Source organism: Gossypium hirsutum, chromosome A11 (genome assembly GCF_007990345.1).
Source record: "Gossypium hirsutum isolate 1008001.06 chromosome A11, Gossypium_hirsutum_v2.1, whole genome shotgun sequence".
Lineage (NCBI taxonomy): Eukaryota > Viridiplantae > Streptophyta > Magnoliopsida > Malvales > Malvaceae > Gossypium > Gossypium hirsutum.
This window is the reverse complement of record NC_053434.1, coordinates 66,214,609-66,341,011: the sequence shown is the minus strand read 5'-3', so window position 1 is coordinate 66,341,011 and position 126,403 is coordinate 66,214,609. Positions and strand designations below refer to the sequence as shown.

General features: G+C 35.5%; 1 protein-coding gene and 1 non-coding gene across 10 annotated transcripts; both read right to left on the bottom strand.

Moving 5' to 3' along the window:
• Positions 1-41,071: 41,071 nt before the first annotated feature.
• On the bottom strand, positions 41,072-87,570 carry LOC107890257 (exocyst complex component SEC3A). 9 transcript variants are annotated; one of them, XM_016814737.2, is made up of 26 exons: positions 87,429-87,570; positions 87,022-87,338; positions 86,597-86,667; positions 85,765-85,845; positions 85,038-85,105; positions 84,757-84,859; positions 84,296-84,441; positions 83,605-83,722; positions 45,876-45,980; positions 45,570-45,671; positions 45,344-45,481; positions 44,970-45,098; positions 44,809-44,889; positions 44,656-44,730; positions 44,378-44,551; positions 44,069-44,282; positions 43,909-43,973; positions 43,473-43,643; positions 43,309-43,388; positions 42,962-43,043; positions 42,455-42,552; positions 42,244-42,352; positions 42,043-42,111; positions 41,711-41,776; positions 41,545-41,634; positions 41,072-41,320 (listed from the first exon to the last, which is right to left on the bottom strand). In XM_016814737.2, the coding sequence occupies exons 2-26, from the start codon at positions 87,230-87,232 to the stop codon at positions 41,210-41,212; spliced, it is 2,757 nt and encodes a 918-aa protein (XP_016670226.1). In that variant the 5' UTR covers positions 87,233-87,338; positions 87,429-87,570; the 3' UTR covers positions 41,072-41,209. The 9 variants fall into 9 exon arrangements, with proteins under 9 accessions (XP_016670226.1, XP_040937741.1, XP_040937735.1 ...); XM_041081807.1 differs by lacking the exon at positions 87,429-87,570 and adding an exon at positions 86,184-86,278 and having other exon boundaries at positions 85,038-85,088; positions 87,022-87,091; XM_041081801.1 differs by having other exon boundaries at positions 87,022-87,430.
• Positions 87,571-95,888: 8,318 nt separating this feature from the next.
• On the bottom strand, positions 95,889-95,995 carry LOC121210292 (small nucleolar RNA R71). The gene has a single exon (XR_005905408.1). It is a non-coding gene; the product is annotated as a small nucleolar RNA R71 (small nucleolar RNA).
• Positions 95,996-126,403: the final 30,408 nt, after the last annotated feature.

The window sequence follows — 126,403 nt, the reverse complement described above, 5'->3', positions numbered from 1 at the left end:
GAAAATCATTATAAATTGTACAAAATGGTTATAAGATAAAATTTATATGCTTAGACTCCTTAATGAGTCTAGTTTCAAATGAAATCAAATACAACACATTTTGAATTCTGTAAAATGAGAAATTTGATTCGTAGTGAAGAGTGGTCAGATTAGTCAAACAGTGAAACAGGGGAAACTTTAAGAAAAATCTGGTATTGATTGGCCAAACCTAAAATTCTGAACATTTTATGGATGGAAGATATACGAGTCTATATTCAGGGAAAATTAACGCCAAGTGATTTGGAGTTTTTTAGCTCCAGTTATAAATAATTTAGTGACTACTGCTCACGAAAATAGCTCGTAGTAAATATGTGATTTTGTTGTAAACATGGATAAAACTTGTTTTAGTTACTCATAAGCTATTGATTAAACCCATACGTGAATTCTAAATCGTGATATTGTAAAACGATACATGAGTGTTAGATGGATCTTTGATATTAAAATTTGTGAAATTGTAAGTTTATGAGTATTCGAATATGAAATGATAGTATGGCGTGAAATTGAATTATTCATTGGGAAATGATTAATGTAGATTCGGCCAAAACAAAGTGTATACATGATAGTATATGTGATATGTGAAGTATATTTGGATAATTGTGATGTGAATGTATATATATGTGATAAGGCCTAATGGCCGATGTGATGAATGTGAAAGTGTATATATGTGATAAGGCCGAATGGCCGATGTGATGAATGTGAAAGTGTATATATATGTGATAAGGCCTAATGGCCGATGTGATGAATGTGAAAGTGTATATATATGTGATAAGGCCTAATGGCCGCTGTGATGAATGTGAAAGTGTATATATATGTGATAAGGCCTAATGGCCGATGTGATGAATGTGAAAGTGTATATATAAGTGATAAGGCCTAATGGCCGATGTGATGAATGTGAAAGTGTATATATATGTGATAAGGCCTAATGGCCGATGTGATGAATGTGAAAGTGTATATATGTGATAAGGCCTAATAGCCGATGTGATGAATGTGAAAGTGTATATATGTGATGAGGCCTAATGGCCGATGTGATGAATGTGAAAGTGTATATATGTGACAGGGCCGAGTGGCCAACGTGATGGATGTGAAAGTGTATAAATGTGATAAGTCCCGAAGGGCAATTGTGTGAGTACTATAACCGGGTTAAAACCGCGCAGGCTTTATGCGAGAGTATTATCCTGATTAATGTCCGTAGGCTTCGTGCTCGTACTATATCCAAGCTTTAAAGACCCGACGGCTAAATGCTAGGATTCAAGTAAGACTTTGATATTGAGTATCTGCATTAAGTTACCATCAAATAAGTATTATGTATTCAAGATGTTCAGGTACGTATTACTTACTCATCGGTGGAGTGATTTCGAGGTGAATTATCAGTATCAAAGAGGTAGGTAAATGTGATTAATATTATAACTCCAAATGTGAGAATGTGCTTTGGAAATATTTGACCATCTAGGTCATTATTATTCGAAAGTATATATGTGGTAGCCAAGTGTTGCATTTAATGATATTATAGATCGAGATGAAGCTCTAGATTAACTTCATCGAACAGTTGAAATGAATGACCAATAATAGTGATTGAGAACACTTTGTCTTGCTTAAAACTTACTAAGCATTAAATGCTTACTCCGTTTCTCTGTTTCTCTGTTTTATAGATTTTGGCTCGTCAGCTATCGGACTCGGGATTTTGAAGTCGAAGTCGCCCACACTATCAAAGCCCCCTATTGGTACAATTTTGGTTGAACTTCGAAATGGCATGTATAGGACTACCCTTTTGTTGTGGGTCATGGACCCTTTGGATTTGTATAATTTTGGATAGCCATGCGAAAATGGCTTATATATGTTTGAGCATAATGTTATACTCATTTGGTATGGATATGCTTAACAAGGATTGGCCATGGGAATGGTTAATCACTATCATAATTTGTGCTATTTATGCTAAAAGGGCTAGTTGAATCATGGAAACCATGAAATAGGTAAAGTCTACCTTAAAGGCAGATGCTGACAGCAGCAGTGATGTAGATTTGGAAAATCACTAAAAATAGTAGGAATGGAATTAAATAGTGAATAAATTATGCAAACGAACCTTGATGAATCTATCTTCATAGGAAAGTAACGAAACATTGATATGAACAGTATATTATGAGATGCTAAAGTTTTCGTGAGATAGGGCCAAAACGGTTTCTGGATTTCCTGTTCGGACTTTGGAAATTCATTATAAATTAACCAGAGATAATTAGGAGTCATTCCATATATGTATATATTCCACTCTGAGTCTAGTTTCTATAGAAACAAACGGCATCAGTATTGAAGCTCTGTGCAGGGAGATATCTAAATCGTAATGCATGAAGGTCAGTGTAGTCGCACCCTGTAACAGGGGAGAATTTAACTAATAAACTGTACTAATTGGCCCGACCAAAAATTCTAGAAAAAAATATGTAGATGGGCATATGAGTATAGTTTCAGGGAAAAATTACGAAACTTATTTTTGAGTTGTGAAACTCAAGATATGATTTTTAAGGTGACTGTGACGCAGTTAGCCAACTGCCTGGAAATTTTTAAAATGGACTGCGATAGTAAGCGAATTTAGTCTGTGAACCCCTCGTGTCCGACTCCGGCAACGGTCTCGGGTACGGGGTGTTACAATTATATCGCGTAAAGATTGGTTGTATAATTTCATTGTTTATAATGTGGTTTAACCACATCAAGCACAACTCACAATGTTTGGATATTGGCAGACGAGTTCTGAGGAACACATTGAGCATAGCAGATGGTTGGGTAAGAATCTTTTTGCATTGTATTAGATCCAGGACACACTCAAATGATAATGTTTTATACTACATTTTGTGTTATATTAAACTGGTGGTTGGTATCCATATGATTAATTGAATGCTTATATTGTTTTAAACTCACACTGAGCTAGTTAGCTCACCCCATACTTTCAAACATATCAGGTAATGTAGGAGACTAGGAACAAACTCGGCATGTGGACATACGACAAACTTCAGACTAAACACTTCTTTTGCTTAAAATTTTATTAAGGTTTATTTAATTTTTAGACTATAAAATTTTTTGGACAATGGTTTGGGTTTTTCTTTATTTTGGGTTTTATGCATGCATACTCATTTCATTGATTCATTTTAAAGATGTGCTTTGAAATTGGATAATGCATGATACTTGACTTAGCTAAAATTTGTCATAAACTAAGTTTTCTACTGTAAAAAAGTTGTTAGAATTTTATTTTATGAAATGGCATGCAACATGTTTTCTAAAACCTAGTTATCTCTGAGAAAATGACTTAATAATAGTTTACCTATAAAATGAACATTTTTCAAATTGACACAGGAGCAAACTGCGGTTTTTCTTAAAATAGAGTAACTAAGGTTTTCAATATATGGTAAGGTCATTTAGTCACAACAGTGGCCTATGTGGTCTTCACAATTTTGCCATAATGTCTAGGCTGGGTTAGGGCGGTTACAAGCATTATACTTTCCCTTCCAGAGGCATCAGAAAGAATGTTTTACCCATAATTTACTTACTCAGCTTTGTTCACGCATAGCTCATCTATTCGTATATTCCTATATTAGACTTTACTTGTAACATCTCGAGATAGATCCTGGAAGTTTTGGGTTCAACAGTGAGGGTTCTCCAATGGTTTGTTAAGCTAGGGGTTCACCAAAAAAAGATCAATGAGTTTTTCAGAAATACAATGAAATAGTAAAGATGCAATAGAAGGTGTGCCACCTTCATTGTGAGCTGGAGTTCGCCAGTTGGTTTGGTGAGCTAAGGTTCGCCAGTTGGTTTGGTGAGCTAAGGTTCGCCAGTTGGTTTTTGTGAACTGGGGTTCTCTAAACTTAAATTAGGAAATCAAGATATTTTGCATATATGATACTTTTCATGCAATTAACCCTTTTCTTAAGTCAAATAGGTATCTTAAGATTACCAAGTCACTTAGTGCCTATAAATACAACCTTTATTCCATCGAAATTCTCTCATCGAATACATTGTTTTCAAGTCTCTATTTAGAATCAAGTTTGTAGCAGCCAGGGTATGTCTCAGACCTATTACGGTTGGTTATCCAGAAAGCTAGGTTCGCTTGCATGTATGAATTCCATAAGTTTTGTTTGTTTAAGTAATTTGTGTGTGTTTATGTATGGTGTGAACCATTCGGACCATCTACCAGCAAAGCCAGCAAAGGTAAAGGCAAAATGGAACTTGTTTAAAATCTCAGCTTATCGGTGAGTGTTCTGGAATCACCACATGTATGTGTAAACCACTATGTTTTTCATAAAATTATGGTTTTAAAAGAGTGTTTTGGAGTTTTCATCCATATGGTCCATTCAAATATAGGTGCTAAGGATGAATAAATAGGGTTAGCTTTTTGGCTCTGGGTGTATACCAAAAAATGCCTTAGGTCATCCTGAGGTATCTCAATATTCACAAATTTAGTCAACCAAACAATAAAAAATTCAAAAATTTATCATACATACAAGCACGCTCGTTTCCCTGTATTTCCTATATCACATGGTACATTCAATTACTCAATACCTATTTACAATGTAATATATAGAACTTATAAAAATTTTAAAATCATCTACTATCCTGCCAAATTTATAGTGAACACAAACAACCTATATCCATGCTCCTAATCAGTCACTTGTATTTCTACAAGCTCAAGTACACAACTGATAATACAAATTTAAAAGAAAAACAAAAATTGAAACAAAATTTCTATGTTACCCTCACACTTTAGATAACACATTGTCCTCAAAGTATAGTTCGAAAAGATGAGGAAGGGAGTTACTTGATTGGTCATGATAGTTTCATACACTATTGGTGGGTGTCTCCTCCTTTGATCATTAGGAGTTTCAAATTGTTGTGCTTCTTCCATGTGGGGTTCCTTCATAGAAAACCTAAAACAAAAATAAAGCAAAAACCATCTACTCGTACAAATAAAAATTAAAACAAATTATCGCAATAGTTACAATCTTTAAAAACAAAAGTTCAATCATCATTCTCAAAGTACATCTCCTTATCTTCCTCTCCTTCTTCGCTTTCTTTTTCATTTCCATGTTCCTCCTTTTCCTGCTCAGGATATGTTGGCCTAAACATGTTCGGCGTATAATTAGGTACTCGAATGTTGTTTTGCCATACAAATTCTTGAAAAATTGGGCCTAATTCTTGCATCAAGTTTATCATCCAATCCAACTTTGGATGACTGCTCTCATCAATTTCCTATTGAGTTGTAATTTTTCTTTCCTTTAATATGAAGCTGGAGTAGCCGTCTTCTCTTGATGGCGTTGTTCCACTCCTTTATTTGTTTTGCCCTAAGCTCTATGTATTGCGCACACAGTGTGTCTCCAATTATGCTTTGGGATGGTTTCATGGACTACTCAATGGACATTATCAAAATGTTTGTTCTTTTGCATAAAGCAGTCACTAAGTAGGGAAAGAAGACTCCCAATTTTTGGCCGTTGACACATTATTTCTTATTTTGGAATATCCATGTTCCGATGTATATCTGTTTCTTCTGTAAAAAAGCGCAAAGCAAAACCGCTTGAAAAGTATTGACATTAGAAACATTCAATGCATCAATTATTTGAAATTGTGTTCTTAAACCCTCCTAATCAGCCTTCAATCACATGTTAATTAGAGAGAGACGTTCTTGATCAATTAGCCAATCTGATCCCACAAATCGTGAAGCGTAAGTGCAATTAAGGATAACTAGTTTGTTATTTCGACATAGCTATTGGGCAAAGGTTATTAATTAATTAAATGAATGTATTTAAACATTAATTAGCTACTAATTTTCTAGTATATTATTGAATTAAGTGTTGACCCAAACGCCGCAAATCGTTCGTAAAGGCGAAGAACGATTATATGTATGATTCACATCGATACAGTGTAAGGAATCTAACTAGTTTGGATTTGTAAAATAGTTATAGTTTCAATGATTGGTTTGAAATCATAAGTGGGTTTTTGGGGGCTGGTTTAATGGTAAATTTATTGAATTTATATTGAATTTTGGTTTAGGTTGGTTTAAGAAATTATTAAGGAAAAGTAGAAGATTCGCTAGTGTGCTGCGAGGAAGTGAAAAGTAAAGCGTGGGTCCTAAACTCATAAAATTGTTTGAAAATGTTATATTTAATGTTATATTTGATAAAATAGCTTTTTGATTGTTTTGGCTTAATGGCCAAATTATTGATTTTGTGAGTGGCTGAACCAGGTATGTTTCAAGCTTTAAAAGATTGACATGTTGGCAAAATTGCTAGTTTGATAGTATGAATGTTTGATTGGGTTTGTAATTGCATATTTGAGTTATGAGATATGAGAATGTTTGACTTAATGATATAATGTGTTGAGATATTAAACTCATGTATGATTTAAATGCATGAGATATTTTTTATATTGTGTAGAAAAGGGTGTTATCTATGCACAACGAAAATCCGTAAAGTATGTGAAATTGAACAATATTGATTCATACCAACGAAATGGTAATTTGAAAGATTGGAACACTGTTTCCATTTACTGAAAGTATGTGATTATTGAGGACATGCCAAGCATGTCAAATGAATGTGAAAGGTATTGAGATATGATTATGTATGAGATTGTGTAACATATTGCATATGCATTAGGTTGGAATTTTTTGGTTGACGGAGGAGTTCCGTGGAGTACCAGCGACATATTAAGTCTGTAATATTCGTAGTCAGTGCAGTGAACCTAGAGTATTGAGGGGAATGGTGACTTATCACATTTTTACTAGCAGCTTTTCTGCATTTTTACTGGAAGAATTTTTTGCATATTGTTATCGGTGGTTTTAACCACAACGGGCTTAAGCCCAAAATGTTTTGGAGTTTGGATGGCGACCTCTAGGGAACTCGTTGTGTGTAGCGGCTGGTATAGGTAGGAACCCTTTTGCATTGCATCATGCTCATGACATATTCGAACATTATTGATTTATGATGTGTTGTATTATGTTGTATTGAATTGTATCAAAATTAATGATTGTTACTCAAATGAATGATGCCCCATGCTCATACACCATTTGGCATCAATTTGATAATGGTTGTGTAATGATAAGAAATTCCTATGATGGTTATGTTTTCTTCTGTTAATGCTAATATGTTTCACTGTATTTAATGTTTTTCACTGTAATGATAAGAAATTCCTATGATGTATGTAATGATAATAATTGTTTCACTCACACTGAGCTTTTCATAAGCTCACCCCCCAATAGTGTTTAACTTTTTAGGTAAACCCTGAAAATATGACTGAACTCGGCATTCGAAGAATCTCCTTGGACCTCAGATTATTTTTAATAAGTATTAATTAGTCTCTGTTGGTTTTTATTTGTAATTTTAATTATTTCTAGTCTATAACTTGTAACTTTTCTTCTATGATTTTTTCTTGTATGGATTACTTAAGCATAATAACCGGATAATGCATGATATCGGGCTTAAGTAAAAGTTGATATTGTTCCCTAGTTTCTGCCTCATTGCAAAGGAACCATTTTTGAAAAACAAATCGATAAGGCAACTAAGTTTCCAAATGACTTGAAAAAAATGGTTTTTTCGTTGCATTAGTTTGACACTGAGTTTGTTTTAAAGAAGAGTGACAAGCAAGCGATTTTTCTAAAACAAAATTATTAATAAATAAAATGAATCCTAAGTAAACACGGCCAAATGAATGAATGCTTTTACGCTAACTTAAAGTAAAACTATGATTTTCTCTAAAATGATTTTATTTAAGGTTTTCAAAAGTAACGTAAGTTAGCATAGCCATTTTTGTGGCCAATGTAGCCTTTTCAATCTAGTCATAATGTCTAGGCTAGGATTGGGAGGTTACATAATTACTTTCACATTCTCCTTCCCTTCAAGGATTATCTTTAATGTTACTAAGGATGCTAGTGCCAATTTGTCTCTTACTGTCTCCCATCATACTTATCAATTGGCTCATTTGATCTTCTAGTTTAGTTAATGTTTTTGTGGAATTAGTGCACTCAGACTACACTTGTTTCTCATCTGTCCTCATATACTGCATCTCCCTTGATTCGATCCAAACGTTGACCACATACAATATGATTATTTGGGTTGGCCCTTTCTTAAGGCTTTTGTAAATAAGGAGGTTTATAAGTAGCATTTTTAACTTGGTTAAAATTATTACCTCCTCCCTTGTTTCTACCCCATCTCAAGTTCAGGTGATCTCCCTATCCAGGGTTTTAAGTATTTGAATAGGGATTCCCACCCCTACTTTCAATAAAATTCACATTATTGGTAGGAATTCACATTATTGGTAGGAATATTGATATAATGGAAAAGATTTTTATCTCCTCCATATATAAATGATGCACTGGATAAGGATTCTATATAGTTTAAAATATCCACTATTTGTTGGTATCTTTCATCCTTTTGAATTGCTTTGACTATGAATGGCTTCTGGACAAGTAACAGCCCAATTTCGATGAGGTCAGAACAGTGGGCTCAGGACCACAAATCCGAGTTAAAAATAAAAATTATTTTATTTTATTTTATGGTTGGCATCATGATAGGAAGGTCACATGAAGATTTTGATATGAAAATTTTATCAATTGTGTGGTTAATTAGGTAAATGACTAAATTGCATAAAATGTAAAAGTTGGATTCTAGTAGCTATAGGTATCAAATAGCTATAGAATTCAAAACTTAAGGTCCTTATATGGTGATTAGACCATTGAAGGGCAGTCAATAGATATTTTAATGACTCATCCATGGAAAAATTAGAAAAGGCAAGGGACTAAATTGGAAATCACTAAAATTAAAATATGGTAATTAAATAAAAAGAAATATTCATCTAATTTCATATCATCTTCCCCAAAATTTCCATGGAAACCCTAGGAGAGAGGAAGACAACTTACCAAGCTTGAAAAGGTATGAAATCAAGTCTCGTTTTTAATATATTTATATTTTTGAAATTGGGATAGTCTAATCTCTCTAATTAGGGGATTAATTTAAAAAGCTATCAGGGTATGAAATTTGAGTCATGGATGAATATGCTAAAAATTTAAAATTTATGGTAGAAAATAAAAGTTTGTTCATAGATAAACAATTTTTACAAAGCAATTTTTGATGAAAACTTGATTTAGGGACTAAAATGAAAAATGGTAAAAACTCATGGAAAATTGTGAAATTTGTGAAAAACGAGTGCTGTAAATGTTGTTTATAAATTTCTGCTAGGCTTGGAAAGAGGGTAAAATTTCATGAATTTCATTTTCCGAGCTTAGGGTTGAAATCAAAATTTTTTAAAAGGATAGGGGCAAAATGGTAATTTTGTCTAGGATGCAATAGAATGCAAATGTATATGAAATGTGATAGATTAATAGTCAAATTTATCCATATAGATTCGGAAAGACCAACTATGGAACTAGATCGAGGAAAGCAAAAGTTTTCGGATTAGTTGAAATTCAAAAACGAACCATTTTCAAGGTAAGTTCGTGTAACTTAACTATGTATGTTAAATGCTTGAATTTAATTGTATGATTGTGTTGATGTGAATGAGATAACATACATTATGAAATAATCATAAGTTGTGAAATGTGGACAAATTGCCATTTTTCGGTTGAATGTTGAAATTCGATGGATTAAGGTGATATAATTGAACGAGAATAATACTCCACATGTTGTAAAAAGACTTTAGCCCAAACGGGTAATCTTGATATAAGCTGCTCGAGCCTATGCTATAGATTGGATTTAGCCCAGACGGGCAATCCAAATTAAGGTTTTTAGAGCATGTCCTAAAAAGGATTTAGCCTTGACTGGTAATCCTATAACATAATATGTGGCTTGAGAGTGTGCTTGTTAAGTTTGTTCCCAAAGGGGTACATTTGAGTATACTAACCGGATGTCCCTCAGCATTTCAATAGTTCAACAGAAAAAGGAATCTTGAAACAAGGAAAGGTGAAAATTTTATGGAACTTGTAATGTGATGAGTTCATCTATGTTTACTTGATATTCATATGAGATTATGTGACTAACTTGTTTGAATAAGTGTATGCGTTTAGGTAACTTACCCAAAATTGATGGAATATATATTTATGTGTGCTTGTTTTAACAAATAAGACTGGTAAGTTTATTTTCCATTATACGAACTTACTGAGCATAAATGCTTACTCCATTTATTTTCCCTGTCTTAAAGTGCTCAAAGCTCGCGAAGGTTGGAAGTCGGTTAGAGCATTCATCACACTATCCACTATCTCATTTTGGTATAAATAGAAATATCATTTTGGTATAATAGCATGTATATGCTGAGTTGGCCAATTATGGCTTGATGATGATGTTTGTAATATAGCCATTGGAATGGCTAGTAATGGTTGTTTAATATACTTGTAGTGTTATGCTATGCTAGCTTTATATATATTAAGTGGTTGTTTTTAGTATGCCTAACATATAGATTAAACCAAGGTAAAGTTATGAACATGTATGCATGTAGTGGTATGCCTTGTAAATGATGAAATTTGCTTGAGATGGATGCTTGAAATGGTTGGATTGTTTTTGGTATGTTTAGTGCAGGAACATGGTAAATTTGGGTGACAAATGAGGCTAGGAAATGGCTTGTTTTTGTCTACAGGCACACGGGCGTGTGTCTTGGCCGTGTGTGACACACAACCTGTCCCTTAGGTAGGTGGTTCGGCCGTATGTCCCCTGCATCTTAAAAATGAGAAATAGAATGCTTAGAATTGGGTGCACGGGCGTGTGTCTCGACCATGTCGTTAACATGTCCTTGAACACAAGCGTGTTACACGGCCATGTGAAAACTGCACCTAAATTTTGAAAATAAAAATTCGCTACACGGCCTAGCACACGGACGTGTGACTTGGCCATGTGACTTCAATTTCTTCATGCTTTACAAGTCAGAGAGTGACACGGTTAGGGACACGGACGTGTGTAGTACACGGCCTGACCACACGGATGTGTCCCTAAACCACATGGGCATGTGAGCCCTACACCTAGGAAAAATTTTGGAATTTCAGGAAAAATTCCCTGAGTTCCTGATTTAGTCCCGATTTGATCCCAACACTCGTTTTGGGCCTCGAGGGTCCATATATGGGATATATGTATGATCTTAGAAAATAAATAGTAATTTACGTAAATTAATTGAAAAATGTTTTGAATGTTCTGGTAATACTCTAAAACCTTGTTCCAACGACGGATACGGGTTAGGGGTGTTACAGGACATATGTGTAGCGTTTGGTTGGCCACTGGAAGGAATTTATTACCATACTATCTATTAATTCATACGCATCATCGTATGCCCTATTCATTAGGGCTCCTCCTATAGCTCTATCTAGTCTTGATCATGCATTTGCATCCAATCCATTGCAGAACATTTGCAGTCTTAACCACTCGGGTAATCCATGGTGGGGGCATCTCTAAATTATCATTTTAAAATGATCCCAAGCTTTGTGAAAACTTTTCCCTTCTAATTGTTTAAACGTTGCAACTTCTCTCCTTAATTGTATCGTTTTAATGATAGGTAAGAACTTCACTTCTGTAAGAATTTTCCTGCAAGTTCATCCCATATCATGATAGATCTTGGTGCTTGCAAGTCTAACCAAGAGAAAGCGTTAACTATTAAGGAGAAGGGAAACAACCAAAGACAAATAGCATCATAGGTGACCCTGTTATATTTAAAAGTAGCATAAAGTTGAAGGAACCATTTTAAATGATGATTTGGGTCCTCTGTCGTCGTGCCTCTGAACTACAAATTGTTCTGGACCATCTGGATCATTACTGGTTTGACCTAAAAATTATTAGTTGTGATGGTTGACCTTGTTATACTTCGTTGAGCCAACTCCAGACTTGGTAGCGCATAACCCCTTGGAGTTCTTTTGTTGTGCACTATAACGCATAGGTTTGCGCAAGTATACACAGTCATTATAAATTAATAAGTAAGTAAAATAGTTATCGTCTCCATAGGGACTGTAACACCCCGAACCCGAGACCGACACCGGAGTCGAACACGAGGTGTTAACAGACTTTAAACCCCTTATAAAAATATTTCCCAGACACTGCCAATCTGCGTACTAGTCGCTTTAAAAATCATATCTTGAGTTTCACAACTCGAAAATCAGTTTCGTGATTTTTCCCCGAAACTAGACTCATATGTCCATCTACATATTTTTTTCTAGAATTTTTAGTCTGTCCAATTAGTACATTTTATTAGTCAAAGTCTCCCATGTTACGGGGATCGACTACCCTGACCTTTGCGCATTACGACTTGGATATCTCCTTGTACAGGGCTCCAATACTGATGCCGTTTGTTTCTATAGAAACTCGACTCAGAGAGGAATCTATCCATATATAGTATGACTCCTAATTATCTCTGGTTAATTTATAATGAATTTCCAAAGTCGGAACAGGAAATCCAGAAATCGTTCTGGCCCTGTCTCACGAGAACCTGAATATCTCTTAACATACTGTCCATATGATCGTTTCGTTACTTTCCTATGAAAGTAGATTCATCAAGGTTTGTTTACATAATTTATTCACTATTTAATTCCCTTCCTACTATTTTTAGTGATTTTCCAAATCTACATCACTGCTGCTGTCAGCATCTGCCTTTAAGGTAGACTTTACCTATTTCATGGCTTCCATGATTCAACTAGCCCTTTTTGCATAAATAGCACAATTTATGAAAGTGATTAACCATTCCCATGGCCAATCCTTGTCAAGCATATCCACACCAAATGATTATAACATTATACTCAAACACATATAAGCCATTTTCGCATGGCTATCCAAAATTTTACAAGTCCAAAGGGTCCACGACCCACAACAAACGGGTAGTCCTATACATGCCATTTCGAAGTTCAACCAAAATTGTACCAAAAGGGGGGGCTTTGATAGTGTGGGCGACTTTGACTTCAAGATCCCGAGTCCGATAGCTGGAGAACCAAATCTATAAAACAGAGGAGCAATGAAACGGAGTAAGCAATTTATGCTTAGTAAGTTTTGAGCAAGGAATTCCAACACAACAAAGTATAGCATTCATATAGCTAAACGGATAATTTCATATGCACAAATTTTCGATATCATACTTGCTTCACATTTCCAACCCTTATGTACATACACAAAAGATCAACTTAGCCAAAGGCCGGTAGCTCGTTTATCAACTGAGCGAATACTTATTTGTAAGGGCTCAACTAAATTCAAGCACATACGTAACATACCTCAATGTTGGGATGTTTCTAGAGCATTAACTGAAATTTTTACAGCAAGATCATTCACTCCCAAATCACGTACCTTCGGAATTTAACCGGATATAGCTCCTCGTTCAAATGCCTTCGGGACATAGCCCGGTTATAGTAACTCGCACAAATGCCTTCGGGACTTAACCCGGATTTAGTAACTCGCACAAATGCCTTCGGGCTTAGCCCGGAATTAGTATCTCGCACAAATGCCTTCGGATCTTAGTCCGGATTTAGTATCTCGCACAAATGCCTTCGGATCTTAGTCCGGATATGGTCACTTAGCACAAAGCCTTCGGGACTTAGCCCGGACATCGTTCAAATAACCATGCACATTTAACAATAAATCATGGCACATTCGTATTTCATTTTCGTTAGCAAAACTCAAACACAAGACACTTATCATTCTTGTGATTTCGGCTCAATAGCCACACACAAAGAACATGATTTTGTTTGCTTAAAACATGATCTAATCAAATCTTAATTTAAGCTCTCTTACTCAAGAACTTACCTCGGGTGTTGTCGAACGATTCCGATAGCTATTCGACCATTTTTTCCTTCCCTTTATCGGATTTATTTCCCCTTTGCTCTTGAGCTTAATTAAACAAATAAATTGATTTAATCATTTGAGCATCGAAAAGAGGAACACAAGGCACTTAGCCCATATTTATACATTAGACATTAAAGTCACATATGTACGGAATCATGAATCAAACTCAACATTTTAGCTAATTTTTCCCCCTTGGCCGAATATGCATGTCTATTTTGGGGCCGATTTCAACACTTAATACATTCTACAAGTATGGTCACTTGTATTGACTAAACAACCTTTTTGTTTCAAGTTCAAAACTTGGCTAATACACACATATATACACTAGTAAAGCATCCTCTCCCTTTCCATCAATTTAACACATGCATTACTCATTAATATACAAAATTATATTCGGCCTTAGCACACAACTTGCTAGCCGATTCTTCTCCATTTAGCAACCAATGCACATATGTGCTCACTCAAAAATGCTAAAAAGAAGATTCAAGAATCATCAATCCACCATCACATGCATCATTACAAAGCTTTACACTTAGCATGCAAATGACATCAACACAAATCCACCTTAGCCGAAACTTAACTCATCTTCATGCCTCATCACCACAACATCAAACATCAACCAAGAATGATGCATCCATGGCCGAGTGTCATTTCCATCACATAGCAAGATTTAGACCATGGGCTAGGTAGAACTCAAGCTAACAACTAAAACATGCATGCATCTCATGGAACATCACCAAACATACCTTAGCCTAGTCACATGCATGGCCGAACCTCTTCAACCTTTCTTCTTCCTTCCTCCTTAAAATTTTTGGCCAAAGATGAACCAAAGGATGAGCACTTTTTTTTCTTTCTAGTTTCGGCTAAATGAAGATGAAAAAGGATGAACAAAATTTTCTCCTTTCTTTTCTTTAACTCACGGCAATGGAGGGGGGAAGACAACCACACATTTTTTTTGTATTCATCATACTCCTTTTCATTATTTTATGCCCATGCTCCTTATTTTATTTCTCCTAACATACCTCACTAACATAACATGTTTGTGACATGTTTCCACTCATGATGCACTAACACAACATGTCTATGACATGTCTTGCCCATCACACTTGGTCTACCATGCTTGTCATGGCCGGCCACTACTAGTAGGGGGGAATTTGACATGCAAGTCCCCCTTTTTCCACATGCTCTAATAGGTCCTTACGCATTGACCTATCACATTTTAAAATTTTCTCACATAAGTCCTATTTGATGAAATTCACTTACAATTAACAAAATTCAAACACGAAATTTTCACACGTGCACATGTACATATAATGAGCATCAATTATGACGGTTAATTATTTTTACGACTCAGTTTAGCGGTCCCGAAACCACTTCCCGAGTAGGGTCAATTTTGGGCTGTCACAACTCTCCCCCACTTAAGAAATTTTCGTCCCCGAAAATCTTACCGGTAAATAGGTTTGGGTATCATTCTTTCATCGAGCTCTCGGTTTCCCAAGTAGCTTCCTCGATCCCGTGTTTGAGCCATAACACCTTCACTAACGGAACCCTTTTGTTTCGCAACTCCTTTACTTCACGAGCTAGGATACGCATCGGTTGTTCTTCATAACTCATATCGGCTTGAATTTCAACCTCTGATGGGCTAATTATGTGCGATGGATCAGATCGATAGCGTCGAAGCATCGAAACATGAAAGACATCGTGAATCTTTTCAAGGTCAGGGGCAAAATCAATCTATACGCAACCGGACCAACTCGTTCGGAGATTTCATACGGCCCAATGAATCTCGGGCTCAACTTGCCCTTACGGCCAAACCTGAGTACCTTTTTCCAAGGCGAAACTTTAAGGAACACTTTATCTCCCACCTGATATTCAATGTCCTTTCGTTTCAAATCCGCATACGATTTCTGACGATCTGTGGCTACCTTCAGACTTTCACGGATTACCTTTACTTTCTGTTCGGCATCTTTAATCAAATCAACTCCGAAAATTTTACTTTCACCGAGCTCGGTCCAAAACAATGGTGTACGACATTTACAACCGTACAAAGCCTCGTAAGGTGCCATCTTAATACTTGATTGAAAACTATTATTGTAAGCGAATTCAATCAAAGGTAAATACCGTTCTCATGAACTACTGAACTCGAGGATGCAACATCTCAACATATCCTCAAGTATCTGAATTATCCGCTTAGATTGACCATCGGTTTGGGGATGAAAAGCAGTGCTAAAATGCAGCTTGGTACCCAAAGCTTCTTGCAATTTCCTCCAGAATCGCGAGGTGAATCTCGGATCTCTATCCGACACGATAGAAATTGGTACCCCGTGAAATCTCACAATCTGAGAAACATACAATTCGGCTAGTTTATCCAATGAAAAATCCGTACGCACGGGGATAAAGTGAGCCGACTTAGTCATTCTATCAACAACAACCCAAATCGCATCCTTCTTACTTGTTGACAATGGCAGTCCGGACACAAAGTCCATTGTGACTCGATCCCATTTCCACTCGGGTATCATGATCGGCTGAAGTAATCCTGAAGGCACTTGATGTTCCGCTTTCACTTGTTGACATATTAAACATCTCGAAACAAAGTCGGAGATGTCTCGTTTCATACCATGCCACCAAAACCAACGTTTCAAATCGTTGTACATTTTTGTACTCCCCGGGTGAATTGACATTCGGCTACAATGGGCTTCGTTCAGAATCATCGAAATGAGTTCCGAATTCCTTGGAACACACAAATGACTTCTGAACCTCAAACAATCATCATCATCAATTTGAAACTCCGATTCCTTGTTCGGAGCACACTCAGCCCGTTTTGCAACCAATTTATCATCAACTTTCTGGGCTTCACGAATTTGATGAATCAATAATGGTTTGGCTTTTAATTCAGCTATTAACACATTGTCGGGTAGAACAGACAAGTGCACATTCATCGCTCGTAAAGCAAACAATGATTTCCGGCTTAAGGCGTCCGCAACCACATTAGCCTTTCTCGGGTGGTAATCAAAGACAAGCTCGTAATCTTTCAACAACTCAAGCCAACGTCTTTGTCGCAGATTTAAGTCTCTCACAGTCATCAAATATTTGAGACTTTTGTGATCCGAAAATACATGGCACTTCTCACCAAATAAGTAATGTCGCCATATTTTTAAAGCAAATACGATGGCAGCTAGTTCAAGATCATGGGTCGGATAATTTTTCTCATATGGCTTTAATTGTCTCGACGCATAGGCCACCACTCGACCTTCTTGCATCAATACGCAACCCAACCCAAGTAGGGATGCGTCACTATAAATGACAAACTCTTTGCCTGATTCGGGTTGCATTAAAATTGGAGCTTCAGTCAAATAAGTTTTTAGTTGATCAAAACTTTTCTGACATTTCTCCGTCTATTCGAACTTAACATCCTTTTGAAGTAGCTTCGTCATTGGTGTGGCTATCATCGAGAAACCTTTGACAAATCGTCGGTAATAACCGGCGAGCCCCAAAAAGCTCCGAACCTCAGTAATATTTCTTGGAGGCTTCCAATTAAGTATGGCTGAAATTTTGCTCGGGTCAACTTGAATACCCGATGCGGATACCACATGACCCAAGAAGCTAACCTCTCTTAACCAGAACTCACACTTACTGAACTTAGCATATAACTGCTTATCCCGCAAAATTTGCAACACCAGTCTCAGGTGCTCAGCATGTTCGGTCTCATCTCTTGAATAGACCAAGATGTCATCAACGAACACAACTATGAACCGATCCAAATATGGTCTGAAGATCCGATTCATCAAATCCATAAATATCGCAGGGGCATTAGTGAGCCCAAACGGCATCACTAAGAACTCGTAGTGATCATATCTCGTCCTGAAGGCAGTTTTGGGTATGTCCGATTCTCGAATTCGCAACTGATAATAGCCCGATCTCAGATCTATTTTTGAGAACATTGAGGCTCCCTTCAGTTGGTCGAACAAATCATCGATACGCGGTAACGGATATTTGTTATTTATCGTCACTTTATTCAGTTGACGATAGTCAATGCACAACCTCATGGTTCCGTCCTTCTTTTTCACGACAATACTGGTGCACCCCAAGGTGAGAAACTTGGTCGAGCAAAACCTCTATCCGTCAATTCTTGCAACTGAGCTTTCAACTCTTTTAACTCGGTTGGTGCCATACGATACGGAGCTATCGAAATCGGCGTAGTCCCAGGTACAAGCTCAATACCAAACTCTACCTCCCGAACAGGTGGTAAACCAGGTAATCCTTCAGGAAAAACATCCGGGTATTCACAAACCACCGGTATAGATTCGGGATTCTTGTCTAATTCTTTGTCATCCAGTACATACGCAAGGTATGCTTCGCACCCTTTTCTTACATATTTCTGGGCCAACATTGCTGATATTACAGCTGGCATCCCCTCCAAGTCCGTAGACTCAACTCGGATTACTTCGTTATTTGTGCACCTCAAATCAATAGTCTTGCTTTTGCAATTCACAACCGCATCATGCGCGGTCAACCAATCCAAACCAAGAATAACATCAAATTCATCAAACGGCAAAAGCATCAAGTCCGCCGGAAAACAGGAACCTCGAATTTCTAGGGGACATTTCTTACACACTTGTCGACAAGCACGTAACGACCCAAGGGATTTGACACCCGAATTACGAACTCAGTAGACTCAATAGGTAAAGTCTTACTGGATGCTAAGGTTTCACATATGTAAGAATGAGTAGAACCGGGGTCAATCAAAGCAATTACATTAGTATCAAAGAGAGTAAAAGTACCGGTAATAACATCAGGCGAAGAAGCATCCTCGCGGGCACGTATAGCATAAGCTCTAGCAGGCGCACGAGCCTCGGATCTGGTCGTAGCATCTCTAGATCCTCTCTGACCACCACTAGCATTGCCCGTATTTCCAGATGGTCTACCTCGAGCAGTGGTAGCACCCGGTTTCCCACTCTAATTTTCATTCTGTTCAAACAACCTCGGGCAATCTTTAATGAAGTGGTCACCTGATCCGCACTTGTAACAGGAGCGGTCAGGGAATCTACAACTCCCCGAATGCCATTTACCGCAATATCGACATTTCGTTCTGTCTCGACGTTCATTCCCAACACTGGCAACCGAAGTGCCTCGTGTACCCACAGGGGGTCGATCACGATCTCGTCTAAAAAGGCCCGAAGTGCCTCTAAACTGGCCCGCATCATCTCGAAATTTCTTCGATGCCTGTTGAAGAGACTTTCCCGAGGATCTTTTACGAAACTCTCTAGTTCCCTCATCAACTTTTTGTTTTTCTTTTCTAAGCTCTTCGGCTTTACAAGCTCGCTCGACAAGTACTACGAACTCTCGTATTTCAAGAACGCCAACGAACATTTTTATATCTTCATTCAGCCCATCCTCGAAGCGTTTACACATAATAGCCTCGGACGAAACACATTCCCGAGCGTATTTGCTAAGTCTAACAAATTTTCACTCGTAATCGGTAGCCGACATGGAACCTTGCTTAAGCTCAAGAAATTCCTTCCGTTTTTTATCAACAAATCTCTGACTGATATACTTTTTCCGAAACTCAGTTTGGAAAAACTCCCAAGTTACTTGCTCTCGGGGCACAACAGAAGTCAGAGTACTCCACCAATAGTAGGCAGAATCACGTAGCAAGGAGATAGTACAATTTAGGCATTCATCGGGTGTACAAGATAGCTCATCGAGTACCCGGATAGTGTTGTCCAACCAAAATTCAGCTTGTTCGGCATCGTCGCTATCCGTAGCTTTAAATTCAGTAGCCCCATGTTTTCGGATTCTGTCAACTGGGGGCTTATTTGACCTTATTTGGTCAGTTACCGGAGGTATTGTAGGTGCGGGGGTTGTATTAGTCGGGAATGGAGGTTGTGGAACAGCCGTATTAGTTCGAATGTATTGGTTGAACCAATCATTCATCACGCTATAGAAAGCTTGTCTAGCTTCATCATTCGGGTTACTAGCATTAGGTTGAGAGTCCACCGGCACTGTCCCTTGTGCGGGAGCAGGCGCTACACTCTCAAGATCATCAGCTACCTCTCGGTCAGGATCGGGATCCATTACTATAAATAAACACATTTACAATTGTCAGAAATCACCACACTATCAAGTAATCACATAAAATGGCATGTATAGCTAGACCCAACGCATTACGGTAGTCCTAGAATCGACTAAACCGTAGCTCTGATACCAATCAAATGTAACACCCCGAACCCGAGACCGACACCGGAGTCGAACACGAGGTGTTAACAGACTTTAAACCCCTTATAAAAATATTTCCCTGACACTGCCAATCTGCGTACTAGTTGCTTTAAAAATCATATCTTGAGTTTCACAACTCGAAAATCAGTTTCGTGATTTTTCCCCAAAACTATACTCATATTCCCATCTACATATTTTTTTCTATAATTTTTTGTGTGGCGAATTAGTACAGTTTATTAGTCAAAGTCTCCCATGTTACGGGGATCGACTACCCTGACCGTTGCGCATTACGACTTGGATATCTCCGTGTACAGGGCTCCAATACTGATGCCGTTTGTTTCTATAGAAACTAGACTCAGAGAGGAATCTATCCATATATGGTATGACTCCTAATTATCTCTGGTTAATTTATAATGAATTTCCAAAGTCGGAACAGGAAATCCAGAAATCGTTCTGGCCCTGTCTCACGAGAACCTGAATATCTCTTAACATACTGTCCATATGATCGTTTCGTTACTTTACTATGAAAGTAGATTCATCAAGGTTTGTTTACATAATTTATTCACTATTTAATTCCCTTCCTACTATTTTTAGTGATTTTCCAAATCTACATCACTGCTGCTGTCAGCATCTGCCTTGAAGGTAGACTTTACCTATTTCATGGCTTCCATGATTCAACTAGCCCTTTTTGCATAAATAGCACAATTTATGAAAGTGATTAACCATTCCCATGGCCAATCCTTGTCAAGCATATCCACACCAAATGATTATAACATTATACTCAAACACATATAAGCCATTTTCGCATGGCTATCCAAAATTTTACAAGTCCAAAGGGTCCACGACCCACAACAAACGGGTAGTCCTATACATGCCATTTCGAAGTTCAACCAAAATTGTACCAAAAGGGGGGGCTTTGATAGTGTGGGCGACTTTGACTTCAAGATCCCGAGTCCGATAGCTGGAGAACCAAATCTATAAAATAGAGGAGCAATGAAACGGAGTAAGCAATTTATGCTTAGTAAGTTTTGAGCAAGGAATTCCAACACAACAAAGTATAGCATTCATATAGCTAAACGGATAATTTCATATGCACAAATTTTCTATATCATACTTGCTTCACATTTCCAACCCTTATGTACATACACAAAAGATCAACTTAGCCAAAGGCCGGTAGCTCGTTTATCAACTGAGCGAATACTTATTTGTAAGGGCTCAACTAAATTCAAGCACATACGTAACATACCTCAATGTTGGGATGTTTCTAGAGCATTAACTGAAATTTTTACAGCAAGATCATTCACTCCCAAATCACGTACCTTCGGAATTTAACCGGATATAGCTCCTCGTTCAAATGCCTTCGGGACATAGCCCGGTTATAGTAACTCGCACAAATGCCTTCGGGACTTAACCCGGATTTAGTAACTCGCACAAATGCCTTCGGGCTTAGCCCGGAATTAGTATCTCGCACAAATGCCTTCGGATCTTAGTCCGGATTTAGTATCTCGCACAAATGCCTTCGGATCTTAGTCCGGATATGGTCACTTAGCACAAAGCCTTCGGGACTTAGCCCGGACATCGTTCAAATAACCATGCACATTTAACAATAAATCATGGCACATTCGTATTTCATTTTCGTTAGCAAAACTCAAACACAAGACACTTATCATTCTTGTGATTTCGGCTCAATAGCCACACACAAAGAGCATGATTTTGTTTGCTTAAAACATGATCTAATCAAATCTTAATTTAAGCTCTCTTACTCAAGAACTTACCTCGGGTGTTGTCGAACGATTCCGATAGCTATTCGACCATTTTTTCCTTCCCTTTATCGGATTTATTTCCCCTTTGCTCTTGAGCTTAATTAAACAAATAAATTGATTTAATCATTTGAGCATCGAAAAGAGGAACACAAGGCACTTAGCCCATATTTATACATTAGACATTAAAGTCACATATGTACGGAATCATGAATCAAACTCAACATTTTAGCTAATTTTTCCCCCTTGGCCGAATATGCATGTCTATTTTGGGGCCGATTTCAACACTTAATACATTCTACAAGTATGGTCACTTGTATTGACTAAACAACCTTTTTGTTTCAAGTTCAAAACTTGGCTAATACACACATATATACACTAGTAAAGCATCCTCTCCCTTTCCATCAATTTAACACATGCATTACTCATTAATATACAAAAATTATATTCGGCCTTAGCACACAACTTGCTAGCCGATTCTTCTCCATTTAGCAACCAATGCACATATGTGCTCACTCAAAAATGCTAAAAAGAAGATTCAAGAATCATCAATCCACCATCACATGCATCATTACAAAGCTTTACACTTAGCATGCAAATGACATCAACACAAATCCACCTTAGCCGAAACTTAACTCATCTTCATGCCTCATCACCACAACATCAAACATCAACCAAGAATGATGCATCCATGGCCGAGTGTCATTTCCATCACATAGCAAGATTTAGACCATGGGCTAGGTAGAACTCAAGCTAACAACTAAAACATGCATGCATCTCATGGAACATCACCAAACATACCTTAGCCTAGTCACATGCATGGCCGAACCTCTTCAACCTTTCTTCTTCCTTCCTCCTTAAAATTTTTGGCCAAAGATGAACCAAAGGATGAGCACTTTTTTTTTCTTTCTAGTTTCGGCTAAATGAAGATGAAAAAGGATGAACAAAATTTTCTCCTTTCTTTTCTTTAACTCACGGCAATGGTGGGGGGGAAGACAACCACACACATTTTTTTTTGTATTCATCATACTCCTTTTCATTATTTTATGCCCATGCTCCTTATTTTATTTCTCCTAACATACCTCACTAACATAACATGTTTGTGACATGTTTCCACTCATGATGCACTAACACAACATGTCTATGACATGTCTTGCCCATCACACTTGGTCTACCATGCTTGTCATGGCCGGCCACTACTAGTAGGGGGAATTTGACATGCAAGTCCCCTTTTTCCACATGCTCTAATAGGTCCTTACGCATTGACCTATCACATTTTAAAATTTTCTCACATAAGTCCTATTTGATGAAATTCACTTACAATTAACAAAATTCAAACACGAAATTTTCACACGTGCACATGTACATATAATGAGCATCAATTATGACGGTTAATTATTTTTACGACTCGGTTTAGCGGTCCCGAAACCACTTCCCGACTAGGCTCAATTTTGGGCTGTCACAGGGACTGTATATGTTAAACAAATAATTACAAAATTAAATATTACAAGTTGGTAAGAAAACACGATAATTGTGATGTGATGGATAAAATTAATAGTAACTAAATGAAAATTAATTAATCAAAATTCAATGAATGATTAAAATGTATGAAATGGGCTTATAAGAAAATTCTTAAGCTTCAACAATAATAACATGAATGAGTTAGAACAGTTACAACATTTGACTAAATTCATCTTCCATCGTGTTTGACATTGTTCCAGAAAATATTCCATGGCAACTCGATCTTTCATTAACTCAAAACCAATTATAAGTCCTCTCGAAATCTTATACCTAGAAAAACATGCATATTACCATGATCATATTTTACTAAGGGTTTCTTAGAATTTACATGAAGTAACAGGGACGGATTAGGTTTGAAACAATTTAATCACACAAATCTAAAAGTTGTGAAAGGTAATACAGCTCTCTCAAGTTATTACGAACCTTTAATTTAATTGGGGTAGGATCTAAATTAAGCTTGCACCTTTCAATTATTGTGTCCATTAACATCATCCAGCTAGAATTGATCAACTAATTCTAATGCATTCAACACATTTTAATGAATGAAATACATGCATAAGTTTAATTGAGAGCATGAACAATTGAGGCACAGATCATCATAAAGCTATCACTGTTACTAAGAAAAAGAAAAAACAAATTGCAAATATGTTGAATAACAAGAGCAAAAAAACTAAAGATTAAGGAAGAAGAACTCTTGATGATTTTTTAAGTTCTCTAAACCAATCGTGGTGGCTTCCTCCGATCCTTATGATTGTTTCTTTGCAAAATGCTTCTCAAGGTGGCCGGCCAAAAGAGAATTTTCTCAAGGAATTTCAAGCTAAAGGGAATATGGAGAATGAATGGTTTTATCGTGTAAAGGAGAGGAGAGGAGATGAGAGAATGTGAAAGATATGAATGAGGGATGTTGAAAGGTGAAGTGAAAGTTGGAATTTATAGTGGATGGATGGCTTGAGAGGTTGTTGAAGATGTAACACCCCGTATCCGAGACCGTTGTCGGAAGCGACCACGAGGTGCTAACAGACATAATTCATGTATGTTCACAGTCCATTTTAAAAATTTCCAGACAGCTGGCTAACTGCATCACTGTCACCTTAAAAATCATATCTTGAGTTCCAAAACTTGAAAATCAGTTTCGTAAATTTTCCCTGAAACTAGACTCATATATCCATCCAAAAAATTTTTTATAGAATTTTTGGTCAAGCAAATTAGTACAGTTTAGTAGTTAAAGTCTCCCCTGTTACAGGGTTCGACTACACTGACCTTCCTGCATTACGACTTAGATAACTTCTTATACAGGGCTTCAATACTTATGATGTTTGTTTCTAATGAAACTAGACTCAAAAAGGAATCTATACATAAATTTAATGACTTCTAATTATCTCTGGTTAATTTATAATGAATTTCCAAAGTCAGATCAGGGGACCCAGAAAACGCTCTGGCCCTGTCCCACGAAAACTTAGATATCTCTTGCAATATGACTCATATGACCGTTTCATTTCTTCCATATGGAAGTAGATTCATCAAGGTTCGATTACATAATTTATTCACTATTTAATTACATTCCTACTATTTTTAGTGATTTTTCAAATTCACACCACTGCTGCTGTCAGCATCTGCCTTTAAGGTAGACTTTACCTATTACATAGTTTCCATGATTCAACTAACCCTTTAGCATATATAGCACAAAGTATGATCGTGATTAACCATTCCAATGGCCAATCATTGCCAAGCATATCCACACCTCTCAATAACCATATACATACAAAATGATTATAACATTATGCTCAAAAATATATATAAGCCATTTTCGCATGGCTATCCAAATTTGTACAATACCGAAAGGTACATGACCAACATCAAAAAGGGTAGTCCTATACATGCCATTTCAAAGTTCAACCGAAAGTGTACCAAAAGGGGCTTTGATAGTGTGGACGACTTCGACTTCAACAATCCCGAGTCCGATAGCTGACGAACCAAAATCTATAAAACAGAAAATCAAAGAAACGGAGTAAGCATTTAATGCTTAGTAAGTTTTGAGCCATGAAATTAGACACAACTAAAGTATAACATTCGTATGGCTAAACGGATAATTTCATATGCACAAATTCTCAATATCATACTTACTTCACATTACCGACCCTTATATTCATACACAAAAGATCAATTTAGCCAAAGGCCGGTAGCTCATTTATCGACTGAGCGAATACTATTTGTAAGGAATCAACCAATTCAATGCAAATACGAAACATACCTCATCGCTGGGATTTTACGAGCGTATTAATTGAAATTATTTCAGCAAGATCGCTCATTCCCAAGCCAGGTACCTTCAATATTTAACCGGATATAGCTACTCGCTCGAATGCCTTCGGGACATAGCCCGGATGTAGTAACTCGCACAAATGCCTTCGGGACTTAGCCCGGATATAGTAACTCGCACAAATGCCTTCAGGACTTAACCCGGATATAGTAACTCACACAAATGCCTTCGGGACTTAGCCCGGAACTAGTCACTAGCGCAAATGCCTTCGGGACTTAGCCCGGTTATCATCCAAATATTCATGCACATATCAATAAATCATGACACATTTATATCTCATTTTCATAATTAGAGTTCAAACACAAGTCACGTATTAAGCACTCCCATTTTCGGCTCACTAGCCACATACAAACAGCATGGTTTAGTTTGCTTTATGACACGATCTCTATGCACATACGGCTACCCGTCATACGTATAGACTAATTAACTCATCATATAATTCAAGTAGAATCATCATATCACCGTATATTTGTTATTGATAGAGGATTGCGCGCGGACCAAGATCGAGTTGCCAAGTCACGAGAAACTCCTACGAAAACCCTAAACAATTAGATCTGAAACGAAACAAAAAATTAAAAGATTAGATTTTTGAATTTTCAGATCTGAAATAAAATTCCCAAATCAGCAAAGAATCAAATTGAGAATAGAAATAAGTGTTAGGGTTCTTGAAACCCTCAAGGAGATTGTGATTCTGCCCAATTGAACACCAAGATAGTTTTCCCCAAATTTCGACAATCTAATTTCACCCAAAAAGAGTATGGAAAAACCCTAGAAATTGGGGATTTTTGGGCTGATTCCTTAAGATAGAAAAAGGCTGAAAACACAATAAGAACAGAAAATAGATTAGATAATGATTCAGCACAAGTAGAAATAAAGAAAGAATTGACAGTAAGAAATTAAAAGATAAGTCCTAAGAAGCCTTGAAATCTCGAAAGATCTCACAACTCCCTTCAAACGGCTCTAATCTCCCCTCCAAAGAATATCAATGGCAAGAAGAAGGTTGAAGATGGCTCCCACAATCAAAAAGATTGTTAAAACAACTTCTAAAGAAAACTCAAGAGAAAATCCTTGAAGAACTCAAAGAGAATTTTCACTCAAATCAAATCTGAAATTTTCAATGTAATTGTAATGTTAAGTAGGGTGGCTGGCCAAGCCATATAAATAGGCCTTTCAAATGTTTTCCTAATTTAATTAGAACACTAAAACTAAAACTAAAAAAAACTCCTAATTATTTTAATATGGAAATTCGGCCAAGGGTCTTTTATTTGGGACTCTTGGACTGAATATAAAAATTTAAACTAAATAAAATAAATAAATAAAAATAAAACTTTACAACTTGGGCCACTTTGACAATTTGGCCTGATTTTCAACTAAGTATGGGTGGATTTCTTGATTGGGCTTGGAATCTTCTTATTGGGCCTTGCCCTCAAGAATTTGGGCTTGTGATCCATCTCCTACCGAAATTGAATCGTTGATGCTCGTAATGGAGATCCAATGCGCTTTGGCTGCAAGATTTGGTGTCTTGGACCAAGATTCCCAATATTTGAAATCTTGATTTTCCCTTTCTTTTGTGTACGCATCTAAGGCCTTACTAACAAACTCCTGGATGGTCCCATTTAGTTTGGAACGCATTTGTCGGGCCTTTGATCTCGTATCATTCCCCCCTTCCTCAAAAAGATTCGACCTCGAATCTGAAAAATCAAATGGGGACAAGTCAGCCACATTAAAAGTAGAACTTACATTGTACTCACCCGGTAGATCAATTTTATAGGCATTATCGTTGATCCTCTCGAGTACTTGGAAAGGCCCATCGCCCCTTGGGTCCAACTTGGTCTTTCTTCTTGCAGGAAATCGTTCTTTCCTCATATGGACCCAAACCCAATCTCCGAGTTCTAGGACAACCCGTTTGCGCCCCTTGTTTGCTTTGTTGGTATTGGCATCATATGTTTTGGCTATTCGTTGCCTAGCCTGCTCATGTAAGGATTTCACCAACTCAGCTTTCTGTTCACCATCTAAATTAACAATGTGTTCAAGTGGTAATGGCGCAAGATCAAGTACTGTTAGTGGGTTAAAACCATAAACAAGTTCAAATGGAGAATAACCAGTTGTAGAATGAATAGATCTATTATATGCGAATTCAACAAACGGTAGGCATTCTTCCCAATTTCTAATGTTCTTTCCCACAACAGATCGTAATAAAGTCCCTAAGATCCGATTAACTACTTCGGTTTGGCCATCAGTTTGGGGGTGACATGTAGTGGAATAAAGTAATTTAGTACCAAGCTTACCCCACAATACCTTCCAAAAGTGGCTAAGAAATTTGACATCTCTGTCAGAAACAATTGTTTTAGGGATGCCATGAAGTCTTACCACCTCTTTAAAGAATAAGTCTGCTACATGTGTAGCATCATCTGTTTTGTGACAAGAAATAAAATGTGCCATCTTTGAGAACCTGTCAACAACAACAAATATACTATCTCTTCCTTTCTTATTTCGAGGCAAACCTAGAATAAAGTCCATGGATAAATCTACCCAAGGTGAAGTAGGAATCGGTAAAGGAGTGTAAAGGCCATGAGGCATTACCTTAGATTTTGCTTGTTTGCATGTAATGCACTTGGAACATACCTTTTCGACATCCTTTTTCATATGTGGCCAATGGAAGTGTTCTTGCAAGATATCCAGTGTTTTGGCCACTCCAAAATGTCCCATTAAACCTCCACTATGGGCCTCATGAATCAATAAGTCTCTCATGGAACACTTTGGTATGCATAACCTGTTCATACGAAAAAGAAAGCCATCTACAAGATAAAATTTATCGAAAGCAGTATGTCCACAATTCTTATAGATATGGCCGAAATTAGCATCATCATCATATAGTTCCTTAATATGTTCGAACCCTAAGACTTTAGCATTCAATGTAGCTATTAAAGTATATCGTCTAGACAAAGCATCTGCAACTACATTATCTTTACCTGTTTTATATTGTATCACATAAGGGAATGTTTCAATGAATTCTACCCATCGAACATGTCTTTTACTCAACTTACCTTGTCCCTTTAACCATTTAAGAGATTCGTGATCTGTGTGTATGACAAACTCATTAGGCAGCAAATAATGTTGCCATACTTGAAGTGCACGAACTAATGCTAATAGTTCTTTATCATAAGTCGAGTAGTTTAACTGTGCACCATTCAATTTCTCACTAAAATAAGCAATGGGTTGCTTATCTTGCATTAAAACAGCGCCAATTCCAATTCCTGAAGCATCACACTCAAGTTCAAAAGTTTTAGCAAAATCAAGTAATTTAAGCAAAGGAGCAGAACATAACTTAGCTTTTAGAGTTTGAAAGGCCTTTTCTTGGGTTTCACCCCATTTGAAACCCACTGATTTCTTTATAACTTCAGTCAATGGGGCAGCAATAGTAGAGAAATCTTTCACAAATCGTCTATAAAAACTGGCTAAACCATGGAAAGATCTCACCTCAGTTACCGATTTAGGAGTCGGCCACTCCTTAATTGCCTTAACTTTGTCCTCGTCGACATGAATACCTTGAGCACTAACTATGAAACCTAAGAATATTAGTTTATCACAACAGAATGTGCATTTATCAAGGTTGGCAAATAATCTTTCAGTTCGTAGAATATCCAAAACGGTTCGAACATGGAAAACATGATCATCTAATGACTTTGAGTAAATTAAAATATCATCAAAGTAAACTACTACAAATTTACCCAAATGTAGCCTCAAAACATGATTCATTAATCTCATAAATGTACTAGGTGCATTAGTAAGGCCGAAAGGCATAACTAACCATTCATACAATCCAAATTTTGTTTTAAAGGCTGTTTTCCATTCATCCCCTTCCCTCATTCGAATTTGATGATAACCGCTTTTTAAATCAATTTTTGTAAATATTATTGAATCATGTAATTCATCAAGCATATCATCAAGTCTAGGGATTGGGTGTCGATACTTTACCGTTATCTTGTTGATTGGGCGACAATCAACACACATACGAAACGTACCATCTTTCTTTGGCACCAATAAGACAGGAACAGCACAAGGACTTAGGCTCTCACGAATGTACCCTTTGTCTAGTAATTCCTCCACTTGCCTTTGCAATTCCTTTGTCTCCTCGGGATTGCATCTATAGGCTGGTCGATTTGGGATTGAAGCTCCGGGTACTAAGTCAATTTGATGTTCTATCCCTCGTAAAGGTGGTAAACCTTTAGGGGCCTCACTAAAACATCCTCATAATCCTGCAAAAGAGATTGAAACACACTAGGCAAATTTTCGTTAATGTTAGATAAAGATAAATAACTTTGCCTAAACCTCACAAGGATACAAGGCTGTTTATTAAGTAGGGCTCTCTTCACATCTTTTTTTGTTGCCAAAAGATTTTTTTCGCTCATTTTACCACTAGAGGATTCACTCACCTTTGGGCTTTTTAAATTTTGACTTTTTCCACTACTATTAGCCTCTTTTCTCTCTGTCTTTTGTACTTGCTCTTTCTCCCTTACCCCCTCACAAAATTTTATCATCCTCAATTGATCTTTATATACATCAGTAGGATTTAAAGGAGCAAAAGTGAATTTCTTGCCTTTAAATACAAGGGAGTATCGATTAAGTTTACCTTGGTGTGTAACATCGCGATCAAATTGCCAAGGTCGTCCAAGGAGCAAGTGTGTCGCATGCATGGGGACTACATCACACCATATGTCATCCTCATAATTGCCGAGTTTAAAAGTGACCAAGGACTGTTTCGTAACTTTAACTTCGGAACATTCATTAAGCCACTGAAGGTGATATGGCTTAGGGTGTTTGGTACAAGGCAACTTTAAAGAATCCACCAAATAACTACTCACTACATTCGAGCAACTCCCACTATCAATAATGAGTGAACATAAGTTACCTTTAATAAAACACCGAGAATGGAAAATATTGGTCCTTTGGCTCTTATCATCTTTTATCTGAATGTTAAGGGTTCGACGAACTACAAGGCATTGAAAATTAGCAAAGCCCCCTTCCTTTGGTGGTTCGACCAACTCATCGCCATTATCACTGTCATCCACAAGTTCTGGCATATCTGGATCTGTATTATCAGAGTCGGAAGTGTACTCACCGTTATCTTTTAGAAGAAGTAATCTCGTGTTAGGGCATTCTCTACTATAATGACCACGCCCTTTGCACTTAAAGCATTCAATCTCACGAGTCCTCTTCGCACTCGAATCACCTAAATTGGGCTGCTTAGACGGTGTTTGCGTTTTTGCAGGAGCCCCTTTTTTCCAATCTGATTGTTTACTTCCATTACTCAAAGAAGACTTGTTAGTAACAAAAGGTGGTTTTGAACTCTTAAAATCAGAATTGGAATTGTTACCTCGATAATATTGTAAAGTAGAGAAGGACCCAAACCTTTGTTCCTTTAATTGTTGCTCGATCTCAATGGCTTTGTGAACTGCTTCTTCCAAATCAATGTAAGTTTGTAGCCTCAATGTATTAGCTATCGGCCTGTTCAAACCATCAATGAATCGAACCATAGTTGTTTCTTCATCTTTGCCTAAGTTGATCGTATGAAAGCGTCTTTCATTTGAGAGGTATTGAAGTTGAAAGTTATCTTTCGATCTTTCAAGAACCTGAAAAGTAGCAACACAAGAAAAATTCATATCTTGGTTAGTGGAAACATTCCTCACTAGCCTTTCCTCGTCTTTTTCTTTTGTTTCTTTTTCTAACTCATTTTCTCTTCTTTCTTCAACTTCTTTTTCAAATTTCTTTTCTGTTTCACATTCCTTTTCACTCTCAATCTCTTTTTGCTCTTTTTCATTCTTTTTTCTTTTTCCTCACTTGTTTTAACAGAATTTCTCAGTTTGATTTGGTCCTCATGGACTTGTTCCGGAGTGAGCGGCACTAAGGTAAGTTTCTTTCCTTGATGCTTGAAGGAATACCTATTGGTACGACCATCGTGAGTGACTTTTCGATCCAGTTGCCATGGTTCTCCTAGCAATAAATGGCAGGCTTGAATAGGTACTACGTCGCACACGACTTCGTCTTGATATTTACCGATAGAAAAGGCGATGCGCACTTGTTGAGTGACCTTAAATTGGCTTTCGTTGCTAAGCCCTTGTAGTTGATAAGGTCGTGGATGCTTGGTAGTGGTTAAGCAAAGCTTTTCCACCATCGTCGTGCTGGCTACGTTCGAGCAACTTTCACCATCAATAATAACTCTACAAAGCTTACCTTGTACATGGCAGCGAGTATGAAAGAGATGTTCTCGTTGCTGCTCGCTCTTTGGTTTTGCCAAAGAGGGTTGTCCACGATCATGAAGATCATAATCAGTTCTAGGGACACGCCGAGGAGCGCGCCTATGAGCAGGAGGCTGGTTATCCACATCGTCTTTAATTTGATCTCGATATTGAGGCTCTTGATTCAACCGCACCTCATTGATAGTAGCAGTCAACGCTCGAAATGCAACAGCCTGTTCGTCCAACTGTTGTTGGAATTTTTTAAATATGTCACTAGTATTATCACCTGTAGACATTTTTTTTAAAACCTGCAAAACACTCAACACTCAAAAATAAAAGTTATCAAACCTCACCGTTAATCACTCAAAAAGAAAAAATCAAATTCCCAATGAGGTCGAATTCAATCTTGTGAGTTCTTTATCAGAGTTTATATCAACCAATTAGAGAGTGTGAACCAAACTACCAAAGAATCCTAATTTGCACTAGGATGCCAAAAACTGACGAGACACCAATTGATTCGTGTTGCACCGAGGAAGAAGTTGTGCACACGTTTAAATCCTACTAACACAAGAAACAAGAAGGTGTTAGATAACGTAAAGGAAGAATAAAGGGAAACAAATGAAAACCTACAGCTAAGAATCAATAAAAATTGCTGAAAACAGAAAACCCGAAAAACTGCGGAGTAACTTGACAAATTCGTTCGAGGTGTTCCCGATCTCCAAAAATCACGAAATTAAATCTGGAGTGTCTTTATATATTGAATTTTTGATCTGGAAATTTTGGGCACCAAATTCAACTCGCTAAATCTTTTTTTAAATTTTAATGAATTTCGTATTTTTTTATTTTTTGACTTTTTTGACTGATTTTTTTGCGGGAATAATTTTTTTATATTCAATCACAGTGCCAAAAACATGTATGTAAAATTTCAGATCAATCGGACAACGTTTACCCACTCAAATGAATTTTTTTAAACAATTTTTCTGGGTAAAACTGCCGTTTATGCTTTAAAAAATAGAGATCAGTTTAGAAATCAACCAAGAACACCCAAAACGCCCAAAATATGATACCAAATGATAGAGGATTGCGCGCGGACCAAGATCGAGTTGCCAAGTCACGAGAAACTCCTACGAAAACCCTAAACAATTAGATCTGAAACGAAACAAAAAATTAAAAGATTAGATTTTTGAATTTTCAGATCTGAAATAAAATTCCCAAATCAGCAAAGAATCAAATTGAGAATAGAAATAAGTGTTAGGGTTCTTGAAACCCTCAAGGAGATTGTGATTCTGCCCAATTGAACACCAAGATAGTTTTCCCCAAATTTCGACAATCTAATTTCACCCAAAAAGAGTATGGAAAAACCCTAGAAATTGGGGATTTTTGGGCTGATTCCTTAAGATAGAAAAAGGCTGAAAACACAATAAGAACAGAAAATAGATTAGATAATGATTCAGCACAAGTAGAAATAAAGAAAGAATTGACAGTAAGAAATTAAAAGATAAGTCCTAAGAAGCCTTGAAATCTCGAAAGATCTCACAACTCCCTTCAAACGGCTCTAATCTCCCCTCCAAAGAATATCAATGGCAAGAAGAAGGTTGAAGATGGCTCCCACAATCAAAAAGATTGTTAAAACAACTTCTAAAGAAAACTCAAGAGAAAATCCTTGAAGAACTCAAAGAGAATTTTCACTCAAATCAAATCTGAAATTTTCAATGTAATTGTAATGTTAAGTAGGGTGGCTGGCCAAGCCATATAAATAGGCCTTTCAAATGTTTTCCTAATTTAATTAGAACACTAAAACTAAAACTAAAAAAAACTCCTAATTATTTTAATATGGAAATTCGGCCAAGGGTCTTTTATTTGGGACTCTTGGACTGAATATAAAAATTTAAACTAAATAAAATAAATAAATAAAAATAAAACTTTACAACTTGGGCCACTTTGACAATTTGGCCTGATTTTCAACTAAGTATGGGTGGATTTCTTGATTGGGCTTGGAATCTTCTTATTGGGCCTTGCCCTTAAGAATTTGGGCTTGTGATCCATCTCCTACCGAAATTGAATCGTTGATGCTCGTAATGGAGATCCAATGCGCTTTGGCTGCAAGATTTGGTGTCTTGGACCAAGATTCCCAATATTTGAAATCTTGATTTTCCCTTTCTTTTGTGTACGCATCTAAGGCCTTACTAACAAACTCCTGGATGGTCCCATTTAGTTTGGAACGCATTTGTCGGGCCTTTGATCTCGTATCAGTTATGCTCATACATCATGACTTAATCAAATCATAAACTAAGTCTCATTGCTCGAAAACTTACCTCGGATGTTGTCGAACGATTTCGATGGCTATTCGACCACTTTTTGCTTCCCTTCATCGGATTTAGTTCCCCTTTGCTCTTGAGCTAATTCAAACAAATTTAACTTATTAAAGTCTCATTATGCTAGCTTATGGCCGAATATGACAAGGAGTTTGATAGGTCATATGGCCACCTTTAGCTCAAATACAAAATGGTCATACGCATTTTTAATCACATTGAGCAATTTAACACAATTAATCTAACATTTCCTCATGTACACCTTTATGACCGGATACACATATCATTAACCTAATATCACTTAACTAAGCACTTTAACAAGTTTTCTTTAACTATACACACATTCGGCAATGACAAAGACAACTTAACAAACCTCAAATTCAACTTATAACAATATATACTCAATATTCAAAGCATTTAACATCACTTCATCATAATCTTACATCATGGCCGAATGCTCATTTTAAACCATTTACCCTCACAAAGCATAAATTTCATCATCAAGCTTACAAGCTTATAATCCCATGAATTATAACCTCCTAATATTCATCCAACTCTCACTCATTAGCTTCTAACATAAATCTCAAAATCTATAGTTCCTTTTTTCTACCCATGACCGAAATCTCCAACAACACCAAATGAAAATATACTTCATGGATCTAAGGTAGAACCAAGAAAGGAACTCATAAATATCAAGGTGTAAGCATCTACCATTGTTCATCTAGATTTAGCATGAAACATAACCATCACCCTTATTAATCTCCATAGCCGAAAACCTTACTCAATCCAAAATCAAAATTTCAACATGGGTTACCAAAAATAACTTGATAACTCACTCAATATCAACTAAAATTTCAAGAACTAGCATAAACTTTCTTACCTTAATATTCACCTAAGATGGCCGATTGCTTCATCCCCTTCTTCCTCTTTTCAATTCGGCCAAGAAGAACCAAAGAATGAACTCTTTTTTTTCTCCTCTTTCTCTAGTCACGGCAATGGAGGGGGGCATGGATGAGACAACTTTGTTTTCATCACCCAACTCTTTTCATTATTTTATTACTAACCTCTTATTTTATTCTTTCTAACATAACACACTAACACAACATGTTTACAACATGTTTTACCCCATAGCATGGCCGGCCACTAGCTCTAATTTTGGGTAATTTGACATGCAAACCCATCCTTTTTGATTACATGCACTAATAGATCCTTATAGATTAACCTATCACATTTCAAAAGTGTCACACATAAGTCCTATTGACTAAATTCACATGCAATTTACTAAATCGAAGCTTAAAACTTTCACACATTCATATTCACCTATTCTAGACAATAAATATCACATTCAAATACTTCGGTGACTCGGTTTAGCGGTCCAGAAACCGCTTTCCGACTAAGGTCACTTTAGGGCTGTCACAGAAGATTGCATGAAGATCCCTTGATTTTCTCATTCGCATGGCTGGCCATGAATTGTGGGATGCATGGTTGGGAAGTTTTTGATTTGTTGATCAATTCTCCCCTGATTCATGGAATGGGTTGGATGGTTTTTGTGGTGGAACTTTGGGGATAATTTGTGATCTTTTTGCAAGTATAATGAACTTAATTTAATTATCCCAAAACATGATTTTTGGACTACTCTTGATGCTTGCCAAATTTGGGCTTCTCTTCCCCTTAATAGATGATTTTGTGACCCAATTTAAGTCACAATTAGATTTTTTTCAGCAACCAACTTCAACTGGGTCAAGGTAAAATTTCTTAAAGTCAATCATGCTCTAGTTGTCCATATGACTTGTTCATGTGTGACATTTAATTTGCTTCCATGTTAGTCAATTCCATGGTCCTACGGTAATATATTAATGTAACACCCTTAACCCATATCCATCGCCAGAACAGGTTTATGGAGCATTACTAGAGTTTATAGTTTAATTACAATTAATTCATGTCATTTACTATTCATTTTTGAAAATCAATCATTATAAATCTTAATGTCCCTTATATGGGTCTTCGAGGCCCAAAATACATATTAGAATCGAGTCGGGACTAAACTAGAATCACAGAAAATTTTTTGAAATCTTAAAATTTTTCTTAATTATAGGGGACACATGCTCGTGTGGCTTACACGGCCAAGACACACCCATCTCTCAAGCCATGTGGGCATTCGATTTGAGGCACACAGCTGAGCACATAGGCATGTGTCCCTTGCACTTAAGAAAAATTTAGAGATTTCACGAAAAATTTTTTGTGATTCTAGTGTAGTCCTACCTCAATTCTAATATGTATTTTGGGCCTCGAAGACCCATATAAGGGACATTAAGATTGATTATGATTGATTTTCAAAAATGAATAGTAAATGACATAAATTAACTGTAATTGAACTGTAAACTCCGGTAATGCTCCATAACCCTGTTCTAGCGACGGATACGGGTTAGGGGTATTACATTTATTGGTATCAGAGCTACGGTTTAGCTGATTCTCAGACTAACGTAACAAGTATAGTGTGATATCTCCTGACCATTTTAAACATGTTTTCCATAGAGTAATGTCATCCAACCAAGCTAGACTTGAATTCAAGGAGCTGAGAGCATTGCTCAAGCTTTAGTTCAAAGAACTGCATCTAGTAGTAGTAGAAGGCTTCCGATAGATAAAATTCAAAAATATAAGGTAGAAGAATTTAGGGCTACTACCAAAACTGACCTGGAAAGAGCTGAATTTTGGTTGGAAAATACTATGAGGGTCTTAGAAGAATTATCATGTACACTAGCTGAGTGTTTGAAATGTATCGTATCATTGTTAAAGATTTAGCTTATCAATAGTGGAATACTATAACTTCTGTTGTACCAAGAGAAAATGTAACATAGGAATTCTTCTAGACAGAATTTAGAAAGAAGTACATTAGTCAGAGATTTCTAGATCAAAAAAAAGAAAAAAATTCTAAAGCTTAAACAGGGAAACATGACAGTATCTGAATACGAACGAGAATTTGTTAGATTGAGCAAGTACGCCAGAGAATGGGTTCCGACCGAGGCTGATAAGTGTAAACATTTTGAAAAATGCTTAAATGAAGATATCAAATTATTGATAGGAATTCTTGAATTAAGGAAATTTGTGGTATTGGCTGATCGAGCACACAAAGCTGAATAATTAAGTAAATAAAAAAATCAAGCAGAGAGAGAAGCTCAGGTATCTGGTAAAAGATTTATGGGCAAGTCACAATCATTTGCTTCAAAAAAAAATCAAAGAAGTACCATGATCACTTTACTGCATCTATGGGGTATTCCGGAAAAGAATGAGGCTCTCAACGTTCTAACCTGAGATCTTCATCTCCATGTGTAACAAGTGTGGGACGTGTCGGCAATCCCAAACTAAGGTGTAAACATTGTAATAAATTTCATTTTGGGGGATGTCATTTGAGAAGTGGAGCATGTTATAGATGTGGTTCTCTTGACCATTTTCTTAAATATTGTCCGGAAAGGAATGAAAAAGATATTGATCAGACTTTGAAGCCAAGCAACCCTGGTTCAAGAGGTAGACCACCACGATACCCTGGAAATGTCAGTGGTAGCCAAAGTGCTACAAAAGATTCAACAGTTAAATTTGAGGCACAAGCACCAGGAAGGACATATGCTATACGCGCAAGAGAGGATGCCTCTACACCATACATCATTACTGGTATATTTTCTCTACTTGATACTGATATTACTACTTTGATTGATTTCGGTTCAACACATTCATGCATATGCACGAAATTAGTGTCTATTAAAAATTTACTTGTTGAATTCACTGAATTTGTGGTTAAAGTTTCAAACCCCTTAGGCCAGTATGTTATGGCGGATAAAATTTGTAAAAACTGCCCATTGATCGTAAAGGGATATTGCCTTTTGGCTGATCTAATGTTGTTTCCCTTTGATAAATTTGATGTGATTTTGGAAATGGATTGGCTAACTCAGCATGATGCAATGGTGAATTGTAAACAGAAATACATTATTTGGAAATGTCAGAATAGTGAATTACTCCATGTTGAATCTGATAATTTGGATGAGTTATCTAATCAGCTATATCAGTACATAAATATGTCAACAAAGGGTATGATGCTTATCTTGCATATGTATTGGATGCTAAAGTATCAGAGTCGAAGATTCAACCAGTGCCGATTGTTTGGAAATTTCCTAATGTATTTCTGGAGGAATTACCTAGTTTACAACCAGTTAGAGAAGTGGAGTTCTCTATAGATCTTGTTCCAGGGACAACAATGATATCCATAGCACCCTACAGAATGGCTCTTACCGAATTGAAAGAGTTGAAAACATAGTTGCAAAAGTTGATTAATAGAGGCTTTGCTGGACCCAGTTTTTCACCTTGGGGTGCGCCAATTCTGTTTGTAAAGAAGAAAGATGGATCATTGAGATTGTGTATAGATTATAGACAATTGAACAAAGTCACAATAAAGAACAATTATCCATTACCGCGTATTGATGACATGTTTGATACTCTGAAAGGCGCCACTATATTTTTGAAGATTGATCTTCGTTCCAGTTATTATCAGCTATGGGTAAAAGATTTATATGTTCCAAAGACAACTTTTAGAACCAAGTATGGGCACTTTAAGTTTCTTGTGATGTCATTTGGCTTGAAAAATGCACCTGCAGTATTCATGGATTTGATGAACAGAATTTTTAGATAGTATCTAGACAGGTTTGTGGTGGTATTTATTGATGATATCTTGGTATATTCTCGAGATGAAAATGAACATACTGATCATCTGAGAATTGTGTTGCAAACTCTGCATGAGAAACAATTATATGCCAAATTTAGTAAATGTGAATTTTGGCTACGGGATGTTGGCTTTCTCAGATATATATTATCCATAGAAGGTATCCGGGTGGATCCGAATAAAATTTCAACAATTGTTACTTTGAAACCATCAAAGAATGTGTCTGAAGTCAGAAGTTTTCTAGGACTAGCAGGATATTATCGAAGGTTTGTTAAAAGGTTCTCAATGATAGCTTCTCCGATGACTCGATTGTTGCAGAAAGATGTAAAATTTCAGTGGTCTGATAAATGCCAGCAGAGTTTTGATAGATTAAAAGCCTTGTTGACTGAAACACCTGTGTAGTTCAACCTGAATTTGTTATACAGACATTTGTTATACCTTTTTGGTCACTTTCACCTTAATTTTGAGCTTGATTTCAAGTTAAATTACTATGCTTTATAGTCTAGGATAGGCGGTAATTTTAGCATATTTTGTTTATTATAGTGTTAATCATGTTTAGAGATAATTTAAACTTCATGCATATGCTAAAAGGAGAAGAATCAAGAGTTACAGTAATGAACGCTTTAATAGTAAAAAAAGAGTGTTGCAACTTTCATGTAACTATTGAAGCTTATGCCCAATGTAAAAGGGTTTAATAGTGCAAGTCAATGGAGGACGTCGTAATGGTCACACTTTGCATCGTGACAATCAAGGGTAGATAATTAGACTAGTAGTTACTCGAGCCTAGGTCAAAGGAAAATTATGGAACCAATAGCCAACGTCATGATCTAAAGGCTGAATTGACATTTTCATTAAGGATATTTTAGTGTTCGTTTTTTTAGATATAAATACTGAACTTTCAGCGAAATCTAGAACTTTTCTAGAGAGTTTTTGATAAGCTAGGAGAGTTAGCTACTTTAGTTAGTTTTAGAGAGCATTTTCTTTATTTTCTTGCAATTCTTAGACTAATAATTATAGAATTTTCATTGTAATTAGATTTAGGTTAGTTTCTTAGTAATTTACATTCTTTCAATCTCAATTGGAAACGAAGATTAAGTAAAAAGAATATTCTTCATTAGGCAAGTATTCTCAAATGAAGATAAATATATTTCAGCTTTTATATTACGCATTTCTTATCTTATTCTCTGAATTTTCTGTACTTTAATAAAGTTGATAAATAAGCTTGTTGTTCTGGGTGAATCAAGAAAGGTTCTAAATTCACATGTGGTTGATTAACTAGATTGACAATTATGTGATTAAGAGTTAGATTGGTTAATAATGGAATGTGAAATGTTAGTTTGATTTGGTGTGCTTAATTATACTTATGCTTTACAGTCATAGGTATAACTTAGTGCTAAGTGAAAATTGTCGCCTTAGTTGATTAAATCAACCAAACTCGCTAAGTAGTAAGAGTTGAGACTCAATGTGTGCTAGGCAAATAAGTAAGAGTTGTGATTTAATGGCGAATTCTGGAGTATGAAACGAGTTGAGGGACTAGGGATCTAAGGTAAACAATCGGTCATTCCTAATCAACTTGTCTAAAATCCTAGTTACTAATTATTAATCGAAGCAATCAACCATTACATTTACACTTAGAAGGAAAGTTTTTAATTTAGATTATTCAGGTTTAAATAAGTAATTTGTTTTGTGTAACTAGGGGGAGAGCATTTCTTCTGCTTTAACATCTACCATATATATATGTAAGGCTGAAGTCAGATTTCTCCATATTCTCTAGGGGGTTTTATATTATGTTCCCGACTCGGATTGATTCATTTTATTGGATTTGTTTGATGCTTTAAGGTTTAAGTTCATTCCGTAGGATGATGTTTTCATTTAACTTTAATGTATGCCTTGCATGGGAAGTGTTAGGAAGGTTTTATCAAAAATGTTAATAGGGGAAGATTATTGATTCAAGCGGTTTGTGGATTACTGCGTACCAACACGATGAACCACACAACTTGTACCATACCAAAATTAATGGTTGGAATATTTTCTTCGTAATTATCTTTTTTTATTTTAAAAATGAGCTTTAGAATTATCACATTCACAATGCTACAAACCGCACAGAACATGGAAGTTAAAGCAGACTGGCAAACAACATTTTACATTGACAATGGTACAACAGTAACTTCTATCCGGCAAAGAATGAAATGAATGGATAAATTCCAATAAATTGAAACATAGGAAGAAATTTGTCTGTAACAGTAACAACACGAAACAATTACAGCTCTTACTCCAAATAGAACCAAAAAGAAAAAAGAAGATTATACCGAGCAAATTTCTCTCCCTTTACATGGAAGCAAGAAGATCTCTCATTTCAGTCACTGACGGGATTGTTTCCGTGGGGTAAATTTTAGCACAAAGTTGGGCAAAGCTATCATATTTGTCCAGAAACTCGTTCTGTCAAATTTTATAAGATGTAAAACTAGTAAGAAACTGGTAATATATCACCAAATCAGCACCTAACAAGTTGAAGCAACCTAAAACTTCCTCCTTTCACCCTGACAACCCACCTGGGTTCTTGTAATGCTCTTTCTCAGCGCATTTCATTAACCGCTTCGACAAAAAATACTAAAGCCTTGAGCTGTTTTTGAAAATAGAAGTTAAAATATAAGTTAACATACCTTGCACTTGTCCCACAAAGAGGGTAACAGCTCCTCACATGTTAAGTTCTTCTGCAACTTCTTATACATTGCAGCAATAGACTTGTCAACCTGTAAGACAAGCCGATATAGATTCCATCATTTGAAACCAAGACCATTATGTTCATAAAATTGTTTATCAACTCACCCCAGTTAAACTGGATTTTAATGTCTTCCGGAGATCCATTTTAGACAATCCAAGCTGGAAAGGAATCTGAAATTTGTGGGGTACAGTTGGCAAAATCATTCATTTGCTAACAATTCACAAATGTCTGAAGATAAATGCTGGCACTCATTTAATTATTTAAAAAAAATGATTCAGGTTTTTTATCATGGGATTCGGGCTATGTCCAAATACTGGATGGGAATGCCATGCATGTCAAGCCTTGTTCTGTATATTTAGTCAAAAGTTGGATTCTATTTGATGAAACTCGGTTCTTTAATTAAGTATTAGAAAAATCCTATCATTAGCGTGCTAACCTCTTCAGGTGAAATAGTAAACATTAAATCCTCAATCTTTTTAGCAAACTGGAAAAGTCGCTCAAATTGCTGCAAAGGGAAAACATTTTTAAAGACGAGTCATAACATAAAAAGTTTAACAGTATCTCCTCAACTACTTAACATCACTCCTTAACAGTAATGAATAAAGCAAAGAAAAAGCCACCAAGATGGATTACTTACAAAGTATATTATCATGCTGAGATGACGTTGACATGCTTGTTCATATGCTTCACTTGCTTGGTGATAAAATTTGGCTAAAGTGGGCACAACATTGGCCAGGTCATATAAGCTGTAACATGAATGGAGAGGGAGAAGAATTGCCATCAAGGAAACTAAAAAAATATTATTTCCCGTTGGTCATAGGAATAAAATGAGAAAAGAAGATCCCGACCTATTCTGAAAAGCGGCATAGTTTTCTAAAAGAAATATTTCAGCATATTTTGGTTCAACTTGTGAAAGTCTTTCGAGAGTCACAAACATAATGCTAACCTGCAAAACAGTATTTCCACTGTAAATATTTTCAGTAATAAATATACACATTCTAAAGATACTAAATAATTAATTTACAAAATAAAAAAAATATGAGCTGATTTGGTACCATAATATGAAAAATTTATCTTATAAGGAAAAGGAAGGATAACAAACGATCCAAATAGACCATACAGGGAAGGTGATTGTACTTATTACCCATCCTCAAAAGTAGCTCAAAAGAATACATGAGTGACTTATCAGTCTACTTCATGCAAAAGTTTGTTGTATAGTAGCAAAACCAAACTTTAGTACATGTAAGTCTTATCATGATGCTAAGAGAACTGTATTATTCATCACAAGCTCACTTAACCACATTATTAACTTAGTCAGAAAATAAAAAGGATATCAGGCTCAAAACAGGACTTACAAATTTGGTGTATGCTAGATCAACCAAGTCCCTGGATTGTCCCTGGATGTACTGTTCCATGCGAGTGGCTAGAGTTGCAAAGCTGTGCATAAGAACATATGAGCTATTTACAACCAACCGAAGTACAACCTTAGGCTCAATACAAGTAAATGATAAAGCATCATGTAAGAATACTAAACCTAGCTGTTTTGAAAATAAAATTTATAGTATGCAGATAATTTATAGAAACATTTCAAACCATTAACTGAAATCTACTACATTTATTTTGTTTTTTTTCTCCTTTGCTGTTTTATCAGGGTCTCAAATTTGCAGCACGCTCTGAATTCTCACAAAGGCATTCACTTTACCGAGGGATGTATGGTAAGACCCCCGTCTGTCGTGCGTTACGCTCACTTCTTTCAATTTGATGACAAGCCTCATCAACAAACTACAAATTTAATTGCAGCTTAAACATGTTAGATTCATACTAAATGCAAAAGGTGAGAAATTTTTCAGTTTCCATATAATTTACCCGGCTGAACTGCATTGAAATTTTTGATTCCAGGTCACCAAGGAGGACACGCACGAATCTTGCTGCATCAGATTTCTGACCAGATAGATAGCGCTCTGTTACCCCATGCAAGGATATGCAACGCAAAGGGTCAATCTTGTAAGCCCAATCAACTAGAACATAAAAGTCTTCCTGTAATACAGAAAAACTGGAAATTGAGATTGTAAACAGAGTGCGACCAAGCAACACCATAAGGAATCAGAAACTAGAACAAGCACTATGAACTAAATAAGATCATGCAAGGAACTGAAAACAATGAGTATTAATAATTTAAGTACCAAAAGTTCGGAAGACATTCATAATTTAAAATATAATTCTGGTTCCAGAAAAGTAATAACAAACATAACAAGAAGCAACATCAAATCTATCTGCAAAAGGTTCCAACATAATTACATACTTGAATTCCATCAAGCAAATCCTGTAGTGCTTCATTTAATGCTTGCAAATCTGGAGAATTTTTGCCTAGCAAAATAAAATAGTTTCCATTGGTCAGAAATTGAACTACAGGGAAGGAGATTTATTACCACAAATTATGAAGGCACAAGAGAAATAGTTACCAGCTTTGCTATCATTGTCATGAACGGGCTTACTTCCCTGATGGACATTATTGGTATCATCATCATCATCATCCTCATCCTCATCCTCATCATCATCATCATCACAATCATCATCACCATCACAATCATCATCATCATCATATGATCCACTCTCATTTCTTGGGGGAGCAAGCCCAGGAACATCAAAGCACATGAAATGTGCAAAGAAAGAACTCTGCAGTTTGAGCCATGAAGGAATTAAATTTTAAAAATCTAAAACTTAAGAATGCATGTAATCTCGTGTATAATTAGTGTAGAATGGACTATAACCTCATCTACAAGTAGTGGAACAAAAATTGTCAGCATTTTGGCATAAGCATCAGAAACTGCAGAAGTGTCTGCATTATTCGCATTTTGATTGCCACTTGTGAAAGTTTCCATCCAAGTATTTGGAGTTTTTGATACTTTTGTACTAGCACGAAGCTCATTGGCAAATTCATGAGCCTAAACAGAATTTAACTAATTATCAAGCACTGTAACCAACATAAAGATCAAATAAGGAGGCACTTCTTTTCTAGATGATGGAATATTTCATTTTGAGTTCCAACCTCTCGGCGCAGAAGTGAGTTCAGGGAGCTACAATAAGCTTTCCTCAAAGGACCCAAGCAGTTACCATCAAGAATCTGAGAATGAGCAGTGACAAAATTATTAGAATGACTGAGACACAATAATGGAGATTTAGACTTGGTCTGCATTTTGACCTTTAAATGTTGCAGAAGGCGGGAATATGTCCTGCACTTATACCGCAAGTCAGCATGATCAGGCTTCTTCAACTGTCCCCGCTGTTAAAATCAAGCAGGTGAACAACATTTAGGAAATTGTTTATGGTTATGATCAAGATGAAATAACATGAAGTAAATACCTGAGAAAAATAGTTTTTGTCATTAATCATAAAATCCACCAAAGTGGCAAAGCAGATTCTCAAGAACTCAGAAGCTTTACGGACAAAAGTAGCTTTTAGTATTCCAAGTTCTGCCCGCTTCTCTCTAACCTAAAATGTAGGCACAACAAACAGAAAGCTACTTTTTTTCTTAAAGGACCATAAAAATCCAGATCCAGTGGCAATACTAGTCTCCTAGAAAGTTACTGAAAGTAAAAGTTCTAAAAAGCTCGAAGTTTAAGTGAACATCAAAGTAAGCAGCATGTGTTAAGCTAGTCATGTGCCACACAATCACTGTATAATTTGACTAACTACAGAACTGTAGAAACTGAGGGAAATGAGAGGGGAATCCATACAGCTCGTATGTTTGCAAAAGTAGAATCCAAATTAGGTACTTCAAGGCCATGTAAAGCATTAGTTAACCATTCACATGCTTCAACATATTGAGGCAGGCTAGCCTCATCAAACTGGCTTCCTGTCAGACATGATGCATACTACAAACCAACAATAAAATTGTTAGGAGAATACAGGCTACATACCTTTGCTAAAGTCTAAACAAAATTATAGCAATGGATGACATACCTCAGAAGGGAAACGAAATCGTTCAACAAGCTTATCAAGTTCTGCAATGAGTGCTTTATTATTTACAGATTGTACCTCTAACTTGTTGTTGCGGGTTTCTATCTGTTATATTGTGAAAATAAGTTCCTTGCTAAGAAGCCATGTCACATGTTGAAGTCATTAATATATAGTTCATATCTTCATTATTTAGTTTGAAGGATAAAATTAGCAGCAAACTTGGAGTAGATTATGGAATGACGACAGGCTAGACAGGAAGAAAACAAAGGATCCTACATATTAACAGACTGTCAAAAGAAGGTTCCCTACCGACTGAATATCTTCTCTCATATGTCGTAATTTAACATTGAAGATGCCTAACCATTCATCCATGTCATCAACACAATTTGTTGCTACCTCAAGCCCTTGCAGTACCTGAACAACAAGGAATATAACAATTAGCTTAGGGGATAAGAAGCGTATTGCTAAAAGGGGTGAACATCAGCATCACCAAGATTATGAATTTTCATATGAAAAACAAACAAAGAATCTCCTAAAGACATAAAGCAATCGTAATAGCTACAAGTAAAGAGAGAATATAAACAGAAGTTCCTCACACATAACTGAAAGATTTCAAGAGAGTTTTGAATAAAATTGTACTAATCTTATTAACTAAAGAATTGAACTTAAATAGAGAAAAGAGTCTTAATCCTAATTAGGAAAATAGTTCCCTTATTCTAATAAACTACTAAAACATAAAAAGAAAATAGTTCCCTTATTCTAGTAAACTACTAAAAGATAAAATAAAAATATTTCTAGAATATGAATAAAACTTATCTACCTAAATAAGATTTATCTACTTAAATAAATTTAAAATATATACATATTTCAACACCCTCCTTCAAGTTGGTGCATATATATCAATCATGCCCAACTTGCTTACAAAAAAATCAAAACTTGTCTTAGAGAGTCCTTTGGTGAGTATGTCAGCAATCTGTTGTTTTGAAGGAACAAACGGCTTGCACACTTGGCCTTCTTCAATCTTTTCCTTGATAAAGTGTCTATCAATCTCAACATGTTTAGTTCTGCCATGTTGGACTGGGTTGTGAGCAATACTAATGGCAGCTTTGTTATCACAGTACAACTTCATTGGTGAAGTTATTGGTTTCCCCAGCTCTTCCATAATTCTTTTTAACCACATCATTTCACAAATTCCTTGAGCCATTGATCTAAACTCAGCCTCTGCACTACTTCTTGCTACAACAATTTGTTTTTTGCTTCGCCAAGTCACAAGGTTTCCCCAAACAAATGTACAGTATCCTGATGTAGATCTTCTGCCTGTTATTGAGCCTACCCAATCTGCATCTGTATAAGCTTCAATTCCTCTTTGTTCGGATTTCTTGAAGAATAAGCCCTTTTCCGGTGAACTCTTTAAGTATCTTAGAATTCGAAATACTGCTTCTTCATGTTACTCCATTGGGGAGTGCATAAATTGACTCACTAAGCTCACTGCAAAAAGTATGTCTGGCCTTGTATGTGATAAGTACCTTAACTTACTAACTAATCTTTAGTACTACCCTTTATTGACTAATCGACCTTCTATATTTCCAAATTTTACATTTGGATCAATTGGTGTGTCAGCTGGGCGGCAACCACTCATCCCAGCCTCTTTTAAAAGATCAATCACATATTTTTTTCTGAAATACCACAAGACCTTTCTTTGATCGAGCAACTTTCATTCCAAGAAAGTATTTCAAAGGACCCAAGTCTTTGATCTCAAACTCCAATGCTAGATGCTCCTTGAGACGCCTTATTTCATCCACATCATCTCCTGTAAGAATGATATCATTGACAAAAACTATAATAACAGCTATTCTACCTTTTTGTGAATGTCGATAGAACATTGTGTGATCAGCTTGCCCTTGTGAGTAAACTTGTTTTTTAACAACTTGAGTGAATCGTTCAAACCAAGCTCGAGGAGACTGCTTCAGACCGTATAAAGATTTCTTGAGTTTACATACTCGAGTTCCAAATTTTTCTTCAAAACCTAGAGGAGGATCCATGTAAACTTCTTCTTCAAGTTTTCCATTTAGGAAAGCATTCTTCATATCTAATTGCTGTAAAGACCAATCAAGATTAACAGCAATTGATAAAAGCACTCTGACGGAATTTAATTTAGCCACTAGAGCAAAGGTTTCAAGATAATCTATCCCGTATGTTTGAGTGTACCCTTTAGCTACCAATCGGGCTTTGTATCTATCTAAAGATCCATCTGGTTTGAAATTGGTTGTGAACACCCATTTACAGCCCACTGTTTTTTTCCCTACAGGTAATTCCATTGTTTCCCATGTACCTGTTTTTTCAAGAGCGCGCATCTCCTCTAAAATAGCCTCCTTCCACTCAGGAACCTGTAAAGCATCTTTCACTTTTTTGGGTATTTGTATAGTATCGAGACACGAAACAAAGGTTGAGAATGTTGAAGATAAGGCTTTATAGGATACAAAGTTAGACATGGGATATTTTACAATATTTCTAACACCTTTTCTTTTGGCAATTGGAATATCTAAATCAGATAATTCATTGGCTGGATTATGAGCTTTACCTGGACTTTTGATAGGATCTTGCGGGTCGGATTCTTGGTGATGAATCTGGTGGATTCCACTTTCTTGATTTTGATTTCTTCTTGAGTAAACAATTAACTCCTTTGTTTGTTCTTTATTTTCATGATCAGATTCTACACCTTCATCCTCTTTTTCATTACCATTAACATCATTAATTTTGGTGTTAATTATAAATTTGCCTTCCCCATTATTAGAATCCCTATGTTGTATATTCCTAGTCTCTTCTTGATCAATTATAGAATCCCTCCCTGAAGATTAGAATCAAAATAAGGTTGTGTTTCAACAAATGTGACATCCATGGTAACTATAATCTTCCTATCAATTGGATCATAACATTTGTAATCCTTTTTATTAGAAGCATAACCAACAAAGACACATTTTTTTTCTCTAGGATCTAGTTTACCTTGGTTGTGAAGATGAACAAAAACACTACACCCAAAAACTCGGAGGGATAAATCTGAAATCAATTTAGAGTTTGGAAAGTTATCTTTAAAGAGACTAAAAGGAGTTCTATAATTTAGAGTTTTACTGGGCATTCTATTAATAAGATATGTAGCTGTTAACAAGGCTTCGCCCCAAAGACAACGTGGTATTTGACTAGTGAACATCAAGGCTCTAGTTACTTCCAAAAGATGTCGGTTTTTTCTTTCTGCAATCCCATTTTGTTGTGGTGTACTTGTACAAGAACTTTGATGGACTACTCCATGTTTGGTTAAGAAAACACCTAATTGGTCACTAAAAAATTCCCCACAATTGTCAGTTCAAAAGACTTCTATTTTCACACCAAATTGTGTTTTCACCATAGCATAAAAAGACTGAAACACATTTTTAACTTCAGACTTATCTTTTAATAAAAATGCCGAACAAAGTCGAGTATGATCATCAATAAATGTGACAAACCAACATTTTCCTGAAAAAGTCGAGACTCTTGAAGGTCCCCAAACATCACTATGAATTAACAAAAAAGGTTGGAGGCTTTATATTTTTGAGGTGGAAAGAATGACCGATGATGTTTAGCCAATTCACAAAATTCACAATGATATGAAGAAGGACTTTTATGTTTAAATAGATTAGGTAACAAATATCTTAAATAATAAAAATTAGGATGTCCAAGCCTATAATGCCAAATCATAACCTTATCAAAATCAGAAACAAAATTTAAACATAAAGTAGTTGTTGGTTGACTTAGATGGTCGTCTTCAAGAAAGTAAATTCCACCAAATTCTTTAGCATTGCCAATCATCCTCCCCGAGACCATGTCCTGAAACTTACACATAGAGGAGTCAAATATAACATGACAATTTGAGGACTGGGATAATTTACTAACCGATATGAGATTACAAACTAGATTTGGCACATGTAAAACATCATGTAAAACCAAGATGAAATTTTAACAGTGCCTTTCCCGGCTATTGCCGAGAAAGACCCATCTGCTATTTTAATTTTTTTGTTTCCTCACAAGGAGTGTAAGTTGAACAAAGAAAATGACTGCTAGTCATGTGGTCACTAGCTCCAAAATCAACGATCCATGTGTTTGTTTTACAAGGCTTGACACTGAAAAAAACAGAAAAATCAGTACCTGATTGGGCAAAAGAGGAAGAAGGATTATTGGATGAGTTAGGAATAGAAGAATTCATCCGAAATTGTGGTGATTGAAAAAACTTGTGTAGATGCTCTAATTGTTCCTTAGTGAATGGAGACCCTTCCAGAGAATTTTGGCCCTCATAATTTCCATTAGTTGTTTGGAAAGCTCTGCTATCCCTTGATTGTGAACCACGACCATTGCCACTCTTTTTCCTTCCATTTTTCGGTTTCTCATAAAGCTTCCAACACGTTTCACAAGTGTGCCAATATTTTTTGCAGTGATCGCACCAAGGTTTTTTCTTTTTTTCACTATCATCATTATTTTTAATAGTTACAAGAGCAGAATTATCATCATTAGCTTCAAGCCCTGGCTTTAACATTACTTTTCTCCTTGTCTCCTCTCTTCTAACCTCAAAAAAAATCTCACAAAGTTTTGGAAACGATTTTTTCCCTAGGATCCGAGATCTCACTTCATCAAATTCTTTACTTAAACCAGCCAGAAACAAATAAGCTCTTTCATTCTCTTCTTTTTTCATAGCTTTTACACCATCTCTGGGACACTCCCATTCATCATTATAACACTGATCCAGTTCTTGCCAAAGAGACATCATCTCGTTATAATAAAGAGCAACTTCTTTTTCCCCTTGTCTAGCTTTCCATAGTTTTATTTTTAACTCAAAAATCTATGAAGCGTTTTCTAAATCTGAATAGGTGTCTTTCACAGCGTCCCAAACATCTTTAGCAGTTGGGAGAAAAAGAAAAGGTTTACCTACGGATGCTTCCATGGAATTAATAAGCCACGCAATTATCATAGAATTTTATGACCTCCACTTGCTCATCTTTGGATCGCCCACCTGTGGTTGCTCAACTTCTCCATTTAAATGACCTAACTTGCCGCGCCCATCAATTGCTAATTTTACGGACTACGACCATTCCATATAATTCTTGCCATTCAACTTGTGAGATGTCAGTTGAAAAGAAAGGTGAGATGCCTCTGTCCCTTGAGTCACTGTACTCTCGGTAGTTGTTTCAACTGTAGAACTTTCTTCCTCTGTTTGATTGCTGGATCTCTTATCTCCAATGAAGGCTGTTTTAACCATGATGTTACTAGAGATTTTAACCTAGCTCAGATGCCATGAAAGATTTCAAGAGAGCTTTGAATAAAATTGTACTAATGTTATTAACTAAAGAATTGAACTTAAATAGAGAAAAGAGTCTTAATCCTAATTAGGAAAATAGTTCCCTTATTCTAATAAACTACTAAAACATAAAAAGAAAATAGTTCCCTTATTCTAGTAAACTACTAAAAGATAAAATAAAAATATTTCTAGAATATGAATAAAACTTTTCTACCCAAATAAGATTTATCTACCTAAATAAATTTAAAATATATACATATTTCAACAATAACATCTTCGTTCAAACTATTTAGGAGTTGAAAAACATAATAACGCACCTCTTAGAGAGGAAAGGCCATAAGTAGAGGTAGAGAAATGCTAAACCTGAGTATATCCAAAATGGGAACAACAAAGACTGCATAAACTATCTGATAAACTTGATACTTGTTACAGATTGTAAATTATGAATAGCTATAGATGTGTAATTATCATGATCTTAGGCTACTTGTTAGGCTTAACTGTAGACACTTTATCCCAACTAATCTCATTATTGATTTTTAGGGATTAGATTAGCTTAAAATTAGGATTATATATGTAATGTATTGATTATGTTTCTTTAGTTAGGCCTACTCTTTTAATATAAATAGCCATGTAGATTTTTTTTGTTCGAATATACAAGAGAAAATGACCTATTATCAACATGGTACCTTGAGAATCCAGACTTAGGGAGTCTATTTTTTTCGAAATTCCCAAACCTTAGAAAATCAAATTTGGTACTCTGCATTTTTCAACCTATATTTTTTTCACCGACCCCTTCAACAAAGCCGCAGTCTCATCTTCAATGAAACCTCAAAATTCGAGGACCAAATTCCCTGCGCGTGACTCTAACGCACCACCCACAGCTTCGGCATTCCCTTTCACGCGTCAGTACGTGCAACTCACATCCATCGAGTTTAATTCTCTGACCACCACCGTTGGCTTTGTTAGTGTTTCCACGGTCTTCCTTATTGTTATTGACTCTTGTGGTGCTTTTTTTTAGAGATAAAATGACAGAATTAAAATAATATATTATTTATAATAACCCCTCGAATCTTACATCCAATTTTGTAAAGCCAGGTAATGTCTTTAATACTTATTAATACTGACTCATGGATTATTGATTTTGGTGTGAATAGACACATGACAGGTTCCTCTACAAATTTTTTAAACTACTTTCCAAGTGAAACAAAAGAAAATGTCAAGATAGTCGATGGGTCTTTTACTCCTTTAATTGGATTAGGTTCTGTCAACTGTACACACAATATTAAACTATCCTCTGTACTACATGTCTCTCATTTTTCGATTAACTTTTATCTGTTAGTGCCATCACAAATACCTTAAATTGCAAAATTGAGTTTTTTTTCCTGATCATTGTGTATTCCAAGACCTTCAAACAAGGAAGAAGACTGACAATGATAGATTGCATGATGGCTTATATATGTTGGAGAGCAGTAGTGAATTTGTTCAAGCCTTTTTTTTGGAAGTAATAAGGTTATCAACTAAGAAATAATGTAGTGGCATAAGTGGTTAGGACACCTATCATTTTTTGTTATGAAAAAGTTATATCCCAAATTATTTTCAAAAAATTGGTTTGATTCATTCTTTTGTGAAGCCTGTGAGTTTGCTAAATACACTAAAATTCTTATCCTTTGAGAAATAATAGAAGTAATACTCCTTTTATGAGTATTCATTCTGATGTTTGGGGACCAACTCGAGATATGTCATTATCTAGTAGTCAGTGGTTTGTTACTTTTATTGATTGCTGTACTAGGATAACTTTAGTGTATTTGCTAAAATAAAAAAATGATGTGTTTACATGCTTCCAGTCTATTCATAAAATGGTGTGTACTCAATTTGATGCTAAGATGCAGTTTTTTAGAGCTGACAATGGTACAAAGTACAATTTTGATACCTATTTGGTGTCGTATGGGATGATTCATCAAACAACTTGTCCCGATACTAGTTCACAGAATAGGGTTACTGAAAGGAGAAATAAACATTTGCTAGAAGTTTCCAGATCTCTTATTCTTGTAGCTGCCTACCTCATTAATAGAATGTCACTCAAAACCCTTAATTTCAAAAGTCCCTTGGAAACTTTACAAGGTGAAAATTATTATATTGTTCCTCCCAGGATATTTGGATGTGTCTGTTATGTCCATGATAGGAAAGCAAACAAATTACATCCACAAACCCTTAAATGCATGTTCATTGGGTATTTTCCAACACAAAAAAGTTACAAGAGTTATCATCCTCCTTCATGAAAAAATTTTGTTAGTATGGATGTTACATTCAAAGAAACTAAACCCTTCTATTGTACAACTCAATCACCTTTTCAGGAGAACAATGAGAGAGAAGAATTGGTACTTGACTCAGTAACTATTAAAAACCTTATTCCAGAAAACACCATTGTTCAAAGGGAAGCTACTACTCAAGGGGAGACTATTGTTCAAAAGGAGATTGTTGGGCGTTTGGACAAACCGGATTTAAAGAGGTATTCAAGAAGGTTTAGAATAGAAGAAGCTATCATGCAACTTACTATGTGCCAAAAATCTTTCTCTTTTGGTAAGTTACCCAAAATTTCCTCTTCTGGTGAGTTAACCCCTAATGATTTAGATAAACCTATTACCTAAAGAAAAAGGTGTTAGATCATGAACTAGACACCCTATCTGTAACTTTATCTCTTATGATTCATTGCCCCTTCCTTATAAAGCTTTTACCTTGTCTTTATCCTTCATGTCTATTCCACAAGATTAGAGTGAAGCATTTGAATATCCCAAGTGGAAAGAAGTCATGGTGAAAGAAATAAAGGCACTAACAAAGAATGAGACTTGGAGCTAGTAACTCCTCCAATAGATAAGAATTTGGTGGGATACAAATAGTGTTTACTGTGAAACACAAGTCTTATAGTTCGATTGTACAGTAGACTGTTAAGAGACATTTGCCCCTGTTGCCAACATGAACACCACTAGAATTTTGTTATCCTGTGCAGCCAACCTTGACTAGAACCTACAACAATTTGATGTGAAGAATACATTCTTCTATTAAGACTTAGAAGAAGAAGTATGTATGGAGATTCCTCCTGGATTTGATGATGCAAAAACACAAGACAAAGTATGTAGATTAAAGAAAGTCTTGTTTGGATTGAAACAATCTCTCAAAGTATGGTTTGACAGATTCTGCAAAGCTATGATCACTTTTGGTTATCAAAAAAGCAATGCTGATCATACCCTTTTTACAAAACATTACAAGGGTAAGATCGTTCTTCTTATTGTATATGTTAATGACATATTGATGACACAAGACGATAAGGAAGAAACGACTCGACTAAAATAATGTTTGGCTCAAGAATTTGAAATAAAAGATCTAGGGAAGTTACAATATTTCCTGGGAATTGAAGTTGCCAGATTAAAGAAAGGAATCATCATATCTAAAAAAAATACATCTTAGACCTCTTGACTGAGATATGTATGATGGGATGCAAACTTGTAGAATCACCTATGAAAAACAATCATAAGTTACAAGCTGGAAAAGGAGAGTCAATGGATAAAGAAATATATCAAAGGCTGGTTGGTAGACTAATTTATCTCTCACGTACTAGACCTGACATAGCATATACAGTCATTTTGGTAAGTCAGTATATGCATGATGTAGCGCCCCAACTTTTTATCCCTGCTTTTGTAAAATTTTGACATATAATGTGTATCTGCTTCAGTAGTTAAGTGTTTTAGGAGTGTGTGTGAGTTCCCAAGTTTAAGCCTTATCTTTAGCAAATTTTGTTGTTTTAGGAATTAAGTTTTATCTCTGTTTAATGGGCTTATATTTAATTGCCTGAAATTTCATATCAAAATACGCTTGCTAGTTCGAGTGCCAAGGGTGTTGGTGTGTTGAAGGTCCTGTGTTCAAATCTCTGCGCTAGCATGGGCATTTATTTTCACTCGGGTTTTTGTCAGTGTTTCGGTGGAGCTAAAATTCTAAGAAGTTGGGTGTTAGTGGATTAGTGGAGAGTAATTTGGGGGATTTGGGTAGTTATCTGATATTATTTGTGATTTTTCAAAAACAATTTCGTTTTTCTCCCTCTCAGGAATCTCTGACTTTTTTTTATGACTTCATCTCATGCAAAAAAATTCTTTTCTTTCTTGTTATTCTGTTAAAATTATGTTCTTTTAAGTAGTGGATTTTCGTTCTTTTGACTTTTCATGTCTTGGGGTAAGTGAAGGTAGGGAGTTTCGCTCGTTCTTAAGGCAATTGTTATGAATTATCTTCTTTCTTTACGTTAGATTGATATTTGGGTTTTGGCAATGACCAATCGTGAGAAGTGAGACTCTTCTCTTGCGAAATCGATGGTGTTGTTGGGTAAGTGTTGAACACTCGAGTTCGCCAATTGTCGATTTCTTTGTTGCGATTAAAGTAAGGTTTGGAACTGACTTTAGGAGTGTTGATGTCGTTTTTAGGTGTTGTGTGGCTCGAGACTATTTTCGCATCAAAATCGTAACAAGTGTGTACCCGAAATGCAAAAAAAAGATTTGGAAAAGTCGAAACACCCCACTTTTGACGTGTGACAGCCCTAATTTGACCCTAGTCGGACTGTGGTTTCGGGACCACAAAACCGAGTCATAAAATTTATTAGAAAAAATTAATTTTTATATCTTCTATGTGTGATAGTGCATGTGTGAGAAATTTGATGTTTTAATTTAGTCATATGAATGTGAATTTCACTTGAAAGGACTTAGTTGAGAAAGTTAGAAAATATGTTAGGAAAATGTGTGAGGACCAAATAATTTTCAAAGTATGAAAGTTTGGGTTTGCATGGCAAAATGCCCAATATGCATTAAGTGGCCGGCCAAGTAATAATGTTTCTCCACTAAGTTTAATTTAATCATAATATTATATTAATAAGTGATTATAATATCATAAATAATATGAATAAAAAAATAAAAATAGAAATAAAAGAAGAAATTAAAAATAAGTGTTAATCTTCTTCTTCTTGCAAAAACCAAAATAAAAGGAAAGAAAAAGAGAAATTACACTAAGGCAATTCGGCACCCTTTTTTGCTAGTTGGAGGTAAGTTTTGAAGTGATTTTGAAATCTTTTATGTGTTTCAGTTAATTGTTAAATGCATTTCTTGGCCATGTCAAGAAATCAAATTTCTATGGTGGTTTGGGCACTAGGCCGTGTATCAAGATGTTAGAATTAGAGGTTGTTTTCATGTTGAATTGAATAAGTAGATGTTAGAATGAGGTTAATCTTGTTGAATTGTTAGTTGGGTAATACTTTGTGCATTCGGCCATATGTGGTTTAAATGGAATGTTCATTCTTATTTTTACTTTCTTGTATGAAAAATGGTTCAAATAAGTGTTAAGGCCGAATAAGTCATGGTAGATTAGTTAAAGTGCAAAATTCATGTTTATGGGGTAATTTGAGCAATTGACCGAGACATGGATGAAGGAATAAGATTTATATTTTTTTATGTTTTAGGAGTGAAAGGCATAATGAAAATTGAGTAAGTTTTAATGTGCATATTTTAGTTTAAGTGCTATGGAGAATTTGGCTAAAATAGTTTGGTATGTGTGTTTGCCGAATTTAAATTAAGATTGTTTGAGTGACTTAAATTATGTATTAGAAATTTATTTGAATGATTACAATGGGCATTAAGATGTTGAACTCATTAGATTAGAAGTATATGAGCTTGACAGTATTTGAATGAATATAAATTGGGGCTACAATGATTGAGTTATTTTATTTGCTTAGTTGGAGCTCAAGATCAAAGGGAGCCAAGTTCGACCAAAGGGAAAGCGAAAGTGGTTGAGTAGCCGATCGGAGTTGTTCATCCGACTAAAAAGGTAAGTTCTTAAGTAATTTAAGTTACGGTTAATATTGCACATAAATGACACAAAATAAGTTAGATAAGAAACCATGGTATGTATGAGTTTTTGAAAATCGAATGTGAGATTATTGACCTATCTATGATATTGTGGTAGCTATAGATAAGAAATTTCAGCACTATGTGTGCAAGGTTATGCGGCACTATGTGTACAAAAACTAAGTGGCACTATGTGTGCGAGATTACATGGCACTATGTGTGCGAGAAAATGTGGCACTATGTATGCGAATAAGAAAGAGCACTATGTGTGCGGACTTTCAAATCGAGCACTAAGTGTGTGATATCGATCGTGGAGAATTACTTGTCCAAATGAAAATTCATTAAAACATTAAATTGGGAGTAATGAAATGTGCATGGATACTAGACATTGGATTTGATTTTAATTTGTATATTAATATATAATGCTTAGGAAGAGAGAAAGAAGAGAAAGGTAATCGGCTCAATTAGTATATATATATTTGAACAAAGATATAAAGTAGAGATAAATGAATCTAAATGGATTGGAGATTGAATTGATAAATGGGGCGGCTTGATTTGTGCTTATTTAAATAATTGGACATTGTATGTTATTTACATATACACCAATGATTTGTATATGACATTTACCATGGTATTTTCAATTTGTGATTAAATGGTATAGGAGTACATAGTGAATTCGGGTAAGTATGTACCAAATTCGTAATCCACATATGTGACATAAGATTTCCTTGTGATATAATGTTTGAATTCGGCTAGTATTGGATTGAAATTTTATTTTCGTTAAGATAATCGGATTATTACATTCTTGAAATTTCTTAGGACTTATTGAGTTAATAACTCACTTGGTGTGTTTATTGGTTTTGTATAGATCATCTTGTCGAGGAAAGCTTGGAACTGTTACGAAGTCATTGCATCTTTTGACAACCTTTTTGGTACCTTTGTTTAAAACTCTAGTAGACATTATTGCATGTATAGGATAATATTTTGGAAGGTTGATATTTTAATAATATTGTATATATAAAGCCATGCGAATATGGCTAAAGTCCTATGTATGGATTTGATAATGGTTTAGATATAAATCTTGAAGTGTTAATCAACTTGACATATAAGTTCATATTTGTGATATGAGTGTAATTATGTTATGCTTGAACTAACATATTAAGCAATTGAGATATATATTATGTATGGGTATTCGGTCAAGAGGAGAAAAATCACCAAATGAATAGAAAAGTTTTAGTTGTATGATGTTATTCATTTAAGCTAAAGACTTTACACTTTTACTCTTTTGTATGCGCATACTATAGAAATCACTCATGGAAACATGCTATTACTGTTATAATTATTTAATTACATTGGATTTGAAATTATTGAAATTTAAAAGTGCAAATCTGATTCTTATATACGCGAAATGTTCAATAGAGGAGTTGAGCAGGTTATGTTATGTGACCCTACTCCATCAATGGACACGGGTATTTGGGTATTACATTTTTATTTGGTATCAGAGCTACGATTTTGTCGATTCTAGGACTACTGTAGCGCGTGTGAGTCTAGCTATACATGCCATAATGCTAGTATATGATAGTGTGATGACTTCTGATGGTTGAAATTGTTGTTTTGATTAGTAAATGGAATCCACTCCAGAGAGAGCCTTAGCAGATGACGTTGAGAGTGTAGCGCCTGCTCCCGCGCAAGGGACAGCGCTTGTTGAACCGCAACCATCTGCGAGTAATCAAGATGATGGGGCTAAGTAAGTCTTCTTTACCATGATGAATGAGTGGGTTGCACAATATGCCTGAACAAACCCTGCTGCTCAAGAATTCCCGAATTTAAATAATCCTCCCCCGGTGCCTATAATACTGCAACTACTGATCCTTTGAGGCTGAGTAAACCTCCTGTTGATTTAATTAGAAAGTGCGGGGCCGAGGAATTCCGAGCCACAGCTACTGATGACACTGAAAGGGCTGAGTTTTGGCTTGATAATACCATCCATGTTTTTGATGAGCTATCTTGCACACCTGATGAGTGTCTAAAGTGTGCCATATCCATATTACGAGATTCGGCCTACTGTAGGTGGAGAACCTTGATTTCGATTGTTCCGAAGGAACGAGTTACTTGGGACTTCTTTCATACGGAGTTTCGTAAAAAGTATATTAGTCAACGATTCATCGATCAAAAGCACAAAGAATTTTTGGAGCTTAAACAAGGCTATTTGACGGTATCCGAATATGAATGTGAGTTTGTAAGACTCAGTCGATATGCTCGAGAGTGTGTAGCTGATGAAGTTGCCATGTATAACAGATTTGAAGAGGGATTGAATGAAGATTTAAAGCTACTGGTGGGTATTCTAGAAATAAAAGAATTCATAACACTGGTTGAACGAGCTTGCAAAGCTGAAGAGCCTGGAAAGGAGAAAAAGAAAGCTGAATCTGAAACTAGAGACTTTCGTAAAAGATTGGCGGGTAAAACTTTTTTCTCGGCTGCAAAGAAGTTCAGGGACGATACTAACAGATCAAAGACGACTGCAGGAATTTCTATTAAGGAGTGACCATCAACGGACTCTCGAGCTACTTCAGTTGCTAGTGTTGGCAACAATCGGCAAGAAAAACCCGAATGTCCACAATGTGGAAGACGACATGTAGGTGAATGTTGGGGTAAGTCTATTAACAGAGCCTGTTATAGATGCGATTTGCGGGATCATTACATTCTAGATTGCACGAAACCTGATGAGAAAAATAAAGTGCAAGGTACGAGATCGAGTGGTGCAACAACTAGAGGTAGACCACCAAGAAATACAGGAGGTAGGAGTGGTAATCAGAGAGGGACTTCTGATGCGACTGTTCGATCTGAGGCTCGTGCCCCCGCCAGAGCTTATGCCATCCGTGCATGAGAGGAGGCATCCTCCCCTAATGTTATCACTGGTACATTCACTCTCTATAGTACTAGTGTGCTTGCTTTAATTGATCCTGGTTCGACTCATTCTTACGTATGTGAAACATTAGCGTTCAGTAAGACTCTACCTGTTGAGTCTACTGAGTTGGTGATACGAGTGTCAAACCCTTTGGGTCGGTATCTGTTAGTTGATAAGGTATGCAAGAGATGTTCATTGATAATTAAACATTTCTATTTTCCGGCGGATCTGATGCTGTTACCTTTCGACGAGTTCGATATTATTCTAGGAATGGACTGGTTAACCGAACATGACGCTGTGGTAAATTGCAAGTGAAAGACTATAGACTTGCGATGTTCGAGTGGTGAAATGATTCGAGTTGAGTCTAGTGATCTGAGTGGGTTACCGGCAGTGATATCTTCTGTGTTAGCTCGGAAATATGTGAGAAAGGGTTATGAAGCTTATCTTGCATACGTACTGGATAGCAAAGTATCAGAACAAAAGCTCGAGACTGTGCATGTAGTTTGTGAGTATCTAGAAGTGTTTCCTGAGGAATTACCAGGATTGCCACCTGTTAGAGAAGTAGAGTTCGGCATAGAATTGATTCCGAGTACGACACTAATTTCGATCGTTCCGTATCGTATGGCACTGACTGAGTTAAAAGAATTGAAAGCTCAATTGCAAGAGTTGACCGATAGAGGTTTTGCAAGATCCAGCTTCTCACCCTAAGGTGCTCCAGTTCTGTTCGTGAAAAAGAAAGACGGAACTATGCGAGTGTGTATTGATTATCGTCAGCTCAATAAAGTGACGATAAAGAATAAATATCCGTTGCCGCGGATAGATGACTTATTTGACAAGTTGAAAGGAGCTTCTGTATTTTCAAAGATTAATTTGTGATCTGGCTATTATCAGTTGCGAGTTAGAGATTCTGACGTTCCTAAGACTGCTTTCAGAACGAGATATGGACACTATGAGTTTTTAGTGATGCCGTTTGGGCTCACTAATGCCCTTGCGATTTTCATGGATCTGATGAATCAGGTATTCAGACAGTATTTAGATCGATTTGTAGTGGTGTTCATAGATGATATTCTGATTTATTCTCACAACGAGTCCGAACACGCCGAACACTTGAGGTTTGTACTTCAAATTTTGTGAGATAATCAATTGTATGCAAAATTCAGTAAATGTGAATTCTGGTTAAGGGAGGTCAGCTTTCTGGGACATGTTGTATCGCTTCGGGTATTAGAGTTGATCCGAATAAAATTTTAGTCATTCTTGATTGGAAACCTCCGAGGAATGTTTCTGAAGTTCGGAGTTTTCTGGGACTCGCTGGGTACTATCGACGATTCGTTAAGGGTTTCTCGATGATCGCAACACCGTTGACGAAACTACTCCGGAAAGATATCAAGTTTAAGTGGTCAGAGAAGTGTCAGACAAGTTTCGACCAACTGAAAACCCTTTTGACGGAGGCTCCTGTGTTAGTTCAGCCAGAGTCTGGTAAAGAGTTCATAGTCTACAGTGATGCTTCTTTGAATGGTTTGGGTTGTGTGTTGATGCAGGAGGGTAGAGTTGTTGCGTATACTTCGAGACAACTAAAGCCTTACGAGAAAAATTATCCAACTCATGATATCGAGCTAGCTGCGATTGTGTTTGCTCTTAAAATTTGGCGTCATTACCTGTTTGGAAAGAAATGCCATGTTTATACTGATCATAAAAGCCTAAAATATTTAATGACTCAGAAAGACTTGAATCTAAGACAACGACGGTGGCTTGAATTATTAAAGGATTACGAAATTGTCATTGATTATCATCCAGGTAAGGCAAATGTGGTGGCTGATGCCCTAAGTCGAAAATCTCTATTTGTTCTTCGAGCAATGAATGTACATCTGTGTATTTCCGCTGATGATGTGCTAGTAGCGGAATTAAAAGCAGAACCAATGTTAATACGGCAAATTTGTGAAGCACAGAAAATCGATGATGAATTGGTTGCTAAACGAGCTCAATGTGATTCTAATACGGGTTCAGAGTTTCAAATTGACAACAATGATTGTTTAAGATTCAGAGGTCGATTATGTGTCTCGAGAAATTTAGAACTTACTTCGATGATTTTGAGTGAGGCCCATAGTAGCCGAATGTCGGTCCATCCTGGTAGCACAAAAATGTACAACGATCTAAAAAGACAATATTGGTGGCATGGTATGAAAAGAGACATTTCTGACTTTGTTTCTAAATGTTTGATATGTCAACAAGTGAAAGCGGAGCATCAGGTGCCTTCAGGATTACTACAGCCGATCATGATACCTGAGTGGAAATGGGATCGAGTAACGATGGACTTTGTATCTGGTTTACCATTGACGCAGAGCAAGAAAGACTCAATCTGGGTTATTGTTGATGGATTGACAAAGTCCGCTCATTTTATCCCTGGTCGTACGGATTTTTCACTCGATAGATTGGCAGAATTATATGTTTCTCATATTGTTCGACTACATGGAGTACCTACTTCTATTGTTTCTGATAGAGACCCCAGATTTACATCCCAATTCTGGAGAAAATTACATGAAGCGTTGGGTACTAAGTTACATTTTAGCACTGCTTTCCATCCCAGACAAATGGCCAATCTGAACGAGTTATTCAGATACTCGAAGATATGTTGATATGTTGATATGTTGCATTCTCGAGTTCAGTGGTTCGTTGGAATGATATTTACCTTTGATTGAATTCGCATACAACAATAGCTTCCAATCAAGTATCAAGATGGCACCGTATGAGGCTTTATATGATCGTAAATGCCGCACACCACTGTATTGGACTAAACTCAGTGAAAATAAGATATACGGGGTTGATTTGATCAGAGAAGCTGAAGAAAAAGTGAAAGTGTTTAGTGATGTTTGAAAGCAGCATCGGATCGTCAGAAATCATATGCAAATTTGAAACGCAAAGATATTGAGTATCAAATTGGTGATAAAGTATTTTTGAAAGTCTCACCTTGGAAAAAAATACTCCGATTTGGCCGTAAGGGCAAATTGAGCCCAAGATTTATTGGACCGTACGAGATAGCAGAACGGATAGGGCCGGTTGCTTATAGATTTGTTCTGCCACCTGAACTCACAAAGATTCATAATGTGTTCCATGTATCGATGCTTAGATGATATAGATCTGATCCTTCACATGTGGTTAATTCATCTGAAATTGAGATTCAATCGGATTTGAGCTATGAGGAAGAATCGATCCGTATCTTAGCTCAGGAAGTGAAAGAATTGCGGAATAAGAAGATTTCTTTAGTAAAAGTGTTTTGGATCAAACATGGAGTAGAAGAAGCTACTTGGGAGCTCGAAGACTCTATGAAAGAACGTTACCCGAGTTTATTCCTAGGTAAGATTTTAAAGGACGAAAATTTCTAAGTGGGGGAGAGTTGTGACAGCCCTAATTTGACCCTAGTCGGAATATGGTTTCGAGACCACAAAATCGAGTCATAAAATTTATTAAAAAAATTAATTTTTATATCTTCTATGTGTGATAGCGCATGTGTGAAAAATTTGATGTTTTAATTTAGTCATATAAATGTGAATTTCACTTGAAAGGACTTAGTTGAGAAACTTAGAAAATATGTTAGGAAAATGTGTGAGGACCAAATAATTTTCAAAGTATGAAAGTTTAGGTTTGCATGGCAAAATGCCCAATATGCATTAAGTGGCCGGCCAAGTAATGATGTTCCTCCACTAAGCTTAATTTAATCATAATATTATATTGATAAGTGATTATAATATCATAAATAATATGAATAAAAAAATAAAAATAGGAATAAAGGAAGAAATTAAAAATAAGTGTTCATCTTCTTCTTCTTGCAAAAATCAAAACAAAGGAAAAGAAAAAGAGAAATTACACTAAGGCAATTCGGTACCCACTTTTGCTAGTTGGAGGTAAGTTTTGAAGTGATTTTGAAATCTTTTTGTGTTTAAGTTAATTGTTAAATGCATTTCTTGGCCATGTCAAGAAAATCAAATTTCTGTGGTGGTTTGGGCACTAGGCCGTGTATCAAGATGTTAGAATTAGAGGTTATTTTCATGTTGAATTGAATAAGTAAATGTTAGAATGAGGTTAATCTTGTTGAATTGTTAGTTGGGTAATACTTTGTGCATTCGGCCATATGTGGTTTAAATGGAATGTTCGTTTTTATTTTTATTTTCTTGTATAAAAAATGGTTCAAATAAGTGTTAAGGCCGAATGAGTCATGGTAGATTAGTTAAAGTGCAAAATTCATGTTTATGGGGTAATTTGAGCAATTGACCGAGACATGGATGAAGGAATAAGATTTATATTTTTTTATATTTTAGGAGTGAAAGGCATAATGAAAATTGAGTAAGTTTTAATGTACATATTTTAGTTTAAGTGCTATGGATAACTTGGCTAAAATAGTTTGGTATGTGTGTTTGCCGAATTTAAATTAAGATTGTTTGAGTGACTTAATTTATGTATTAGAAATTTATTTGAGTGATTACAATGGGCATTAAGATGTTGAACTCATGAGATTAGAAGTATATGAGCTTGATAGTATTTGAATGAATATAAATTGGGGCTACGATGATTGAGTTATTTTATTTGCTTAGTTGGAGCTCAAGATCAAAGGGAGCCAAGTTCGGCCAAAGGGAAAGTGAAAGCGGTTGAGCAGCCAATTGGGGTTGTTCATCTGACTAAAAAGGTAAGTTCTTAAGTAATTTAAGTTACGGTTAATATTGCACATAAATGACACAAAATAAGTTGGATAAGAAACCATGGTATGTATGAGTTTTTGAAAATCGAATGTGAGATTATTGACCTATCTATGATATTGTGGTAGCTATAGATAAGAAATTTCAGCACTATGTGTGCAAGGTTATGCGGCACTATGTGTGCAAAAACTAAGTGGCACTATGTGTGTGAGATTACATGGTACTATGTGTGCGAGAAAACGTGGCACTATGTGTGCGAATAAGTAAGAGCACTATGTGTGTGACTTTCAAATCGAGCACTAAGTGTGTGATACCAATCGTGGAGAATTACTTGTGCAAATGAAAATTCATTAAAACATTAAATTGGGAGTAATGAAATGTGCATGGATACTAGACATGGGATTTGATTTTAATTTGTATATTAATATATAATGCTTAGGAAGAGAGAAAGAAGAGAAAGGTAATCGGCTCAATTAGTATATATATATTTGAACAAAGATATAAAATAGAGATAAATGAATCTAAATGGATTGGAGATTGAATTGATAGATGGAGCGGCTTGATTTGTGCTTATTTAAATAATTGGACATTGTATGTCATTTACATATACGCCAATGATTTGTATATGACATTTACCATGGTATTTTCAATTTGTGATTAAATGGTGTAGGAGTACATAGTGAATTCGGGTAAGTATGTACCAAATTCATAATGCACATATGTGACATAAGATTGCCTTGTGATATCATGTTTGAATTTGGCTAGTATTAGATTGAAATTTTATTTTTGTTAAGATAATCGGATTATTACATTCTTGAAATTTCTTAGGACTTATTGAGTTAATAACTCACTTGGTGTGTTTATTGGTTTTGTATAGATCATCTTGTCGAGAAAAGCTTGGAACTGTTATGAAGTCATCGCACTTTTGACAACCTTTTTGGTACCTTTGTTTAAAACTCTAGTAGACATTATGGCATGTATAGGATAATATTTTGGGAGGTTGATATTTTGATAATATTGTATATATAAAGCCATGCGAATATGGCGAAAGTCCTATGTATGGATTTGATAATGGTTTAGATATAAATCTTGAAGTGTTAATCAACTTGACATATAAGTTCATATTTGTGATATGAGTGTAATTATGTTATGCTTGAACTACATATTAAGCAATTGGGATATATATTATGTATGGGTATTCGGTCAAGAGGAGAAAAATCACCAAATGAATAGAAAAGTTTTAGTTGTATGATGTTATTCGTTTAAGCTAAAGACTTTACACTTTTACTCTTCTGTATGCGCATACTATAGAAGTCACTCATGGAAACATGTTATTACTGTTATAATTATTTAATTGCATTGGATTTGAAATTATTGAAATTTAAAAGTGCAAATCTGATTCTTATGTACTCGAAACATTCTATAGAGGAGTTGAGCAAGTTATGTTATGTGACCCTACTCTATCAATGGACACAGGTATTTGGATATTACACGACGCCACACGGTCGTGTAGTAGGCCGTGTACGACAACACGGTTGTGTGATTGACGAAGGTCAGGCCGTGCGCAAGAAATGGCCGTGTGATCGCCGGTGTGTGGTCGTGTTAGCCACACGGGTTAGGCCAAATAAGGCATGTGGTAATTGGCCAAAGCCAGTCTAGGCGTATGGGCTACACTGGCGTATGCCCCTTTATCTAAAATCTTCCGTATGGTTGCACGGGTCGTCCTAATGAACTGTGGGCCTATCATAGGGTCGGTAAATGCTATCTAACCCTAAAACCAAGTGATCTGTTAGACTAAAATATGGTTATGAGCATGCCTATATTTGTTTATCTGTTGTCTATTTATAAAAGCATGTTAAGCATGATTTATCTGTTAATTTTGTATCTATGTTCTGTTACTGTTATTGAGGTTGAATGATGCATATTGGAAGAAGTGATCTAAAAGGCAGTTTATGTCTATTATCTGGCAGCATGGCTGCATTATATCTATTATGTGCCGCATCAGTACAACATGGTGTGTAGGGCTGGTTGGAGATGGTGTTTAGAGGATGGGAGTAAGACATTTCATTTCTGATTCTGATTTGTACATTCGTATCTGTATCTGATATGGGCTTAAGCATGAACCTGCATCTGTATCTGTAATAGGCTTAAGCCCGAATCTGTATCTATATCTGACTGAGTATATGGTTCTACTTTTATTGCATGTTTATTTCTGTTGGGTTACAGACTGAGTTTACGTAAACTCACATCTGTTTGTCTATTCTATCAGGTAATCCGCAGACTTAGGCAGATCGATGCAGTGGAGGACTCGATGGTGACCACTCGCCATAAACTGTTTTATTTTGTTTATGGTTTTATTTTAGTTGGCGTTAAAATATGAGTTTGTATTTTCTGGAACTATATGGACTTTTAACTGTTGGTTTTGGTTTTGTTGCTCAATTTATGCATGCTTTATCAAAAAGTTTTCTTTTAAAACGATGGTTTACTGAACCATGGTTTTCTAAATCACGAACTGTATTGCTAAAATATCAAGATTTTTCGTAAGCTTCCACTCTAAATGATTTAGAAGAAAATGGATTAATGTTTTGATAATAAATACAGAAACTTAGGAGTTGATTAAATGTTTCGGAAATTAGTTGAAAACAAATAAGAGCTAGTAAACTGAAATGGTTGTATTGTGACGACTTAGTTTTCAAAATCCATCCCATGTGACATTTTCAGATTTGGCTATAACGTCTAGGCCATGTTTGGGGTGTTACACATGATCCTTGAGAGTCTCATATGCAAGCTATCTTTCGCATTCTATGCTACATAAAGTCTGCCCCAGAAAAAGGTCTTTTCTTTTCTAAGCATGGTTATCGTCAAATAGAAGTTTTTACAGATGCAAATTGGGCTGAATCTTTAGATGATGGGAGGTCTACATCTAGATATTGCAAACTTATGGAAGGAAACTTAGTCACTTGGAGAAGCAAGAAGTAAAGTGTAGTTGCTCGGTCAAGTGTTAAAATAGAATGCAGAGCCATGGCTCAAGGTGTTTGGAGCTACTGTGGTTATTAAAAATTATGGAGGAATTAAAGTTGTCAACTAAAGGAAAATTATCCTTATATTGCGACAACAAGGCCACCATCAGTACAGCCCAAAACCCAGTACAACTAATCGAACAAAGCAAATAGAAATTGATTGGTACTTCATCAAAGAAAAGTTAACTGTCAGCATCTTGGGCTTAAGCCATATAACCTCTTACAAGCAATTAGCTAATGTGCTCACTAAAGAACCTAACAACAGAAGCTATCATAATTTACTTTGTAAATTGGGCATGCGTAACATCTATATGTACCAACTTGAGGGAGAGTGTTGCCAACTTATCTCAACTAATCTCAGTACTAATTTTTAGGGATTAAATTAGTTGAAAATGGATTATTGATTCAATATATTGATTATGTTTCCTTAGTTAGGTCTACTCTTTTAGTATAAAGAGTAATGTAAATTTTTCTGTTAGAATATACAAGAGAAAAAGATTCATATTATCAACATTAACTTTAGAAATATGTTTGATTTGGTTATGTTGAGAATCGTTGATTATTTGATATTGAGAATCTTTGATTATTTGATATTATTAAATAATACCTTTAGAGATTACAACTGATATTTTTTTAGAGATTCTAATTAAGAGATATTATTTCCTAAGTTGTTAAATCCTACATGTATATATAGTATATATACTTTGAGAGAGTTTTTTCCTCAATACATTAGAGTATTCATCTCTAATTTCGTCATAGTATCAGATTTTTTATCCAATTTTTGAGATTTTTTTTCCAAAAACCTTAGAAACCCAAATTCGATACATGTCACCTTAACCCTATCTTTTTTTCTCACAAACCCTGCCATTGGAGTTGGCATCCACTTGCCGGCGAAACCCAGACTCCGGTGACTAGAAGACCCGCATATGGGCCCCACTTTTCGTTGCAAGTTTTCTGCAACTCTATTTCACGCACCGCACATGGACTTCACCTGCTGCCAACGTGTTTTTTCAGACGTCGTCGTTATGCTCTCTGCTCTCTTTCGGTCATTCTGCTTTAAGTGGTGGTGTGTTTTGGCTAAGTTTTTTTTTTGTGTATGGGATCTATTTTTTTTGTGGTTTTTTATTCTAAGTGTGCAAGCAATTTTTTTTTGAGGTTTAGTTCTTTTCCAACATTATGTCTACAAATAAGAAGCTCGTGATTCCAACCGATAATCTTTCATTGCAAATTGGCCCTGTATTTCTAAATATTTCCAAAACCTATTTGTTGCTTGATATTGCGGAAAAGATTTGAAATGTTGCTGCTCTTACCTACTCTTGTGTTGGGAATTATGCATAAATTTTTTAGATTCGTAATAAGGTCTATGGTACAAAACAGGGGGAGCTAATGGTTTCTCAATATTTTGCTGAATTAAGTGGGTTGTGGCAGCAACTTGATTTATGGGCTTAGTTGAATACTGAATATTATCAAATTCGGTTCAAGTTCTTGGCAAAACTTTGTTCCCTTCTCTCCATGTGGCATATTCCTGTGTACAACATGAGTAGAGTCGTCGTGTTGTTATGCTCTATAATCCACCTTTAGAGAAAGTTAGCCTCATTACTAACCAGGATGATCCATCAACTAAGGATCGCTTGACATGTGACTACTGTAGAAAGCCTCAGTACACTAAAGATTCGTGTTGGAAGTTGCATGGTCGCCCCACTCGAGGTCGTGGTGGAAAACGATAGGGTAATTCTCAGCCTGAGGCAAATTTGTCAAACTTTGTGACAACAGAGGATAAATCCACTTCTACTAGAAGTTTTACCTCGAACGAGATTCAACATCTTCAACGCATCTTGTCTCAATTGGATTCTACCTCAATTGCCGAGTCTAATCATGCGAACTCAGGTACTATTTTAAATGCTCCATCTACTTCTTAGATTATTGATTCTGGTGCGAATAGACATATGATAGGGTCAAACAAAAGAGTATTTCACTATACTACTTGTCCATCTAAAGATATTGTGCGACTAACCGATGACTCACAATATCAGTTTATCCTCTGTCCTCCATGTCTTTAAATTCTCAGTTAACATTTTTATCTGTTAGTACTATCACTAAAGCCTTAAATTATAAACTTGAAGTCTTTCTCGATCACTGTGTTTTTCAAGAGCTGTAGACAAGGAAGACGATTGACAGTGGTAGATTATGTGATGGATTATATCTTCTAGATCCATCGTCCAATATGTCTCAAGCATTATTTGGAGATAATAAAGATGTCAACTGGGAGATTATTTAGTAGCATAGACGGTTAGGACATCCATCATTTATTGTTCTTGCCAAGATGTATTCTAATTTGTTTTCAAGAACTCAGTTAAACTCTTTAGGTTGTGATGCCTGTGAGTTTGCTAAGCATATAAGAAATAGTTATCCTTTGCGTAACAATAGAAGTATTGATCTTTTTGAGATTATTCATTCAGAAGTTTGGTCCTACTCGCCTTCTTTATCTGATAATTGTTGGTTTGTTACTTTTATTGATTGTTGCACTCGGATGACATGGGTATTTTTATTAAAGTCCAAAAGTGATGTTTTCTTGTGTTTTCGTTTTTTCATAAATTAATTACTACTCAGTTTAATGCTCAAGTTAAGATTTTGCAAACTGATACTTTTACGATTATTTGGAATCATATGAGATTTTGCATTAGCCTGGTGTTGCTGAAAGAAAAATCGATATCTTTTGGAGGTGGCTAGATCACTTATGTTCACTATGAATCTCCCAAAGCCTTATTGGGGGATACGATTTTAGTTGCGACTTATCTTATTAATCAAATGCTTCTTAGGGTCCTTGATTTTAAAAGTTTCATAGAAACTTTACAAGGTAACAGAGATTACCTAGTTTCTCCGAAGGTCTTTGGTTGTGTTTTCTTCGTTCATCTTTGACATAGGAGTAAACTGGATCCTCGAGCAGTCAAATGTGTTTTCATTAGATACTCTTCCACATAAAAGGGTTACAAATGATATCATCCGCAATCTAGAAAGTATTATGTAAGTATAGATGTAACATTTCGTGAGGATGAACCCTACTTTTCTTCATCATACCAATTTCAAGTGGAGGTTATTGAAAATGAAGAGATGACACATTATTCTGTTACTCTTCTGAGCGAGAATTTAGTTCTAGTAAAGACTTTGGCTCAAGAGAAGACTAGTGGACAGTTGTTAGATAAGCTTGATTTAAGGACACTAGAAAAGGCAATAAAGATGTCATCATACAATCTACTTTATGCCCTGACTGTTCACTGTCAGGTGAGTCTCCTTTACCTCCGATTGCTACTGATTTGAAATTACTAATAGCCTAATAAAAAGGTGTTAGAACTTGCACTTCATATTCTATCTCTGATTTTATCTCTTATGATTCCTTATCCCCATCCTATAGAACTTTTTCTTTGTCTTTGTTCTCTATGTTCCACAAGATTGGAGAGAAGCTATCACTGATTCAAGATAGAAGAAGGCTATGATTGAATAAATGAAGACTTCAGCAAAAAATGAGACGTGAGAACTAATTAATCCTCTTGATAGGCAAAAAATGGTTGGCTGCAAATGGATGTTTATTATCAAATATAATGTTGATGGTTCAATTGAAAGACTCAAAGCCAGATTAGTAGCGCAAGGATTCACTGAGACATATGGAGTGGATTATTAAGAACATTTGCTCCAGTTGCTAAATTGAATAGATTAGGATCATTTTATCATGTGTAGCAGTTCTTGACTGGGACTTACAGCAGTTTGATGTAAAGACTTCCTTCTTACATAAGACCTAGAAGAAGAAGTATATAAGAAAGTTCCTTCAAGGTTCAAGGATAAAAATACTCAATGAAAGGTATGTAGATTGAAAAAGGCCCTATATGGACTAAAATAATCTCCCAGAGCCTGGTTTGACAGATTTATTAAGGACATGGTTTCGTTTGGCTATCGACAAAGTAATGCTGATCATACCCTCTTTATAAAACATCACAAGAGTAAGATTACTCTTCTTATAGTTTATGTTGATGACATAATTATGACAGGAGATGACAAGGAAGAAATGGCCCAGCTTAAGAAACAATTGGCTCAAGAATTCGAAATAAAAGACTTAGGAAAATTATATTATTTTCTTGAAATAGAAGTAGCCAGATCGAAAAAGGGAACTTTTATTTCCCAAAGAAAATATGTTTTAAATCTTCTGATAGAGATTGACATGTTAGGTTGCAAACCAGCCGAATCACCTATTAAGAGTAATCACAAGTTAAAAGCAAGGATCAATGAAACAGTAGATAAAGGGAGATATCAAAGGCTTGTCGAATGTTTGATTTATCTTACTCAAACTCAACCTGATATAGCCTATGTTGTTAGTTTGGTAAGCCAAACTATGCATGATCCTCGTGAAGCTCATATGCAAGCAACATTGCAAATTTTGTGCTATTTGAAGTCTGCACCAAGCAAAAGTATTCTCTTTTAAAAAAAGTCATCTCAAGATAGAAGTATTTATAGATGCAGATTGGGCTGGCTCTCTTGATGACATAAAGTCTACAACAGGTTATTATACTCTTTTGAGAGGAAATTTAGTCACTTGGAGAAGCAAGAAACAAAGTGTTGTGGCTTGATCAGGTGCAGTGGCTGAGTATAAGGCCATGGCTCAAGGAGTGTGTGATCTTTTATGGCTACAAAAAGTATTGAAAGAGCTGAAGTTGTTGAACAAATATGGATCAACCTTGTACTATAACAACAAGGTGGCCATCAGCATAGTTCAAAATCTAGTACAACGCGATAGAGCCAAACACATCGAAATAGATCATCATTTTATCAAGGAAAAAGTAGCCAGTGGTTTCGTAAGTCTATCTTACCTAACATCCGAAAAACAGTAAACTGATGTTTTTACTAAATGGCTCAACTGTAAGACTTATCATAATATTTTTTACAAGTTAGGCATGTGAAACATCTATACACCAACTTGAGAGGGAGTGTTGAGAATCTTTGATTATTTGATATTATTAAATAGTACCTTTAGAGATTACAACTGATATTTTTTAGAGATTCTAATTAAGAGATATTATTTCCTTAGTTGCTAAATCCTACATGTATATATAGTTGTACATATTTCTAAAAAATATATGCTTTGATAGAGTTTTTCCTCAATGCATTAGAGTATTTATCTCTAATTTCATCAAGTTATCTTTCATAAGTGTATGTAACTAGTATAAATAACCTATTGCATAAAGGATGGAACTAAACCAACCAAGCACTAAGTAATGTAGGCTATTGATTCTTGTTGGAGAATCTCATAGATTATTTAGCTATAAATATTGTGTAGTGTTGTAATCTCTTATAATTTAGCTGTTATTGTTCTAGATTTGTAGGGATAGACAAATTTGTAGACATAAACTAGTTTATAAGGTTAGACTAATTTTTTAGGATCCTAATTTCTTTCCTAGAATAACCATTTTATTTTTCTATTGATAGAGGCACATACTTATCATTTGGAATAAAACAAAAAAATATTTCATGGTATCTGAGCTAGGTATTGTAGAAAACTATTCTAGATTCACTTACATCCTTCATTGTTAAAACTTTAACCTAAAAATCGTTCTGCCTTCATTACTAAATGTCATGCTTACATGGTTGGAATCCAAAGCAATTCCTCAAATCCTCTTGAAAATAGTGAATCAAATGAACTATTAAATTTGAATCAGATTCACATTTAAGTGTTAGGAAAAGAGCCTTTACCATCTCTAAATTAAGTTTTCTCAATAATTCATGGTGAGGGAAGTCATAGGGCAGTTATGTTATAATCGCAAACCGTAGAAGGGTCACCCAGTTCATCCACCAAGGAAAAAAGAAAAATGAGAAAGAGTTGAATCGAGAAGGAATCTACTGCACTTATTGTAAATAACTGTCACCAAACTTAAGAGACATGCTGGAAACACAATAGGAAGCCTCTAGGTGTAGGTTGAGACAAATGAGGCCAGAGGTAACATGTTTTTCTTTACCGATGTTGAAAATTCAAACCAAATTGGGCGAGTAAGTGAAAAACTCCTTAAAGAAGAGATTAAAAGGTTATAAAATCTACTTAGATGCCTCGAAAAACCTAATGCATCATGTGCATTAGCTCAAACAAGTAGGTTTCCTTATTCTTGTGCTCTTTGTGCCACTAATACTCTTAACAAAAGCTCTTAGGTCATAGACTAAAGGGCTATTGATCATAGATGAATCATTTATCTTTATTCCAAGACAAAGAGTTCCCAATCATTACCCAAAAAATATCTTACATGTTCCCAAATTGTTTATGAATCTTATGTCTATTAGAAAAGTAATCAAATATTTGAGTTACTTTGTGATTTTCTATTTTACTCGTGTTTTTTAGGATTTGGCCAAAAGGAGGTTTATTGGGTTTGCTAAAGGAAAGGGACTGCCACTATATCTTAGAGGCCAAAAGTGGAAGTGGCAACCAACCTTCATCCTCCTATTTTCTAAACACATATCTTCAAACAAAGAGAAGATTTGGCTATACCATTATCACCAAGGACAACCTCCATTTTCTTTACTGAAAAAACTCTTTGCTGTTCAAAAATATTTATATAGATAGTTTAATTTGTGATGTTTCCAAGTTGGCTAAGCACCATCTGTTCCCTTTCCTTTAGGCAATAATAAATCATCTTTACTTTTCTCATTAATCACTTAGATATGTGGGGACCATTGACAAAGGCAAAATGGTTTGTTGTTTTCATTGTTGATTGCACAAGGATGACGTATCTTTCTTGAAAAAATAAATTTTTTAAAAATATGTCATAAGACTTTATACTCTTCTAATGTTATGGATTTAGTCCCTATACTTCCATTTCATGAAATTTAGTCATACTTTTCAAATTTCAAATTTCAAGTCCAACTAGTAACACTGTTAAATTTGTTGCTATGACATTTTTTAAATTAAAAAAAATACTTACTTGGTACCCATGTAATTAAAAAAACAACTTTGTAATTAACTTGAATTTAACAAAAAAATCATGAAATAAAGGTACAGGAGCTAAATTCCTAATTTTCAAAAAGTACAAGGACTTCTGGCATAACTGAATGAACTATTTTCCTTTTTTCAAATGATCAAAAACCAATTCGAAGTGAGATTTAAAGGTTTAAGGACTGCTAATGCAAGGCATTATTTTAACCTAATCTTGTCACATTTCTTTAAAAGGGAAATGCTCATTCATTACTCCTCATGTGTAGATACTCCTTAGCAAAATAGTGTGGCTGAACACAAAAATTGACATTTACTTGAAGTCTAAAGAGCTCTCTTATTTCTAATTTCAAAATAGGATCCTTCAAAAGTTCTAGGTTTCAAGAGACCTACAAAAGTACTCAAATTCCATTTTCATGACACTAACCGCCAAACGTCTTCCGACAGTTTTTGGGTGAGTTAGTTTTGTTTATATTCACAACAAAGGGAAATTTGACCCACGAGCCCTAAAATGCATCTTTGTAGGTTATTCCTCTACATAAAAGGGTATAAATAATGTTTTCATCCTTCATCACTATTTTTTTTGTTTTTATTGATGTAACATTAGTTACAAGGAAACTCTTTCCTCCTAAATCTTATCTTCAGGGGAGAAAAATATTAAGGAAGAAGATAATAATGATGACTTTTTATTGCTACCACCTTTGCCAACTACTGCATCAGACCAAGTTCCCTAAATACTGTGAAGAATGGACACATTGGAGGGCCCCTCGTACTTGAACCATACCAGTGTCCGACACAGACATGCCGAAATACGTATTAAACATGTCAGGGCACAAAAAAATATAATAAAGAACTGGACACGATCATATATGCTCAAAACACGTAAGCACGGGATTTTGGTGGCTAAAATCATCAAAAAGTGGTAAACCTCTATTTGAAATGCAAATATACACTTTTTTTTGTCAAGACTATAAAAAATTCAATCTTGTGCATGTAATTAGGAGACTAAGAGGGATATAATGAGAGTATCTTGTAATTACTCCAACACCATTAATGGTGGCCAACAGTGGCAATGATAACACTAGTTCTAGGGTGAAGAAAAAGACAGAGAAGGAAATAAATGAGAGATATGAACAGATGAAAATATTATTTTAATATATAATATGTAAGAAATTATTTTACTGTTGTGTCTTGCCATATTCGTGTCCTTGATTTTTAAATTTGTTGTGTCGCTGTGTTCATGTCATATCATAATCATATTGGATGTCCCTTCTTCATAGCCTTATATATTACCAAAAGAGGCTTAACTTCAGCCAAGTTCCTATTTTATCACCTAAAGAAACTCAGTTCCAGCCAAGTTGTGATATCCCGAATTAGGGCCTAATCGAAATAGTGATTTCGGGAGCACAAATCCGAGATAGAAATAATTATTTTATGATTATTTTGAGGTCTATAATATGATTGCATGATTGTGTGAAAATTTCGTAAAGAAATTCTATGCATAAAGTGCTTAATTTAAAGTTAGGGACTAAATTGAATAAGTTACAAAACTTGCATTCTAGAAGTTTCTAGTATGAAATTTCTTTGAAATATTAATTAGGAGGTCTTAAATAGCAATTTGACCAATTTCTAAATTTATGGGAAAAAATTGGACATGGATGGAATTTTTGAAAGTTTAGTAAGGAATGGTATTTTGGTCATTTGAATATTAAATGAAATAAGATGGGAAAAATAACACAAAAATGATCATCTTCTCCATAAGTTGTTGCCAAATTTTTCTCTCCACCATATCTAGGGTTTCAACACTTTTAAGCCTTGATTGTAAGTGATTTCTATGCCCATTTTTAATGTACTTTACATTTTTGAAATCCTCGTAGCTCGGTTTAACTATTTCTACCAATATTTTGAGCTAGGGTTTATATTTAAAATTTTATGCATGGATGATATGTATGAATTTTTATGTTTTATGGTAGAATATGAAGTTTGAGATTGTGTTAAATAACTTTTGCTAAGTGATTTTTCGTAAAAACGAGTAAAATGACATAATCGATAAAAATACCTAATATTCATAAGTACATGTTAGAGTGTGAATTTGATGTTGCTATAGAAAAAAAATGATCAGCATGTCATAAAATATAAGAAAATAGGATGAGGTTTAATTTACAAGCCTTGGGGAAAAAGTGTAAATATGTGAAAGTTTAGGGGCAAAATAGTAATTTTTCCAAAGTTCGTACTAGGGGCTGTTTTGATGAATGTGTGTATTAAATAAATTAATTTGGTATTATAGATCAAGAGAAAAGAGATTCGAGTCGAGATCGGGGGAAAAATAAATATTCTTGTTTTGTATCGAGGTAAGTTCATATGTAAATATTATAATATAACCGTTATTTTAAATCATTTAATGCTATTTATACGATATTATGATTGTTATCATGCAATTCTATGCTTTGTGGTCATTGTTGGACAACATGCAAAAATTTTATAAATTATGTGAAAAATGTGAAAGACTATTGAAGTATTGTCATTAGTATTCCAAGGAGAATGGTAAAAAAGTATGAAGGAGGAAAGTCCCGTTGAACCTTAGGAATAGATTCGGATATTTGGGCATCTGAACTCGTTGACTTGAGTCTGAGTTCACTTATGGATGCGAATGCCCGAACTCGTTGAGTTGAGTCCAAGTTCACTTATGGATGCGAACGCCCGAGCTCGTTGAGTTGAGTTCGAGTTTGCTTATGGGTGGGTTACATGGTAGCTTGGCTACATATGTGGCTCTTATGTGTAAACTTTCCAAGTATCCGAGTTATATTCCGATGTGTTCAACGGGTAAAATTCTAATGAAATGGAAGAATACTCAATATGCAAGTGACGTATTAGTAAGTGTTGTGGAATGGGCACTTTGGATAGATATGTACTTAACCCTCGGGTTGAGACTTGATACGACAACAATAATATAGTAAGACGATGAATGATGAATAGAAATGTGATATATGTTTTGGTGATATTATGCTAATGTTGGTTGGTATAATTGCTTTGTTAAGTTATTTTTTATTTGCATATGAACTTACTAAGCATTTATGCTTACTCCCTCCCTTCCATTCCTTGTATTTTTGACAAGCCGGTTTGGAAATCAGGACGGTCGGAGGCACGCTCACACTATCAACGAACCATCTCGGTATGATGGCTTGCATATTTTGGGAATATAGCATGTATAGCATTATAATCCTTTTGTGTATATAATCTTATGATATAGCTCATGGATGGCATGGAAATGTTTGAGAATGATTAGCTATTGGAGTGGCTAATCGAGATTATATTTGATAACACGTATGCTTTATGTGCTAACTAATCTATGAAAATCCATAAAATGGTGAAATTTGCTATAAAACAGAATCACAAAGCAGCAGTGACGTGAGTTTGAAAATTCACTAAAAATAGTAGAGATAGAATTAGATGATGAATAAAATATGGAATTGAAGATTACTGAATCTATTTTCATTTGGAAGAAACCAAATAGGTAAAAGATTTGTATTTTATGAAATATTTATGTTTTGGTGAAATAGGGTCAGAGCAATTTCTGAATCCCCTGTTCTAAAGTTAAAAATTCACCATAAATTGTAAAAAAATAATTAGGAGTTGTATCTTACATGTATGAAATCCTTATTGAGTCTAGTTTTATGAGAAACAAATGACGTAGTCATTGAAACTCTGGACAGGGATATATCTGATTCGTAATACATAGGGGTCAGAGTAGTCGAGCCTTGAAACAGGGGAGATTTTAACTAATAAATTGTACTAATTGGCCCAACCAAAAATTCTAGAAAAAATTTAGTAAGTAAATATATGAGTCTATTTTCTTGGAAAATTTACAGAATTGGATTTCAAGTTTCGTAACTCGAGATATGAATTTTTAAGCGACTGTGACGCAGTTAGCCAGCTTGTCTGGAAATTCTAAAATAAATTGTTTAAGCTGTTTAATTAATGAATTAAGTCCGTTAACACCTCGTGCTCGACTTCGGCGATTGTGACAGCCCTAAATTGACCCTAGTCGGGAAGTGGTTTCGAGACCGCTAAATCGAGTCACCGAAGTATATGAATGTGTGAAAGTTTTAAGCTTCGATTTAGTCGATTGCATGTGAATTCAGCTAATAGGACTTATGTATGACACTTTTAAAATGTGATAGGTTAATCTATAAGGATCAATTAGTGCATGAAATCAAAAAGGGTGGACTTGCATGTCAATTCCCCCACTTAATTAGTAGTGGTCGGCCATGACATTGAGGATAGACAAAATGTGATGGGTAAAACATATTATAAACAATTTGTGATAATATGTTGTGGGAAGAACAATAAAATATGAGGGGAGTGGGAGGAGAAACCAAAGTTGTTTCATCCTTGCTCCCCCATTTTGCCGTACCTAGAAGAAAAAAAAGAAAAAAAAAGGCTTCATCCTCTTTGTTCTTCTTGACCGAAAAATCAAAGGAAGAAGAAAGGAGTTCTCTTGCTTCATGTTCGGTTTGGATGAGGATTAGGAAGAGGTAAGTATCTTGAAATTCTTGGAAATTTATGTATAAAGAAGGTGGTTAGTTCAAGTTCTATTCATTTCATGGATTAAATTTTGATTGATTGGAGGTTTGATATTCGGCCAAGTAGTTTGAAGCTCTTAGTACATATATTTTTTCTTCCTTCTTGAAGGTTGAAATTGGGTTGTTCCTAAGGGGTGCTGAATGTGGTCATTAAAGGGCCTTGGGGAAACAATATGTGAGGCTTGGGTTATAACATTCGGCCATGGTAGTAAATAGAAGAGATAAATGGTAGTACGGTGAAGTGCAAATGTTAGTGTTTGATTGCTAGTGTATATATATGTACTAGCCGAGTTTTGAATTTGAAAAATGGTTTGAGCACCATGTGTGGTATTGAGATTGTTTGAGTGAATTCATAGATATTTATATGATGAATTCGATTGTAGATATACATGCTTAAATAAGATGCACACATGAATGAATAGATAGATTGGTGTTGCATGTATTCGGTTATAGGCAAGCATAATGATGAATCTATCTTGACTTAGATAATCGGCTCAAGGAGAATTTGTTAAAGTGCTTAGTTAATTGATATTAGGTTAATGATGTGTGTATTCGGTCATAAAGGTGCACATGAGGAAATGTTAGATTAATTGTATTAAATTGCTCAATGTGATTAAAAATGCGTATGACCATTTTGTATTTGAGCTAAAGGTGGCCATATGACCTATCAAACTCCTTGTCATATTCGGCCATAAGCTAGCATAATGAAACTTTAATAAGTTAAATTTGTTTGAATTAGCTCAAGAGCTTAGAGGACTAAAGTTGGATAAGGGAAAGGAAAAAGTGATCGAATAGCCGCCGAAATCGTTCGACAACATCCGAGGTAAGTTTTTGAGTAATGGATCTTAGATTATGATTCGATTAGATCATGTTTTAAGTAAATCAAAATCATGCTCTTTGTATGTAGCTATTGAGCCGAAAATGATAATGCTTGATAAGTGACTTGTGTTTGAATTCTAGTTATGAAAATGAAATATAGATGTGTCATGATTTATTGATATGTGCATGGATATTCGGATGATAACCGGGCTAAGTCCCGAAGGCATTTGTGCTAGTGACTAATTCCGGGCTAAGCCCGAAGGCATTTGTGCGAGTTACTATATCCGGGCTAAGTCCCGAAGGCATTTGTGCGAGTTACTATAACTGGGCTAAGTCCCGAAGGCATTTGTGCGAGTTACTATAACCGGGCTAAATCCCGAAGGCATTTGTGCGAGTTACTATAACCGGGCTAAGTCCCGAAGGCATTTGAGCAAGTAGCTATATCCGGCTAAATTCCGAAGGTACTTGGTTTGGGAATGAGCGATCTTGCTGTAATAATTTCAATTAATACGCTCGTAAAATCCCAACGATGAGGTACGTTTCGTATATGCATTGGAGTAGTTGATTCCTTTTAAATATTATTCGCTCAGTCAATTAATGAGCTTCCGGCCTTTGGTTAAGTTGATCCCTTATGTGTGAATATAAGGGTTGGAAATGTGAAGTAGGACTGATTTTTGAGAATATGTGTATATGAATTATCCGTTTAGTAATATGAATGCTATACTTCAATTGTGCCTAATTTCATTGCTCAAAACTTACTAAGCATTAAATGCTTATTCCGTTCTTTAAATCTCTGTTTTATAAATTTTGGTTCGTCAGCTATCGGACTCGGGAGTGTCAAAGTCGAAGTCGTCCACACTATCAAAGCCCTTTTGGTACTCTTTTAGTTGAACTCTGAAAATGGCATGTATAGGACTACCCTTTTGTTGTTGGTCATGTACCCGTTGGTTTTGTATAAATTTGGATAGCCATGCGAAAATGACTTATATATACTTTGAGCATAGCATTATAATCGTTTTGTATGTTGTTCATTGAGAGGTATGGATATGTTTGGTAACGATTAGCCATTGGAATGGTTAATCATGATCATTTTGGTGCTATGTATGACAAATTCTAGTTGATTCATGGAAAACCATGAAATAGGTAAAGTTTACCTTAAAAACAGATGCGGACAGCAGCAGTGGTGTGAATTTGAAAAATCACTAAAAATAGTAGGAATGGAATTAAATAGTGAATAAATTATGTAATCGAACCTTGATGAATCTATTTTCATATGAAAGTAACGAAACGATCATATGAGCCGTATTTTATGAGATGTTTAAGTTTTCGTGAAACAGGGCCAGAGCGATTTCTGGACTCCCTGTTCCGACTTTGGAAATTCACTATAAATTAACCAGAGATAATTAGAAGTCATGCCCTATATGTACAGATTCCTTTTCGAGTCTAGTTTCTTTAGAAACAAACAACATAAGTATTGAAGCCCTGTACAAGGAGATATCTAAGTCGTAATGCATGAAGGTCAGAGTAGTCGAACCCTGAAACAGGGGAGACTTTAACTAATAAACTGTACTAATTGGCTCGACCAAAAATTCTAGAAAAAAATTTGTAGATGGATATATGAGTCTAGTTTCAGGAAAAATTTACGAAACTGGCTTTCGAGTTTTGGAACTCAAGATATGATTTTTAAGGTGACAGTGACGCAGTTAGCCAACTTGTCTGGAAATTTTTAAAATGGACTGTGAAAATAAATGAATTATGTCTGTTAGCACCTCGTATTCGACTCCAGCAACGGTCTCGGGTACAGGGTGTTACAGCGATAGTCTCGAGTACAGGAGCGTTACACAAGTTCCTAACCAAGAAACCAAGAGCCAAGCAGAAGCAAGGCATATCCTGACAAGCCAATGAAAACTACTGAAAATCCACTCTTAGCATACTCATGAAGAAAAGTGTCCAATCCCTTAATGGTGCAAGTTCAAGAGTCTAATCCAAACGCAGGTATGGAAATACAAAATCTTTATCCTATTTGATGACCTAAATGTTCTCATAACTATTAGAAAAGGAACTCGAAGTTGCACTCAACAGCCAATATTCCATTTTGTTTCTTTAAACAAAATTTCACCAAAACACAAGAGTTTCTCACTCAAATAAACTTTATTTCTGTACCATAAAGCTTTCAAGAGGCACTTAGAGATAAGAATTGGAAAATGCTATGAATGAGGAAATGATTGCGTTAAATAAAAACCAAGCTTAGGAAATAGTAGATTACTCAAAAAGGAAGAAACTTATTTGATACAAGTGGGTTTTTCAATAAATTTTAAGGTTAAAAGCTCTTTGAAAGATATAAGGTGGGACTAGTAGCTAAGGGATACGCTCAAATTTATGGGGTGGATTATCAAGAAACATTTGCACCTATCACAAAAATGAATACAAAACGCATACTCTTGTCTATTGCAACTAGGTGTTTGCAGGAATTTGATGTGCAAAGTGCATGCTTACATGGTGATCTAGAGGAAATAGTGTTCATCGAACCAAAGAAGGTTTTGTATGGCTGAAACAATCGCCTCAGACTTGGTCTGAAAGATTCACAAAGATGATGGTTAGAATAAATTACAAAAGAAGTCAAGGGGGCCATATCTTCTTTATCAAACACTCGATTGAGGGAATAGTTATACTATTGATTGTGTATGTAAGTAACATAATTGAGACTAAAAAACAGATTAGCACAAGGGTTTGAGATTAAAGATCTTAGAAGACTCAAATATTACTTGGAAATTAAAGTGGCTAGGTCAAAAGAAGGAATTTTTATGACTCAAAAATATAATCTTGACCTTCTTCGAGAAACGAGAATGTTGGTATGTAAGACAATTTATACACCCATAGAACAGAACCACAAACTGAGTGAAGCAAAATATGACGAAGTTTTGATAAGGAAAGATACCAGAAGGAAGTAGGCAAGTTGCTTTATATGGATATATATATGTTGTAAGTGTGATAAGTCAGTTCATGCACGATCGAAAAATTGTTCACCTTCAAGCTGCCTAGGGATATTTCAGTATCTCAAAACTACTCCTGGAAAAGGTATTACATTTAGGAAGAATACAAATCAAATTGATGAAGACCATACAGATGTGGATTGGGCTGGTTCTATCGCCAACAGGAGATTGACTACCAGGTGTTGAACTCTACTTTGTGGGAATTTATTGACATGTAAGAGTAAAAAGCAGCCAATGGTAGCAAGATCAAGTGCAAAGGCAAAGTTTAGGGCCATGGACCAAGGCATTTGTGAACTCTTATGGATAAAGATTAGTTTTCCAGATCTTAAGGTTAAATGGAATGGGCCAATGAGGTATTGTAACAACACTATTAATATCACCCACAATCCAATTACCAATACTTCATAAAGAAGAAGTTAGAAAGTAGATTAATTCCCATGCTCTATGTTCCTACACGGGGGCAGTTGGTAGACATATTAACTAAGGGGTTAGCTTATACTTCATTTCAAGAGATTACTAGCAAGATGGGAAAGGAGAACATCTTTTCACCAGCTTGGGGGCAACTGTTGGAGAATCTCATGGATTATTTAGTTATAAGTACTGAATTGCTGTAAACTCCTATTATTTAGATATATTATTGTTCCAGATTTGTAGGGATAGCCTGATTTTCGGGATAGGATCCTGATTTCATTCCTAGAATTATTCTTGTATCTTTGTCTAAATAGAAGCACATAGCAATCATTTGAAATAAGAAACAAAAATGATTTCTTCAATTCTTAATAGTACCAACATGGAACCAGTAAGATTTGAGAGCAAAACTAGAGGAAAACACAATCAAAAACAGAAAATAGAAGAGAATACCTCATCTACTAGAGGTTCAGTTTCCAAAATAGCATGCACATTTGCAGCTTCCAGAGCAAGAAGCTCTCGCTTCAACCGCTCAGAAAATGCTTCTGCTTCACAAGCGCCCATGACATAACTGTGTACCATGTTATGATCAAACGCATTGGGATAGCATTACGTGCTTCAACATTTACAAACCAAACACAAAAAATATATATGAAATAAAAAAATAAAATAAACAGTATATTACTTTTCAGTTATGCAAATGAAACTGACAATGAAGGAAAAGAGCTCAAGAATCATAGACTATCAAGGAACCATGACGACTAGAATCATATCTTCAAGCTTTTTGCTCTGTTTTCAAATAATTGATATGACTCCCAAGATAAAGACCGCACTCATACACACATATCACCATGAAGAATAGAACTGTGACTTCACCTGTGATCTAACCATCTCAGCAATTTGGCAGATGATACATGTAATTTTCTTTTTTTTTTTTTTTGGATAAATGATTCTTGGAAATTTTATTTTTTAAAAGAACTAAATGCAACATATATAATTTGAACACTCAATGCCTTATGTCACTCAATTTTCATTAGCATTTTAGCATTTCATAGTTTAAAAAGGTATCTGAATACTCGATTAAGGGTGAAGAACATCTGAATTTCACTGAAGAACCTTAGAACTGTACAAAGGAACAACATACGTGCCCAAAAGAGCCTCCATGTCCTCTTCCTCGGCTTGAGAGACAAGTTCCTTTTCAACAGTCACATCCAAGTCACCTTCTATTACTGTACTTGGAACTGGACCATCTTGCTGATTCTTTTGAGTAGTAACCGAGGGTGTATGTTCCTAGATACAATATACAAGTCCAATCCATGAACGAAAAGAGAAAAATTGAAATAAGATTTCTTGAATTTAATGTTAATGTACTTAAAATTCCAAGCAAAATCATAATTTGACATTGAAATTATAATAATGACCACCAAGCCACAAGGACCAGAAATTTAGAATATCCTTAATCTTGGCCACTAGGCATCAGCAACTGAAAGCTTATTTTACGCTCTGTTCTCTATGAGTTTCAAGTAATCTATAACTTGCATAAAGAAATGATTTAGTACAACTCAACAGTGAAGGATTTAGGAAGAATAAAGTCATCAAATTCACCTTAGCCCAAAGGGCCATTTCCACGACATCTATACCAACAATTTTCGGTATACGACCAAGTACATCTCTGCAAATGTTTAAGATACATAATAACAGGCGGTTCCTGCAAAAACATTTAAGGACATAGAAATAAATAATCATAGGCAACAATAGCCAACTGTAAATAGAACAATTACGAAAAGAAGATAAGTGTAATTTTGTTAAAGAACCGTAAAATGAGCAAAAAGAAACATCCCAAAAAAAAAAGGTGATATCTTCAGTCCATAGCTATTTCAATCCACCTGTCGTCACTGTTGCGCATAGTCCACTGAGGTGGAGTAACACTTTGACTTCTAAGGTTATCAAATCCCTATAAGAAGTTTAGTTATATGCTGAAGAAAAAATCCAAAGCAGACAGAATGCGTGCACAATATAAATCATAATGTATTTACATGTTGAATATTAGAATCCATTGAATCAATTGTTTTAAATATCAAAAAAATAATATATCGTATTTTTACAATCAATTATTAACAAAGAAAATTTTATCACTTTTGGTGCTAAAAAATATTGATGTTAATATACAAATACAACAAAAGAATGCCATATAATATAAAAGACTATTCAAAGAAACAGTAAATTATTTCTAGACTGAGCGTTTAAATTATGTAAGAACGGTTATATCTTACATAAACTAAAAAAATGGAACAAAATTTGCCCGAACACAACCCCAAATCCAAAAATGACCAGAACCCAAAGAGCTTAACCCACTAGTGACTCAAACCCAAAAAGACTGAAAGCCTAAATGACCCCGTTCAAACTGCCCAACTGCAATGTCTAAGGGAGAGAATGGAAAAGAAGTTTAAGGGAAAAATACATTCTACTTCTGCTCAATTGCTTCATCAAGTCACCTAGTTACTAAACAGTGTTTGGCCTACAGGAGTAGAAAAAGATCGAACAACATACAGCACTCAAAAGAATATTGTTACTCAGACAACCAAAAGAAAAGGAACCAAAGAAAGAGCTCACCAATGTAAAAGTACATCCACTAGGATCATTAGATTGAACCTCCACCTTCGAAAGATGCTTCAGTTTGTATAACTCAGCAGCCTGTACAATTTCAAAACTTCATATGTCATATCTAACAATCAATCATACTAGAATACCTATTAGTTAAGACTAAAGAATCTCATCTTTAACCCAATGGTTACCTGACTTTGTGTTGGACATTAATGAATTTTGCTTTCTTTTTATTCTACAATTATTCTCTACTCAGTAATGCAAAAGTGATTTCATAAATGCTTGTATATTTCACATGAGAAGGTAGACATGGCTAAGCTCTATTTTTGTTATATGTAATAATACTCTTTACTTTTTATCAATAGCATATTTCAGTAGAACAGGGAAATATATGATCTATAAGAACAATAAACAAAGCTGTATCCCACCTTATCATGGCCATCTTATGATTTTTGATTCAGCAATAACGCACAGAAAAGACAATAAATCACACGCTGATAATTTATTCTCGTAGCATGTCAACCTTGTATGACCAACAATTTTCAACTACGTTAGCATAATAAAGCGAAAGACACAAGCAACGGTACCACCAAGTCCTAGCAAAAAATTGATGGAGGACCACAGCTTCAGAGATCACAATCTATCACAGTAAAGCAAGTTCAACCATGCGATGGCCACCGTTATAATTCCGAGTTCAGTTTTTGTATGCTACTAAGTGTAACACTGTAGCAATGTTTACTCAATAAAGAACCATGAACTCGTAAGATAATCTTTCTAGGCAATTCTTATTTGCCTAAGACCTGTTAACTTAAATTTAAAAGACTATAATAAGGACAATTACCTCAATAACGCCTCCAGTAGAATACTTCAAGACTCGCAGAAAAGCTTTAGTCCGCTGACCTTTTGCTTTAGCTGCATAAGCCATAGGATTTCATGAGGACAAGCAATAAAGGGCCTTGCACGAATATGAGAACATTTCAAGCATCCAACAAAACAAGAGCCCCGCAGAAGACGAATATGGAAACACATTTCACTTCAGATCTAATGATATTATTTTAATTGAAGAACCGTTGGCAAATCACAGCTAATATTCGTGAATTTGAATTGTTCTACCGGTTTTGCACAATGACACCATCGTAAAGGTTAGTTCGGTAGCCCACTATCGCGTTATGTAATTCAGCATAATGAATGAAATCTCGATCGAGAAGAAGCAAAATAATATATATATTCAATACATCCTAAATCCAGGTTAAGGAGAGGGCGTACTGGAGATAGCAATGATTCTGGGTTTAGCCATGTTTTGGCGCCCCATTGCCATTGGTCCCAATTTGCTAGTAACACTACTAACACTAGTTTTTCCCCACATCCCATGGCTTTTAACGACGCGAATCGACATCACGACCTTCTGCTTGGTGTCTTCGATGGCGGCCTGGCAAGCTCGCCTTAGCTCCGCGTCGTCCGCGCTCGATTTCGCCATTTCCTATTCCTTGGATTTTCTCCTTCCTTCAACCGCTGTGAGCTTCCCAGCTTCCCAATCTCCGGGAAAGAGTGCGAAATGTGAAAAATGTGTGATTAACAGTTAACTGTAACGAACCAAACGAAATGAAAATTAATAATAATAAATTTTAAAAAGCGATATATGCTAGCTTTTGATTTGTGAGAATAATACGCACCCGTATAAATCGGGTTTGAAGTTTGAATTTTGAAGGCTCTAACTTAACTTTTTTTAAGAAACAAATAGGAGACACCATAATTTGTGAAAAATGAATGGGCTAGTTTATTTTTGAAAACTGGTTTTTTGTAAAGTGTTTTTTTTTTAACCTTCAAACTCTTTTTTTAATAAGAGTAATTGTTTTATCATTCAATTAGACATTTATTAACTTTTAAAGAGTATTCTTTTAAAGTAATATCTTAAAATTTTAGGTTAACAAATTGAGTAGTAATGGGAAGTAATTAAACTATTTTTCTTCACAAATCTCATGGTTACAAATTGATCATAGAATACTCTTATACCAATTGAAAGAGCATTGTTTGTAGTTGTTCCAACTCAATGTTTCAACCATTGTTGGAGCAAAGTATAGTTGGAACAAAATAATTTATTACAAAAGTGAAGTAGGGAACAAAGTAATGAGATAATAAAGATCAAATAGGATCTACTAATACTACTTTATAGTTTCACTCAAAAAATAATTTTACAAAATAATTAACTCTATATAACTATTAGCTTAAGCTCAATCTAATATAAATAATTGCATTTCCAATATCAAACTTAAATTATTACAATCACTTTTTTAAATAACCTTACTTTACCATCTATGTAAATTATCCAAGGAATGCCTAACATATAAAGCAAAGATAGTCAACTAGTTGACTAGAAAACATTCCAAAAACACACCCTCTTGTGCGTTGATATTGCTTATTTATATGCCTCAATGGATCAGCTTTAAAGTGAAAGATTACTTCACAAATTGTTCTATTAATCTTCGAAATAGAGCTTCATCTCCAAGAAATTTAAAGTCGATCAAATCCTTGAAAGATAAGGATAAAGTTCAACATGTTTAAAACTTGGGTAAACTATTAAAATATTTAATTTTACTTGTCTCAGGTTATATTTTAATCACTTATTTTTAAAATTTTACGTTTTAATCATTTATGTTATCGAGTTGTAACATTTTAGTCACTAAGCATTAATTGACGTTAACGTTGTAATAGTAATCTGACGTGACACATTAAATTATCATTTCAAATAAAAATTTTAGGTTAAATTATACAATTAGTCCCTATATTTTTTTTTTATTTTGAGCAATTTAATTCTTTTCTTTTATGTTCTTTAAACTTTTAGATTAATTTTTTTATGTTTTCCATTTGTTAAAACTAGTCCCTATACTTTTTTTTTGAAAATTTATTTTTTTTCTTTTTACTTATTTATTTTCCTTTTCTTCTTCCCCTTTATTTTTCTCTCTTCTCATATTTTTCACTGCAGAAACATAATCTTTGCCAAAAAAAAAACAAGTCTTTGTTTCTTTCAAATAATTCCTAAATTAAATTTCACTATAAAACCAAATATCAATCATTCTTAATCAAATATTGATTTGAATATAACCTAAATTTGAAACTAAAATTAGATCTAACTAATCAATATAAGAACTCATATCCTTAAATAAATCTAAACATAAATTGAATTTTTTATATTCAAAACATATATTTTTCCATTTCCAAACTTTTACAGAACTGTGTAGATTATTCCTTTTCTTTTATTTTATTTTCTAACAAATAAAATTAAATAAATGATAAATTTGATCTAAACCTCTTGGATATTTCCAAGCAAACTTGATTGGAAGCTGAGCATGAATGAACTGAAGAAAGAAAGGGAGCATGGAACCAAATTGGTTTGGTTAAAGTTGAGGGTAAGTTTCGTAATAGTAGTCGCTTTAGTCATTGAGAGTGTAGAGTTCATTTAAAGAATCCGTAAAACAATGTAGTTTCTAGAGGGCAAGAATGTTGTAGGTAAGATAGATAAGGTGGTCATGGGGGTTGGTTAGGAGGTTAAGGGAATGAACTTGAGAACTTTGTTGAGGGTGGACTGCTATAAGTCACGACTGCCGAGGTCTTCGAGTGAGGCGAGCTTGTGGACTAGGTCATTGAGATATCCAAATTGGTTCGTTAAAGCAATAATGGACAATGAAGGTTTGTAATTTTGGGGTGAGAATATACAAAATAAGTTTATTTTGGTTTCAGTTTTCACCTGCTCTTTTTTCATAAATATAAAAAAATTTTAACAAATGGAAAATATAGAAAATTTAAGTTAAAAAAGATGGAGAATGAAGGAAAACATAAGGAGAAGCAGAAGAGAATAGGAAATAAAGGGAAAAAAAAGAAAAGTTAAAAGAAAATAAAAAAATTTAAATTGCTCAAAACGAAAAATTATAGGGACCAATTGTATAATTTAACCTAAAATTTTTGTTTGAAATGATTATTTAACGTGCCACGCCAACTTACTGTTACACCGTTAATTGCAGTTAACGACTCAATAGCTAAAATATTACAATACGTTAACGTAAATGACTAAAATGTAATATTTCAAATATAAATGACTAAAATGTAACCTGAAGCAAACAAAAATAAACTATTTTACCTTTAAAACTTTTCTTTTTCTCTTCAATAATATTATCCAAAAGAAAAGATTAACCTTTTATCATATCTAATTTCTTTTATATACAAAATTCTCTTCTTTTAATGCTTAAGAACACTTTAAAAATGATTACATACTAAATTGTGCCAACAAAAAAACATACACTTTGAATGTCACCGTTTGGTGTTCTAACACTATTGTTCAAACAATGAAAGGAGCAATTATATAGAAAATCAAAATTCCTAACATAATAAATTAATTTTGTTATTTTCATAAATGATTAAAAATAATTTATTATATAATATTACTAATATTAAATTATGTCACACTTAAAATATGGATAAAACTAAAATCTTTATGTAAAAAAATATTTATAAAAAAGATATTCATCGAATAAACTACATGTGAAATGGTAATGATCTTATGTATAAAATTTCATGAAGGGTTTGATTCTCGGACACTTGATTTTTTTTTTTGCAGCACTCATAATATAATTAATAAAGTAATTTTAAATCAATATATTAAAAAAATGGTATTAATAAGCCATCCTAAATTGAGCAGACAAATCAACTTTTGCTCACTTAAGGCTTACACTATAGGTTTAAAGTTTAAGGTTTATAAATTTAATAACATATTTTTTAATATTTAAAATTTAATATGAAAATAATTTATGTATGCAATCACATCCTAAAAATCGAATCATTAGAATTGGATAAGTAGGATTATGGGTTAATGAATCAGAACTCGTAAATAGGTTGGATATTTAAATAATTTAGAATTAATTAAATAAAATATTAAAACAATTAGAATTAATAATTTTAGGTTAGAAAATTAAAATTTGTTGTCCGGGAATTAATTTGGTTAAAATGGATTTTTTTAAAATGAGATTTTATTTGAAAATAATTTTGAAATTAGTTTTAATTAAAAAGTAATGACCTATTTGAAAAAAGGGAACAAACTGGAGTTGGTTAAATGGGCAATAACCCAATTTTTAAAAATTGGTTGTCTATTTAACAACCCCACCGTCCCTTCCCCCTCATTTTCACATCTTCTTCAAAAATTTTCCAAACACCAATTTAAAGCTTTTCTCCCGAAATTAGTTCGTCTTTTTTTATTCTTAATCTCTCTAAGCACAAAATCTCCTTTCAATTTTAAAGAACACTCATGTTTTAATCCTTAAAATTCTCAAGAAAATCTTCACACGTTTTAGCTCAAATTAGCTCCATAGATCGTTGATTTTTCAAAATTGACATGAGATTCTAATTTTTTTTATGATTAAACCAAGTGAGTTGTTATTTCAATTCGAGTTTTAAATTATTTAATTAAGATCTCAATATATCACTTGATTTTAAATTGATTTTTGGCTTGAAAATGGTGGATCTCATATTTTTTAGCTAATTAAAGTAATTTCTAACTCATTTTTATCTAATTAAAAGGTATTTGATATTAATTTAACAAATCCTTAATGAATTTAAGCAAATTGAATGTTTTTCCCTTTTAAAAGATCACATAAGCTTTATTTTTTTCAAAAAAATTAGATCAATGTAATTGGGTAAAATTGATGGTTTAGATCAGTAATTAGATTATATTTAGTGTGTATGAAGTTGAAATCCAAGCTTAGAAATAAGATTTGAGTGGTTAAACACCTATTTTGGTAAAACTAGTTAAGTTTTCGATATAGAGGTTAAGAGGCTTTGATCTATGATTTTGGAATGATTTAATGGTGTTTGTTGTTGTTAGTAATGCCTTTGTAATGTGTTTGATGTGTATGTTAAGTGCCAATTCATTTGGGAGCCTCCAAAAGCATGGACGGATGCAAATGAAAGCTTATTTGAGCATGGTATTCGATGCAATGGTTGCTAAGGTGAATGGTCTGATATATTGCATTTAAACCTCAATACGCAGGCTAAGGTAAAACATGTAAATCCCTGTTCAATTAATATGCAAACCTACTGTGTGTTGGTATGTGAGCTATTTTTTAAAATTGTGTGTGCCTGTATATTTGATATGATCCCCCACATGTGATCCGTAAATGTTTTACATTATGCGAGCTAATTTGTGTGAGCTACCTAATGTGTAAGCCTATAGTGTATTGTGGGAACCCTGTAAGACGCAAATATAAGTGCATGGGCGAGCCCCAAATAATGTTTACCGGTCATACCTTATGTAAACCATAGTGTTTGCGAAATCATTCCATTATGCAAACCTATACCTAAGTGCAATGACTTAGCTTGTGAAGAGGTGGGGGGAGTGAGCCATCCAAATGATGCATAATGAGGCTACACCTAGGTATGTTGATGTGTTCCCAGATCAAATGAGGAAGGCAATGTGGGACCAAATTACAAGATTTTGAATTAGAATTTGTTTTAATTGTTAGGTTGTAATTGGATATTATGGCCTCTTTAACTATTTGGTTTAAAATTTTTATCATTGTATTAGATAGAAGATTAAATGATGGATTGTGATTGTTTGATGTTTGGTATTATAAATTGATTGAATAATATACAAGTGCAAGTGAAGAGCCACTGACCATTGAAATAAGAATTAGATGGTATACGTGTGTTTTAGAGAACAATTTAATGCTTAGCATACATGAAATGTATAATTGGACAAATTACGTAAACTATTAACTGACAGTGTACTAATTCAAAGACATTTTTATGAAGTCGTGTGTGATGTTTTAATCAATCTTCCAAAACAAGACTTTTATATATAATCCCACGATATTATTTTCAAACCTTGTGAAACAAAGCTTTCCAACTACTTATCATATTACAATTTAAATCTATCATATGTTTTTTTATTAAAATTATTTTTGAAACCCCTCCAAAAATAATCTTTTTAATAAATACCTTATTGCATGCATGTATGCCTAACTGAAGTTTTCGAAGTAAATACTGTTAAATATTAAATTGTGAGTTAGTCTTGTTGTTGATCGTTGATCATAGTAGTGCAACGGAAGCATAACTTTAGGTTATTAAATATACCATGAATAATTGTGTGAGGTGTGTTTAGTGGTTGGTGTGCTTTGTGGTGGTTTTAATGGAGAGTTACTTTATGGCTAATATGACGCTCGAAATTCGAGTTAAACCGTCCCGGAAGGGTTTAGGGCTCCACATATAGTGGTATCGAGCCAAGTTACATAAAAACCAGGTGAAGCTATAAGTTTTGCCAAACAATCATTTTTGAAAGAAATATAGAATTTGATTTTAAAATTAAATTGGAAATATTTAAATTATGGATGAAAATACCCTTGCATGAAATTTATTTGCTCAAGTTAGGGTAGGAATGGGAACATATTGCCTTCCTTGAAAATGTTTTCTTTGCATGTTATGCCTTGGATCACTTGTTACTTCCCACTCCTCGATAATGTTAATTGGTTGTTTATAGTATGTTCGACATGTCTTCTAGTCAATGTAGTAAGATCGAACCCAGGAGAGGTATGTCGTCAATGCCATTTGTGCTTCCTTTGGAGTATATTCCTTTAGAAGTCAGTTTTGGGCATGTGTAAACTGAAAAATATATAGGATTTTTCCTATGTAATTTATCACCTTTTTACTTAAATTCATTGTTAAAACAAAGTAATTATTTAATAAATTAATGAAATATGTGAAAATATGAAATTAGGACATAGAAATTATTAAAATGTGATTTTATGCTCTATTATATAGCTTTCATGCAATAAATGGCTTATTTTATATTAAATTGAGCATATTATATTTTTAAGGCATAAAATGGGCCATGCATGATTAAATTAAATAATAAAATATAAAATCAAGTTTAATAATTCATTTTAAGATATTTCACTAATAATTTGGGTCTTAATTAATTATTTAAATTGGTTAAATTTTATTCTTTGGTCCTCTAATTTATTGATTTATTTTGGACAGGTCTGATAGCTTTGTTGGATTACAAAACTGTCCAAATTGGAGACCAAGTCAACCCAATTTTCTGCTACACTTGGCTGTCCACATAAACCACTTTTTGGTTTAATTGCACAAGGTCCTTACAATGTTGAAGAAATTAGAGATTTTCCTGAAGATTTGCACTTTACTGAGTCTCAATCTTGAGTTGTTGTGGCACTTAAATTGAGCAAAAATAAGCAAAAATCAGCTCAATTTCCTCAATTCATGGCCGGCCACCCATTGAAGATGCTTGAAGAGATGAAACCTCCTATTTTTAGCAAACTATTCTCCTCCCTTCACCTATAAATATGATCCTTTCATTCCCTCATTCATCGTCCCTCATCATTCATCATTCTCTCTTCTCTCCAAATTCTCTTAGCCTTTTCTATTCCCCATGCCTAGCATCATCTCTTCATAGAGATTTTAGCTATTAAGCCTCTTAAAGAGCCCTTGGTTGGTCACCTTGGAGAGCCATCAGCAAAGGAGCCTCGTTGGTCAGAGTCTTGGGTGATAGCCACTTTGATCTGGGTTTAATCTTTCATTTCTTTAATTTACTTTGAAAATGTTTGCTATGTATTCTTTGTTCTTGTTCACAACAATGTTAGCTTAATTTTATTTAAGCTAGGATGATTATTTTGATTAAATAATATTTATTTGATTCATGCTTATAATGTTTGTGCCTCAATCGATCATGTTTTCAATTAAAATCAAGCCTGTATTTCGTTCATACATGATTGAAATGCACCTGAGTTAGCTGAGTGATCCTAACCAGACGACGGCTAATGGACACATAATTGAAATGTGCATGCTCAATTTAGATCCTAACCTGATTAAATTGCAAGTTGCATAACAACTCTAACCTAGCTCTGTTATCTGCATAGTTTTTAGATTTTTGTGATTAAATTGTTTCAAACCTAACATGTCCCTGTTACCTCACACGAATACTAAGAAACCCTTAGTAAATAATGATCAGTAAAATGCGTAATTTACTAAGTAAAGGATTCTGAAAGGACCCAATGTGGTTTCCAAACTCATGAAAGATCGAGTTGCCATGGAATGTTTTTCTGAATGTTATTAAGCATGTTGATAATAAGTTGAGTTTAATTAAAGTAATTGTCCTAGTTTATTTATGTTATAATTGTTGCAAATTGTGCTTAATTTTGTTAAAATCTATTTCATTCATATAGTTTGCATACTTAGGATAATTTGCATTAGGGATCATTGTATTTAGTTTAATATATTTTAATCATCACTTCTCAACTATATTGTGTTTTTATTTACCAAATTGTTAATATAATTTTACAAATTAGGTGACTTAGCACATATACAATCCCTGTGGAGACGATAACTCGACACTTACTTATTACTTGATAACGACTGTATACACTTGCACAAACCTACGCGTTACAAGTTTTTGGCGCCGTTGCCGAGGATTGTTAACTGTTGCCATAGTCATTTTTTTGTGAAATTATTTACTTCCAATTTGGTTTATTTCTAACATTACTAACTTATTCTTTTTAATTTTGTGATTTTCTTTTCAGGTGTTTATGAGCATAGATCAGATTATCGATTTACTCCCTATAGACCCTGAAATTGAGCGAACTTTCAGACAAAGAAACGTGAATGAATAGCTCAAAGACAAGTATCTCGACCTTGGAAATCAGAATCAAGACCAAGGTACTAAAGCCGATCATGTATGAAATCCCATCCTTATTTTCAATGATAGGGATTGATGCATCAGACAATATGCTGTGCCACTTTTCAGAGAGTTAAATCCAGGAATTAGAAGGCCAGATATTGAGGCAACCCAATTTGAATTGAAACCAGCCATGTTTCAAATGCTCCAAACGGTGGGCCAATTTAGTGGTATACCCACAAAAAATCCACATCTCCACCTTCGATTGTTTATGAAGGTGAGTGATTCATTCAAGATAGCCAGTGTAACTGAAGACGCATTGAGGTTGAAGTTGTTTCCGTACTCGTTACAAGATCGAGCATGAGCATGGCTCAATTCATTGCCACCAAGTTCCATATCTACATGGCAAGAATTAGCAGAGAGATTTTTGGTTAAGTAATTCCCTCTTAGCAAAAATGCTAAGTTGAGGAACGAGATCACAACTTTCCAACAATTGGATGATGAGTATTTGTATAAGGCTTGGGAGCGATTCAAGGAGTTACTTCACAAGTGTCCTCATCATGGGATTCCTCATTCTATCCAGTTGGAGACATTCTATAGTGGTTTTAATGCACATACAAGATTGAGGGTAGATGCTTCTGCGAATGATGCAATTTTGTTTAAGTCTTATAATGAGGTGTAACATCCCGAATTAGGGCCTAGTTAGAACAGTGGTTTTGAGACCACAAATTTAAAGTAGAAATAATTTTTTTATGTTTGTTTGATGATCTATGATATGTTTGTATGCTTGTGTAAAAATTTCGTGAATAAATTTTATGCCTAAAGTGCCCAATTTGACTTTAAGGACTAAATTGGATAAGTTGTAAAACTTATGTTCTAGAAGCTTTTAGCATGAAATTGAATTGGATTAGTAATTGGAGGTCCTTAAATAGTAATTTGACCAAGTTCTAAAAATTTGGACAAAAATAGGCTTGGATAGGTAAATTTTGAAAGAATAACTAAAAGGGCATTTTTGTCATTTGGTAATTAAAAGATTAAAAAGGGAAAAATCAAGCAAAAACCTTATCCATCTTCCTCAAGCATGGCTGAAACTTTCTTTGAACACCATGGCTAGGGTTTTGTCACTTTCAAGATCAATAGTAAGTGCATTCAAGCCTCATTTTTTATGTTCTTTGCTTTGTTGAAGTCCTTGTAACATGATCTACTAATTTCTAGCCATATTTTGAAGTAGGGTTTATGTTTAAAAATTAACCCATGCATGATATGTTAGTATTTTGATGTTTAATGGAAGAATATGAAAGATTGATGTGTGTTTAATATCTTTTACTAAGTGATTTTGCATGAAAAATGCTTAAAAATGACCAAATTGTAAAAGTTATAAAATGGGTAGTAGATTTGTGAAACAAAAGAGAAATGTGGACTGCTATAAGTGTAAAAATGGTTCGGTTAGGCTTGGGTAACAAAGAAAATGTACACATTTCATTTTACGAGCCTAGGGCTAAAGTGTAATTATGAGAAAGTTTAGGGGAAAAATTGGATTGATTTGAATAATGTGAGTGTTAAATAAGTTATATTTGATTTTTTAAATCAAGGAAAATGAAATTCTGGCTTAGATTGGGAAAGATCGAGGTTATGGACTGAAACAAAATAAATAGTCGTTCTTGGATTCGAAGTAAGTTCGTGTGATAATAATAACAAAATGTTATGTTTGAATTGTAATGCTCATAGGAGGTGCAATTCAAGAAATTTCTAGATGTTCTGAAGCAGTTACACATCAATATTCCGTTGGTGGAGGCTTTAGAAAAAATGCCAAATTATGTTAAGTTTATGAAGGATATACTATTTAAAAAGAAACAGCTGAGTGAGTATGAGACTGTTGCCTTGACGAAGGAGTGCAGTGCATTCCTAAAGAACAAAATGTCATCGAAATTGAAAGACCCAAGAAGCTTTACTATAACCTGTAACATTGGTGAATCCTACTATGGTAAAGCTTTGTGTGACTTAGAAGTGAGTATCAACTTGATGCCTAAGTCTATTTTTAAGTTGCTAGGGATAGGTGAAGTAAGACCTACAACTGTGACGCTTCAGCTAGCGGATCAATCTTAGCATATCCCAAAGGAAAGATCGAGGATGTTTTTGTAAGAGTCGATAAATTTATTTTTCCTACTGATTTCATTGTCTTAGATTTTGAAGCAGATAAGGAAGTGCTGATCATCCTTGGGATACCTTTCTTAGCCACGGGAAGAACGGTAATTGATGTGTAGAAAGCTGAACTCACCATGCGAGTTCAAGATGATCAGGTAACCTTTAACATTCTTAAAGCGATAAAATTTTCCGATCTGGCAGAAAAGTGTTCAGTTATGGAAGAGATAGAAACCTTGTTTCCATGGAAAGCAATTTTGAAAAAGATCTATTGGAGAAAGCTTTGAATCTTGACCTTTTGGAGGATAAAGAAGGTGAAGAAAACATGGCTTTGATGGAAGCCAATCTGAGAAATTTTATTCAATCCACCTGGTTTGAACCGTTGGAGTTAAAAGTCAGAGAATTTGTGCAAACCAAGTTGTCAATTGAAAAACCACCTAAACTCGAACTAAAGGTACTTCTTTCCCATTTGAAATAATTGAATTTAGGTGATTGTTCAACTTTGCCTGTGATTATTTCAGTAGAACTGACGAAAGATCAAAAGGAACAACTAATTGTTGTTCTAAAGAAATTTAAGAAAGTAATTGGCTGGACCATAGTTGATATTTGAGGTATAAGTCCTTTTTGCATGCATAAAATTATTTTAGAAGAAGTTGAAAGAACTTGAATTGATGGGCAAAGGAGGCTCAATCCTATTATGAAAGAAGTTGTGAGAAAGGAAGTGATCAAATGGTTAGATGCAGGAATCATCTATCCTATTTCAGATAGTTTATGGGTAAGTCTGGTGCAGTGTGTGCCGAAGAAAGGTGGAATCACAATTGTTGAAAATGAACGTAACGAGTTGATTCCAACTAGAACTGTTTCTGTTTGGAGAATCTGTATTGATTACAGAAAATTGAATAAAGCCACTCGGAAGGACCATTTTCCGTTGCCTTTTATGGATTAAATGTTAGATCGACTGACAGGTAATGAATTCTATTGTTTTTTAGATGGCTATTTGGGATATAAACAAATAGTTGTATCTCCAAAGGACCAACATAGAACAACCCTTGTCCATACGGTACGTTTGCTATTAGGCAAATGCCTTTTGGTTTATGCAATGCACCTGCAACATTTCAATGATGCATGATGGCAATATTCACTAATATGGTTGAAAATTTTGTTAAAGTTTTCATGGATGATTTTTTTTTTTAGTAATACTTATGATATTTGTTTGAGTAATTTGACTAAGATACTAAAGGGATGCGAAGAGACGAATCTTGTCCTTAACTGGGAAAAATGTCATTTTATGGTTAAGAAAGGGATTGTCTTTGGGCATAAAATCTCAAAGAGAGGAATTGAAGTCGATAAAGAAAAAGTGGATGTAATTGAAAGATATCGGCCTTAATTAATTTAAAAGGAGTCAGAAGTTTTCTTAATGCCAATTTTTACCGAAGGTTTATCAAAGATTTCTTGAAAATTTCTAAATCGTTGTGTTTGTTGTTAGAGAAAGATACAGTGTTTGATTTCAGCAAAGCATGCTTAGAAGCTTTTAAAGATCTGAAAAAAAGGTTAATCTCAGCCCCAATAATCGTTACACTTTATTGGAGCTCACCTTTTAGGTTAATGTGCGATGCAAGTAATTATGCTGTTGGAGCTGTGATGGGTCAAAGAAGAAACAAAGTGTTTCATCCTATTTACTATGCAAGTAGAACTTTGACGGGAGCCCAACTCAGTTATACGGTAACTGAAAAGGAACTCTTTGCCATATTTTTTGCTTTTGAAAAATTCCGCTCATATCTTATAGGTACCAAAGTTATAGTATTTACTGACCATGCGGCTATTAAATACTTGCTTACGAAGAAAAATACAAAACTGAGGCTAATTCGTTGGATACTGTTACTCCAAGAATTTGACCTTGATATCCAAGACAAAAAAGGTGTCGAAAATCAAATAGCTGATCATCTGTCAAGGTTGGAGTAAGATAAGGTAACTCAATCACGTGTGCCTATCAATGAGAATTTCTCAGATGAACACTTATTTGAGGTAAGTCGAATTCCTGAAACACCTTGGTTTGCTGATTTTGCCAATTATCTTGCATGTGGAATAATTCCTCGAAAAATGACATACCAACAAAGGAAAAAAATTCCTACATGATAGTCAGTATTATTTTTAGGAGGACCCATTTTTGTTTAAATAGTGTGCAGATAATATAATCCGAAACTGTGTAGCTGAAAGTAAGATTGCTGAGATCTTGTATCATTGAAAGTAAGATTGCTGAGATCTTGTATCATTGCCATTCATCTCCTAGTGGGGGACACTTTGGTGGTTCACATACTGCAGCTAAGATTTTGCAAGCAGGTTTCTTTTGGCCTATGCTATTTAAAGATGCTTATGTTTATGTAAAGAACTGTGATAAATGCCAAAGGACCGGAAATATATTAAAGAGGAATAAGATGCCCTTGACAAACATTTTGGAGATTGAATTATTCGACGTATGGGGCATTGACTTCTTAGGCCTGTTTCCTTCTTCGTATGGAACAAATACATCTTAGTTGCTGTGGACTATATATCCAAGTGGGTTGAAGCTGAGGCATACCCTACAAATGCTAAGGTAGTAATGTGATTCCTACATAAGCATATGTTTACACGATCTGGGACACCAATAGCTACTATTAGTGATGGAGGTTCTCACTTTGTGAACAAATGGCTTAAATGTTTGCTTGATAAATATGATGTGAAGCACAAGATTGCTACTGCATATCACCCTCAGTCTAATCGGCAAGTGGAAAGAGTGAACCGTGAAATCAAAGGTATCCTTGAAAGGGTGGTACGCCCTAGAAGAAAAGATTGGTCTCAAAGCCTCGATGATGCATTATGGGCCTATCAAACAGCATTCAATACACCGTTAGGAATAACTCCTTATCAGTTAATCTTTGGAAACGCATGTCATTTTCAATTAGAGTTGGAGAATAGAGCTCACTAGGTTTTGAAGTAGTTGAACTTTGATCTTAAGCAAGCTGGTGAGAGAAGGATGTTACAACTTGATGAGTTGGAAGAGCTGAGGTTGTTTTCCTATGAGAATGCCAAAATGTGTAAAGAAAGATCAAAGAGATGGTATGATAGTCATATATAACCTCACGAGTTTAAAGAAGGTCAGAAGGTTTTGTCATTTAATTCAAGGTTGAAGTTATTTCCTCGAAAGCTTAAATCTAGATGGAAATGACCCTATACCATCTACCGAGTTTATCATTATGGAGCTATTGAATTATACGAAAAATTATGGAGGTACGTTTAAAGTTAATGGCCAACGTCTCAAACACTATTAGGATGGTAAAGTTGAGCGAGTTGAATCCTTGTTCAATTCATGAACTGGTTTTGTAAATATATAAATAATTAGAACTTATTTTCTTAACTTAGTACATTTAATTAATTCTGTCTAAGGAGATTGGAACTTAAGCGGGACTGCTGTGACCCGTCCAACCTTTCCTGGGAATTAATTTAATGTAATTTCTTAAGAATAAATTTTCTAATTAAGATTTAAAAATTTTTAAGTTTCATTTGTTTAAAATTTAAATTTTTATGTTAATAGAGGGGGTCAAATTTGGCCCAAGTACTAATTAGTTTTTTTTTCTTGAGACAAGATAGTTTGAGTTTGAGGCCCAAGATAGCAAAAAGGAGGGAAAATCCATACCTTGCCACCACTCCCATTGCTTGCCGCCCAAGTAACCCTAATGCAGCTAAATTTTTGCTACATGTTGCCCTAATTTTTCCTATATAAATCACTCTTCATTCTAATAATTTTCATATCCCTCAAAGCAATTTGCTTACACCTTAAAAATCCTTAAATCTATTTTTTGTGCCCTCAACCTCAAATCCCGAAAGAAACCCTAGTTCTCTTCCCTTTTTGCTGAAATCACCTATTGATGCCACAAGAAGATTGCCAAAGCACCAACTTTGCTATCGCATATCGCTGTTGTCGCCACGCACACCACCTTTACTGTCACACATTATCGTTGCCACTGCATCATCCTTTCCGTTACATGATTTTTGCCAGCAAGTTTTAACTACTTTGCCGATTTCTTTCTTTTTCCCTTTGTGCAGAAATTTTGCCAAAATTTTCAGGAAAAGATATCATGTCTCACAAAAGAACCAGATCTTCAAAGACTACTCTTGAAAACTCGATTTTGATCGATGAATAAGTGAAAGAGAGGTTTGATTCTGTAACACCCCTTACCCGAGTCCAAGGTTGGAACTGGGCACGAGGCATTACTTGACTTAACCGCATGCATACAATCATTTCCAAGTCATGAAAACTAGGTCGAACTTAAAATTTTTCTCTTTTAATCTAAAAGTTCTTAATATAGGCCTATAGGGCCCAAATCACATTTTGGATATAACCCGGGACTAATCCCAACATCTTTGAAAACTTTGAAAAATGCCACTTGAAGCAGGGCACACGCCCGAATGGCCATTATGACATGGCTGTGCTAAAGGCCTATGTGGTTCACACAGCCTAAGCACAAGGGGACACTCTCGTGCCCCGAGCCCGTGTGAATTAAATTCCAAATTTGAACCTACAGGGGTTTTCACACCGGCCTAAAACATGCCCATGCCCATGGCCCGTGTCCTTCACACGGCCATGACATGCCCATGTCGTAATCCGTGTCTAAGAACCTTGACATTCTGTTTCTAACGTCAGTAATAATTTAGAGGCACACGGCCAAGGCACACGCAAGTGGCTAGAGGCCATGTCTTCCACATGGCTGAGACACACGGCCATGTCTCTGCCGTGTGTTTACTACCATGCATACTGACTTTCAAATTCGAGGTGTAGGGGACACGCGACCGAACAACATGCCCATGGGGCTAACCATGTGTCACTTACGGCCTAGACACACGCCCGTGTGTCTACCCGTGTAGATGATATAGGGCTATCTACCAAGCCCCTTACGGCACTAAAACACAATCTATCATACCCAAGTTTATCACAACATGATTTCTCAACCAAGCAACCATAACTACAGCCTATATACATTCATACATATACGACCGTGCCAAAAATTTTCACATTCATGAAAAACTTTCTTGCATTCATAAAACAACTTTCATATTAGCCATTATTCATAGCCTTATACAAAATAAGTCAAGTACTAAATTAAGCCAACACATTTGGCCCCATAACAATGTGACACTTTAACAAAATCAAGGATCCTATACATGCCATAATCAAGATAAAGGGACTAATTATACCAAGTGCTTCAAAATGATAGTGTGACTGGCTTCTCCGACATAGGCAATGATCCACGAGCTACTTCGGCGGCACTATAAGAAAATGAAAAGGAAAAGGGGTAAGTATAAAGCTTAGTAAGTTGCATGAAAATAAATATAAACTAATTATCATACACAATATGCTTATAATATTTCATAGCTTGTCCATGAATACAATGAATAGACATAAGTACAACTTACTCATCACCATCCAATACAATTCATATGACATATATTGAGCCCACATCTCATACATTTCAAGTAGGTACCTCTACCACTCACTACATGGTCATAACTTTTCTCATTTCGATCATTTGGAATATTACTGGATACTCAATAACCCTGAACATGGTATAAAATGCCAACGCCATGTCCCAGACATGGTCTTACACTGGCTAGCACATTAAAGTCGATGCTGTGTCCCAGACAGGTCTTACACTACTTGTGACATCCCTAAAGTGACCCTAGTCGGAAAGTGGTTTCGGGACCACTAAACTGAGTCATAAAAATAATTAACTGTCATAGTTGATGCTTATTATATGTATGTATGCATGTATAAAAATTTCATATTGGAATTTTGTTAATTGTAAGTGAATTTTATTAAATAGGACTTATGTGGGAAAAATTTAGAAATGTGCCAGGCAAATGTAAGTGGCCTATTTATGCATGTTGCAAAATAATTGTACTTGCATGTCAAATTAACCAAAGAACAAGATGGTGGCCGGCCATGCTATAAGTTAAAGCCTATTAAAAACATTTGGTGTTAGTGTTTTATGGGAGAAAGAATAAAATAAAAGGTTAGTAATAAAGTAATGCAAAGGGGAGGGGTGATGAAAACAAAGTTGTCTCATCCATGTTTCCCCCCCATTGCCGTGACTTGAGAAAGAAAGAAAAGAAGAAATCGGTTCTTCTTGGCCGAAGTGAAAAGAGGAAGAAGGGAGTGAAGCATTCGGTTATCCTAGGTCAATATTAAGGTAAGAAAGTTTATACTAGTTCTTGAAATTTTAGTTGATATGGAGTGAGATATCAAGTTATTTTTGTAACCCATGTTGAAATTTTGAGTGTGGAATGAGTAAGGTTTTCGGCTATGGAGATTAATAAGGGTGATGGTTGTTGTTTCATGCTAAATCTAGATGAACAATGGTAGTTGCTTACATCTTGATATTTATGAGTTCCTTTCTTGGTTCTACCTTAGACCCACGAAGTATATTTTTATTTAGTGTTGTTGGAGATTTAGAAGCTAATGAGTGAGAGTTGGATAGATATTATGAGGTTAAAATTCATGGGATTGTAAGCTTGTAAGTTGGATGATGAAATTCATGCTTTGTGAGGGTAAATGGGTTAAAAGGAGCATTCGGCCATGATGTAAAAGCATGATGAAGTGATGTTAAATGCTTTGAATATTGAGTATATGTTGTTATAAGTTGAATTTAAGGTTTGTTAAATTGTCTTTGTCATTGCCGAATGTGTGTAGTTAAAGAAAAAAAATTGTTAAAGTGCTTAGTTAATTGATTTTAGGTTAATGTATGTGTTTTGAATTGATGGAATGGAGAGGATGCTTTAAATGTGTTATGAACAATTATATGTTAAATTAAGGTTTGCTAAGCTAGCTATTAAGGTGAAGTACAAATGTTAATATTTGATTGCTAGTGTATATATGGGTATTAGCCGAGTTTTGAACTTGAAACAAAATGGTATTTAGTCAATACAAGTAACCATATTCGTAGAATGTATTAAGTATAGAATCGGCCTCAACATAGACATGCATATTCGGCCACATGAGGTAGATTGATGTTGCATGTATTCGGTTAGAGGCAAGCATATTGATGCTTTTATCTTGGCTTAGATAATCGGCTAAAAGAGAGTGTGGTCTAATATGTTGAGTTGAATCATGATTTCATATATATGTGACTCTAATGTCTAATGTATATATGGGTTAAGTACCTTGAGTTTCTCTTTTTGATGTTCAAATGATTAAATCAATTTATTTGTTAAATTAAGCTCAAGAGCAAAAGGGAACTAAATCCAATAAAGGGAAGGAAAAAGTAAACGAATAGCCTTGGATATCTAATCGTCGACCACTTCCGAGGTAAGTTTTAAGTGATTAAACGTTGAGTAAATTCAATCATAATAGGACATAATGAGTTGATTTAATAAGATATGATGTGGCCATGATATGTCTTAAACTCAAATGGTAAGTTCATAAGTGTTTGGACTTGGAAATTTGAGAGCAAATTGTAATAATTTGCTTTGGACAGCAGCAGTAACATGATTTTAGAAAATCACTATAAATTGTTGGTGTGGAATTATAGGCTGAATAAAACATGTAATCAAAGCTTAGCTAGTCTAGTTTCTTATGAAAGAGACCGTGTAAGCAAAGAAATTTCCTATAAAGAGATATTTAAAGTTGTGTGGGACAGTGTCAGAATGACTCCGAAATCCCCTATTCTATTTTTAGAAAATAATCATAATTTGTAAAAAAATGGTTATAAGATAAAATTTATATGCTTAGAATCCTTAATGAGTCTAGTTTCAAATGAAATCAAATAGAACACATTTTGAATTCTGTACAATGAGAAATTTGATTCGTAGTGAAGAGTGGTCAGATTAGTCAAACAGTGAACAGGGGAAAATTTAAGAAAAATTTGGTATTGATTGGCCAAACCTAAAATTCTAAAAATTTTATAGATGGAAGGTATAAGAGTCTATATTCAGGGAAAATTAACGGCAAGTGATTTGGAGTTTTTTAGCTCCAGTTATAAAGAATTTAGTGACTATTGCTCAGGAAAACAGCTTGTAGTGAATATGTGATTTTGTTGTAAACATGGATAAACCTTGTTTTAGTTGCTCATAAGCTATTGATTAAACCCATACGTGAATTCTAAATCGTGATATTGTAAAATGATATATGAGTGTTAGATGGATCTTTGATATTAAAATTTGTGAAATTGTAAGTTTATGAGTATTCGAATATGAAATGATAGTATGGCGTGAAATTGAATTATTTATTGGAAATTGATAGATGTAGATTCGGCCAAGACAAAGTGTATACATGATAGTATATGTGGTATGTGAAGTATATTTGGATAATTGTGATGTGAATACATGAAAATTTATATTTTGATTTAGGATTTTATGTGATGAATGTGAATATGTATATGTGTGATAAGGCCGAATGACCAATGTGATGAATATGAACATGCATATATGTGATAAGGCCAAATGGCCAATGTGATGAATGTGAGCATGCATATGTGTGATAAGGCCGAATGGCCAATGTGATGAATGTGAACATGCATATCTGTGATAAGGCCGAATGGCCAATGTGATGAATGTGACCATGCATATATGTGATAAGGCAGAATGGCCAATGTGATGAACGTGAAAGTGTATATATGTGGTGAAGCCGAATGGCTAATCCGAAACGTGTATGAGACGGATATGTGGTAAAGCCAAATGGCTAATGTGAGATATGTATGAGATGTGTATATATATATATACGTTGTGGCCAAATGACAGACGGCGGAAGGTGTGTTTTATTAGATATTTGATGAGGCAAATGAATTACAAATATGACAGTCGATGTGAATGTTGTAACATGCGATTAAATGTACATGAAACTTGGAAATATATTCCGGGTAAGACCGATGACTACGTGTGGAGATTATGTCCGGGTAAGACCCGATGACTACGTGTGGAGATTTTATCCGGGTAAGACCCGATGACTTCGTGTGGAGATTTCGTCTGAGCTAAAGGTCTCGCCGATAATCTGAGTAAAGGTTAAAGCTATAAGACTTCGTAATAAGAATTGCTTACAAATATATTCAATGCGAAAGGTTAAACAGGTATGTACTCCAAGTTTATATGTGAGCTTGATTTGAACTAAATCATAAGGTAGTTATGTGATGCATACGAGAGCAATCTATGAGACTACTCCTATGATTATGTGACATCGGATCAGTGTGAGAGGTTATGTGAAATTATACAATATATGTATGTCACATGAGCTCACTTTTATGTGAAAGTTTATCTGCCTATTGTATATGATGAGATGTGCATATTCGGTAAAGGGATGGTATGCCCGAAGGAAGAGTGAAATAAAAATACGAACAACTATGTTATAATTTGATTGTTATCTGTTGACACTGCTTAAAACTTACTAAGCATTGTAATGCTTACTCCGTTTACCTTGTTTTCTCTGTTTTATAGATCTCATTTCGAAGCTACAGGCTCGGGGATCGTCAGTAACTAGTCACACTATCACTATCCACTGCTTGTTACTGTTATGCTTTGAATTATTTTATGGCATGTATAGAATAGACCAGTGGTCGAAGAATATTTTGGTTAATGTATATAAGCCATGCGAAAATGGCATCTTTTGAATGTGTACTTATAGAAGTTTAAATTGTATCCCTGGCTGTGCTTAGTACTTATTTAAATGAATGATCTTATTTCAAGAAGAAGTTCAAAATTTTACTGTTCTAATATGAGTTTCAAGTCCGGTAATGCCCCTTTACCTATTATGGCGACGGATACGGGATTGGGGTGTTACACTACTTTCATATATCGAGGCTGATGCCATGTCCCAGATAGGTCTTACACTGACTCTCATCTATCAGTGTCGATGCCATGTCCTAGACAAGTCTTACACTGACACACAACAAGCTGACGCCATGTCCTAGATAGGTCTTACACTAGCTTGAATATCCCGAGGCTGATGCATGTCCCAGACATGTCTTACACTGGCTCACATACCACCCAAAGTCATGGTACGAATATCCAAGTCTATTCCAAATGTTCAACTGGAAGTGTTTACTACAGAAATTTCTCGATATGCATTCTCATAATCACAATTCAGCAAATCATGCAATATCAATTCAATCATACATCATAACAATATAGTTGCATTATTGACATACAACTTACCTCGGATTACAAAATGTAGGCGACTAGAGATTTAATCTACTTGCTTGGCCTTCCCCCGGTCTAGGTTCAGATTTTGTATTTCTTGATCTAAAATAATAAGAATTCACAAATTTAATCATTTTATCGAACTAGGTACTCAACAATTTATAATTGCGCAAAATGACCATTTTACCCCTAGACTCGAAAATCAATTTTCATCACATTTTCTCATTAATCAAGCCTAGCCGAATACTTTTTATACTAGGAGCAGCCCACAAATCTCATTATTTCACACATTTATTACCTATTTTACAACTTATGCAAAATGGTCTTTAGTTAGGGTTTCCGTGAAAATTACTTCACAAAAGTTGTTTATTTCACAACCATGATTCATTTTCTTCTATAAAAACTCAACAAACATCATAAACTCTTTCATGGCAAATCCCTAGACTATCAACCATTTTGCAAAATAGTCTCCTCAATAGAAAGCTCATGCTACAAGGGTCCTAAAAATACAAAAATCATCAACAATGAATATGAAATTCACTTACTTTAAAAGGTGATAAGTTGCTGAAATTTCAAGCTTCCAAAACCCCCATTTTTCTTGAAAATTTCAATGGAAAAGAAAGGAAAAATGAAAAAAAATGATGGCTAGTCACTAGGATTATATTTTATTACACATTAAGTCACCTACCGCATTGACCATTTGATTTTATTGTCCCCTATGGCCGACCATCAACTTCTAAAGGGTCTATTTTCCCCTTAAAGACGTCCACAATATGATTCATAGTCCATTTACACCTTTAGCTAATAAAACAAGACTTTTTCACTTTATGCTATTTAGTCTTTTTTCACAATTAAGCTTACAAATGCTAAAATTAATTCACCAAATTTTTTATTCACTAATATAGTCATGCTATAACACCAAAATAATAATAAAATGATTTCTTGAACTTCGAATTTGTGGTTTCGAAACCACTATTCTGTCTAGGCCCAAAATCAGACCATTACAGATCAATCTTCAAGCATCAACCTATGATGCCGGAAAAAGGTTTTGACTTGAAGAGTAATGATTTGATGGTTGTTCCTATACCAATTAGAAAGAAAACCAATGCTCTCAAGTGGGAACGAGTTTTTGATGCTCGTTCACTTCCCAATGATGAACTAGTTTGAAAATTCTATGCTAGTTTGACTACACAAGACGCTACTGAAGTCATCGTTCAAAAGAAAGAGGTACCTTTTACTTCTAAGCCCATCAATGATTTGTTTAACTTACCTAATGTTGAAGAAGATGAGTATTACCCTATGATGAAGAACATCAATTGGGATTTTCTTCGACAAGAGCTTGATGTTGTGACACATTCGGGATCCCAATGGATTATAAGAAAGTATAAGAGCCATTCTTGTCGAAGGGAGTACTTAAAACCAGTAGCAAAGGTAGGGTTTCACTTCGTTTGCTACAATTTTATGCATGTCACATAGTTTGTAACACCCCTTACTCGTATTCAAACCTGAAATCGGGTAGGAGGCATTACCAGACTTGTCACACTAACAAACATACAATTTCAGGTTATAAATTTGCTTCCAAATTAAAATCATTTGCATTTAATCATAAAGTCCCTAATACGAGCCTACGAGGCTCAGAACGTGCATTGGAAGTGATTTGGGACTAAACCGAGAACTTTAGAAAATTTTACAAAACTTAGAAAATTTTCCACTAAATAGGGGTTATACGCCCGTGTGGATATGGGACACGCCCGTGTCCTGACCCCGTGTAACTCACTATCTTGTAACTCATGAACAAATTGAGGTCACACGGCCAAGTCACACGCCGGTGTGGAAAATTAATTTTCATAAAATAGGTCCCTATTATGGGCCTATGAGACCCAAAACATGCATTAAGAATGGTCCGAGACTAAACCGAGAGCTTAAGAAAATCTTAGGAAAATTTCTAGGTTTAAGCCTCACACGCCCGTGTGGAGGCAATGCACACGCCCGTGTGCTTGGGACAGGCCCGTGCCCCTTACCCGTGTGGAATTAATTGAATTTATTTTCCATTTCGAACCTACAGGGGTTTTCACATGGCCGAGCACATGCCCGTGTTCTTGGCCCTTATCCCTCACACGGCCTAGACACACCTGTTTGGTCGCCCGTGTCCAAAAACCTTGACATTTTGTTTATGATGTCATCACTCATTTTGAGGCACATGGCCAAGGCACATGCCCGTGTGCTAGGCTGCGTCCTCCACACGGTTGAGAAACACGGCCGTGTCTTTGCCCGTATATTTACTACCATGCAAATTGACCCAAAATTTTAGGTGCAGGGGACACACGGCCAGACAACATGCCCATGGAGGCTGACCGTGTGTCACATATGGCCTAGACACATGCTCGTGTGTCTACTTGTATGGACCTTTTTAGGGCTATTTTCCAAGCCTTTGGTCACCCTCTAACATCCATACACACTTAAAGATTTCAAGGGTATTTAACATGGCCTAATTTTACTCTTAAGAAACCTTAGCATAACTCATTGCACTTTAACCTCATCTCATCGATTTAGTACATGTTAAATTATCCTTTTTGTATTAAGGATTACCATATCATCAAACACACTTAGACTTGACTCATTTTATAACTCATTGCCAATTATGACCTAGCCATCTCCAAATGATTTGGCCACATTCCACATGTCCATTCATGATATACCACATTTAACCATCTAATGAACATTTAAACACCAACATGCACAATTAGTAGGTTACAACCTACATCAAAATGAGCCATGTCTTATGGCCATATACAAAATGAATAGGTATATCATTCAAGCCCTTACATTGGCTAACCAATGACACATATAACAAAATAACCAAAAACCTATACATGCCATTGTAACAAAGTAAAATTATCTATATACCAAAGCAAGATAAACTGATAGTGTTGACAATACTCCAATCGTCTTCTAATCTTCACGAGTCCATGAGCTCTGTAAAATAGGGAAAGGAAAGGAGGTAAGCATTAACATGCTTAGTAAGTTTGGATAACAGGAAAGTAAACTTACCGGTTATTTTGCATACAACCATAAAAGATATTCATGCCAAACATGCATAGTATAAATTCCCTATCACATACACTCAATCATCAAGTTAGTTCCCTCTCAAGCAATATAACATTAATCTTGGTGAGCTCATCAATTCAAACATTTCCATTCTCGTGTCGTATTATAGTCCCGTTGAATTTCTCAAAAATCTCGATGGGTATCCCATTTATCGTCAAGTCATGCTAGTGACCATTTAAATATACACTCTTGTAAACTTCACTCTTACGGTGGGATTACCAATCCAGGTTAAATCCCTCATAACATAAATGCAATGAGTATTGTCGGGATTACCATTCTAGGCTAAATCCCTTACAACGAAAATTACTCCTAAACGTTCGAATCTGCAGTGCCAGTCCAGGCTAATTTCAGTCCTTAATCGTGTTACCCGTCCGGGCTAAATCCATAATGCACATATATTCATTGGGAGGTTCGATCACTTAAGGAACACCCATCTGGGATGGATCCTTACTATATTGAGACCATCGGATTACCCATCCTTATTATTTGTGGTCCTGAAACCACTATTCTGACTAGGCCCTATTTTAGGATGTTACACCATCACTAGCTGAAGTAAACCCAAAGGCACTTGGTGTTTAGCTTTTACTTGTTGGCATATCAAACATTTCGATACAAATTTAGAGATATCTCATTTCATACCTGACCACCAATACAATTTCTTCAAATCATTTTACATTTTCGTACTACCCGGATGAACTGATAAACAACCACTGTGTGCTTCGTGTAAAATTATATGAATAAGTTCATTATTCTTCGATACATATACTCTATCTTGGACCATCAAACAATCACCCGAACCGATCCGATTGTCTGAATCACTACCCAAATCACACTGAGCTCTTTTGGCTTGCAATTCACTATCATTTTTCTGATCTTCACATATTTGCTGAAGAAATATCGGTGTAGCTCACATCTCCGCCAAAATTGAACCATCATTAGACAAAGTCAACTTCGTATTCATTGCCTTGAAGCACACAAGGACTTTTTACCCAAGGCATCAATGACTACATTCGCATTTCCTAGATGATAGTCAGTCACTAATTCATAATCTTTTAGTAGCTCGACCCATCTTCGTTGTCACAAGTTTAGATCTTTTTGAGTCATCAGATATTTTAAACTCTTATAATCAGTAAAAATGTGCCATTTCTCACCGTACAAGTGATGACACCAAATTTTCAAAGAAAAAACAACGGTGGCCAGATCCAAATCGTGCTTCAGATAATTCTTCTCATACGGTTTCAACTGTCTCGAGGCATAAGCTAACACTTTGCCCTTTTGCATCAACACACAAACCAAACCATTCAACGAAGCATTGCTATAAATTACAATTTCTTTTCCCGATTCAGGTTGCACTAAAACCAACGCCTCAATCAATAATGCTTTCAATTTCTCAAAACTTTGCTGACATTTTTTAGACCATTCAAATTTAACATATTTTTGCAAAAAATTGGTCATAGGAGTAGCAATCATCGAAAATCCTTTAACAAAACATCGGTAATAACCGGTTAAACCCAAAAAGCTTCTAACTTCTGATAGATTCCTTGACGATTTCCACTCAACAATTGTCAAAATCTTGCTTGGATCAACTCAAATACCACCTGAAATGATATGTCCCAAAAATTTGGCTTCTCAGAGCCAAAACTCTCTTTTACTAAATTTAGCAAATAATTTCTTATCTCTCAAGATCTGTAATATAATTCTTAAATGTTCGGCATGCTTAGGCTAATCTCGAGAATAATTCAGGATATCACCAATGAACACAACCACAAACTTATCTAAGTACGGTCAGAAGATCCGATTCATCAAATCCATAAACACGGCAGGAGCATTAGTTAATCCAAAAGGCATAATAAGAAATTCGTAATGCCCACACCTCGTTCTGAAAGTAATTTTCGACAATCTAATTCTTTAACTCTCAACTGATAGTAGCCTGATCTCAAATCAATCTTTGAGAATACTACTGCTCCTTTTTACTGATCAAACAAGTCATTAATCCTCAGCAAAGGATACTTGTTCTTAATAGTGTAAATCCCGAATTAGGGTCTAGTCGAAAAAGTGGTTTTGAGACCATAAATCTGGAATAGAAATAATTATTTTATAATTATTTTATGGTCCATGACATGATTTCATGTTTGTATGAAAATTTCATGATGAAATTCTATGCCTAAGATGTCCAATTTGACTTTAGGGACCAAATTGAATAAATTGTAAAACTTTTGTTTTAGAAGCTTTAAGCATGAAATTGCATTAGATTATTAATTAGAGGTCCTTAAATGGAAATTTGACCAAGTTCTAAAATTTTGAACAAAAATGGGAATGAATAGGAAAAATTTGAAAGAAAGCCTTAAGGGCATTTTTGTCTTTTGGTAAATAAAAGAATAAAAAGGGAAAAAGAACTAAAAATTTGACCATTTTCTTCTTGCTTGTGCCAAAATTCCAAGGGTCACAATATCTAGGGTTTATTCATGTTTTCAAGCTTGATTGTAAGTGCTCCCTAGCCCTTTTTTAATGTTCTTTACATTTGTGAAGTTGTCATCAACCGATCTACTTATTTCTACCATTATTTTGAGCTAGGGTTCATGTATGAAATTTGAACCATGTGTAACATGATTGTATTTTGATGTTTAATGGAGGAATATGAATGTTTGATGTGTGATAAACATCTTTTACTAAGTGATTTTTAGTGAAAACATCTAAAAAGGGCTTGTTTGTAAAAGGTGTAAAAATGAGTAGTAGAAATGTGAAATAAAGGAAAATATGGGATGATATGAGATAGAACATGATTTGGCTAGGCTTGGGTAACCAAGAAATTGCATGAACTTCATTTTACGGGTTTAGGGACTAAAGTGTAAACAAGTAAAAAGTTAGGGGTAAAAAGGTAATTTACCAAAGTATGTGTTATGGGTTGATATGAGCAATGTATGTATTGAAAAAGTTGAATTTGGTATTATAGATCAAGAAAAACGTGATTTGGGTCTTGATAGGGGAAAAATAAGGTTTTCGAGGATTAGCTCGTTTCTATCATTTTTGTACCGAGGTAAGTTCATTTGCAAATAATGCAACATGTACCATTCTTTGAATGCTTTAAAATTGCATGTATGATAAATACTTACATAATTGATATGTTGTTGTATTATGTGTTTATTGCTTAAATTTTATCATGAAATATACTTTGATTATTTCATGAGTATGTGATTGGTGCCATGAATATTGGAATCGACATTACGAGCAAGCTCAACAGAAATATGGTATCATAGAATCTCGTTTGAACCTTAGGAATAGTTAGGATACAAGTGACATGTCACCAGGAATTATGTAATTTGAACTCATTGAGTTGTGGTCTGAGTTCATGATATATGTGACATCCGAACTCATTGAGTTATGGTCTGAGTTCGTGATATATGTGACACATGTTTTGGTGTCCAGGTACTGGTCTCGTATATTTTATTGATGGTGAGGTAGTCCGCGGATACCTGACAGCTTGCATGAGCAGACCCGTGAGTAACTCGTAAACGAGAAACATGTGATCTGAGATATGAAGTAGCATTGGCTACATATAAGGCACTTAGGTGAAAACTTCCAATGTATCCGATAGTATTTCGAGTGTTCAACGGGTAGTTCAAAGAAGTTCTATGAGTAATCGTAACGATTGCATCAAGAAGAAAGTAAGTTATAATGTGCAAGTGGGCACAAGTATGTACATCAAACTCACGTGAATGTCATGAAATATGATGAGCTCATAGTAAGAACATGTATTTATATATATATGAGGAATAAGTTTATGCGAATTGATAAAATGCAAGATTATGTTCATTATGTTAAATGTATGATTTAAGCTTGTTTAAGTTGCCTTTTATTTTCATGTGAACTTACTAAGCTTCATGCTTACCCCCTTTCTTTTCCATCTCTTATAGTTTCATCAAGCTAGCTCAGGGATCAGAGAATATTGGAGACTCGATCACACTATCAATTGAACATTTAAGTATAGTTGGCTTTATCATTTTGGATATGACATGTATAGGGACTTTGGCTTTTTGTCATGTTTCATATTGATTAGCCAATGTGTTGGTTCATGATGTTATTATGATTATTTTATATATGGCCATGAGAGGTGGCTCATATTGATTATTTGGTTTGTAACCCTAATTATTGATGCATGCATGCAAATGTGCTTAAGCTTTAATGTGGTTATAGTTGTTTATGGTTAATGAGTGTGATGAATGACATGTAAGTTGGGTGTATGAAATATGATTAATGTGTTTGTTGATAAATGTGATGCGAATGTATAACTTGAAAATAGGTTAGTAATGATAATAGTCAAATATGAAATTGGTGTGGGATGCCCTATGAAAGTATAATAATTTGGATAGGTGATATGCTGACATTGTCAAGTCTTAATTTAACCATGAATGTGTTTGCTTAAGTGACTAAAAGTGTCATATTGCATGTCATGAAGTGGATCTAAGTTTGTGACTGCTTAAGGGTGGCAAATGACTTTGAAAATAGCCTAGAAATTGTCTACGGTTAGACACACAGGCATGTGTCTGTGTCGTGTGTGACACACAGTCTGCCCCATGGGCATGTAATCCGGCCGTGTGTCCCCTACACCCTAATTATGCAAAATAGAATGCCCACTAGTAAACACATGAGCAGAGACACGGCCGTGTGAAGGACACGATCATAGGACATCGGCGTGTGCCTAGGCCGTGTGAAGTCTGTACTTAATTTTTAAAATTTAATTTGCCATACGGCCTCAGCACATTTGTGTGTGACTTGGTCATGTGACGTTATTTGCTTGATGATGTCATAGTCAGAGAATTACACAGGCTGAAGACATGGATGTGTCCCATGTCACACGGGTGTGTGTGAACACACGGCCTACCCACACGGGCGTGTGACTCTCCAAAATAAGAAAATTTTCTAAGTGTTAAAAAGGTTTCGAAAGTTCTCAGTTTAGTCCTGAATTGCTTCCGATGTATGTTTCAGGTTTGGTAGACCCTTATAAGGGACAATTTGCATGTGATTGAAAAGTTTTAAATGTGGATGAAATTTTGTGGCTCGATTTTGTATGTTTATTTACATTTAAGTCCGATAATGCCTTGAACCCTGTCTTGACTTTGGATACGGGTAAGGGGTGTTAGAAATGTCACCTTGTTGAGTTGTCGGTAATTGATACAAGGTCCCATAGATCCGTCTTTCTTCTTTACAAATAACACTGGAGCATCCTAGGGAGAAAAAAATCAGTCTCGCAAAACCCTTATCTGTCAACTCTTGCAACTGAGCCTTCAATTCTTTCAATTTAGTTGGAGCCATCCTATACGGAGCAATCAACATCGGTAAAGTCCCAAGTACTAAATCAATGGCAATCTCAACCTCTCTGATTGGAGGTAACCTACGCAACTCTTTTGGAAACACATCTGAATATTCATAGACTATTGGCATTGATTCAATTTTCAATTCAGACATCTTTGTATTCAACACATAAGCAAGATAAGCTTCACAACCTTTCCTTATGTACCTCTGAGCAGATATAGACAAAATCACAATAGGCAATTCACTTGATTCATCGGTTTCAACCCAAAGAACTTCACCATTTACACATTTCAATTCAATAGTTTTCTATCTATAATTTACTATGGCATCATGTAGTGTCAACCAGCCCATACCCAAAATAACTTCGAATTCGTCAAATGGCAACAACATTAAGTCAGCTAGAAAACAATGACCTCAAATCATCAAAGGACAATTCTTGCAAACTTTATCAACTACCACATATTTGCCTAAAGGGTTTGACACTTTAACAACAAACTAAGTAAACTCAACAGGCAAAGTCTTACTCGATATCAAATTTACACAAACATAAGAATGAGTCGATCCAGGATCGATCAATTCAATAACATTAGTATCATAAAGAGAAAATGTACCAATAATCACATTGAAAGATGACGCATCCTTACGAGCACGTATGGCGTAAGCTCTAGTAGGTGCTCTAGCTTCGGATCTCACAGCTAAATCCTTCGTCACACCTTTACTGCTAGTTCTATTCCCGGTATTTCTCGGTGGCCTACCTCTATTAATAGTATTACTCAGCCTTGTACTCTAAAATTTTTCTTCCATCGCTATCCCAGGGAAATCTCAGATAAAATGCTCTTGAGAATCACATTTGAAACAAGCTCGGTCATTCATCCTACACTCGTCGGGATGTCGTCTACCAAAATACTGATATTCAGGTCTGTTAGACCTAACATTACCCACAATTGCCATTGAAGGAGCTTGAGCTTTAGGACTCGAATATTGTTTCCCACAATTTCTGTGTAAACACCCAACTGAAACATTCGAATGAGAATACATTTCTCTAGATTTCTTTGGCTGAGATTGAAATGACTTACTCATCGGCCTTTTTCTTGCATCTTTAGCCTCACTCTCGGCCTTTCTTTTCTCTTTGCTTAGTTCTTCGACTTTGCAAGCTCGTTTAACCAATACAATGAATTCTTTTAGTTCCAAGATTCCAACTAATAGTCTAATGTCCTCATTCAGCCCATCTTCGAACCTTTTACACATAATAGCTTCGGAGGAAACACCCTCTCGAGCATACTTACTAAGTCTGACAAATTCTCGCTCATACTCTGTCACTGACATTCGGTCCTATTTTAGCTCAAGAAATTCTTTACATTTCTAATCGATGAATAGCTGACTAATATATTTCTTTCAAAATTCCTCTTAAAAGAACTCCTATGTAACCCTTTCTCTCGGTACCACAAATACTAGTGTCTTTAACAAGTGATATGTTGTGTCCTTAAATAATGATATAGGACATTTCAAGCATTCGTCAGGTGTACATGATAACTCATCAAATACCCTGATAGTATTCTCCAGCCAGAACTTGGCTCTTTCTGGGTCATCATCTACATTTGCTCTAAATTCTTGAGCCCATTGCTTTCGAATCTTATCAACCGGAGGTTTATTCATTCGTACCAATTCCACACCTTGAGGAGCTAAGGGAATCAGTTGGGGATAAGGAGGGGGTGAAGGATGTTGAGTAGTCGAATTTGTTCAAACAAACTCTAAATACCACTCGTTCATCATGTGGAGGAAGGGTTCTCTAGCCCCTCCTCCCTGACTAACTGTGGGAGTTCTACTTTCAGATGGCACTGCCCCTTGAGTAGGAGCTGTCGCATTACTTTATACCTTATCATCTATAGCTCGATCGGGATCCATTTACTATATGAAAACACAATTTAAAATTGTCAAGAGTCATCACACTATCACAATTTATTCATGGCATGTATAGCTAGACTCTTACACACGGTACGTTAGTCCAATAATCGACTAAAACTGGCTCTGATACCACTAAATGTAACACCTCTTACCCGTATTTAACGCTAGAACAGGGTAGGAGGCATTATTGGACTTATCACACGAACAAACATACAATTTCGGGTTATAAACTTGCGTCCAAATTAAAATCATTTGTATTTAATCATAAAGCCCCAGATACGAACCTGCGAGGCTCAAAACGTGCATTGGAAGTGATTTGGGACTAAATCGAGAACTTTAGAAAATTTTACAAAACTTAGAAAATTTTCTACTAAACAGGGGTCACATGCTCGTGTGGCTATGGGACACGCTCGTGTCCCGACCCTGTGTAACTCACTGACTTGTAACTCATGAATAAATTGAGATCAAACGGCCAAGTCACACGTCCGTGTGCTAGGCCGTGTGGAAAATTAATTTTCATAAAATAGGTGCAGACTTCACACGACCGGGGCACATGCCTGTGTTCGAGGCCGTGCCACCCACATAGCTGAGACACACTGCCTTGCCTCTGCCCATGTGCTCAATTCTGAGCATTCTATTTCTCTAAATTAAGGTGCAGGGGACACACTGCCGGATCACACACCCATAGGGCAGATCGTGTGTCACACACGGCCTAGACACATGCCCGTGTGTCTACCCGTGTGGACAAAAATGAGGCTATTTACCAAGCCATTTTGCCACCCTTTAATGTACACACCTATATAACATAACATAGCACCAAATCCAAGCAGATACATACAACCAAACATCCATAACCAAGACATCAACACATCATTCATGAAAGGCATCATTATATGAATATACTTATAACAAATATTGGCTCATTTCCAATGGCCTTATACAAAATGAACTTTTAACCAATATAAGCCAACACATTTGGCCAAATCAATTATGACACATAAAAATATGACCAAGTCCCCTATACATGCCATAACTCAACATGTTGAATTCATTGATACCAAAATAATTGTTGATAGTGTGAATGGATCTTCGACAATCTCCGAACCTAAGCTAGCTTGGTGTCACTATAAGATAAGGGAAAGAAAGGGGAGTAAGCTATATAGCTTAGTAAGTTCATATGCAAATAATATGCATTTTAACAACACCTTAATCATGCAATTTACATAAAATGAGATAACATAAATGTTGTTAAAATCTCATAGTTATAACTTGCTCAATCACAACCTTACCACGAGTTCATCACCTATCGAGTTTATTACTTATGAGTTTTATGTACATACCTGTACTAACTCGTAACATAACCACATCCTTTCACATCTTTGACATTCCCATTGAACACTTGTAATATAATCGGATACTCAGAAAATCTTGCACATAAGTGCCATATAAGTAGCTAAAGCTACCTTACATCTCATAACATATATAGGCTTACTCTCGATCTATTCACGGGCCTGCTCACACAAGCTGTCAGTTAGGTCGTAACTACGCAGTACTGCTCACACAAGCTGTCAGATAACCACGACATATACCAAAATACCCAGCCACTAGTAGGACGTTACAGCACCCGGATCACATAAACACATATACACATGGGATTCCGAGTGACATGTCCCTCCTATCCTATTCTATTCCTAAGGTTCAATCGGGATTTCTCGCTTGTTGAAACTTTGTCGAATACGTCCAAAGAGTTAATCACAAAATTCATGCAGTATTAAAGAATTTAAAACATAAATATAATAGTGCATTATTTACATATGAACTTACCTCGGTACAAAAAAAAAGTAGAATTGGACCTAATCGTCAAACACTTTGTTTTTCCCCCAGTCTAGGTCCAAACCTTGTTTCTCTTGATCAATAATAACAAATTTAACTCATTTAATACTCACATTATTCAATTTGGCACAGAAATCATATTATGGAAAATCATATTTTTGCCCCTAATGTTTCACATTTTTATAATTTAGTCCCTAGGCTCGTAAAATGAAATGTATTCAATTTCTTCAAAACCCAAGCCTTGCCGAACCATTTTCATACTCATATCAGCCCACATTTTCCACTTAATCACACTTTTACTACTCATTTTATAACTTTTACAAATAAGTCCTTTTTGACATTTTTACCGAAAATCACTTAGCAAAAGTTGTTTATCTAACACCAAACATGCATTTTCTACCATTAGACATTAAAATACACAAATATAGAACATGGGTAAAATTTTAAACTTCATCTTTCTTTCAAATTAGTCCTTGAAATAGTTAGATTAGGTTACAAGGATCTCAAAAATATTAAAATCATTAAAAACGGGACTAGAACGGACTTACAATCGAGCTTGGAAGATTTGGCCAAAACCCTAGCTATGGTGACTCTTCAAATTCTGCACAAGGGAACTAAATTGGAGAAGATGACATCTTTTATATGTTTAATTTTGTCTTTATTACCCACATGACCAAAATGCCGTTAATGCCAAACTTTGAAATTTCACCCTACCATGTCCATTTTTGTCCAACTAAAATTAAAATGGTCTAATTACCATTTAAGGACCTCCAATTTAAAAATTCATTACAATTAAACACCTCTAGCTTCTGGAACACACATTTTGCACCTATTGCAATTTAGTCCTATTAGTCAAATTAGACACCTTATCGATAAAATTTCTTAACAAAATTTTCACACAATCATACAATCAAACTTTAAACCTTAAAATAATATCGCAATAAATTTTCTACTCCAGAATCGTGGTCCCGAAACCACTATTCCTATTTGACCCTAAAACGGGTTGTTATATAGTTCCACAATCTCGATGGAACGAATGCTTTTGTTATATGCAATCTTGACAGAAAAGTCCATTAATTTTGGGAAAATTATTCTTAAAGAGATTCATGATGGTGCTAAAAAGAAGACACGAAGTGCTTATTTCCCATTATTAATCACTTCACTTTGCTGAAGGGCCCATGTTAAACTACAATCAAATCTGAAGGGACAATATGCTCAAGGACAGGTGGAAATTATAGAGCCAGGCTATGTAATACACATGGCCAAGGCCAGTATGGGCTATGTGGGCCACACGGGCATGTGGGCCCACATGGGCCACGACTTTTGCCTTGGGCCCATTTTCACTATTGGACTGCTAAGGTTGCACGGGTCGCTCGAGACGGCTGTGGACCTACTATTTGGTCGATAAGTTTACCTAGACCCCCTAATTGATAAAATGATTGTTATACCCCTAGGTGATGTATGATTATATTTAAGCATGCTATTTTAAACGTATTAAGTACATGTATGATATTATGACATAACATGTCATGATGCATGATGTGTTGGATGGGGCGGGTTTTATTATGGTTGGAGGAAATGTACTATACTAGCAGCTCTACTGTAAATACTATTTAGTGTCGCAACCGGTACTACTTGGAGTGCAGGGATGGGTGGGTTAATTATATCCCCACATGGAGTGCAGGGTTGGACGGAGATGGAGTGTAGAGGCTGGCTGGGTAGGATCTCTTGATTGTTTATCTGTACTATTACTGTCACTGAGATGGGCTCAGGCCCAAACTGATATTGATATTGTAATGGGCTAAGGCCCTAACTGAGATTGAACCATTACTGTAATGGGCTTAGGCCCAGACTGTATTTGCTCACTGTTTGATTATTTGACATGGGGTTACACACTAAGTTTTCATAAAACTCACCCATATGTTTCTCTGTATAGGTAATCCCCAGTCTTAGGCGGTTCGGTACTATAAGGGACTCAAGGGTGGCCACACAACCACACATACTTTCATATTTGATTTTTAAATTATAAGTAATTTTATTTTGGGTATTTTCACTGTAATAAGGCCTTTATGGATTTTTACTTTAAGTTGGGTTTTTATTTGTTTTGATTTATAACTGCTAGCAGTAGAGAAAGACGCGGGTTTTCAGAAAGATAAACGTTTTTCAAAAATACCATGATCACGCAACCTGTTTTAACAGCTTCTGCAAGAAGTAATGTTTTAAAAATTAATGACATTTTAATGTGATTAACTTATTGACAAATGACTTATATATTGAAAATGGACAAGACATCCTAAAATCATCTTTAAGATCACAAAGAGGTTAAATATAGAACGGGTTTTTCAATAATATTGCATTTTATGAAAAACACCCAATGTGACATCGCCCAATTCGGCCATACCATCCAGGCCGGGTTTAAGGTGTTACATTTAGTGGTATCTGTAATGCCCCGAATTTTGGGCCTAAAAGTTTTAAGTCTTGAGTGGGTGCAGTTAGGAGACTGTACATAAATATTTAGTTGTGTAAGAAAGTGACACAACTGTGTATCTGTTTCAGTGGTTAAGTGTTCTGGGAAGAGTCTAAAAAGTCTTGGGTTCAAGCCTTGGCTTATGCAAAATTTTATTTCTTACTTGAATAAACCCTGTCTTTAGTCAGTAGGATTTTTAAATAAAAATGGATAAAACATGACATAAAAAGCCTGCCAGTCTAGTGGTAAGTGGCGTGTAGAGTGTTCCAAGAGGTCTGAGGTTCAAGTCCTGTTGATGCATGGGTGTGTTTATATTGCTACTGATGCTGTGAGGGTGTTGTAGTTTGAGCGAAACACTGAGGTGATGGAGTGGATTTCAAAACAGAGTAGTTGAGGGAGGAGTGATCAGTTGAGGGATTTGAGGAGCAAATCATGGGGGTTTTGTGGTTGGAGTAAAGTTGGAGCCAAATAGGGATAGTAGGCACCAATGAATTTAGTTTGGGGTAGAACTGGGCTTTGGAGTGTGCATTAGTTTCGGTTGGTGTACAATTTTGATGTTTTTCTCTCCTTACTTTTGGTTTTTGGGAGTTGTTTTTTGTGTTTTTCTGCATTTTTGTTGTTAGTCGATTTCTGCTAGTGGATTTTTCAAGTACTTTCATTCTGTCTACTTCGAGTTTTGGTTTTTTACCCCTTTTTACTTTGAAATTGATTCCCCTTATTACCTTTTGGTTGGCCGTATACCTTACTTTCTCCCTCAATCCATTCAATTTTTGTGGGCTGATTCTCTTCTTCTTCCTCTTCCCCTTTCAACCAATTTCTTTTCTTTGATCTAGTGCTTCTCTTTCTCTAGTGGTGGCTCGGCCAAATATCACTCTTTCATCTACCCTCTCTGTACCAAATTTTTCTTCTTTTCTATCAATCTCTGTGGTAATTGCTACTATTCAACTTTCCCACTCTTTTCCTCTCTACTGTATTTATGGTCCTCATCTAACACTTTCTTTTACTGTCGACAATTACTAAGGGGGTGGTTGTGCTAGCCCTTTCCTCTGTCGCATAGGGTGATTTTCGTGGAGTTAGACTGGTTATAAGTGGTTTTACATTTCGGTAAGTTATTTATGCTTGGTTAAATTCATGTGTACGAGTAATATGATTAAGGCTGATAAGTTTGGGTGAAATACAAGTGATCTCTAGGGTCCTATAGTTAGTTTCTTGCAATGATTGAAGGTGAAAGCCTAAATCGGTGATTAAGGCACGTGATAATCCATCCTATTTAGGATAAGTATTGAAAAGAGCCTTAACTATATGAGCAGTTGATTAATGGAGTAGTTTGATCGAATGTAGGTTTTGGTGCTCGTAGGCTGGTTTCACACGTTTTCGCAAATAGGTGTGTAACCACATTGGTTTAACCGTAAACTGAAAAAAGCCGAAAAATATGACTATTGATGCTACACGAGTGTGCGCTCGCTCATGCAGTAATTTGAACGCATAAATGTGGGCGTTAGATCGTGGACGCCATCATGAGTGATTTCATAGGATTAGGCCGTTTAGGGCCACGTTGGGCCGAAATGGGCCGTGTGGGCCCGATGGGCCCCACATGGGTAAATCACACGGACATTTGGAGATTATCGAGCCAGGTTGTGTAGTTCACATGGCTAAGACCATTTCTGGGCTATGTGGACCATACGAGCGTGTGGCCCACATGGGCTCGCAATATGGGCTGTAGGCCCATTATCACTGATTGACTGTTAAGGTTGCACGGGTTGCGCAAGACGACTGTGGACTTACAATTTGGCCAGTAAGTGGTCAGACCCTTATTTTTGTAAATTACTGATATAACCCTATGTGATTTATGACTGTTTGAGCATGCCATTTTTACTGTATATACATTTATATTATGTTGCATTGCATGGGGTAGGATATATGATATTGGAGGAAGTGTACTGAAAGGCTATAAGCCTATTACTGGAAGCTCTACTGCAAATACTATTTTAGTGCCACAACCGGTGTTACTTGGTGTGTAGGGATGGATGGGTCGATTTTATCCTCAACGGAGATGGTGTGTAGAGGCTAGATTGGGTAGGATTTTCTTATTGCATACTATACTGATTCTATAATAGGCTTAGGCCCCACTGATATTGTTCTAAAATGGGCTCAGGCCCACACTTTTTTGATTCTGTAATGGGATAAGGCCCTAACTGAAACTGAAAGGGCTTAGGCCCAAATTGTGTTTACTCTGATTGATTACTATTAAGGGTTGCACACTAAGTTTTCGTAAACTCATCATTTTGTGTATTTGCACAGGTAATCCTTAGGTAGGTCGGTGCTGCGAGGGACTCGAAGGTGGCCACACAATAGTTTACGCTTCCATGTTTATCTTTTAAATTATAAGTAGTTTAATCTGGGTATTTTTATGTAATAAGGCCTCTTTGGATTTTATTTTAAATTTGGGATTTTTATTGTTTTGTTTATAATTGCTAGTAGTAGGAAAAGCATGCGGGTTTTTAAAAGACAAATGTTTTCAAAAATACCCCGAATACGTAAACGATTTTAAAAGCTACCACAGGAAAACAACGTTTTACAAGTAAACACTAGTACGTGGCTGTTTTAAAAAGCTTCCGCTACAAACGAGATTTTGAACTTAATAATGTTTTAACGTAAATACTTTGATAACGATGTGAGTTTTAAAATAACGTTTTAGATCACACAAAGAGGCTTAATAAAGATTGAGCCTTTCAAACGATATTATGCTTTACAAAAAACACTTCAATGTGACATTACTAGATTCAGCCATAACGTCCAGGTTGAGTTTGGGGTGGTATAGTATTAGAGCCAGGTTACAAAATTCGGCTGTAGATTTGGGTTTCATTAAAAACTTGGAATTTAAAAAAACTGTTTCAAATGATTTAAAGTATTTTGAAATGTTTTACAGAATGCGGGGTACACCGAGTCTCCTGCACCGAGTCTGTATGTTTTCTGAAACTATTATTTGTTTAATACTCAGACTACTGTAGGTGGTAAACTGTATTGAAATACTCTATTAGGGTAAACTAAAAACTGTAGTAAGACTGCGATCTGCGAAAATGAACTCTGAATTACTAATATTGTTTCCATAAAATATCCGATAATAAATACTAAAATTGTAAGCTGATGCATAAAACTTTTAATATAGATAAAACGTAAATCAATAATGAGCACCAGACGTACTTATGGAAGGGGTACAAGAGGCCGCGGCGGAGGCCGTGGAGGTGCTCAAGCTGGGTCTTCGTCATCTGGCCACATGCTTAATGTTGAAACTAAGGAGGAACCGGCTTCACCTGTGATTAAGACTGGGTCTTATGATCGTGCGGCTGGGGACGACGCACTCTCTCAAGCTATGTTACGAATTTTGGAGAGGGTCGTTGGACCCAATATTGGTGTTGTGGGTCGTGGGTCGATTACGGAATGACTCCAGTCTAATAGAGTTGAGATTTTTAGGAGTATTGCTGGAGTTGCCCCTAAGGTGGCTGAGTATTAGATTGAGGCCACAGAGAGGATCATGGATGATCTCGAGCACCCCCGAGTAGAAACTAAAGGGTGCAATGTCACTACTGAGAGACGGGGCTTACCAGTGGTGGCTTATGGTTAAAGAGAGCACTCAGCCCGATCGACTAACCTGGGAAATCTTCAAGACTAACTTTCAGGGGAAATATGTGGGTGCTAGTTATGTGGATGCCCGAAGAAGAAAGTTTCTAAATCTGACACAGAGGGATAAATCAGTGGCCGAATATGAGGCTAAATTTTTGCTATTAAGCCGCTATGCACAAGGGATGGTGACAACTGAGTACGAGTGGTGTGTTTGCTTCGAGGACAGTCTCTGGGATAGTTTACGGGTTTTGGTAGCTCCACAGAGGGAGCGAGATTTTGCTGCTCTAGTGGATAAGGTGAAGATCACCGAGGAAGTGAATCGCACTGAGCGCTAGAACCGTGAGAAAGAAAGAGGTAGGGAACAAGAGGGATTCAAAGCCTTCAAGTTTTTTTTTGAGGCCTAATAAAAAGGCTAGATTTGA

What these genes read in the sequence shown, in the direction of transcription:
- LOC107890257 (XM_016814737.2), bottom strand. Translation starts at nt 87,232, where the DNA reads ATGGCGAAATCGAGCGCGGACGACGCGGAGCTAAGGCGAGCTTGCCAG. An exon ending in TGACAATGATAGCAAAGCTG is followed by an intron (nt 43,974 to 44,068) that starts GTAACTATTTCT and finishes TTATTTTGCTAG; the next exon opens with GCAAAAATTCTCCAGATTTG. An exon ending in CTTTGTGGGACAAGTGCAAG is followed by an intron (nt 41,321 to 41,544) that starts GTATGTTAACTT and finishes AAAATTTGACAG; the next exon opens with AACGAGTTTCTGGACAAATA.